At 41.7% G+C, this 130,897-nt stretch overlaps 1 protein-coding gene, 1 non-coding gene and 2 pseudogenes across 3 annotated transcripts; 1 reads left to right on the top strand and 3 right to left on the bottom strand.

Moving 5' to 3' along the window:
• Window positions 1-9,440: 9,440 nt before the first annotated feature.
• On the bottom strand, window positions 9,441-15,140 carry LOC116269981 (annotated as a pseudogene). Its single transcript, XR_004177777.1, has 4 exons — window positions 14,603-15,140; window positions 14,317-14,347; window positions 12,545-12,717; window positions 9,441-12,391 (listed from the first exon to the last, which is right to left on the bottom strand). The product of XR_004177777.1 is annotated as an uncharacterized LOC116269981 (transcript).
• A 227-nt stretch (window positions 15,141-15,367) lies between these two features.
• LOC116268592 (ankyrin repeat domain-containing protein 18B-like) lies at window positions 15,368-80,053 on the bottom strand. Its single transcript, XM_031654028.1, has 16 exons — window positions 79,350-80,053; window positions 58,977-59,091; window positions 58,641-58,814; window positions 54,632-54,738; window positions 53,706-53,843; window positions 50,536-50,603; window positions 46,223-46,276; window positions 44,213-44,283; window positions 39,122-39,472; window positions 37,407-37,553; window positions 32,055-32,167; window positions 29,391-29,520; window positions 21,086-21,367; window positions 20,279-20,490; window positions 18,698-18,920; window positions 15,368-16,391 (listed from the first exon to the last, which is right to left on the bottom strand). Exons 1-16 carry the CDS (start codon window positions 79,550-79,552, stop codon window positions 16,320-16,322), a joined length of 2,460 nt encoding a protein of 819 aa, XP_031509888.1. The 5' UTR covers window positions 79,553-80,053; the 3' UTR covers window positions 15,368-16,319.
• On the bottom strand, window positions 51,726-51,828 carry LOC116270130. The gene has a single exon (XR_004178067.1). It is a non-coding gene; the product is annotated as a U6 spliceosomal RNA (small nuclear RNA).
• Window positions 80,054-91,735: 11,682 nt separating the features above from the next.
• Window positions 91,736-101,636, top strand: LOC101026512 (annotated as a pseudogene).
• The last annotated feature ends 29,261 nt before the right edge of the window (window positions 101,637-130,897 follow it).

Raw genomic sequence — 130,897 nt, 5'->3', positions numbered from 1 at the left:
CCCGACAAGTGAAGGAATTCCTGAGGTCGGCGGGATTTTGCAGACTATAGATACCTAGGCTCGCAGAACTGGCTAAACCCTTGTATCAGGCAACCCGGGGGCAGCAGCCATTTAATTGGACAGACGAAGCCGAGTCGGCTTTCCAACAGATTAAAACCGCCTTACTCTCTGCGCCTGCACTAGGGCTACCTGATGTTACCAAGCCCTTCCACCTATATGTGGACGAGAATATAGGTGTCGCCAAGGCGGTAATAACTCAGAACTTAGGCCCCTGGCAGAGGCCAGTTGCCTACCTGTCAAAGAAGTTAGACCCAGTGGCTGCCAGGTGGCCCCCTTGTCTCCAAATGATTGCGGCCACGGCTCTGATGGTGCAAGATGCTGATAAACTTGTCATAGGACAAGAATTGCGGGTCGTTACTCCACATGCCATCGAAGGTGTACTCAAACAGCCACCTAATCGATAGATAAGTAACGCCTGGCTCACCCACTACCAAGGACTACTACTAAATCCTCTCAGGATAACTTTCCTGCCCCCAACGACCTTAAACCCTGCCTCGCTGCTGCCCAACCCGGACCTGGACGCCCCACTCCATGACTGCACCGAGATACTAGCTCAGGTGCACGGAGTTCGAGAAGACCTGCAGGACCGCCCACTTCCTGACGCCGACCTCGTTTAGTTCACTGATAGGAGCAGCTTCATGCATCAAGGCCAGAGGTACACTGGAGCGGCAGTGACTTCAGAGACTGAGGTAATCTGGGCGGAACCCCTGCCCCCGGGGACATCGGCCCAGAAGGGCGAACTGATAGCTCTCACCCAAGCTCTTACCTTAAGGGCGGGGAAGAAGCTGACAGTATATACAGACAGCCGATATGCTTTTGCAACGGCGCATATACATAAGGCCATTTACAGGGAGCGAAAGTTACTGACTGGCTGAAGGAAAAGAGATAAAAAACAAGCAAGAGATCCTAGCCCTGCTAACAGCCCTATGGAGGCCAGAAAAGTTAGCCATTGTGCATTGCCCAGGGCATCAGAAACCAACTACTCCAACTGCTCAAGGCAACTTTCTGGCAGACCAAACTGCAAGGAATGTGGCAAAGGCTCCCAGCCAACTCCTTACACTCCAGCTCCCTGACCCGGGCCCCCGGGACTTGCCATATTTCCCTGAATATTCAGAACAAGATCTCCAGTGGATTGACAAACTTCCCCTGAAACAAATCCAGAATAGGTAGTGGACTGATACTAATGACCAAACCATCCTACCAGAAAAATTAGGACAACAGGTGTTAGAACACATCCACCGAACCACCCACCTGGGGGCCCGGCGGATGATAGACCTGATCAGACGCTCCAAGCTCAAAATCAGACATATAGCTGAGACGGCCAGCAGTATCGTGACAAGTTGCAAAGTCTGCCAGCTTAACAACGCATACCCCCAATCTCAAGCTGCAACAGGAACAAGGCTCAGAGGAACCAGGCCTGGTATCTACTGGGAAGTAGATTTTACTGAAATAAAGCCAGGAAAGTACGGGTACCGGTACTTACTTGTCTTTGTAGATACTTTTTCAAGGTGGACTGAAGCATTCCCAACCAAAAGAGAAACTGCTCAGGTTGTAGCAAAGAAAATTCTGGAAGATATCCTTCCCAGGTATGGCTTCCCCGTCCAGATAAGGTCAGATAATAGGCCCGCTTTCGTCGCTAAGGTAAGTCAGGATTTGGCTTCCATCCTTAAGGCAAATTAGAAACTCCATTGCGCTTACAGGCCCCAGAGTTCAGGACAGGTAGAAAGGATGAATCAGACCTTAAAAGAGACCTTAACTAAATTGACTATGGAGACTGGCGCTAATTAGGTAGTCCTTCTCCCCTACGCTCTGTTCCAGGCCCGTAATACCCCTTACAGACTAGGCCTTACCCCTTATGAAATCATGTATAGTAGACCCCCACCCCTAGTTCCCAGCCTAAAAGATAATCTGCTCAAGTCTGAAACAGAAAATGTCTCTGAACTCTTATTTTCCCTACAAGCCTTGCAGAAAATTCATCAAGAAATCTGGCCCAAGCTGAAGGAACTATATGAGACCGGTCCCCCGCCGACACCCCATCCATACCAGCCGGGAGACTGGGTCCTGGTCAAGCGACACCGGCAAGAGACCCTAGAACCCAGCTGGAAAGGACCACTCCAGGTACTCCTAACCACACCCACCGCCCTAAAGGTAGAAGGCATCGCGTCGTGGATCCACTACACCCACGTCAAGCCGGTGGACCCAACCTCCGACCTCCTGGGACCAATCACGGCGGCGGCTGAAGCACCGGACACGTGGACTGTAGACAGAGCTAAGAACAACCCCTTAAAACTCACCCTGCGCCGACAGCATAGCTCACTGCAAACATGCAGTTAGGTAGTCTGACTCTAACGTTAGTCGCCCTAGTGGCCGCTGGGGAAAACATAAAGCCAGCTTTGTCTGGAGATTCTGGCTTTATGAAAACCAAACCCACCCTAGGCAACCTCATAAGCCCAGGAAATTAGTGGCCAGTGCAGATTGCCCCTCCTCAAGGTGCAATAGCCCAATTTTACTAAATTTTACCCATTTCCCAATAGCCAAACCAGTGGCACCAATAATATGCTTCGAGTATGATCAGACTCAATACAATTGTAAGCACTATTGGTGGCACCAAAGTGCTGGCTGCCCTTATAACTATTGTATCGTCCATAAATACCAATGGTGAGGTGGAAAAGAACAGATAAACCCCAGATGGCCCTTCCATCGTAGACGAGATGGAGACCTTTCATATACATGGATAGTTAAAGACCCCTGGAACTCCCGCTAGACCACGCCTCAACACAGGGCTGTATACTACTCCTCTGCCTCCACATGGCCTAGTAGTCACCTCTATCTGTGGCGGGGTCTAGTGCAGGTACGGCCCCTGGTCCATGGAAATATCCAGCGACAAGAAAACCGCCTGACACAAGATTTACATCCTTTTTCCTGGTTAAAATTATTGCAAGAAGGATTAGAACTTGCTGACCTTACAGGACTTCACAGCCTGTCTGGCTGCTTTCTGTGTGCCACTCTAAGGCGTCCACCGCTAACCGCTGTCCCCCTGCCATGAGGATCCTCTACCTCTGCCCAAGCTAACAACCACCGCAACCTCTCATATGCCTCTATCCCTAACGTGCCACTATACCTAAACCCCAGCCAAGAGAAGTTTCCCTACTGTTTCTCAAGAACTAATTCCAGCCTCTGCAGCATCACTGCAATGCCCCCTAATATCACCTTAAAGGCTCCGTCAGGCATATTCTTCTGGTGTAATGGAACATTATCTAAAAACCTATCGAGCCCCTCTGTTACCAACCTACTGTGTCTTCCTGTCACATTAGTTCCCCGGTTGACTCTACTTACTGCCGGTGAGTTCCTAAGGTATACCGGTAACTGGACTAGTGCTGTTATTCACCCAGTCCCTAGACTAAGACCTGCACGAGCCATATTTCTCCCCCTCATTGCAGGAATCTCCCTCACCGCATCCTTCATGGCAGCCGGACTGGCGGGGGGAGCCTTAGGTCACACCCTCATAGAAAGTAACAAGCTGTACCAACAATTTGCCGTTGCTATGGAGGAGTCAGCTGAGTCCCTTGCCTCCCTCCAGCGGCAGCTCACGTCCCTAGCACAGGTAACCTTGCAGAACCGGAGGGCCTTAGACCTACTCACTGCTGAAAAAAGAGGTACGTGTATGTTCCTAAAGGAAGACTGTTGTTTCTACATAAATGAATCAGGACTTGTGGAGGACCGGCTCCAACAGTTACACAAGTTAAGCACAGAAGTAAGAACACGGCAGTTTGCTTCAGCTGTAGACCAATAGTAGAACTCATCTATGTTTTCTCTGTTAGCCCCCTTCCTTGGACCCCTGCTGAGTCTTCTATTTCTGCTTACCGTAGGACCTTGTGTTGTTAACAGAATTTTGCGGTTCGTTAGAGAAAGGTTTGACACTGTACAACTCATGGTCCTCAGAGCCCAATACCAACCTGTAAACGCTGAAACAGAATAAGACTTGTAAGACCCAAGATTGGCTCTAGAGATACCTGAAAAGAAAGGAGGAATGAGAGGAGCCGGGCACATTCCTCAGCCCCGGGCTCAAAACAAACGAGCCCAGTACAAACACATCCCATCCTCCCATCCCACCACATATCGCCATATATCTCTCAAACTTCCTGAGCCCAGTACAAACACATCCCATCCTCCCATCCCACCACATATCTCTCAAACTTCCTGAGCCCAGTACAAACACCACCTGGAAGGTCTCCGATAAGGAGACAGCCGTTCAAGGTTTTACTGAAAGCGCGGGAACCGAAAGAATTCCTTTGTTCCCCTGTAACTTTTGGGCTCTAAAAAAGCAAGCACTCGCATTGTTCGGGGCCCTCTTGTATGCTGTGTAATGGAGGGACCAGGTTCGAACTTGTCATAAAGATCCTTGCCGCTTGGCTTTGACTCTGGACTCTGGTGGTCTTCTTTGGGGAACAGAGGGTTTGGGCATAACAGTTTCACAGATCTCCAGGGCAAGGTCACCCTGCAGCCACGTTCCTTGCTACAGCAAAACAAAAGTAACCTTGGTTTCTGTTCCCAGTAAGTTCCTAGTTTTCATCTGAGACCTCATAAGCCTGGCCTTCACTGTCCCTCCTTCTGTCAGCATTTTAATCACAACTGTTTAACAAGTCTCTACAATGGTCCAAACTTTCCCTCATCTTCCTGTCTTCTTTCAAGCCCTCCAAACTCTCCAACCTCCGGCTGTTAGCCACTTCTGAACTTGCTTTTACATTTTCAGCTATCTTTGTCACAGCCTGGCAATGTAGAAGGAAAAAAAAGTCCATTTTCAGGGGCAAACTTCAAGAAGTATTCAGATACTTGCATTAAAAAGAAGACCAGTATTATTAATAGCCAACACGATGTGGAAAAGTAATTGAAGGCATTTCATAGCTTCACTTTGCAGTACTAATTTTCTGTATGATCATAACAAAAGGGGTTTAGTTGGCTTATGGTTCTGTAGGCTGTAAAGAAAGCATGTAACTTCTGCTTCTGGGAGGACTCAGGAAGCCTCCCCATCATACCAGAAGGACAAGCAGCAATAAAATGTTGCATATGGCAGGAGTAGGAGCAAGAGAGAGAGAGGAAAGAGGTGTCACACCCTGTTATACAACCAGATCTCATGAGAACTCAATATCACAAGGTCAGCATCAAGAAGATAGAGCTTAACCATTGGTGAAGGATCTACCACCCAACACACCTCCACCCCCTACTGTTTCTAGGCAGAAGCCTGATGCAGAGGCAGAGCCTCTTGGAAAACCCCTACTAGGGCAGTGCAGAAGGAAAAGATGGGCTTGGAGCCCCTAGGCAGGAGGCCACCATCCTCCAGACCCCAGATTCAGAAACCCACCAACAGCTTGCACCCTCAGTATGGAAAAGCTACAGACACTCAACACCAGCCCAGCCCATGAGAGTAGCCATGGGGGCTAAAGCCTGCAAAGCCACAGTGCACTGTCCTAGTAGAGGTTTTCCATGAGCCTCTGCCTCTGCAGCAGGTTACTCCCCCTTCCTACTACCCCCGACCCTCACACCACCCTACGGCCAGCCTACTCCTTCCCCCCCCCCCCCCCCCCTTCTCCTTACACCCCAACCACCTACCATCCATGATTAAATCACCTCCCACCAGGCTTCACCTCCAAAATTTGCGATTACAATTCCACATTTTTCTAGGGAAACACAGCCAAACCATATTATTCCGACCTTGACCCTTTCAAATCTCATGTCCTTCTCACAGGGTAAAATACAATCATGCCTTTTCAAAAGTTTCCAAAAGCCTTAACTCATTCCAGCATTAACTCAAATATAAAAAGTTCAAAGTCTCATTTGATACAAGGCTACAGTCTCTTTTGCCTATGAGTCCCTGAAGTTAAAATGGAGTGCTTTTCTTTCAAGGTACAATGATGGTACAGGTATTGGGTAAGATTTCTCAATCCAAAGGGAAGAAATTTCCCAGAAAAATAACACAAACGGGACCACAGGCCCAATGCACATCCAAAACCCGGCAGACCAGTATTCATTCAATCCCACAGCTACAAAATCATGAAGGGAACTATCAGGACAGCATTAAGGAGATGGTGTTTAACCATTTGTGAAGGATCTGCCCCCCACCCCTGCCTTTCACTCCCAACCCCACCATAATTCCCCCTAATTTACCGCATCATCCCTCCTTCCAACCTCCACTCTCCACCATGATTAAATCACCTTCCACCAGTCCCCACCTTTAACATTTCCCATTACAATTCCACATGAGTTTTGGAAGGGACACAAGGCCAAATCATATTATTCTGTCCCTGCCCCTGCAAATCTCATGTCTTTCTCACATTGCAAAATACAATGATGCCTTCCCTACAGTTCCCCAAATCTTAACTCACTCCAGCAAATGTCCAAAGCCCAAAGTTTCATCTGAGACCAGCATACAGTCCCTTCTGCCCATGAGCGTCTGAATTATAAAGCAAGTTAACTACTTCCAAGGTACAATGATTGTACAGGCAATGGGTAAGCATTCCCAGCCAATAGAATAAAAATGCCAGAACGAAAAACAAACACCAATGGGACTCACAGGATACATGAACGTCCAAAACCCAACAGGCCATTCAATCCTACAGCTCCAAAATCATCCTTTTGGAATCCTTGTCCCACATCCAGGGCACAGGGGTGTGAGGGCTGGGCTCCCAAGGCTTTGGGCAGGTCTCTACCTGTGGGTTTGCAGTGATCAGCCCCTGCGGCTGCCCTCATGGACAGGGCTGGCGTTGAGTGCAGCTTTTCCACACTGAGGGGGCAAGCTGTTGGTGAGTTTATGAATCTGGGGTTTGGAGGATGGTGCCTCCCTGTGTGAGGGCTTCAACCCAATACGTCCCTTCTTTGCTGCCCTAGTAAAGATTTTCCATGAGGCTCTGCCTCTTGGAAAGGTTTCTGCCTGGACACCCAGGCTTTTCAGTACATCCTCTGGAGTCTAGACGCAGGCTCTTAAGCCTCTAGTCTCTTGCTCTGTGCACTACTATGTGGAAGCCATCAAGGCTTGGAGCCAACTGTGAAGCAGTGACCCAAGCTGTACTGGTGTATCTTTCAGCCATGGCTGGCCCTGGAGCTGCAGGGATGCAGGCAGCAGTGTCCTGATGATGGCCGCAGCAGTGAGGCCATGGAGCTGGCCCAGAAAATCATTCTTCTCTCCTCTGCGCCAGGGCCTGTGACAGCAAGGGCTGCTGCAAAAGTCTCTGAAATGCCATCAAGGCTTTTTCCCCATTATCTTGGCTATTTGCACTGGGCTCTTTTTTATGCAGATACTCTAAGTGTTCCCTAATTTTCCTCCTGAAAATCAGCTTTATTTTTGACCATTTGGCTAGGCTGCAAGTTTTTAAAATTTTTGAGCTCTGCTTCTCATTTAAATAGAAGTTGCAACTTGAGGTCATTTCTTAGGTTGCACACAAGAACACAGGCTATTTGACGCAGACAGGACACCTCTTGAGCTATGCTGCCTAGATGTTCATTCCACCAGATACATCCTAAATGATCACCCCCAAGTTCATAGTTTACAGATCTCCAGGGCAGGGTCATGGTGCAGCCACATTCTTTGCTAAGGTCAATCAAATGTAACCTTGGCTCCTGTTCACAGGAAATTCCTCATTTTCATCTGAGACCTTTTAAGTCCGGCCTTCACTGTCCATCCTTCTGTCAACCCTCCATCACAAGTATTTAACAATTCTTTTCAGTGGTCCAAACTTTTCCTCATCTTGCTGTCTTCTAAGTGTTCCCAACTTTCCTGACTTCTGTCTTTTACCCACTTCTGAACCTGCGTCTACATTCTCAGCTGTCTTTGTCACAGCCTGGCAATGTGTAAAAGAAGAAAAGTCCATTTTCAGGGGAAAATTCACAAAGGCTTCAAATATTTGCATGAAAAGAAGCTGAGTGCTGGTTGCCAAGACAAAGAGGAAAGGGCCTTGAAGGCATTTCATGGCTCCACTTTACAGCACTAATTTTCCATATGATCATAAAGAAAAGAGGTTTAATTGGCTCACGGTTCTGCAGGCTGTAAAGGAAGCATAGTGGCTTCTGCTTCTAGGAGGACTCAGGAAGCCTCCTAATCATACCAGAAGGCCAAGGGGCAACGAGATGCTTCATATGGCAGGAGTAGAAGCAAGACTGAGAGAGGAAAGAGGTGCCATACCCTGTTATACAACCAGATCTCATGAGAACTCACTATCACAAGGTCAGCATTAAGAAGATGGTGCTTAACCACTGGTGAAGGATCTACCCCACCAACCTCACTTCCACCACCCACTGTTTCCAGGCAGAAGCCCGCTGCACAGGCAGAGCCAGATTCATAGACCCAACAACAGCTTGCACCCTCACTATGGAAAAGCTACAGGCACTCAACACTAGCCCAGTCCATGAGAGCAACTGTGGGGACTAAAACCTGCAAAGTCACAGGTGCACTGCCCTAGCAGTTTTCCATGAGGCCGTGCCTCGGAAGCAGGCAACTCCCCACTCCCACTACACCCCACCCTTCCACCACCCTACAGCCAGCCTACTCCTCTCCACCCTATCCACCTCTTTTTCCTTCCACCCCTACCCACCTTCCATCCATGATTAAATCACTCCCACCAGGCCCTCATCCTTCTGTCATTCTCTAATCCCTCCAAACCATCCCAATCTCTGTTTGCTACCCACTTTCAACCTGCTCCTACTTTTTCAGGTATCTCTATAGCAGGTTGGCTATGTAGCAATAACACAAAACCCGATTTAAGGGGGAACATTCAAGAAGACTTCAGAAATTTGCATATAAAGAAGTCCTGTGCTAATAGCCAAGACAAATGGGAAAAGGCCTTCAAGACATTTCACAGCTCCTCTCGGCAGTTCTAATTTTCTGTATTATCATAAATAAAAGAGGTTTAACTGACTCGGGATTCTGCAGGCTGTGAAGGAAGCATAGTGTCTTTTGTTTCTGGGAGGAGTCAGGGAGCCTCCTAATTATACCAGAAGGCCAAGGGACAATGAGCTGTCTCCCATGGCAGGGGTAGGAGCAAGACAGAGGAAAGAGGTTCCACAGCCTGTTAAACAACCAGATCACATGAGCACTAACTCACTCTCAGGACAGCATCAAGGGGATGGTGCTTCATCATTCGTGAAGGATCTACCCGCACCATTTTATGACTAAATCTTTTTCCACCTAGGCCCTGCCTCTAACATTAGGGAGTATAATTCCACATGGGTTTTTGTAGGGACACAGAGACAAACCGTATTATTCTGTCCCTGACCCTACAAATGTCATGTCCTTTTCACATTGTAAAATCCAATCATGCCTTGCCAGCATGAGTCTTGACTCATTTAAGCATTAACTCGTTTCAGCATTAACTCAAAGTTACAAAGTCCAAAGTCTCATCTGAGTCAAGGCAACAGTCACTTTTGCCTATGAGCCTCGGAAATAGAAAGGGAATTCACTGCTTCTAAGGCACAATGATGGTACAGGCATTGTATAAGCTTTCCATATCCAAAAGGAAGACATTTTCCAGAAAGCTTCTTATTTCTATCTGAGACCTCCTCAGCCTGGCCTTCACTGTCCATGTTTCTGTCAGGATTTTTGTCACAACCATTTAACCAGTCTCTAAGATGGTCCAAACATTTTCTCATCTATCTGTCTTCTTTTGAGCCTCCAAACTCTTCCAACCTCTGTCCATTGCCTAGTTCCAAAACTGCTTCCACATTTTCAGGTATCTTTATAGCAATGCTCCAATCCTCATTTGCCATTTTCTGTATGATTTGTTTTGAAAAAGAGGTTTAATTAGCTCATGGTTCTGCAGGGTGGACAGGAAGCACAGTGGCTTCTGCTTCTGGGAGGCCTCAGAAACCTTTCAATCTTCGTGCAAGGAAAAGAGTGAGTTGTCTCACACGGCAAGAGGAAAACACACAGAGTAGGAACATGACACAGAGTTTTCAATGAACAGGTCTCATGAGAAGTCACTCATAATTGTGAGGACAGTAGCAACGGGATGCTGCTAAACCATTCATGAGAACTTTGCCTTCAGGATTCAATCTCCTTATACCAGGATCCACCTTCCACATTAGGAAATATAATTCAACAGGAGATTTGGTGGGGACACATACAAATTACATCATCAATCTTTGAGTATAAAGACATCCACAGCAGGCTTTATCCAGCCAACTTCTTGGAGATTCTTTATAGGATTTGAGGCCTATAGCACATACACTAAAATATTCATACTTCAAAAGCAATAAAATAAGTGGTAACATTCTTCCAAAAGTTACAATGGTAGTTTAGGCATTCATAGCATGATTTAATTCATGTTTGCTACTGTTTCTATTCTATCATCATATTAACTGTTTCCTACACAATTCTGTATTCAGCTGGATTTCAGTTGATCACAAAACCATCCTTGTGCTACCACCGATAGCAGGCACTAGCTCTTTGCTCTAGTGTTATTATTCTCTGTAGAATGAATCCTTGAACTGGAAACAGTCCACGATCGAGTATCTAGTCATTCAACACTATCAATTCCTGGGTGACTTTTTGAAAAACCAGTATCTCTTGTTGCAAGAAATACTGCATCTGCGAGTCCATGTCTCTCATTTGAATTGGATGGAAGCAGTGAATTTCAGCCAAAGTGGCCAAAGAAATCCTGTTCCTGTGATTCTGACGTCATCAGCCTCTGCACCTCTGTCTTCACTTCTGCCACATATTGCCGGCTCTCCGTGACTTTGGTAAGAGCGTCCTTGTGCATGTGGATGATGTCCAGGATTTTGGTCTGGTGTCCCTGAGACAGCACTAACAGGTCCATGACTGGGTCCAGGTCCTGCCTGGGCTGATTGGCAAAGAGCCAATCAGTGTTGAAGGCATCTCTGGTGAAGTGATGGCCTGCTCCAGTTCCAAGACCTGGCCGAGGCTGAAGAACTGGCCACCTTCTGATGCTCTTTCTTAAAGCCCGTCACCATCATCTGCTTGCATGTCAACTCATTGGCTGTGAAGTTGAGCTGAGTGCCCTGTTGTCCATCTTCCTGGTAAAGCACTCAAAGCCATCAATCTTGCTCTCTCACTCCTAAAGGTTGAGGGTCACCTTGGAGGTGGGCTCAGGGTCAGGAAGAAGCTAGAATTCACCATCTCATCCTTCTCAGCCTTCCTCTTGCCCTGTCTCCAGGCTGTCTCTTCAGTGCTGGTGGGGCACATCAGGAAGTGATGGAAGATGTGGCACTGTGCCCGCACCCAGAAGCTGGCCGTGTGGTTCACCCACCAGACTGGGCCCTTTCTGTACTTGAGCATAGAGTCCTCCTCAAGATGGCTTGTGGTCTGCCTCTTGGCACCAAAGAAGCCCACAGTGCTGTAGGAGCCCTGATGCATGGACCGGAGCCCCAAAGGCAGCGCACACCCTGCTCCTGAGCCTGCTGCTCATTTTCTCTATGTGGCTCCATTTGTAGCATAGTTGTTGCACTGAGGCCTGTGCATGCCAGGCAAGGCCAAGCTGGCTTAAAGAGCAACCAGCCACCTCTGCAAGGGTGTGCCAGGAGCAGGTGGATCAGCCACCAACCTCACTCGCTGCCCTCAGGGTAAATCAGTAATTCTGCCCTGGAGGTAGGGCCCCAGTGCCATCTGCTTTTCCTCAGGCCTCTGCTCCATCAGCCATCAGGTGGCAGCTACTCAGGCTGTGGGAACCTGGCCACCCCTGCTTCCTTAAGGGGGTGAGGTTGGTGGCTGGTCCACCTTCTCCAGGCACACCTGTGCCCTCTGCACAGGCCCTGGGTACTGACAGGCTGCTCTGAGTGAGCTTGTCCTGTCTTGGGCCAAATTCTAAGTCTGGCCAGGGCCATAGAAGGCTGAGTCCCCTGGGTGGTAATCCTGGTTGCTGCTGGGGGCCCATGGTGCCCTTCGCCTCCCAGGGCGCAAGATGAGGCCCGACTGGGCCAGGACCCTTTAGGTATGGATCTTATTCCCCAGGAGGGGGCCTCTGTCCCACAGGCTGGGTGAGAAGATGTATGGCATGCTGCTGGCTGCCAGGGTTGTCGGGATGCCACGTTCACCTTTCCCTCCAGGGACATCAAAGTGACGAGCTTCCCCTTTGAGAACGACTTCCCAAGGCCCAGGTACCATCTGGGGCTGCAGGGCAGCTGTCCGCATGCTTCCCTGGCTTCTTCCATGTTGTGCTCATCACTACCCATCAAGGGGGGTCAGATGCAGGCACCATGCAGGGCAGTTGTCTCTGGATCTGCTTCTTGGCTATCATGGAGCCAGACTGGGCCTGGTGATAGGGCCCTGATGGGGTTGTCCTGGTGGTCCTTGGGGGGGGTCCAGAGGAGATGCAGAATGGAATTGCTGTGAGGATAAATAAGATGACTGTCAGCACAGAACAGGCACCTGGTGAGTGCTCAGGGATTACCCTCAGTAGCTGCCCAGAGGCCAAAACCACCCACCTGATAGCTACTGTCCCTAAGCCAGGAGGAAGAGAACAGAGCAGGTTCCACTCACCTGAGTCTGATCAGTCAGCTGTGCTGAGATGTGCCTTTCACCTAGAAAACAGTCCTTCACGCAGAGCCACTCACGGATACTGCTGTGTGTCTCTAACTGCTCCACAACACAGAGGCAATGGGGGCTCAGCAACAGTGACATCGTGGGGTGACACAACCCACCACAACTGGAGCCTGCTTGGGTCAAGAGGGCCCAGAGTCAGTGTCCTCTATCCACTGAACTGACATGTGTGCATGCAATGTGTTTGTGCATCTGTGTGTGTGTGTACATATGGGTGTGTTTGTTTGTCTTGCTTCTCTGGCCAGACCTAGCTGCTCCACTCACAGGTGCATCCAGGTCCTCATCACTGTCACCACCAGGGCGCAGGGCCAGCATTAGAGCCTCCACAGGTGCTCCCCAATCTCTGCCCTCCCCACGGAAGGTGGTCCTGGGAATGCAGACAGAGGAAGGGTGCCGGACAGAGCAGAAAGGGCTGGCACCCTCTCTAGGTGGAACCCAGGTCAAGTGTAAAGTTCTAGGTCTGTCAAGCAGTGTGGATTCAACATATCTTCTCACGTACTCTTTCTAGCAACCCTCCAAGGTGCCCTGACCCAGCTTCCCTACAGATGGAGGCAAGGAGGATCCACAGACAAACCCCTTGCCTAAGGTCACACAGCGGCCAATTGGCCAGGTTCCTACTGACCAGGCACCCTTAACCAGGTACCCACTGACGAGGCCCCTAATGACCACTCCTCCATTGACCAGGTCCCACTGACCAAGTCCACACTGACCATGTCTCCATAACCAGGCCCCCATTAATAGGCCTCATGGACCAGACCCCACTGACCAATTTCCCATTGACTTGGTTCCCACTGACAAGACCACAATTTACCAGGTTGCTGCTAACCCCACCTCCACTGAACAATTCTCCATGGATCAGTCCCTAGCTGACCGAGCCCCCTCTGACCAGGCCCTCACTGACCAGGCTTCAAGCCACTAAGGCCCCACACTGACCATGCCCCTAGTATACTGAATAGACCCCATCAATTGTTTACGTTCCAGCAGTTCAGGTTCCATGAATAAGGCCACCACTGACCAGGTCCCCACTGACTAGGCTTCCAATGACTAGGTCACCAGGTTCCCACTGGTAAGGCCTTCACTAAGGAAGCTGCCACTAACCTGGTCCCTGCTGATCAGGTCCCAACTGACCAGGTCCTGATGACCAGGTCATCTCTGACCATGGTCCACTGATGAGGTCCTTGAGCAGCTGTGTTCAAAGTCTCATTACAATGCCCCCATCAGCCCACAGACCCTCCCGCCCTGTATGTGTGCCCAGAGGTCAGGCACTGGGGGTTTTCTTGGGCCCCAAGGCCTCTCCTCCAAGACACAGGGAGAGACAGTCAGCCTCAGGCTCCAGGTGCCCAGCTTCATATTCACCCCTCAAGGCACTCTGGGTCCATCTCAAAGGAGACAGTGAGGTGGCCTGGCACTGCCTGGACACGCCATCTACCCTATTCCTGAGTGTCAGAGTGCGAGGAAGGGAGGGACATTTGGCAGAGGAGACACCCTGTGCTGCTGGGTCTCCCAGGGCCCATCCCACAGAGCCCCAATCTAAAGACACAGCACAGAGGCTGCAGGGAGACTAATCCAGAACCCTTGAGGCTGAGCCAGGGACCACGTCAGGACTGTCCCCAGATAGCCAGAAGGCCCTCTGCTAGTTTCTTGGTACCTTAGTGGATGTAGCAACAGTTCTTCTGTTGGGGACTAGTGAGTGCATGCTGGGGAAGACTCACCTGTGCTTCCTCGGTGGCTCCAACTCTGCTTCTAAGAAAAATTACTCATTCTAGGGCTGAGGCAGAGAAAATACAAGATTAGCTTAGAACATCTTGTGCCAGAAAGTAAAAAAGTGCTGACAGAGTAACGGGCACAAATCAAAAAGACATAAAGTCAGCTTGAAATGTCTACCACTGGCCTAATCTTGGGGAATTGGAGCACCAGAATCATGAGCTTTCCCTTCTCCCTTATTTATTGGTTTTATTTCTCCATGTAGAACAAAGAAGAGAATAAGAAAATAATCACCTGGCAACCATTGCAGTAATAATTGTTCAAACACAAGTCATCCATGAAATGCCAAATCTAGTGGGTTTTGAGGAGTAACCAGATATTTACAGAGCCTCAAAGTATCTCCACACAAAATACGGTTGAACTACAAAAAGAAAATCATAACATTAGTATGGATGAACCTGGCAGGTACTCCTTAAGTCTCCTACTATATGTAGTAATAAAAATTGTAAAATGAAAATAAGCCTTTGATGACCTTTACTAAAGTATCAATGATGACTTGGTTGTTTGGCTGTTTAAACAACTGACATTTGGGCAATTTGAGTATGCCAAACTCAATGGATCATTTGCAAGATCCACTTAAAACTTAAGGAGGCGAAGAAACATCATTTAAAATACCATAAAAATTTTCATCATACATATGATATGAAAATGTTATATATTTATGAAAAACAATTAAAATTTCATGTAAATGGCCCAGTGATAAAGTTTTATGATCTTTTAAATCACACAACTTTTCTTTAAGATTTTCTGGTTAAATATCCTCTTCATTAGATGTGGCTTACCAGTGGATTCTAGAGAAGAAAGTAGACCGGAGCAAGTGCCCAACACATCAAAAGCTGGAAAGAAAAAGAAAGAATTATGTTCTTTACCTAAAACATTTCAGTTAACCAAGTGTAACTTTAAAATGTAAAGCATTGAGAACGTTATCAGAGTTAATAAGAATGAGGAATATGTATGTACAATTACAATACAAAACTACTATTAAATAATTGTGGTTAAATATCACAGCTTTTTCATTCTTCATTCATGTACTCAACAGCCACATGCTAAGGTACTAGAACTAGCACTGGAATTACAAGATGAAGATGGCATGGTCCACCTCTCAACAGTCATATGCTATAACCTAAAAAACAGGCAGGCAATGTCCATATAGAGTCACAGATACCATGACAGGTATACAGCAGGGCACTACTGGAACACACAGAAGGGACATCTATTTCACTTTTGTGTCAATATCATGGGCTTTCTGGTGGAGGAGATGCATAGGTTGATGCCTGAAGGACAAAGAAAAGCTTGCCAGATAGAGGAAAGAGGCGAAGGCAAAGAGCCTGATGTGAGAAAGAGCCCTGCAGAGTTCTACTCCGTCCACTTTGGTGCTAGAGCAAAGGGCAGAGTGCGGTAAGTGGCAAGAGACAAGGCTGAGTAACTAGACAATTACATTGACATGGGTGTTTTTATTTCATGGTGAAAATTTTAGAACTTTTCCTGAGAACAGATGTAAGACAAGTCAATGACACAGTAAACGACAGGAGGTTTAAAATGCCACCTGTCAAGTGGCTGCTTATGAAGGGTTATTGCTCAGCTAAGTATTTCTAAGTGAGTCTGAGGTCTGTTGGCCTTCAATCTCTACCAAAACCCTGAGAACTTGATGATGCCTTTGTTTTCTGAGAATCGTTTCAGGGTGCTGGCTGACAGTTCCATGAGGATGGCAAAACTGAAGAAAGTGTAGAGCCAGTGAAAAAGAGATGCATAGACTTCTTGGGAATTTTTTAAGGTATGTAACATGACGAATTAACAGTGCATAAGTATACTCTTCACTGTGAAAGTTTTTATTTTCACATCTTTCATTAGATGTGTGTAAGAAAAAGATACTGTACATAGTATCTACTAACCCACAATGAAAAGGAATGCCATTTGCTATTTACACTTTATTTCTAAAATAAACCTAAATTTAATTAATAAATTTTGGCAACATACTTCTCTTTGTTTCTCTAATTATTTGTTCTACACAGTCCGGCTCCATCTAAAATAAGTTAAAAAAAATAATGTTTAAGTTAAACAAGAAACATTATCATGAGAATAAGATATCACTTACAAAATGTGGCCTTTAGAATTTTTAGTGACTAGACATAACATAAGTTTGCTTAGATAGAAAAATAATCACATAAGTGAAATTTCTACTTATTTTAAGTTTAGATAATAGAGGCTGTATCTGTGTAATGCTATTTAGAGTAATCTGACAAAAATAGATAATATTGGTCTATTGGATATACATAATTTTAGAAAGGCTGGTCACAGCGGCTCACACCTGTAATCCCAGCACTTTTGGAGGCAAAGGTGGGCAGATCACAAGGTCAAGAGATCGAGACCATCCTGGCCAACATGGTGAAACCCTGTCTCTACTAAAAATACAAAAATTAGCTGGGCATGTTGGCGCATGCCTGTAGTGCCAGCTACTCAGGCGGCTGCGGCAGGAAAATCACTCGAAGTCAGGAGGCGTAGATTGCAGTGAGCTGAGACTGTGCCACTGCACTCCAGTCTAGTGACAGAGTGAGACTCCATCTCAAAAGATAAAAAGAAAAAAAAGGTTAAACAATTAAAGTCATATTTTGCAATGAATGCATTGCTTTGAAATTCTTAGCAAAACTCTGCCCTTTATAAAAAGTTTAATCATTTTTTACGTTAATAAATTTTTTCTTAAAAAGAAATTTCTATTCTCTACTTATAGAAAAAATATTTTTATAGTACATTTTTCTTTTATTTTCTAGTTTGTATTCTAAATTAAAGTGGTACCTGTGTAGGTTTTTTCCAAAGGTATATTGAGGGATGCTGAGGTTTAGAGTACAAGTGAATCCATCACACAGGTAGTGAGCATAGGACCCAAGAAGTAGTTTTTCAATCCTGGCCCACTCTGTGCCTCCCCGTTCTTATTTCCCAGTGTCTACTGTTCCCATGTTCACGCCAACGTACACCTAATGTGTAGCTCCCACATGTGAGTGAAAACAAGATATTTGGTTTCTGTTTCTGCATTAGTTTGCTTAAGAGAGTGGATTACAACTGTATCCACGTTGCTGCAAAGGGCCTGATTTTGTTCTTTTCATGGCTGCAAAGTATTCCATTGTATATATGGAATTTTCCAATCTACCTTGGATTTTCAATCTATGTTGGGTGCACCTGGATTGACTCCATGTCTTTCTATTGTGAACAGTGCTGCAATGAACATACATGTGCATGCATCTTTTTGTTACAATGATTTATTTTCCTTCAGGTATACCCCTAGTATAGTAATGGGGTTGCTGTGGGTGGGATTACAAGTGCCTGCCACCATGCCTGGCTAATTTTTGTATTTTTATAGAGACGGGGTTTCATCATGTTGGCCAGGCTGGTCTTAAACTCCTGACCTCAGGTGATCCACCTGCCTTGGCCTCCCAAAATGCTGGGATTATAGGCGTGAGCCACCGCACCTGGCTAAGCACAAAGCTTTTAACAGAAAAATGGAAATGAACCTTTTAGTGTTCTGTTTATTTAATTCATAAAATGCACTTATTTTGGATTCTATTAAATAATAAATATCTGTATGTGGTTAAGTGTTTGGTTGCCAGTCATTCACTTGTGATTATGAGTGGGAAGAGTTAAGAGGGTGCAAAGAAACTTTAAAAGTGGTATAGGCTGGGTACGGAGGCTCACCCTGTAATCCCAGCACTTTGGGAAGCTGAGGCAGTTGGATCACAAGGTCAGGAGGAGTTTGAGATCAGCCTGACCAATATGGTGAAATCCCATCTCTACTAAAAATACAAAAATTAGCCAGGTGTTGTGGCAGGCACCTGTAGTCCCAGCTACTCGGGAGGCTGAGGCAGGAGAATCACTTGAACCTGGCAGGCAGAGGTTGCAATGAGCTGAGATCACGCCACTGCACTCTAGCCTAGGCAACAGAGCAAGACTCCATCTCAAAAAGAAAAGAAAAAAACATGATATGAACCACAGAGAAACTACAATCAAAGACAAAGAATCTCAAAGTATACTGTCAGTTTTCAGGCAATAACATGCATTTTCTAAAACCTAACTTAAATGCAGCTTTTAAAGAAATTTTAAATGTGTCAGTTTAGTCACATTTATTGAACAAAGTTAGCAATGGGTATCTCTTGAAAATGAGAGCTCCAGGGAATTAAAAAATGTAAAGTTCCCATTTCCTTTCTGTGTTAACACAGCTAATTATGATCTTTACTTAACATGCATAAGTCAACAGAACAGCTCAGTATTTCACCAAATTATAAACAAGAATTATATCAAAGAAATGAAACCCAAAAGAGAAACGGTCATATAACTAACCTCAGTCAAGTAGTTCTTGCAGTTATTTGAAGTCTGTGGGTTTGAAGTAGGAATTCTGATGGGCATTTGGGGAATATATTTTCTGTTGAGTCCTCTACTAGTAAGATTTCCAACACAAGGTGACTCTGGGTCTCGCCTTGTAGGAAGAGCGCTGAGAAAATATTTCATCCGCTCTTTCTCCATAAGGAGCTTGGTGCTGATCATTGCTATTTTCTTATTCGATCTGTAAAGATAGCAAAGACAAATGCTTAGTATTTCATTTTTCCTTAAATGATTCTTAATGACTTGCAGTTTTTAAAACGTTGCCCTGAGAGTAAACCAAAGTACCCACTAAACGGTGTTTTCACACCGAAGATGTGTGAGAGCATACCTGTTGTAAGCAATTATAATTTTAAAATCATTCTAAAGAAGCACCTGTGTTTCTAAGGTGATTTATACTGAACAAGCAGTTCAAAGGAGGGAAAAGAAATGGCTATCACTGATGTACGGCTCAACAGGTAACCTAGCTGCCTTCTAAAATAGCTCTACTTGTAAGATTCTACAGATTCCATAGAAATATTTGTATTTAAAGGGTAATATGTGGGACAATGAATATGTTAATTTGCTTGACTGTAAGAACCACTTCACTATAAATAATTATACCAAACATCATGTTGTACTCCTTAATGTAGATTAAGAAAACTAAAATGAACAAAAAAAATCTAGGAATACTTGTGTTTAGTAAACCAGTTTTAGGTTTCACCCTTGTACATTTCACCCATTATCTAGGAACAATTAAGCATTTGGCACTGAGGAATAACTCAGAGCAACAACTCCTGGGGGAGAACCAGATTGGTTGGTTGGTGATCAAAGAGAACTAAAGCATCTCTGAAGGCAATTAGCCCCCAGCACTGTGACCAAGGCACTGCAGGTGGGGCTTGTTCTTTCTGCCTTCCACATACCCCTTCACGCTGAACATGGTGTTTTTCTTTTAACCACCTTGTGGATTACACTTCTTTAAATTCCTGTGATAATTATTCCCTATTTCACAAGGATGCCTTTCTGTAACACCTTGAAAATGTTACACAAATAGTCTTTCTTGAGACACCCTCTAGTGATAATACTAAAGATCACAATCAATAACAGTCCCTGACTCAGCGCCAGGAAGTGCCCAGAGTAGCAGTACCACTCGACACTTTGGGTGTAGGTTGTGATCTACCAAAAAATAAATTAAACTCATTAATCTTTCTATTTAGGGAAACTCTGACAAGTAATTTTATAACAAGATCACTTTATTAATTATAAAGCTTCAAAAATACTCAGTGAAAAAACCCAACAGATCAGGTTAACTACATGAGACTTTTCAGGGGAAAAAAGCCATACAAAAGCAAAAAAAAAAAAGAGAGAGAGAATAGAGACAGCAACTATCCTTGATGAACATTTTAAAGGTAAGATTATTTACTAACATTATTTTCCAAAATTACATTATCAAATTAGCATTCACTTCGTACTAATCTCCTGAAGCCATCTCACTAAAAATTATGTTTTCAAAACAAATTAATGAGCTTAATTCATTTCCTATGAGTGTATGTTTTGACTTACTTCGTTATTTTTTTTGACATGGAATTGTTAGCTTTCAATGTTGCTGCAAAGGCTTCCTTATATTCTTCTAATTCGGTTGTAACCTCTTCATAAGCAGTTTTCATTTCGGAGAATTTACATTCCACATCTTTAAGTGTGAGTTCCTTCCTATTTAGTGAAGCCGTATTATCCTTGTTTAACTGCTCTAATTGTTTTTCATACTGTGCTTGTTCCTAAAACAAATGAAAGAATACACTTTTAAAACAATTATTACCTAATTACCATGTTTGTGGTCTTTCATTTTGAGTCAGTGATTCAAAGAGCAATTTTTAATACATTAAAAAAAGAAGCTGAAACTTAACATATTTATCAGCAATATCAACAAAACTAATAACTGAATTCAGAATTAAGTCTAATTTAAATAAATTTGAAATAATAATTATGTCAGTATTAATGTAATCTAGTCATATAAAAATAATAGAATCCATTTATAATTTTAAAAAGTGAACAATGAACAACATAGCTTAAGACCAATTCAAAAGTATCACATAATTTCTAAATCACAGTTTTCTCTTATGCCAACTGGTCTTAATATTGAAATGACTCTATAGTGAGAATCATTACTTTGAAAGATGAATTTTGTTATAAAAATAATGGAAATTTAAATATTTAAAAGAAAAAAGATGCCACTTTTTTTCTAGAACCCTACAAAGGAAATTGCTGTAAGAGAGGCAGAGGAAACACAATATATACATATCCAAAATATAATTTGCAGTGAAACAAATGAAAGCACATTACAGATAAACTTACCTGACTTTAAAAACTAACCTGTAAATGGATTTCTTCTAATTTTTCTATTATCTGCATTGTCTTTTCATCTAGCTCCGATTTATATTCTTGTGCTTTACCAAGTTCTACCATATTGTTTTCCATATGTGTCTTAAGAGTTAATATTTGTTCTTTCAACATCTTTTTATCCTCCTCAAGTTTTTCACATTCCTCTTGTATTTTTCTCATAGATAATAACTCCTGTTGAAGAACTTGATTGTCTTTCACCAAATTGACACATTTTGAAGATACAGCTTCCTTCTCTGCCATAAGATCATCAAACTGCATGAATAAAATAATATAGTTTGATATAGGCTAAGAATAATCTAATACAAAACCAATAGCAAATTTTGAAAAGTATTTACTTGCAATAACATGTTATCAATAATGTAGCACAGTCTTCAAATGTGAACCCTTAAATTACTCAGAATTTTAAGAGCGAAGTTAAAGCTACCATGAGTCACAAAAATACACGCTCTACTATCATCATCTTTGCCACAGAACACCTGCGCTTGATCTTTTTATTTTCCCGATGATTCATTTTTGTTCCTCCTGAAACGGCACTGAGTGGTCTCTTAGTGAAAAGTGTCCAACCCCTTCCCTCATGGCCACTCCCCAAAATTTGTCAAAAAAAGTTTCAGAGCTATCACATTGTTATTTAGGCCAAAGTGATCTCTTAGTGAAAAGTGTCCAACCCCTTCCCTCATGGCCACTCCCCAAAATTTGTCAAAAAAAGTTTCAGAGCTATCACATTGTTATTTAGGCCAAAGTCAATAAATGGCTCTCAGAATAAGACTTTGAAAATAATATAATACTCTAGGCTAGGCCTGGTGACTTGTGCCTGTAATCCTAGCACTTTAGGAGGCTGTGGCAGAAAGATCACTGGAGGCCAGGAATTTGAGATCAGCCAGAGCAACACAGTGAGACACTCATCTCCACAAAAAAATTTTAAAAAATTAGCCAGGCATGGTGGCTCAGGCCTGTAGACCCAGCTAGTTGGGAGCCTGAGGCAAAAGGATGGCTTGTACCCAGAGTTCAGGGGTGCAGTGAATTATGAACACATCTCTGCACTTCTGTCTGGATGACAGACAAAGACCATATCTCAAAAAACCACAAAATAATGAATCCTGAAAATAAGGATTCTGATGCCATAAACCTTTCCCTAAACTGCAAATATTTCATGCTAATTTGAATTGCATTTTAAGAAGTAATGATTCTTGGGGTAAAGGCCATAGAATACAGCACCCAGAAATAAATCCACATATTTACAGCCAACTGATTTTGGACTAAGGTGCCAAGAACATGCCACAATAACTTCAAAATGAAAGGCACTGGGAAAATCCATCCATATGGAGAATGACACTAGCTCCTATCTAACACTATAGCTGAAATAAACTCAGAACTAATATGAAGACTGAAATGTAAGGCCCCAAATTATCAAACTACTGTAAGTAAAGATAGGAAAATTATCAAAACGGTAACAAGTAAAGATAGGAAAATTATCAAACTACTGGCAAGCAAAAGACAGGCAAATTATCAAACTACTATAAGTAAAGATAGGAAAATGCTTCTGTGACATTAGTCTGCACAAAGATTTCTATGGTAAGACATCAGAAGCACAGGCAAAAACCAAACGATAGACAAACAGTACTACAACTGAGTGAAGGGAAAACCTATAGAATGGAAGAAAATATTTTCAAGCTTTTCATCTAATAAAAGACAAATATCCAAAATAAACAAGGAACTCAAATACGCTGAGAGTAAAAACAATAAACTGAGTTCAAAATTGGGCAAAAGATGTGGTTAGATATTTCTTCTTTTTTAAGGAAAAAAAAAAAGAAATACAAATGGCCAATAAATACATTTAAAAATGTTCAGTGTCACTAATCATTAGGGAATCAAACCTACAATGTGATATAATCTTGCTCCATTTAGAATAACTGGCTATCGAGGAAAAGACAAAAAAAAATAACAAACGCTGGTGAGGTTTCAGAGAACAGTAAACTCTTACATGCTGTTGGTGGGAAGGTAAATTAGGGCAGCCACTATAGAAAACAACATGAGGTTTTCTCAAAAAACTGATAATGGAACTGTCGAGGGACCCAGCAACCCCACTACTGGGTATTCAGGCAACAGAAAAGAAAACAACAGATCACAAGGATACCTGTCCTCATAAGTTTATTGTAGCACTATTCACAACAGCTAATGTATAAAATCAACCTTCATGTCCATCAACAAATGAATGGACAAAAAATTGTGGTACACATGCACAATGGAATATTATACACCATATAAAAAATGAAATCCTTTTATTTGTGGCCATGTGGATCAGTCTGGAGGATGTTACATTAAGTGCAGACACAGAAAGATAAATACTGTACATTAACACTCATGTGTAGGAGCTAAAGAAAAATTGAGGGCTGGGTAACATGGCTGATGCCTGTAATTTCCTAGCACTTTGAAAGATCAAGGCAGGAGAATCACCTGAGGCCAAAAGTTCCAGAGCAGCCTGAGCAACACAGAGAGACATCTCTACAAAGTAAAAAATCAGATAGGTGCAATGGTGCATGCCTATAATCCCAGCTGCTCAGGAGGCTGAGGTGTGAGGATCAAATAAGCCCAAGAGTTTGAGGCTGCAGTGAGCTATGATCAAATCACTGTCTCTGGTCTGGGTGACTACAGTTGCCTGGAGAGCAGAGGACACTAGCAAGACCATGTCTCTTAACAACAGCAAAAAAGCACACAGAAGTAGGGGAGGGGAGTCTGGTTAATGGATACAAAATTACAGTTAGATAAGAGTAATAAGTTCTGGTGTTCTGTGGCATTGTAGGGTGAATGTGGTTAACTATGATTTATTTATATTTTTAAAAAGCTAGAAGATTTTGAAAGTTCACAATTCAATGAAAAATGGTTGAAGTAGTAAATATGCTAGTTGGCTTGATCTTTACACACTATACTCCCGTATCAAAGTGTCACTTTATAGCCCATAATTATGTATATACTTGTCAATTAAAACAAAAAAGAAGCTATATTCATCCCACTAAAAAACAGAATATGGGCCATCCTTACTGACTTCCTTCTAATGAATAGAATGCAGTAAAAGGGATACCATGTGGCTTCCCTATCTCAGACTGCTTTCCCTTCAAACTCAGCCCCCAGATTGTGAGAGAGATCAGGCCACAAAGACAGCCTGGGAGTGCCAGTGTCAGTGTTCATGCTGCCTGCCCCAACCAAGGTTCCAGCCAATGGCCAGCATCAACCATCAAACACATGGGTGAGCAAAGCTTCAGATGATTCCATTTCCCCAAATGATCAGCTGTTCCTAGGGAAGCTGAGGGGAGCAGAGACAAGCTGTCCTGGCCAACCTTTTTCCAAACCACAGGTTCATGAACAAAATAAATGTTTTTCTTTTAAGCTAAAAATCTCTGGGTAATTGTTAGAAAAATAAGTTTTAAAAAGAGACAACAGGAAACATAACTTGTGTAGCAGAAAAGAGTCTCCTTTAAAGTAGGATCTAATAAATGTTGAGATTAATTTATTGATGGCAAACATTACTGAGAAGCAGCAGATAACCAGGAGAGAGACATAAGCAGATGAAGAGGAACTTTTCCTAAAACTCCTTTCAATTACGAACTCTGATAACAAGGCAAGGGTGTCTCCTTACAATTTCCCCTCAACTCACGAAATAAGACTGGGAAGCAAGAAGACATATGATTTGAAAAACAACTAGAAATACTTGGTTACATAACCAAAATCAGACATTTACCTGATTTCAATTAACTAAAATTCTAAAAGAAGAAGCTTTGAGTATTTATTAATCAATCTAGTATTCAATTTTCATTTTCCTTTTTCTCAATGAGGCAATAAGGAGAACATTATGGAATGATTTTTAGTCTTCACAGAAGTAATATAAACATAGTGTGCTTTGAGTGTTAAGACATCAAATGCAGTTTCTCCTTTACTCCAGGCTTGTTTGTATGGAGAAGTTAAGATCATCTGCTCTCTATGTTACACCACAATGCTTCTCTATAGCACAAAACTCACCTCTGAAATTTTGAAATTCAAAATACGAATCTACTATGTGTCTCTGATAAATTGCCTGAACATTACCTGATTTTTAAGTGCTGCACTCCTAAGACTTTTTCTTGGAATGAGTTAAACTTTATATTCCAAGAATCGTCTACTGAGCTAGAAAGCAGAGCTGTGCATCTCTGTTTCAGGAAAAGGAGGTCTATACAGGAAACTGTGGTTTCTGAGAATGCAAGATCTGCACCAAAAAAAGGATTAGCCACAGTGCTACTCAAGAGAACCAGCTACCAGGTGGAAAGAGGATCTGCGAACTGAAAGATGATGACTTCACTTGATTTCCACTGAGGAAAGCTGGCAGCTCAGACTTAAACTTCTCCTTCCTGGATGGTAAACATCTATGGAAGATTCTATGAATTATAATGAGTTAGCAAAACATAATGCACTAAACAGTAGACTATGTCAGCAGATCCTGTGACCAAAATTTACTGAAAATGAAACTATAGAGGGAGGCACTGGATAAGAGACTAAAGGTTGGAATGGAGAAAAAAAGAAATCAAGTGTGTCTTGTAAGCCTGACTTCCCATCATGTCTTAGAGTAAGTAAGGTATAAGCTGGCCAGAGACTTCTTTAAGACACAAAAGGTGAAGTTAAAAATATTCCACTACATTTAACTTTTATTATGATATAAGACAACTGGTAACATGCAACATGCTTGGAAAAAATCTTCTCATTAAATTCGATTTGGTCCTGGTTTAAGAATAGACATAAACAAGCTAAGAGTTGATAATCTAAAAATAAACTTGCACATTTACAGTCAATTGATTTTATACAAGCTTAACAAAAAAATAGAATGGGAAAAGAATAGTCTTTTCAACAAATGGTGTTGGAACAACTGGGTATGCATGTGAAAAATATATATATAAAGTTGGATTCTCACCAAATACCATATTTAAAAATTAACCCAAAATAAAACAGTTAACTGTAACAGCTAAAACTATAAAACTCTCAGAAGAAAACACTGGTATAAATCTTTGTGACTGCATTTGGCAGTGTTTTCTTAGCTATGACTCCAAAGGAAAAATGGATTCAATGGACTTCAAAATTGAAAACTGCTGTGCCTGAGAAGACAGTATCAAGAAGTGAAAACGTAAGACACTGAGTAGAAGAAAGTATTTGAAAAGCATATATCTGATAAGGGACTTACATATATAGGATATATAAAAAATGCTTGCAATTTGTAAATAACAAGATAACTCAATTTAAAAAATGGGCAAAGATTTTGAATAGATATTTCTGCAAAGAAGACATAAAGATGGATAATAAGCACATTAATAGATGTTTAACGTAATTAGTCATTAGCAAAATGAAAATCAAAACCACCTTGTGGTATCACTTCACCCCACAGGATGAAACCTTCGTTCAATAAAAAAGAGAAAATAAGTGTTAGGAAAAATGCAAAGAAATTAAAACCCTTATCCAATGCTGCTGGGAAGGTAAAGGGGTGCGGCCACTGCGGCCACTTTGGAAAACAAACTGGCAGCTCCTTAAAAGGTTAAGCAAGAAGTTACCATATGACTCAGAAATTCGAGTCATAAGCATATGCTCCAGAAAAATAAAAACATATGTAAGCACAAAAACTTATACATAAATGTTTACAGCAGCATTATTAATAAGAGTCAAAAAGTGGAAAGAACCCAAGGTCCATCACCTCATGAATGGATACATAAAATGTTTGATTTATCCATACAATGGAATATTACTCAGGAGAATCTCCAACCGGGCCCACAAGTGTCTACACCGGACAAAACATCTGGTGTAGATAAGGGAACCTGCACAGGGTTTTGCCTGGACATGCCAGCAGCGGACCAGAGGCCCACATGCACTGGGGGGCTGGGGTGGAGCCACCAGGAATTCATGCCTTATGCAGAGGAGGAGCCTGGCCTCTTCAGCTCATGTGTGCTGGTCCTAGTATTCAACTGTGAGGTGGAAATCTGATTGCAGGACCCTTCTCTTTGCTGAAAGCTTCCCTTTCACTTAATAAATTCTGTCCTCCTCACCCTTCAATGTGTCCACGTGCCTAATTTTTCCTGGTCATGAGAGAAGAACCCAGATGTAGCTGAACTAAGGAGCAAAAACCCTGCATCAATACCTGCTATAGCACAGATACATCATGAAAAATTACGCTGAGTGAAATAAGCCAGTCACAGTAGACCACTTGCTTTTTATTTCAGAGGCTTATAGGCAAATCTATACAAAGAAAGTGGGTGGTTACCTAGGGCTGAGGGAGGAACAGAAAACTAGTGAATATGGCTAAATGATATGGGGTTTGTTTTTAGGGTGATGAAAATGTTCTAAAATTGATTGTAATGATGACTGCATAACTCTGAAAATACTAAAGTCAATGAATTGTATATTTTAAATGAGTGAACTGCATGGTGTGTTAATTATTTCTCAATAAACTTGTTACACCCTGAAATTTATTTGGTACTAGTGATCTGGAGACATGGGCTGCTTGGTTTCAGACCACTGGCCAGGGTTCAAGACATAAGAGAATCAACAGCATGTCTTTTGTATAGAAATATATATATATATATTTCTATTATATATATTATATATATTTATTTCTATTCTATTATATATATTATATATAATATATTCTATTATATATTATATATATAATATATTCTATTATATATATTACATATATATTTTGTATAGAAATATATATATATTTCTATATATAAATGGTGAGGACAGAATTTATTAAGTGAAATGAAAGCTCTCAGTAAAGAAATATATACATTAAAGTATCCTTTTTATTAGCATCAAGTCTGTAAAATTAAATGAAAAATCTTTCACCGCTTAAAGCACTGAGAGATTTATATTGAGGAGAAAGACCTTGTATTCTTTTGCCCCAATTTCTATCTAAAGGGTCTGGGAATCACACCCTTCAAACTATCAAATCTCATCAGACAGATTTTATTAACTCTTACGACGTGGCTTACTTTCTAATGTGATTCTGGTACAGCATCACAGAGAGAAGAACCTGAAAAAAATCAAAGTATTTTACCCCCAAATATATATATTTTTGACATATTTTGAAATGGCTGTTGCAGGACCAAGAAATTGAAATGGCCGTACAAAGCTGTCTTCTGTGGGGGAAACTGCATCTGTAAGAAGTCTTCATTAATGTAGCTCAATCTCTCCCCTTCTAGGTCTTCCCAGATCTAGGGAAGATTAACTAAGAGCCTGATGCATTTAAAGTCTGAAAAGATATTTTTACCCTCTATTTTCTCTGAGGGCTGCCAGCTATGAGGCTTTGTCTACATAATAAGAACCTTAACCTCCGTAACCACCTTATCTTAATTAAGGCCTTCCTTTCTACCTATTTCCAGTTTTAGACAACAGTTTTCTTTACCAATTGTCACCTAAAGAATCCCGAAAACCCACCTATGACTTGTTAGCCCCTCCTTTTTGATGTCCCACTTTTAGGCTGAGCCAGTGTCTGCCTTCCTTATATTGATTTGTGATTTTCCCTATACCTTCTGTCTGCTGGAAATGTACAAAACCAAACTGTAATCTGACTGTCTCATGAAACATTCTCAAGAGCTCTTGAGATTCAGTAATCCAGGGCCACTGTCACCATATTGGCTCAGAATAAACTTCCTTAAACATATTTTGGTAGAATTTGGGTTTTTCCAGCACTAATATTTCCCCAAATTACATGAGTTTTAATCCCCAATCTGATTTAAAATTACCTTATATTGGAATATAAATTATTCTATTATAAAGATACATGTATTTGTATGTTCATTGCAGCACTATTCACAATAGCAAAGACATGGAATCAACCCAGATGTCCATCAATGATAGACTGGATAAAAAAAACGTGGTATATATATACATCATGGAATACTATGGAGCCATACAAATGAGATCATGCTCCTTGCAAGACATGGATGAACTTGAAGCTGTTATCCTCAGCAAACTAACACAGGAACAAAAAACCAAACACTGCATCTTCTCACTTATAAGTAGGAGCTGAATGATGAGAACACATGCACTTGGGGTGGGGAACAACAAACACCTGGGCCTGTTAGGGTCAGGAGGGAGAGCATCAATATTAATAGCTAACACCTGCGGGGCTTAATATCTAGGTAATGGATTGATAGGTGCAGCAAACCACCATGGCACACGTTTACCTATGTAACAAACCTGCACGTCTCACACATGTAACCTAGACCTTAAGATAAAATAATTATTTTTTAAAAATTACCTTCTGTTTTAGCTTCTTAAACAGAATATCCATTTTCAGTTGATCTGTATTTAAGTCTCCATGGCAACTGAAGTCTTCATTTCCAAATACATTTAACATATTTATTGTCATTTCTAGGCATTTCTTATATCTGCAGAAATGTACAGATTGACTAAGTCAATTATTTGTAAAAGTAAATAATAATTGTTTAAACAGATATTATCAAAGAAACAAAGCTATAAACTGTGCTCCTCTCAGTTTCAACTGAACATAGTTTGAAAGCATTCTATATGAAATTATAATCTTAGATAAATAATATGCAGAACAATTTTATGGCATATATAGCAGGTAAAGTGATATTATAGCCATACAGTTTTGTATTTTTTTTGAGATGGAATTTCACTCTTGTTGCTCAGGCTGAAGTGCAATGGCATGATCTCGGCTCACTGCAACTTCTGCTTCCCGGTTTCGAGCGATTCTTCTGTCTCAGCCTCCCAAGTAGCTGGGATTACAGGCATGTGCTACCATGCCTGGCTCATTTTGTATTTTTAGTACAGATGGGGTTTCACCATGTTGGTCGGCTGGTTTCGAACTCCTGACCTCAAATGATCTACCTGCCTCAGCCTCCCAAATTGCTGGGATTACAGACCTGAGCCACGACACTTGGCCTAACCATACAGTTTTTAAATAAATAAACTATTCATATCCATTTTGGTATGCTAAGATAAAATGACCTATTAGTAAACATAAACCATAACCCAGAGATGAGTAACCAAGATAAAAAATGTAAAACACATATATGTTTGAAAAAGACACAAAAATACATTTTGATACCCGTTGACCACAGTTTATAAGAAGAAAAAAAAGTACACACAAAAAGCATCAAGGAGATCATTCAATGTAGAGAAAGAGAAGTAAGGAAACATCTTTAATATCTGAGTTGAGAAAAAGAAAACAGGCAGTTTTAGAAAAAAGGAAAGGTGGAGACAGATATGTGATGATTTAAAGACTTTGAAGAAGAGATCTAGAGATCTTTACTGACATAATGTCAACAAAATGAAAGAGATACAAAACCATGTAGAGAAAGACAATGACAGAAAAATGTTGATTAGAATCAGAGAACCAACTTAAGTGCTCAGTAAATAAATAGAAAAGTAGCTGTGTTCAGGGCTTCAAAGACACATTCCATTTTAAAAAAATAATCTGTTATCAAAATATGAATGCCCATTTTACTCTTTTTCTTTAGGTTATACATATATTTATATATACATAATATTTATTTCTATAAAACAGAAATTTAGTAAGATGTATACTTCATGTATACAAGGGAGGTACCCATGTAAAATGAGTAAATTTCCGTATGTTTTATATCTAAAAGAAAAAGAAAGAAGCAGAAACAAAATACAAGCTATATATCAAGATAAATTTTGATGTTAAAGAATGATACGAATAGGTCTTTAAAAAATTTGAATGCAGAAGAGAAGAATACTACAAAAGGAAGAAAACATGACCAAATACAGCAAAAATATCTTCAGAAATAAAAATTCAAACTAGATAATGAAGAGTGCACTTGACATTACATGTCCAAAGCGTTGTCATTATTGTTTTCAAAACCATTAAACAATACGTCACCAAGTGTAGTGGCTCATGCCAACTTTGGGAGGCCAAGGCAGGTGGATCATGAGATCAGGATTTCGAAACCAGCCTGACCAACATGGGGAAACACCGTCTCTACTAAAAACACAAAAATTCGCCAAGCGGGGTGGTGCACTCCTATAATCACAGCTACTCAGGAGGCTGAGGCAGGAGAATCACTTGAACCCAGGAGGTGGAGGTTGCAGTGAGCCAAGATCATGTCATTGCACTCCAGCTTGGCTGACAGAGCCAGACTCTGTCTCAAATAAATAAATAAATAAATAAATAAATAAATAAATAAAAATAAGTGTAACATTTTGGCATTCAAAAACAATTTCAGATTGTGTTGTTTCTTTTTTTCACATATTTTTTTTTTTTTTTTTTTTTTTTTTGAGGCGGTGTCCCGCTTTGTGTCCCCCAGGCTGGAGTGCAGTGGCGCGATCTCGGCTCACTGCAAGCTCCGCCTCCCAGGTTCAGGCCATTCTCCTGCCTCAGCCTCCGAGTAGCTGGGACTACAGGCGCCCGCCACCACGCCCGGCTAGTTTTTTGTATTTTTAGTAGAGACGGGGTTTCACCGTGTTAGCCAGGATGGTCTCGATCTCCTGACCTCGTGATCCGCCCGCCTCGGCCTCCCAAAGTGCTGGGATTACAGGCTTGAGCCACCGCGCCCGGCCCACATATTTTTAATATAAATTTTTTTCATCCCAACCTCACCCCAGCAGCTCATCTGACTTCCGCCCCCTGTTTCTCCCCTTCCATTGGACTCTGTGACACATGATCTCATCCAGAGATCTATTTTTCACCACTTATTGTGTTTTTATGTTGAAATTTGATTTTTTAATAATTCCAACAAAAAAGTCCAAGGGGTCATGGGCTCCTGCTCGTATGCCTATAAAGTTGTGCTGTCAGTTTCTGAAATGCATTTTGAAATAGAATTCGTTCATGAAAATGTTGATATAAAATAAATTTGTGTCTAGGTTTTAGTCAAATAAAGATAGAATTAAACCAATTAATAAATGGTTAAAATGTTCTTCAATATGAAAACCATACCCGGTTGTCTCTTCTTCTAATTCATGATTTTTCTTTCTTATTTGATCCACATTATACTTCAGTGATGATATTAACTCAAAAAGTTTCCCGAATTCTTCATGTTTTCCTTCAGGCTTGAAAAAAAGTGTTTAAAATTATTTTTATAAAATCTAGAGACCTTCTTCTATCTTAAAAATATTATTTCTCATAAGTTGATGAGTAATATGTATTTAGGCAGGTATATAAAATGCATTTTATAAACCTGATGCCAAGAAGGACAGATTTCAAAACTAGCCATTTTCTTAAAACAGCTAAAAATGATTCACACTTCCATCATTATCTTTTCTGAAGTTTAAATTACCAAAAATGTTTGTTAAAAATGAGAGTTTTTGCACATGAAATACTAAGGGTTAGTGAAATAAATTAAGAGTACTTATATTTACATTTTAGTTTTTAAAGATGCTCTAGAAACATTGTCGTTAATAGTTTAAGATATTCCAAGTTAAATTACATCTTAATAAGATGATTTTTAGAAAACTCTTATCTAGTTCCCATTACATTTTTGATCCTCATGTATCTTCAGGCTGAGCTAAGTACTGTCATTCTCTGTACGTATTCACCTGTAGGTTTTAGGTGTCTCTTAACCATTTCTCTTCAAATGAAGTTTATTTTTTCTATAATAAACAAATAATAACTTTTGTCTACTTTTTGTGGCTTTTCTATTATCCTGTTTCTCCCCTTCCATTGGACTCTATGACACATGGTCTCATCCAGAGATCTACTTTTCATCACTTTTTGTACTGAAACTTGAGATAAACCAGTGTACGGCTCTTTAGAGCAAAACCTAGGTAACAGACATCTGGGTTGCTTGGCAAAGGTCATGTGTAATTCTGAGTTATGAACCTGTCACAATTTAATTAATTGTTCTGCCTCTGTATCCTTGCTTTTGTACCACTGTAACTGTAAGCCTGCTTCAAGCTAGCCCACCCCCTTTTTGAAGTGTGTATAAAAGTCAAGTGCTGTCTTTGTTCTGGGCTCAGTTTGTCAGATGTTGAGTCTGCTGGGTCTGAGTGCACTCAATAAAGACATCCTCCTGTATACACCCCAAGGTCTCTCTCTGGTCCTCCTGATTCCTTAACAGCACGATCTCCACTCACCACAACCTCCACCTCCCGGGTTCAAGCGATTATCCTTCTCAGCCTCCCGAGCAGTTGGGATTACAGATGCCCACCACCTTGCCCAGCTAATTGTTTGTAGTTTTAGTAAAGATGGGGTTTCATGATGTTGGCCAGGCTGGCCTTGAACTCCTGACCTCATGATCCGCCCACCTCGGCCACCCAAAGTGCTGGGATTACAGGCATGAGCCACCATGCCCAGCTGCTACTCCTCTTTTTACACTCTCTCAGAACTCCTAAAATCTCAAAATGTTAACCCAGATTCCCTAATATACATTTCCAGCTCTGACCTTTTTACTGAGGCCTCTTCCTTCTAGTACACATATTGTAGACAATGTTGCCAACCACACACTCATATATTGCTACTCGGTGCAGATTAGTTTAGTAGATAGTGAATCTTGTCTATTTTACGTGGATTCTTATTGATGTTACTTTGAGTATAGTGTTATCTTCTAATCTTGAAGGGGAACTGTCTCACCCTTAGGATATTGACCAGTATACTCTTTTCTTTTCTCTTTTTCTTTCCTTTCCTTTCTTTCTTTCATCTCTCTCTCTTTCTTTTCTTCTCCCTTCCTTCCTTCCTTCCCTCCCTCCCTCCCTCTTTCTCTCTCTCTCTCTCTCCTTTCTGTCTTTCTTTCTTTTCTTTCTGTTTTTTGGACCAGGGTACTTTGTCCTTTTTTTCTTTTTCTTTTTTTTTTGAGATGGAGTCACACTCTGTCATCCAGGCTGGGGGGCAGTGGTGCCACCTCTGCTCACTGCAACTTCCACCTCCTGGATTCAAGTGATTCTCCTGCCTCAGCCTCCCAAGTAGCTGGGACTACAGTTGCACACCACCACGCCCAGCTAATTTTTGTATTTTTTAGTAGAGACAGGGTTTCACCATGTTGGCCAGGCTGTTCTTGTACTTCTGACCTCAGGTAACCCACCCACCTCAGCCTCCCAAAGTGTTGGGATTACAGGCGTCAGCCATGGTGCCCAGCCCTTTTTTTCTTTTATAATGAAAACTTTCCCATGAGAATCAGATTATCAATTGTTTGCCTTTGTTTTCTTTTAAAGAATTTCCTTTTCCATAGAGATATGGCATGATGAAAGTCTTGTTCTAAAGTTTCTTTCTGGGGGACACTCAACTATATCATTGGAAGCTCCAGTCAAGTAGAGGTCTCCCTTCTTCCTAATCGAGATTCTTCATCTCAAAATGGTGTCCACCAAATGTCTTAATCCAGGTAGTCTCTTGCTTAGAAATTCATGAAATAAGAACCTTCCTGAGAAGTTAGAGGCTATTGATTGAGATGGTTTAAAGCTGCCCCTTATTACATGTTTTACACTCAAGGCAGACATCAAGTGGCTAATAATTCTATGCCTGATGTCTAACTCAATTCTATGGGAATCTATACAAAATGTTTTACTTATGAGACAGAGTCTCGCTCTGTTACCCAGGCTGGAGTGCAGAGGCTTGATCACCGCTCACTGCAGCCTCAATATTCCAAGTTCAAGTGACCCTCCTACCACAGCCTCCCATTGTAGCTGGGACTACAGGCATGCACCACCATGCCTCAGTAAGTGTTAAATTTTTTTTTTTTTTTTGTAGAGACAGGGTCTCACTATGTTGCTCTGGCTGGTCTCCAATTCCTGGGCTCAAGCACTGTTCTTGCCTCAGCCTCCCAAAGTGCTAGAATTACTGGCATGAGCCACCTCACCAACCAGGTGTTCTATGGAATGGTTTGAGAGGCAGTCCTACACAGAAGCCAGAAGGCCTGGGTCTGAATCCCAGCTCTACCAGATACTAGCTGTGTGACCTTGAGCAAATTAATTTTCTGTGTCTCTGGTTCTTTATCTATGAAATGGAGAGAATAATACACCTACTTCACTGGGATGTTGGGAAGATTAAACCAGGGACTGACATGAAGCACTTAGAAGGGTACATGGTGCATGGTGAGCTACAGATAAGATTTGCTTAGAAGCACTTAGAAGAGTCCATGTACATAGTGAGCTACAGATAAGATTTGCTATTAGCATGGTAATTTTTACTTTTTTATATCTTGACAATTGTACATGTTAGGCAGGTGGCATTCCAACGGGAGTGGTCTCCTAGAGCTGCACTGAATCATTCTTCACACCACTGAAAGCGGCAGCAAATGGGGAGCGCATAATTTATAGCTTACTTTTCTCTCCATATGACTCAGTGGGCAACAGTCATGTACGTAGTACAATGTAAACAGCACCTCCTGGATGGAGTAGTACATAACCGACATGACCAGCAGAGACAGGCTGAGCCACGGAGCTGAAAACCCTGGACTCTAATGCTAAATCAAGGCTTCTAAATCAATTCCCTCCCAGAAGCTGTTGCTGTGGCACTGCTTTCACGAGTACTCCGCTGAGCGCTCGGATTAAGGGGCTGTGCTATCATTCATCAGACAAGCTGCAGCCAGAACTGTTCAGCTGACAAACTGGCAACCATCCAGAAATACAGTTTTGGCTACATAGTGAAGGAAGGCAAATTTAGATTCTTTTTTCATACTGAGAAAAACATGAGCATTTGGTTGAACAATTCTCCTCTATTAGACTAATTGGTTTTAATTTCATATTTAATTGCTAAAAATACACTTAGAATAAAAGACTTACTGTGTTAATGTCTCAAAGAAGAAATCATTGGTATGGTATATTTTGTTCTATGCTAAAAGTTGCCAAGCTAAAATATTTTCAATTTATACAAGGATAGGTGACATGCATGTCAGATATTATTTTCCCTTTAAGCAAATTTATGACGAGACAAAATTATCTTCCATTAAAAATAAAAGCCATGTCAAATTAAGGGCTAAGTTATTCTGCAGACTGGGCAACGGGTGCTGAGATATAAGGTCAGTGAGAGTCAGAACAGCCAGAGAAAGATTCCTGAAGAGGAAATTGCCTGCCAGGTCTGAATGAATGAGGCTAGATGAGCAGGAACTGAGAAGGCAGGAAGGACAGCATGGGTAAAACTGGGGCTGACATCTGCCCAATTAACACTAGGATAAAGTCCAATGGCAGAGAAATAAAAACATACATCCATACAATAACCTGTAAATGAATGTTCACAACAGCTGTTTTCATAATAGCCAAAAAGTGGAAACAACCTAAAGGTCCATCAGCTGATGAATGAATGGAAAACTGGTGTAGCCATGAAATAGACTATTATTAGACAATAAGAAGGAAGAAACTACTGATACGTGATACAACATGGATAAAATTCTGAAAACATTCTGCTAAGTGAAAACAGCCAGTCAGAAAGGACTTCATATTGTATGACTCTATGTATATAAAATATGCAGACCATGCAAATCTATGGAGACAAAACGGGATGGTGGTTGCCTACAACCGGGGTAGGTGGAGAGACATGGAGAGGGGTTGCAGTCATGGCTAAGAGATGTGGGGTTGCTTTTCAGAGTGGTGAAAATGTTCTAGCGTTGATTGTGCTGATGATTACACAATGCTGTGAATATACTAACAGATACTGAGTCATACATTTTAAATGGTTGAACTGTCTGACATGTGAATTATCTCTCAGTGAAACTGTTTTTAAAATCCCATGGTAGGATCAAGAAAATTTTCTCAGCTCTCTATTTTGGATGTACATACTCTATCAGATCTGAGTATTTCTATGCCATTACAGTATATTTTAAATGAAATGAAGATGAAGGCAATGCCTAACTTTTCAAATAGTTTGTAAATTAACCTAAAACGTGTGCATTTCAAAGAACAGTATGATGACCTTTCTGTACAAGTTAACCTAGAATCCATGAAATGAATAGGCACAGCTTCTGTGTCCATTCACAAAAGTGAAGAAATGAGACAACTTTCTGGAACATTCCTTTAAACATTCTCCTCTGACTTAATCTGGCTTGCCTCACCAAGGCAATAAGGAAATTATCTAAAAATACTGTTTAACAGGAAAAAAAGTCAATTTTCTGTGAGGAATATTGTATCATTCTCAACTTTCCCAAGAGTAAATATTGTAAGAGAAAACATATGCAACTATTTTTCAAAATGGTAGAACAAGAGCCAGAGTTGAAGAAATAAGTACGCTATAAAGATAATAAAATGGTGATAATTATAATGAAAATATACAATCAGGTGGTCCACTGAAATTAGTATCCTAAAAGACTTTATATTATCCAACCAGCTACAGATTAACTGTCTACATGTTAAATTCCACACATACTTGACTTCCTACTTGAAATAATTTCTTCTTTGAAGCCTGTGTCTCATCCAAATTAATGTGACAATGTGATGTACCTTCCAGTGGAGAATCTGACATAGGAAATTTAAGGTGATTGGCCAGTTCTTCTTGAAGTTGTCTCACAATCACCTAATAAAATATTTTTGTTACTAATTTTATAAAGTGTCTTATTATTAAATATGTTAATAATATTTAACTTAGTATACATACTTTGAAAATTATTACCACACATACAGATTCACTTTCTTTTCCTCATATGTACACATTCTTCTTTATTACGGAATTCAGTGAGGGACACAGAAGGTGTTATCTTCCTGCCAAATCGGTATTCTCTTACATGACAGATGGATTCAGCCCGCTATTCATTCACCTTAGACCCTCAACTCAACCTGAGTTCCTCACATATTCAGTTGCCTGTTGAAATCCTTCCAACAGATTCCTATCTCAGAATAAAATTAAATTTCCAACGGCCTTCAAGGCCCTAGGTAACACGGCCTCTAACTCCCTCCCTGACCTCAGCTCCTACATCTGTGTCCCGTACTCACTTCGATCCCACTCTCCGTTAACTCTGCCACCCCTCCTTAGTCTGAAAATGGGGATCCAATGTCAAACTCATAAATCACAGACAGTTACAAGTATCTTTGTACTGGAAAGAGTTATGTCCAAATGATAGTCATTGAGACTTAAAATGTAAATTATGAGCTAATTATTCATAAAAATATTGACAGTAAATTATAAATACCTACCAGTGGGAACATTACATCAAAATTTTTTTGGCTAAAATTTACCACATTTATTCCAAATTGTGATTTTATAGCAAGTAGATGTCTTTAAAATTCTAAGTGGTCAGAAAAATGCATAATGTGAGACTGACCTATTTTCAGACTTAAGTCACATTGGTACGAATCAAAACAAAGTTATAACAACTAAAATACATAAAAGAGAGAGCCACTGAAGGAAAAGCATCACAAGACACAGCAACACACTTCAGTTCATCTGGGAAATCTAGAATTAAATGTCAAAGCAGCTCACTTAATTGAATCTTAATTTCAAAATACATATTTCAGGTACAAGCATTTCCATTTACCTGCTTCATTATGGTCTTAAAATGTGGCAACAAAAAGACATTAAATTTATTATTTCTGCAGTATAAGACTATATACCTTATCAACATTGCTCTGTATCTACTAAAATTTCATAGGTGACATGATGTCTTTACTCAAAGTTAAGCATCTCTCAGCTCTATTTTTTATTTTTTGGAAACAAAGTATGTAAGTATGTTTCCAAGCTGATACAGTAAACACATTTTTTTGGTTTTTTATTAGAAGAGTTTTGTTGAAATATGATTTATAGAATTTATCTATTTTAACAAGCAGTTCAAAGATTTTTAGTAACTTTACTGTGTCGTGCAACCATCTCTACAATTCAACTTTAGAACATTTTCATCACTGCAGGACAATCCCTCATGCTCATTAGCAGTCACCACCCATTTCCAGCCCCAGGCCTACACAAACATTAATCTTCTTTCTGTTCCTATACATGTATTTCCTGGATGATTAATACAAATGGAATTATACAGTATAGTAAACACATTTTCATCTATTTATTTTTATATTTAACTAGGTTAAACATATAGCCAGAATGAAATGTTTAAATTTTCTTTCCAGAAGGTTAAACATAGTTTTTTTCATACTTACTTCTTCTGCTGCTTCTTTCTCATACTGAAACAGTTTTTCTTTCAAATAATTATATTCATTCATTAATTCCTTATTTTTTTCTTCTAGAAGAAGATCTTCCTTTCCATTATCAAGACAGTCTTCTTGGATATTAATGACTGTCTCTTCATTATTGCCTTCCTTATAAGCATCCTTTAGTTGTTGTTCAAGCAAGAGATTTTCAAGTTCTTGTTGACGTATTCTCTCCTCTAAAGAGTTCTGCTTTCCAGTGGAATGACTCTCTTTAGCTTCCTCACTTGGATGCATCTGCTTCATTTCCTTTATTTGATGCTGTGCTTGCTTTAGATAGCTTTTTTGATAACTTTGAGAATCCTAAATAAAACAAAACAAACTTTTAACTAGTATTCAATAAAATAACATATCAGGGTTATTTCTGAAGTGAGAGAACAACCTGTACATTCATGCAATCAAAAGTTGCTATAAGTGGATATCCAACTGGAGAAAAAGTTGAAGCAAAACCTTGAACCTTAGAGAACATACATTTCAAAAAGTTCAAAAGTTTATTTGAAGTCAATGGATCCATAAAAGTAAACACACACACACGCGCGCACACACACTCTCTCTCTCTCTCTAGAGAATTTTTAAGAATATCAGAATTGGAAAATACTTTCTCTGAATTACAACAAACTCAAAGCATAAAGTTAAATGCTAAAAAATTTGACTGAATTAAAATCTTGGAAAAAGAAAATTGCATTTATACTCTGATATCTAACCCAGACACCACCCCATAGTAAGAGCTTTACCTCTACATCTATCTGGACAGATGAAATCTCTCAAAGTTTTGAAAGTTCTGTTTCCCTGATCATATTGTATTGTGATTTGACTAAACATTTTTTAGTCAGTTGTAAGAATTACATTTACTAAACCATAAATCTAGACATTGTACTAAGCACTTCTACACACAAACATTGATGAACTTATTTAATCATCACAATCCTTAAAGAAGAGAGGTTAAAAATATAAGCAAGCTGCAGGATTTTCCTCAGGGCTTCTGATTCTACTTCTAGTTCTCCATCAGATCACAGGTACTTCTGTGGTGTAAATGTATCAACACAAAAACAGAAACAAAAAGACACAGGCATAAAATGTGTCTTCTGTCTTTGTCACCTGGATTCTCCATGAAATAGCCAGATTGAGAGGATGTGACATGTGGGGCTTCAGAAACAGAAAAGAAGCTTTCCCTTTTCTGCACTAAGCTATTCTTTTCCCCACTGCTTGTTCTCCTTATTTTTTCATTTGGATCCTGGGATACCAAAAAAGTGAAGGTGCTCACTGAAATGAGGAACCAAAGTTTGCCACAACACAAGGAGCCGAGTGAAACTGCTGAGTTGCTAGTGCAGAATCCTGGAAAATGAGATGTTCCTCAAATTTACATTCACTTACCACAAAAGTTTATAGCTGGAAGATATACAGTATAGTTGTCCACTCTAGCCCCATTATCTACTTGATAAGGGAAGTAAAACCAAGAAATAGTAAGTAACTCACCCAAAGCTCCTAAGGTGGCATTACCTAGCATTTCGTGGCACCAAAAGGGAAGATACAATTACATATTGCTGAATTACATAAATTATCATATAAATACATCAAATTCATCAAATAAATTAAAAGTGTGACTTTGGCAAATCAATTTAATGGCTCAGAGGGTGGTGGGAGGCCTCATCTGCTTTTACTTTGAAAGAAGAAAATCTCTAGATTTTTGTCTATCTTTAGAACACAATATACAGAACTCAGCTTTCTACTCTAGAGCCAAATGCTAAATTTTTGGCTGAGAAGTTATGCTACTTATATGATAAAATCATACATGTCAAAACCTACCATATTTTATTTTATTCTATTTTATTTTTATCTACCATATTTTATTAAACAACATCACGTAAAAGTCTCTGACTCAACAGAAACATTGGAGAGTGGTGATTTTTCTAAATATGTGGAAGTGTATGTATTTGTTTCCAAAAATATTTAAAGTGGCCATGATGGAATTATAAGTTTAAACAGTCTGAGTCAAACAGATAAACCTGCATGCATAAAAGCACATTAAACAGACTTCTTTGGCTGGTAATATTTGCTGCAACTCTCAAGGTCAGCTACATTTTCATGTCTCTTCTCAGTCACTGCTTCCCTCCTATTGTATTACCATTTTATCATTTAAATAAATGTAATTCATCTTTAAATGAATATAGAAAAAAGAATCTAGACATTATTTCTTTAGCAATTTTCCTTATGCTTATCTGGTTCAGATCACATGGTATATCGCTAAATAATTTTCCCAGCCCATATGCCACTTGGAAGACTCATAGTGAGACTTAGGTTGATGAATGATCAAAGATTATGAGAATGTTTTCCAGAACGGTCATTTAGATAGCAGCACTAATCTACTTTGACACGTAATTACACATTTAGATAACCCCACTGTAACCATACACATGAGATTTTCTTGAGTAGAGAACCAGAATGAATCAGATAACTTATAATAAGAGAAGCAGCAAGGGAACCTCTTTCTTTTTATAGTTGAACTTTTTTCTTCAAAGCCAGGACCTCTACTTGTAACAAGCCCACCTCATTCTTAAGCCTTTGCATATCTTGCTGTAAGTCTTCTTCTAGATATGCTTTTGATGTTCTGTCACTATGTGGTGGAGAATAACTCACATTTTCTAATTCAGGTTTCATGCTTTTATAGATATTAGCAGTGGGACTGTCACATGTGGGTCCCTGAAACACACTTGCCAGTCATCTTCTAAGCTTTAGAAGAGCTTCTAAGTTCCATATGGCTTGTGGAACAAGCGCTGTATTGGTTTTCGGTTTTTGTAAGTGTCTGTAACAGCAGAAATACTGTGGCTTCCTATCTGCATCACATGCTTCAATTCTTTGGAGTGAGCAAACCACAAATCAAAAAGACTTTTTGGATTTCTAGACTGAGGCCAATGCCTAATGTCTAATTTCCAATCTGTGGTATTTTGGGTTATATTTTCTTGTCATTTGCATATCAAACTCTTGGTCTTCATTTCAATCATAACTACTGGGTTCCTTAATTTTTCAACTTCTGTATCATTACAACAATTCTCTTTCTTCTTAATCTCTGTGAGAAACAGGCTACATGTCTGGTTTGTTACAATTTTTACAGTCTGATTTATTTTCATTTGAATAAAGCTTAGAAGATGACTGGCAAGTGTGTTTGAGGGACCCAGAGTATAAATGCAACGAAAAGACCTGAGTGAGATGGGCTTGTTCCGTTCAGGCAATGCCTGGAATACTACAGCGTTAGACACTCCAGGTGCATCTGCTTCCTCACCATCAGGGATATGATTCATGAGATTACGGGGCACTCCCTTTAAGTTTGTCCCTCTTTAGGTTTACAATGTAAGAGCTCTTCCTCAGGACAAACAGTAATTTTGGATTTTTCAAAACTTTCACCAATCTTCAGTTGAACTTTTTTGTAATGATTTTTTTTTTTTTTGAGATGGACTTTCACTCTTGTTGCCCAGGCTGGAGTGCAATGGCATGATCTTAGCTCACCACAGCCTCTGCCGCCCAGGTTCAAGAGATTCTCCTGCCTCAGTCTATCGAGTAGCTGGGATTACAGGCATGCGCCACCACACCTGGCTAATTTTGTATTTTTAGTAGAGACGGGGTTTCTCCATGTTGGTCAGGCTAGTCTCGAACTCCCGACCTCAGGTGATCTGCCCGCTTCAGCCTCCCAAAGTGCTGAGATTACAGGTGTGAGCCACCACATCTAGCATTGTAATGAATTTTAAAAGAAGTCCTGAATATACAGATATATCCTCTTTATTACAATTCTTACTCGGTTCTGGTGCTTGAGACATTTTTTTGCAAGTGCAAAAGTGGAAAATTAATTTGCTTCTTTTGTTTCTCAGATGTCTTTTCTGACAGGGTGCATGTTTTAAAATTAACTTTATTCTAAATTAAGTATGAACAAAGAAAAAATAGAAAATAATTAAAATTGAACTGTGAAACATAATCTATGTTTTACTACCTCTAAATTACTGGATTATAACTAAGAAATAAAAATAATTTGCCTTGGCTTAATATAGGAGAAAAAAGTGACCAAGGAAGCCTAACTCTTTCTGTTTGTTTGGAGTAAACTTAATTCATTATGAATTAAATCTGCCAGAAATGGGTTCACAGATGATACATAGTATTCTAAAGGCTTTCTGTCTTGGAATGATTTTTACCTCAGCATACCCTAAATAGTGAACCCCTACAGTGAATTCATATTTCTGAGGATTAACTAAAGAGTAGGCAATTGCTAAAATATTAGAAGTCAAAATGAACACCAATCAGAAAGAGAAGAAAATTTTTAGATTCTACTCCAATGCTATACCGTAATATGATAGTGTTATCTAGAAGATTATCTGCTTATATCCAGGTCTAATACATTCTAAGCTCCACTGGTGACAATGGGTTAAAAAATTTTTAAAGCGTTTCCTATATATGTTAAAACAAGAAAGTTATTGTTTGTACCCTGACACCAAAGTCCCATTCTGGAAGGCATCATTCTCTCAATAGGCAGTTGGGTTAATTTTATGACCCTATCCTCTCCCTGAACATAGACACCAAAGGCAACCAGAAACCAAAAAAACAGACGAAGTCTTTAACCTCAGCACTGGTGACCAGCAACATAAAACTGCAAAGTTTGAACCACTTGGAATGATGACTCCTTTAACATGAGGTGAACTCAGGGGCTGTCACTGTCCAATTATTCATAATTTCTCTTGCTTAGTAAGTAATACAGCTCCATTTCTGATGTTACCTTCTTTATCATGAAGAAGGTTATAAAAATGAAAGAGCAAAGAGAGTTCTGGAAATTTCTGGCCTCAATTCCACAGGTACAGATAGCTATGAGTTACTACAGATGGTAAGAATATTTCAAATTTTATAACTGGCTAAAATGTTTTAAAATTCAATATGAAATTATGCTCTGTTGGATTCTAAAAGGATAGTCTAAAAGGTCACTTCATTTGGACTATGCCATGGTATTAAAGAAAAACAAGCAGACAAACCAATATTAAACCAGAAATTTAAATTGTTATATACCTGTGGCTGTTTATTTTCACTTCTTTCAAGTCTTTCTTGCTTTTCCTCTGAAATGACTTTTAAGTTGTGTTCTGCTGACAAATCCATATGTTTAGTGAAAATGAATGACTTAGAACAGTTAACTTAAAAAATTGATACAAAATAACATATACTTTGCTTTCTATATTGAGAGTTTAAATGAAGCTTTATGTTTACTGGAATATTTACATTTTTAAGAAACACTTCTAATTATCTGAAACTTTAACAACCCACTTGGGGAGACACTAGATATCAGCAGGTTCAAGCCACGCAAAAGTCTCAGTGTCAGCCACAAATTATTCCACCTTAACATAAGTAAACAAAAGTGCTGGAAACAAAACAAAATTTAAAAATACAGTGAAAACATATTAACTGACACTTTACTATTCTCTACTTCATAATAGTATCTGTTTAACAGCATGCTAAGCGAGTTGTTATTTACTAATAATTTGCAAAATTTTTGTTACCGTTATACCTTTATAGTGTACACCCTGTTTTTTACATCTGAAATATTTCCTTCTACTATTCTGACAAATTTATTGTTGTGTTTTCAGACTCAGAATGTAGGCTGGGCACAGTAGCTCACACCTGTTATCCCAGCACTTTGGAAGGCCCAGGTGGGATAACTGCTTAAAGCAAGGAGTTTAAGACCAGCCTGGAGACCATAGTGAAATCCTGACTGTAGAAAATTTGCCAGACATGGTGGTGTGTGCCTGTAGTACCAGCTATTCAAGAATTTGAGGCAAGAGGATCCCTTAAGCCCAGGAGCTTCAGTTTGCAGTGAGTCTCGATCATGCCATTGCAGTCCACCCTGGGTGACAGATTAAGAACTTGTTTCCAAAAACAGAAAAAGAAAAAAGGCTCAAAATGCTATGTGAAGTCCTCCTTGAATCTGGCTTTCTCCACATACACAGGCTCTCCTTCCTTGGGGCTCCCTTAGTACTTTGTCCATTTTTCTAGTGTCACTTCACCATCTGAACTGCACATCATGTCTTTGCATGTCTATCCCCTTTGTTGCCAGACTGTAGCAGTCATCTTTGTATAAACAGTCTTTATTTTACTAAATATTTATTGAGTTCCTGCTAAGTGGTAGGCACTGGGGTTTAAAGAATGAGAATAAAAGCTGTCAGGAATGGCTTTTGGAGAAAACATGCCTGGACTGAGACTTAGACAGTGAGGTTCACCAGATTAAAAGAGGCAGAGGGCAGGAAAGATAGTACATGCCAGGCAGTGGCAAGAGAGGGAGAGAAGCCTCCCAGACTGTATGTATTTGTCTACATGAGAGGGACAGTGACGGGGGCATCACCAGCAGCTCAGTAATGCCAGAAAAAGAGGCAGACAGAGAAAGGGCTGCAGATGGAGATTTGGGCAGAAGCCAGTTTCTGAAAGCCTTATATAAACCAACTATTACTGTTGTTTCTTAAATTTTTTTAAAAAGCAAAACAAATTAGAAAAGCATAATTCCAAGAAAAAGACCAACATTTTATTTTATTGTATCTTATTTTACTTGATTTTTTATCAGAGATGGGGTCTCACTCTGCCCCTCAGGCTATAGTATAATGTTGTTATCATAGCTAACTGCAGGCTCAAACTCCTCGGCTCAAGTAATTGTCCTGCTTCAGCTTTCCAAGTAGCTGAGATCACAGGGGCAGAACACCACACCCAACTACAGTTTTTAAAAAATAGACACGGGGTCTGGCAATGTTGCCCAGGCTGCTGGACCTCCTAGCCTCAAGGGATGCTTCTATCTCAGCCTCCAACACTGCCAAGATCACAGGCAGGAGCCACCATCCCTGGCAACACCAATATTTTCAAATGAATAAACTGGAGCTCCACCATTTTATTTTATCATCGATGGGTGAAAACCTTGTAATAGACTCATGGACTCCATGGATTTGTGACAAGGAAACTATAGCATTAACTACGGCTGAAGCTTCCCTTGTCTCCCCGTCTCTTCACATGGTTAAGAGTAGAGACACTCAAGTGTCTTACCTTTTGCAACTTCTTTTCCTTTTTTCAAATTTGCAGGCTTCACAGCTGCTGTTTCTGCCAAACATGCAAGCTTGTTAGATATTCCTTCTAGAAAACATCATTCCTCTGCCTCCTTACCTGGCAAAGTTTCACTTATGCTGCAGGCTTCCCCTAAATCCTACCCATTTTTTTAGAAGCTTGCAGTCATCACCACAAATTTAAAACTGCATGGCATCTAATGAACATAATAAATTTCTAGTAAATAATAACTATATGCTCCCAGGTGACAACTATCCTCCATCTACCCTCTACAAAATGGGTCAGCACACTGCAGACCACAGGCCAAATCCTGCCTACCGTAAGTTTTTTCTCAGTAAAGTTTTATGAGAGTACAGTCATGCCCATTCACTGACATGCTGCCTATGACTGCTTTCACACTACAATGGCAGGGTTGAGTAGCTACGACAGAGATCACATGGCCTTCAGCTGCTTAAATCGTTCTTGAAAAAGACAGAGAGAGAGAGAGGGAGAGAAAGAGAGAGAGAGAGAGACCCCGTGGCCTAAAATATTTCCTATTTGGCCCTTTACAGAAAAAGCTTGCCAATCCCTGCTTTACACCCTGAACAGAATGCCCTAATTCTCAAACCGAATCGAACGCCTCCCCTGCTCACAATTTTCCAATGAATTTCTAGAGCAAACACTGCTGGCTCCCTACCCAAGAGCAGTTCCTTGTTGTTTCTTGCTGGAGAATCACAAATTTGGATATTTCTTATCCCAATACCCCTCCCCAGCTTCAAAAGGTAAGTGATTATTCAAAGCTAATCACATAACCACATTTGCTTTCCCAGTGCCTGGTTTAGGAATGAACATGTGGTGTGACCCAGCCAATAAAGTATTACAAAAAGGGCTGAGCACGGTGGCTCATGCCTGTAACCCCAGCACTTTGGGAGGCCGAGGCGGGCAGAACACGAGATCAAGAGACCGAGACCATCCTGGCCAACATGGTGAAACCCAGTCTCTACTAAAAATACAAAACTTACCTGGGCATGGTCGCACGTGCCTGTTGTCCCAGCTCCTTGGGAGGCTGAGGCAGGAGAATTGCTTGAACCCGGGAGGCGGAGGCTGCAGTGAGCCAAGATCGTGCCACTGGACTCCAGACTGGTGACAGAGCGAGACTACATTCCCGAAAAAAAAAAAAAATTACAAAAAGTCCCCTGCAAGCTTCTGAGTTTTTTCTCAATTTAAAAGACACATGTGAAGAAAAGCAGCCCTTCCAGCCTTTAGATACTGTCTTGTGAGAACATGATGTTTGGAGCTGTTGCTAAGTAGCCAACCATGAAAGGAGACATGAACAAGACACTGCCAACAGCATAGCTGAAAGAGGAACACGTGGGATCCAATAATATCACCGGACAACCAAAACAAGTCTGGTTCTTATGGTTTGGCCACTGTTATGTCCTCTAGTATCTGCAGCCAAAAGCATTCTACCTCAGAAGTTTCCCCTGGCCTACAGGATAAGATCTACTCAGTTCTATACTATTAAAAGTCTTTTACTGGACTTGTTTCTAGACACAGGTAAACCAACAACAAAGTCTCTCCTAAGCCTGCCTTCACTGACACATACTAAACACGATAAATATGTAATAAATAATAACTGTAAGCTATTTTCACCTCATTACCAAGCTCTCCATATATATGTTTTTGCACTAGTAAATTTGAGCTGCTCATAAACTCTACAAAGTTCACTCAAGTGTCCTATCTTTTGAACTTGCTCCTTGTGTTTTAAAACTTTCATTCCTCGTGGCTGCTGCTTCTGTCAAACATGCAAGTTTGTTAGATACTCCTTCTGCCAAGCATCATCCCTCTGCCTCCTTACCTGGCAAAGTTCCACCCACTCTGCATGCTTACCCTAAATCCTACCCACATTTTAGAAGCTTGCATTCATTACCACAAATGTAAATGTGCCTGGAACATACTGAACATGATACATATGTAATAAATAATAACTATAAGCTCCCAGGTGACATTGGACACACAGTAAGCACTATTTAAGGTGGTAAATAAATAACAGTGGTAATAACAATCTCCTAACTGTATTTTTTAAATGTATTTTGTAACATTGGAAAAATGCTTAGTCTATAAAAGATAAATGATAGTTATTTTTTAAGTGGATAAGTATATGAATGAATTAAAATATTTTAAAAATTCTGTTGAAAAAACACAAAAATTAACTAGTTATCTATATTCTATTATGAGCACCTTAAAGACAAAAACTATGTCAATTCCATCTTTGTCTCCTGCAATTTGCCAAACCTAACTTATAGAAGTGGTTTGATAAACATGTATGAAATTAACAGTGTCTTTATACAGTTCAGATTGTACAATGCATTAGGTGTTATATTTGTGTTATTGTGAACCATTTTTATAATTTTATTATAATTTTTTGAGCCTAGAGTTTGGCTATTGGAATATTTATTATGATCATCCCTTGCCTAATGGTTAACAGAGTATCTAATCTTTTCTTTTTTTTGAGATAGAATCTTGCTCTGTCACCCAGGCTGGAGTGCAGTGGCACATTCTTGGCTCACTGCAATCTCCACCTCCTGGGTTCAAGCAATTCTCCTGCCTCAGCCTTCTGAGTAGTTGGGATAACAGGTGCCCACCCCCATGCCTGGCTAATTTTTGTACTTTTAGTAGAGATAGGGTTTCACCATGTTGGCCAGCCTGGCCTCAAAATCCTGACCTCAAGTGATTTGCCTTCCTTGGCCTCCCATGTGCTGGGATTACATGCATGAGCCACCACGCCCAGCCTGGTAACAGATTATCTTGTTCCAACAAAATTACTATTATTATGATAATTAACCAGCACATAAAACAACATAGCTTGTTCTAAGAAGTGAATTTATCTCATGAGGTTCCAACTTATGGTGAATAAATTAAAAGTAGACCTTGTTTGTATAAGAATATGTAACATAACTTCTGCTTCTCGGGAAGGGATTACTTTTCTGTCTTCTGCATTCAGTAGGTATCTTCAGATATAATCTCCTATTTGTATGGGTGCACAATGGCTCAGTTTTATGGTTCTTATTGCCATTTGTTTATGGTATCAGAAAGGGATTGTTGAATTCCCAGTTCTAAAGACAGTTACTTTCTTAGTGACACAGATTCCTGTGTAATGCAGTTGACCCTGAACAATAAGAGTTTGAACTGCAGGGGTCCACTTATATGCAGATTTTTCTTCAGCCTCTGCAACCCAGAGAGAGCAAAACCAACCATTTTCTTCCTCCTCAGCCAAATCAACCTGATGAGAAAGATGAAGACCTTTGGGAGGATTCACTTATGTTTATGAATAGTAAGTATATTTTTCTTTTCTATGATTTTCTTTATAACAGCTTCATTTCTCTTGCTTACTTTATTCTAAAAGCATAGTATATAACAATGCAACACATACCAATTATGTGTTCATCAACTGTTTATGTTATCAGTAAAGTTTCCAGTCAACAGTAGTCTATTAGTAATTAAGTTTGGAAGGAGTCCAAGTTATACTCAGATTTTCAACTGAACATGGATCAGAGTCCCTAACCCCCACAATATTCAAGAATCAACTGTAATTAACATTTATTTACTATATATAAACCATTTACTATAAAAATTAAATAGAAGATCCATTTGCATAACAAGTCCAATTTGTAACAATGTAATTATAGAGGAAATCGCAACATATTAACTTAAAAATCTAATTTCTTACTTATATTAATACAAAAATATAATGTAGAATTTTAGGGATCATAGGTAAGTAAATGAATTTTTTTCAGACAATACTGTTTGAGATTGAGAATTAGCTAGAACTAACTTTTTAAATAACTCAATTCTAAACTAAAGAAATTAAATTTAAAAAATTATTATATATATAAATGTATATATTTTAAACTGCTCTTTTATGATTAAAAATATGTAATGTTATTTTTTTTTGTTTTCTTTGGAGATACAGCCTTGCTCTTTCATCCAGGCTGGAGTGCAGTGGTGCGATCTCAGCTCACTGCAACCTCAATTTCCCGGGTTCAAGTGATTCTCCTGCCTCAGCCTCCCAAGTAGCTCAGATTACAGGTGCCCGCCACCACGCCCAGCTAATTTTTGTATTTTTAGTAGAGATGGGGTTTCACAATGTTAGCCAGGCTGGTCTCAAAATCCTGACCTCAGGTGATCCACCCGCCTTGACTCCCCAAACTGCTGGGATTACAGGTGTGAGCCACCATGCCTGGCCTGTAATTTTGCTTTCTGAAAATCAGTAAGATCACCAAGAGACATGAGAAATTTACTATTAGAAGTCTTACCTTGATTGTCATTTCGAAGATGAGTTTTAAGCATCTTATTTTTATGTTCCAAAATTTGTTGTTGAATGCTATGCATAATAAATGTAACAAAATTAGTATTTTAATAGTGATATGAAAAATAATTACCAAACATATTAAATTCTTAAAGCATTTCAGACAATATCAGAGCTAATATCAGAACTCTAATGTCCAATACACTTTAACATTTTAAGCTCTATAAACTTGTTAAGCTTCTAATTAAAGAAGAAAAACAGAAAGTACACATAAACTGAGAAAAGCATAGCTCAGTAAATTAATTTTAGTTAGCTTAACAGCCTGGAAACTGTCCTGCACTCAGAGTAAGTCCTCGCTCTGTGACCAATAGGTATTTTGTTTTCAGACCAGTTGCTTCTCTTAGGCTCCATGGTTTCTTCTAAAAAACAAAGATTTTACTACTTGACTTCACTAGGTTGTTAGGAGGATGTAATGAGGTAAAATGTTTAAATGTTCAGAGAAATAGTAAAGCAATGGAAAAATTTATTCTTGAGCTGCATTGCTGGAACAATTTTGGAATCTCAAATAAAACCTGATGGGTGTTTTTTCATAGGTTCTAATATTTGAATGTCACAGTTTTCAGAGAATGTTATTAAGTGCTAATTTTGCTTATTGGTTCTATTCATTGTGGCTTGTAGTTCAGAGCATTTTAGCTAGTTCATAACTTGTAACTAAATTTATATATAAATATATTATTATCTCATTAAAACATATAACCTAATTGTCCCCTATTACTGAGCTCATCAATCACACCAAGGGCAGAAAACTAATAGATGGCAAAACCTGGCTGGGACAACTAACATTCCTTCCCTCCCTCCTCAAACTCAGAGCCAGCAGGTCTGTGTCAGAGGCTGCATCTTCTGGGTCCTCTCCGACTGACACACAAGACAAAGCCTTGCTTGTATTGTTTTTCAGTTCCATGAAAGAGATGCAAGTTGATGTTTCCTCATTTTCAAGTCATGTACTAACAACATATTTGCATGTAACATCCCATATGCCACTCAGCTGTGTTCTCATTTCACAGATCACCTTACATGAATACTTCTATAATGTTCATAATAACAATTTCCATATCAGGTGTCTCCTGTTTTGGTTTGACTCACATTGTTTCCTTGAAGCTAGTTAACAAATAGTCAAATGACCTTCTGGGGACCATGCAACATGTGGAATGCTTTCTGAATTTGTGTGCCATCCTTAGGCAACAGGCATGCTTATCTGTTCTGTATTGATCCAATTTTAGAATATGTGCTGCTGAAGCAAGTATAAAGCCCTGTTTTATACACGGATACTCAAAAGTCATGGATGAGGCTTAGCTCTGTTAAATCCAAATTACCTACTTTAGATACAGAGAATTCTATTGAATGACTTCCTGTGAGGTAGAATTTTAAAATATTTTAAAAACTTGAGGTAGAGAGGCGAGTAGCCTGAGAGATTGTCATTATTATGGAAACACATTATTTGTGGGGCCAACTGCAAGTTGGTGCCCCCGATTCTATTGAAGGATAATGTGGAGCCTTTTACTTTCTAACAATAGCTGCTACACAGGACAGAAAAAAGCCTCAAGGTACAGATGTGACAACAAAAGGCAAAGGGACCTCGGCTCTCTTCCTGCAACATTATTTGAACATCCCTAACTGTTGAGTACAATCCAACTAATATTTGCTAGAGAAAAGATGGACATTGGTCTCAAAGGATAACATGCCATGAAGGTATAGGCTAAGCCTAGTCAGGAGGTGGGCTACAAGTAAGGTTTTTAGTATTAGTTAGAATGTCAATTTACTCACTGTGTGTGTGGGTAAAGCCAGGAGGACTTGCTGTCAGAGCAGGGTGCCAAGAACAATGGCTGAGCCTATGTACATGAACTAAAAAACACTGTAGCTGTGGGCCGGGCACGGTGGCTCATGCCTGTAATCCCAGCACTTTGGGAGGCCAAGGCGGGTGGATTATGAGGTCAGGAGATTGAGACCATCCTGGCTACCATGGTGAAACACCATCTCTACTAAAAATACAAAAAAAATTAGCCAGGCTTGGTGGCAGGTGCCTGTAGTCCCAGTTACTCAGGAGGCTGAGGCAGGAGAATGGCGTGAACCCAGGATGGGGAGCTTGCAGTGAGCCGAGATCACAACTCTGCTCTCCAGCCTGGGTGACTGAGCAAGACTCTGTCTCAAAACAAGAAACAAAAAACAAAAAACAAAACCCACTGTAGCCTAGCTAAGAGGTGGGCTACAGATAAGGTTTTTAGTGTTGGGGGAAGTTCAGTTTATTCACTATGTGTGTGGGTAAAGCCAGGAGGCCTCACTGCCAGAGCAGGGTGCTGGGAACAATGGCTGAGCCTATCTATGTACATGAACTAAAAAAGCACTGTAGCTGTGGACACTGTGTATGAGTCACCATGAAGAGAGAGGGATCTGAATCGGTAAGGGCATACTGGTGGCAAAAGTCAATCATTACCAGATTGCAGGACCAGTTACAATGGCAGCAATACAGCAAGTGAATCAATGGAAACAACAGAATGACTAGAACAGCCTTTCCCCCTCTTCTTCTGACTTGTAAAGCAAGATTGTCTTCCTTGGACTTAGGGAACCCCTTAGCTTTTTGAAAAATTCAAAGCAGGAAGGCATAGGAGATAGCCCCAGGGGATAATACAAGATTTTCTGCTAAACTGGACATTTCAAGACCCAATAACTAATTAGAAAAGTCAGTCCAGGCATGGTGGCTAGCAGTTTGTGAGGCCGAGGCAGAAGAATCACTTGAGCTCGGGAAGATCGGCAACATAGTCAGACCTTGTTCCAAAAAAATAAATAAATAAATAAAAATAAAATAAAAAAATTAAAAAAGGAAAAGACGTGACATTATTTATATCTCACATATAAGGAGTATACTTGGAATAAAATAAACAACACTGAGATCCCTAGGAATAAAGGTCTTTAAAAGTCCTGAAAGAATCGTGCACTCATTGCTACTTCTAACTAGTCTAGCTTTCTGTTTGATTTCTGGCTAAAAAGTGGACTAACTAGTGGCCATTCCAAACTACCTCAACCAAACTATGAACTGTCACCTAATGTATAAGATGCAATATTTGTAATTATTTTAAGCCTTAATTTAGTGTTAACCAGTCTTTTCATATAAGCACGTACCTCCTCAAATCACAACAAACAGCATAATCCTCGGCAGTTTGGCCAAACATGTCTTGAGAAAAGATATTTACATTTTGTTGAAGGAGGAGGCTGACGATACTTGACGAGTTATGCTGCACAGCAAGCATGAGGGCTGTTCTAATATAAAGAAATAACAGCACTCAAGAACTTTAATAAAGATATTTAATTAGCAAATTGGATACACTTTACCAATTTCATATCTTGCCTGTCAGGATAGACATAATAACCATTTACATGTACTAGCTTATGTGTATAAGCATCTTGGGTGCTCAAGTGTTCATCTTGGTAAATTACCACCAAGGCTAAAAGGCAGGGACAACAAGGAAGCTTCTTGTCCCATTGAGGTATGACATAATACAAGTTACTAATTTATAGTCCTTTGATGGCCAAGAAACTGTGCTGAGGTCACTTATCTAAAGTAGGAAAAGATTTAGATGAAGATTTCCCCATTGCTTTTCTAGTCTGATATATTGTAATTCAAAGTCAGCTAGGGGTCAAATAAGTAAGAGCTATCTGCAGGCTGAAAACAACAGCAGCAACAACAACAACAACAACAACAACAATAATGGTAGTAGTTGTAAACTGAAAGTTAAAGTGTACACTTTATAAAATTAATAAAATACAAAACCCCTTTAGCTAATATAAGATTACAGAACTAAAAACATCAGATTGCAAATAACAGTCTACAAGAGAAGATGAATCCTACTACATTGTCTTTTTTTACGTTGCTCAGTCCAAATAACTGCTTTTCTACCTAACTAATTATTTACTATACGCCAATAATTATAAGCTAAACTTATTAACATTTCTGACTTGCGTAACTGTTACCACTCTAGAACACTCAGGTTTTTAGGAAATAAACAAACAAACAAAAAAACAAGCAAAAAACCCAAAAACGATTGCACCTTCTGTAATTGTCAACAGCATGTATATTTGCCTGGTTCTTCAATAAAAATTCCACCATTTGCTGTCTCCTAGAATTTATAGCAAACAAAAGTGGAGTGTTTCCTTCCTGTAAGAAAGCAAAAACAACTTATATTTCACAAAATTATGTATATCTCAACTGAACTAAAAATCTTCTATAAGATGCTATGAACTTAAACATGCAATAAAGAAAGAAAGTAAACGCAAAGCAGTCCTTTCCTTTTCACTCCTCTGTGCTTTCCCACACACTGCCTTGCAAACACCTCTCCTCTGCCTCCCCATGCTAACTTCAGTCACCTCCAAAACTCACTTTATTTACCAGCCCCCAAAACCCTTGCTTCTATCTCAGCATTTAGCACAGTACATTGTAATTATTTCATTGTTTCCCACTGAAACCAAGAGCTTCTTGAGGGCAAGGGCTGTATCTTTTTTCTCTGTAACCCTAAAACCTAAGATATAGTAGCAAATACTTTAAGTTTTTAAAATAAATTAATGATCTAAATTATTATCTCTAGAGCAGTATTTCTTAAGCTATATTCTAAAGAATATTTGTTTTACCAGAAGAACTGTACCCTAACAAAAAGATTCCATGATCATCTGCATTTGAGAAGTATTACAAAACTGTATTATATGGCCAACAATCTAGAAATCCCTTGAACTTTGCCTAATCTCAACTTGACAATATTTTTTATGGCAAACATTAACATTTTAGGAACTAAAATTGCAGGGATACAGTTGCCAGAGCTTCCCAGTACAATTGGAGATTTCCTCTGGGTGGCACAAACTTGCTTGACTTAGTTCTATCAATGGTGTCAGGATGCCAATATCAGGCACTCCTCATCCAAAGGGATCACCAAGGAAATGAGCTCTGAATTAAAAGAGATTGCCTTCAAATGCACTTATTTTCCTTATCATTAAATAGTCCATGGGATTTTTCCTAATACAAGAGGATAAATTTTTATCTTAACTATTAGAAAGCTCTGTATGTTCTATATAAGAAAGACCGGTTAAAACTTTTTGAAAATAAATATTAAAAAGCAAAGGTCAGTAAGAAATTCTATTCTCAATTATAATGATAATCCTGGGATGCTAATGCAACTTTACTTTTTAAATCCATTTGTATTGGTTTCCATTTAAATTGCTATTTAACATTTTTTTTTTTTTTTTTTTTACTTTAGGCAAAATATAAGTCAGAAATAAAAATACAACGGCTTATCAATAAAAGTTCTAATACTGATGTATAGGGCTTATTTTGAGCATAATAAAAGCCAATAGGTCACTTGCATTTTTAAGGGACCTTGCTGAGAAGAAAGATATAATGTCTGCAATATTTATAATCTATCCACTTCTCAGCAGGAATGACCTAAAAAGGCTTCTAGGCATTCTCATGAGCAGATGACTATTTGTGGTATATATATTTAAAAAGAGTTAAAAAAACTTCTGAATTCTAAAATTCAAGTCTATAATTGAGGGATTTATATAAACTATAGACTATATATTATGAACCAATATATGCTGTTTTGAAAACCTCAAAATCGTTATGGAAATATACTATAAAAAAGGAATTGTAAACTCAAATACTTATAAAGATGAAGGAGTTACCTAAGTAAGTGAAGTACTCAGGTGGGCACAGTAGGAAACTGGACAATATGTGCCTCCTACACAGGACAACGTCTGCATAGCAGACCAAGCAGTGATGCGGTTCAGGGGACACCAGATTTGATTCTTAAGCCCGAGGTCCATATTTCTGCATGAGTCTACTAAATTTAACATGTTGACTCAATTTAAAGAGGCAAAGAAAAAATCTGTGTGCCACATTTAGACTCTAGCCCTTGTGTTTTTATATTTGCTATGAATGTGTTACTAAATGATTGTGTATAAACCAAGTATTTGCAAGTGGAACTTTTTCTTTCTCTAGTATCATATGTTTAATAAAAAAACTCAGGCCCTGAAATATACATAATAAAAATTGCTGTTAAGACTCATAATACCCACCTCAAGAATTTTCCCAACATTTATTCATTTTTCAATCTATGTATATATCATTTTCCCAGATTGCTAACCAAATAGATAATTAGTTCATAGGACTGCGGAAACTGAATTATTAAAAGAATTCCTATTGTATTCTCACTGACTTCAAGGATTTCAGTGTTTAAAACTGACATCCTGATTATGCCAAAGCTCTATAAACTTAAGAGACACACTGAGATAGTCCCTAATACAACTTCAACTGAAAAAAAAAAAAAAAGGGTTCAGGATTTGCTACTAATCTAATTGAGAAAATCTCACTTGTAATGAACATTTGTTGATACATAATCACTAGAATGGTGACAGAGGAACATGAAATTGTGAAAGGGTCAGCCTCTACTTATTGAAAGATTACCCACAAGCAAATTGCTGAAGACTCTCTGAATGGCAGTGAATGATTCATGGTGGGAAGGAAAGAGTGTTTTTCTGTGAGCTGAGAGCTGTTGCCAATGATATTTCCTTTCACTTCCCAGTCACAAACATAGAGAAAGACAGATAAGTCAGGCTAATGTTATTGGAAAGGAGAACTTTGAAGAAAGTAGCACCTATCAAATGCCAACTCGTTTAGAGATTTCTTATGTCTTTGAGATACGGGAATTTACATACTGCACTTATCTATTCTGTGCTTCTTAATCAGGAGTGTATTTGAACGCTGAGGTATTTTTTTTTCTCTTGCTGTTGTAAGAGACAAGAGTCTTACTATGTTTCTCAGGCTGAACTCAAACTCCTAGACTCAAGCAATCCTCCCACCTCAGCCTCCTGAGTAGCTGGGACTACCGGAACATGCCACCGTGCGTAGCTTCAGACAAATATTTTTAACTGTACATGTTCAGAACTTATTAGATCTATTACATCAAAATCCTCAGGGGGAAAGCCTACACAGGTAGACTTTTAACAAAATTTCCCCAGGTCACCGTAACGCACAATTCTAGCTGAGAATTACTGCAGCAGACAATCACTTCAGTTTCATCTCTCACCCACACGGCCAGTATCCTTTATCAGGTTGGGATGTGGCCAGAAAGAGAAAAGAGTATGAGATAGTTATTTATGAAAACTACAGTTAATTTTCCTGGGTGTGGGTATAACAGGGACAAGTAAACTCAGAATCCCAGTTGATTTTGCTATTTATAAGCTCCTTATCTCCCACCTTCCCACCAAAACATTCTAGATTTAAAAGGAGAGTTTAGACTCTTATCTAAGTGGCTGTTTTTGCCAGGATGGGTAATAAGTTAGTTACTAACTTGTTCCACCCTTTGCTGAAGTGTTTCTCACTTCATCACCATCTACTCACTGCCAATCTGGTTTCCTCAGAGTCCTCTAAGAATTAATCTTCATGCAAGTTTCAATCTCTCTTTTTACCAAACCAAAAATGATTACCCCAAAGCTGAAGGGCATGTTGTCTCAATACATAAACTGGAAAAACAAACTAAAAAACAAAACCTCTTCTTGGCATTTTCCCTCATTACCTAATTTCCAAGTGACCTGCATGTTTTCGATTACTCTCCTTTCCCCTTCTAATTTTTCCCTCCTAAACCTTGCCAATGAAAGATACATCAAGTGTTTTTTTTTTTTTTTAGAAAACTGTTAGCAGCAACAAGACTTCCATTTATTGTAAGTTGCTTTAGTTTTGAGTTTTAAGATAAGGCCTCTTTCCAGAGTAATTTTTTTCCTGTGATTTTTTAATACTAATTAGAAAAAAAATACACCTCGGGTAGGAAACAAATACTTGAAGAGAAGTTTTACCTTAACAAATTCATAAATATTTCCCATAAGTGCATTAAAATAGCTGTGCCCTCTAATGCTTCTTTAAAATTATCAATATTTAAAGTAAAATTTTAGACAATTAAGTTATTTCAAAATGTTTTCATTCAGGAACACTTGAGTTCCAAATATGAAAAACTGACTCTTAACTATGTCAATGTTAAAACAAACATTTTGAAAAGAAAGTTGATTGATCTATACCTCATTTAGTGCTTCAATATTTGCACGGTGGGAAAGCAGTTTTTCTGCCAGTGAAGTCCCCTTGTTATACATAGCATAATGGAGAGCAGTGTTGCCGTAGATATCCTTAATGTTTGGATTGGCGCCACGTTCCAGGAGAATAATTGCACAAGCCTCTTCCTGGCAATGTACAGCCTATTGGTGTTAGATAAAAAATTAGACTATAAATTCTAAGAATTCAAAATACATATTCCACAGGTTTCACCAACTAGTTATATTTAAATGAGATAAATTCATTTTAACTCTAAGTATTTAAATCGAATCCATTTCATGCTGAAAGAGTTGGCTACTACATACCTTCATTAAAGGTGTCCTGTTAAGTCTGTCATAGATGTCGATCTGGCATCTTCTCCTCAGCAAGAGAGTAACCACTTCTATATGGCCATGGACACAGGCAAAATGTAGAACAGTCCTATGAGAGTGAGAGGAGGTTTCAGGAAATTGCAGTGCAGTATCTCAAAACCTACCCTGGTTCATGTAATTGTAAACATTGAATAGCATGTTATTCCTCTGTCTTCAAAACAAATAATTTTCTTTTGAAGAAAATACAATATTTATTAGCTCTTACTGCTCCCTACCTTAATGAAACAGCAGCCTATTTGGATAGAATAAGCTTGGTGTCTAGATTCAGTTCAACTATGGCTTGAGTTCTACTTTGAACTCAGTCACATACCAGCTATTGCTTAGACTTTCTGTGCCTCATTAATAAAATAAAGATGACAATGGCAGCTAGCTCACAGGACACCATTATGATGCTTAAATGAGAATCTATGTAAAGCATTTAGAACCATTTCCAGAACAAACAACAACTCAATAACTGTTAGATTTTTGTTTGTTGAGACAGGGTCTTGCTCTGTTGCCCAGGCTGGAGTGCAATGGTGTATTTATACCTCACTGAAGCCTGGAACTCATAGGCTTAAGCAATCCTCCTGCCCCAGCCTCCTGAGTAGCTGGGACCACAGGAGCGCACCAGCATGATCAGCTAATTTTAAAAAAGTTTTTGTAGAGCAGGAATGTCACTTTGCTGCCCAGGCTGGTCTCAAACTCCTGGCATCATGGGAACTTACCACCTCAGCCTTCCAAAGTTCTGGAAGGACGGGTGTGAGCCGTGCACCCAGCCAGATGTTATAATTATTACTATTACTATTACTTAACAAAAACATTTTAGTTCAGTGAAATGATACAATTATTGCTTTTCTGCAGGATGATTTAAAGGTTAGGTCACATTTTAGTGTATCTGATATTGGAATGGCATTTATAATTCATAACTTTCTGTAGCTATAATTGGTAGCATTTAAAAAATCATCTTACTAATATAGAAAATAGTAGGGTATCACACAATCCATGAGGTCTTACATTAAGTAGAATATGGTGTACACAGCAGGTCTAGGGCAGTTCTAGGCATCTAAGTGGCACTTAAATACATTTTAATTCCTAAAAGTACCATGGAGAAAGAGCACTGAACAACATGTTTTCTTTAAACAAATTATTTCTTACTTTGATTTTTAAAAATGTGAAGGTAAAGGAAACTAATGATTGAGATGAACGGGTATGGCTCATTTTAGTCAACACTTAGATTTACAGAATATATGCAAATCAGACTTTCCAATGATTAATATTAGTATTTAAGACTGATACATTTTGAAAAGGGCAGTTAAAGGTTATCTCTTACTGTTTTCTACCATCAGAAATGCTTTTGCTTGAAAGGAGGGAGCAAAAGTTTCAATGAGATTAAGTCCTACGATTCCCACTTTAAATCTCTCACATTGCAGGAAGTCAGGGACATCAAACGGAGGGACCGGCTTGAGCCGTGGCAGAGGAACATAAATTGTGAAGATTTCAAGGACATTTATCATTTCCCTAATAATACTCTTATATTATTAATAATACTCTTATGCCTGTCTTTACTGCAATCTCTGAACATAAATTGTGAAGATTTCATTTTAATACGGACATTTACCAGTTCCCAAAATTAATACTTTTATAATTTCTTATACCTGTCTTACTTTAACCTCTTAATCCTGCTATTGTCGTAAGCTGAGGATGTACGTCACCTCAGGACCATTATTGTGTTAACTATACAAATTGATTGTAAAACGTGTGCTTGAACAATATGAAATCAGTGCACCTTGAAAAAGAACAGAATAACAGTGATTTTCAGGGAACAAGGGAAGACAACTATAAAGTCTGACTGCCTGTAGGGTCGGGCAAAATAGAGCCATATTTTTCTTCTTGCAAAGAGCCTATAAATGGACATGCAAGTAGGGAAGATATCACTAAATTCTTTTCCTAGCAAGGAATATTGATAATTAATACTCTGGGAAAAGGGTTGCATTCCTTGGGGGGGAGGTCTATAAACGGCCACTCTGGGAGTGTCTGTCCTATGCAGTTGAGATAAGGACTGAAATACTCCCTGGTCTCCTGCAATACCCTCAGGCTTACTAGGTTGGGGAAAAATTCTGCCCTGGTAAATTTGAGGTCAGACTGGTTCTCTGTTCTCGAATCCTGTTTTCTGTTGTTTAAGATGTTTATCAAGACAATACATGCACAGCTGAACATAGACCCTCATCAGTAATTCTAATTTTGCCCTTTGCCTTGTGATCTTTGCTTTTGTCCTTGCCTTGTTTCCTCAGAAGCATGTGATCTTTGTTCTCCTTTTTTGCCCTGAGACATGTGATCTTTGTGACCTACTCCCTGTTTGTACACCCCTTCCCCTTTTGAAATCCTTAATGAAAACTTGCTGGTTTTGTGGCTCAGGTGGGCATCATGGACCTACCGACTTGTGATTTCATCCCCAGTGGCCCAACTGTAAAATTCCTCTCTTTGTACTCTTTCTCTTTATTTCTCAAACCAATCGACACTTATGGAAAATAGAAAGAACCTACATTGAAATATTGGGGGCAGGTTCCCTTGATATCTGGTGCTCCAATGTGGTTTTAATTTTTCCTAAGTGCATGTGGGAACCCGATTCCCTTTGGTAGGTGTGGAGAAACGTTCATTGGTTCGGTCCACAGAAACGCTTGTTTGGCTTCCTGACGATTGGTGAGTTGTCTGTGTATTCTCCAGGGTAACTATGGGTCACGTGGAGTCTAAACATTATGCTTATCTCTGCTATATTAAACTCCTGTTGAAACCGGGAGGTGTTCACGTACCAATGGAAAATATGGTCACCCTATTCAGGACAGTGGAAGAACACTGTCCTTGGTTTCCTGAAAAGGGAATGCTAGATGTGGAACTATGGGATCGTGTTGGTGCAACATTCCGGGAACTGGTCCCAACAGGAAATTATGTTCCCATCACTGTTTGGGGTGATTGGACATTGGTATGTGCCATCCTTATGACATAACAATCCTGTGATCCCCTGCAGTTACCACAGCTTTCTGAATCTGGCGACCCTCTACTTCTTCCTCAGCTTACCTCTCCCACACAGCCTTCATTGTCTGCTCAGCCTCTCCCTTCGCCTACTCCTCCCCCACCTGACAATGTTGAGAATTCAATATCTAACTCCAGTGACTTTGTCTTAATGTCACCCCCTGATGATCTTATTTCTTTTCACGAAGAGCCGGTACTTGAAACTCCCATGGCCCCGACTTGGACAGTCAGGGACCATATATATGCTAATTCTTCCCTCTTCAAACCTTTGCAGCATTTGCCTCTGGAGTCGCCTAATGGCTCCAGGACCAAACTACAATTTACCTGTAATTCTGCAGGCCCTCCCCCATCCATCGCAGCCCCTCACCCTCCTGTCATTTCGGTCCCTCAACTGGTCACTTTGCCATCCACTCAATCTGCTTCTCTGTACCCTTCTTCACACATGGATGCCAGTAATCACTAGTATACTTCTGCCTCTTCTGCTCCTCCAATGCCCCTTTCTCACACTCTCATACCTGTCCAACCTCCTCAACCTCAGTTTCCCTTATCTACACATGCTTTTCCTGTCACTTCTATGCCAACTCCATCTCATGTGCCTGCTCTTGAAACTTCCATTCAATGCTTATTCCGCCAAAACGAAGAAACAAGTGGATTAAACGTGCAGGCTTATACAGTCGTGCTGGAACCTCCTGATGCTCACGGCCTACAAGTACATCAATATGTGCTGCTCAATTGTACCTTTTAAAAAGAATTCAAGGATGCTTGTACCCAGTATGGTCCTACTTCTTCATATGTTAAAATGGTATTATAGACTCTTTGTACTGATGTCATTTTGCTTCCTCTAGACTGGGACCTTTGGGCAAAAGCTGTTCTAACCCTGTCTCTGCATTTACAATTCTGTACCTGGTGGTCAGAGGAGGCCCATCTGCAGGCTCAGATAAATTGGACTGATGGCATTCTAATTACCAAGGCTCAGCTCACAGGCTCTGATAATTACTCTGATACTTCTGCCCAATTAGGCTTTGATGCTGTCACCAAGAAACAAGTAACAAAGGTGTGTATGAGAGCTTGGGATAAATTATGCACCCCAGGCCAAGCTCTTGTTTCTTTTATTACTGTTAAACAGGGTCACAGTGAATTATATCCTGATTTTTTGGGCTAAATTACAAGATGTTGTTGAAAAATCTGTCTCTGATGAGTGTGCTCAAGGTATTCTCCTTCATATGTTAGCTTTTGAGAATGTGAACCATGAGTGTAAAATGGCCATGCATTCCATCCAACAACAAAATTTACCTGATCACGAGGTGTTCCCTGCATATATTAAAGCTTGTGAAGGCATTGGATCAGAGACCTACAAAGCTATTCTGTTAAAAACTTCAAAGTTTTTAACTTTGGAGCCAGCTCAACAAACACGGCCAAATGCTGCTGCTACTGTTTGCCCACCTTGTCGCAAAGGTAAACATTGGGCAAGTACTAGCTGCTCTAAGTATGATATAGATGGAAATCCCTTGCCACAGAACCATGGAAATGGGAAGCAGGGCCAGTCCCAGGCCCCAATATAAAATGGGACATCTCAGACTCAGACCAATGTTGCGTTTCCCCTTCAAGCGGTCCCAACGCAGCCCCCAGCACAAACAAATTTACCTACAGCTAATTCAGATGGGTGCCAGCCTCTTCTGTCTCAGTACAATGCTAGTCCACCTCCACAGTAGGGGGTGGGGTGGTCGATCTCTGTAGTACCATTCCTCTAAATTTACTACCTAATTCTTTGCCTTTAATTGTCCCCATGGGGTCACTGGCCCTTTATCTCAAGGTTCAGTGGGCCTGCTGTTAGGTAGGGCATCCACCTCTGCTAAAGGAATCAGCATTCATACTAGTCTCATGAATTCTGATTCCTCTGATGAGATTAAACTCATCGTGTCTGCCAAGGTTCCTGTTTTCATTTCAGCTGGTGAGTCAATTGCTCAATTACTTTTACTACCTAATGTTGTTTTAAACAAAGGAGACACGGGGCCCTGGGATGGGCTCTGGTTGTGAAAAGGCCACTTATTGGATTAATGTAATTTCCAAACAATGGCCTACTTGCACCATATACATTCAAGGAAAAAAGTTTGAGGGCCTAGTAGACACTGGTGCTGATGTTTCTATTATTTCCTCTAATTTATGGCCTTCTTTCCGGCTTAAACAGCCTGCTAACATGGGACTAGAAGGTGTTGGAAAAGCTGATGAAGTTCACCAGAGCACATTTATCTTACCTTGCACTGACCCTGATGGTCAAAAGGGTGCAATTCAGCCTTATATCACGCCAATCCCCATTAATCTTTGGGATAGAGACGTGCTGGCACAATGGGGGGCTGAAATTAATATTCCACATAACTCTTATAGTGCTCCCAGTCAACATATAATGGAAAACATGGGGTTTGTTCCTGGATTCAGTCTCGGTCCAAAACATAACGGAATTACTAAACCTCTCTCAGTTACTGTAAAAGAAGACAGGGCTGGTTTAGGTTATCCTCTTTAATGGTGGCCACGGCCACGCCTCCTAATCCTATTCCTTTACAATGGAAATCGGAAACACCTGTTTGGATTGACCAGTGGCCGCTCTCTAAAGAAAAACTGGAGGCTTTAACTCGATTGGTTTCTGAACAGTTACAACTTGGAAATGTGGAACCTTCTCTTTTCCCCTGGAATTCTCCTGTGTTTCTAGTAAAAAGAGAAATCAGGCAAGTGGTGGATGGTAACTGATTGAAGGGCCATTAATGCAGTAATCAAACCTATGGGAGCCATCCAAACTGGCATGCCTGCCCTGCTTGAATACCTAAGAATTGGCCTCTCATAGTCATTGATCTTAAAGATTGTTTTGTTCATATTGCTTTACATAAATCGGATTGTGAAAAATTTGCCTTTACTGTACCATCTATCAATAATCAGGAGCCTGCAGCTCATTATCAGAGGAAAGTACTTCCTCAGGGAATGCTATATAGCCCTACCATCTGCCAACTTTATGTTGGACAGATGCTTTCACCAGTTTGAGCTCAATTTCCCCAGGCCTATATTCTTCATTATATTGATGATATTTTAATTGCTGCCCCCACTGATAAAGAATCAATTGACTGTTATCAATTTTTGAGCCATCGTGTAAGAGGCTGGATTACACATCGCTCAGGATAAAATTGAACGGACCACTCCTGTTCAATATTTAGGAATGGTGGTTGATAAACAATATATTCAGCCCCAAAAGGTTCAGGTTAGGAGAGATTCTTTGAAAACCTTAAATGATTTCCAAAAACTTTTAGGTAACATTAATTATTTAAGACATACTTTAGGCATTCCAACCTATGTGCTATCTAAGTTGTTTTCTATGCTGCGGGGAGATTCCAATCTCCACAATCCCAGGACTTTGACCCCTGAGGCTTCACTAGAACTGGAATTCATAGAGGAAAGAATCCAAACTGCCCAGTTGTCTAGGGTACAGCCATCCTAGCCTTTTCAGCTTCTGGTTTTTGCTTCATTGCACTCCCCTACTGGACTAATAGTTCAACATAATGATTTAGTGGACTGGTGTTTTCTTCCTCATTCTGTGTCAAAAACTTTATCTGTTTATCTGGACCAAATGGCCACCCTAATTGGACAAGCTCAGTGTAGAATACTTAAAATTTCCAGATTCGATCCGAATTTAATTGTGATTCCTTTAAATCGGCTTGAAGTCCAGGCCACTTTTCAACATTCCATACTGTGGCAAATTCACTTGGCTGATTTTATCGGTGTTATTGACCATCATTATCCAAAAAACAAATTGTTTGATTTTATAAAAATGATTTTTTGGGTGGTCCCTCGACTGACCACAGATCAGCCCATTCCTGAGGCCGTTACAGTGTTCACTGATGGCTTGAGTAACGGAAATGCTGGTTGTGTGGGTCCTACAGACAAGCTTATTTCTACCCCTTATACCTCTGCTCAAAAGGCAGAGTTAATTGCCGTAATTATTGCCTTACAGGATTTCCCCAAACCTTTAAATATTGTCTCTGATTCTGCTTATGTTGTATATGCCACTGAAAATATAGAAACTGCTACTATCAAACATATTGATAATTCTGAATTGGCTTCTTTATTTTCAAGGTTACAACAGGCGGTTCGCCAACGTAGACACCCTTTCTATATTACACATATTAGATCTCATACCACTTTACCGAGACCTATGTCTGTTGGTAAGCACAAGGTCAACTATTTGGTCTCTTTTGCAACCCAAGAAGCTCAGGAGTTCCATAATCTCACTCATGTCAATGCTGCTGGATTAAAATAAAAATTTGCTATCACCTGGAAGGAGGCTAAGCTTATCATCCACTGCTGCCCTCAGTGCCAAGTTTTTGTACTTCCAAATCAAGAACCTGGTGTTAATCCCAAAGGCCTAACTCCTAATGATTTATGGCAAATTGTGACTCATGTTAGCTCCTTTGGCAGACTTTCATATGTACATGTTTCTGTAGACACTTTCTCAGGTTTTATCTGGGCTACTTGCCAAACAGGGGAAGGCATGGCCCATGTTAAAAAAAAACACCCTGTATTCTTGCTTTGCAGTTATTGGGCTTCCATATCAAATAAAGAAAGACAACGCCCCTGGATATGTTAGTAAGGCTTTAGATTTATTTATGCAACAATGGAGAATTTCCCATATTACCAGAATCCCTTACAATCTTCAGGGACAGGCTGTGGTAGAATGAGCAAATCGCACCTTAAAAACTCAATTGTCCAAACAGTCTGAACAACAAAAGCATAATTTGACCACTCCCCACTCCCAATTACATTTAGCAGTGTTTAAACTTTCTAAATGTTCCTAAAGACAATACTCTGACTGCAGCTGAACACCATTATACAGGCAAAAAATTCTCCTTAAATGAAGGCAAGCCAGTGTTACAGAAAAACTCCCAAACCAATACCTGGGAACTTGGAACAATTATAACATAGGGAAGAGGATATGCTTGTGTTTCACCAGGAGATCATCAATCCCCTGTCTGGGTGCCTACTAGGAGACTTAAACTTCATGTGAATACTGACAATGAAAACCACAGGGAAAAGACGTCCACGTCAGACTACCCTCATACATGGTGAGATCTGTGCCGACTCCTCAAAAACTGGCAGGCCAAATCAAAATGGGTCTGGTTCATTCCTCCCTAATGATAATGGAGACCCCTCTAAAAAATTTCACTTCTCCTAAACCTAAAAATCTCACCATTTCTATTAGCCTGAAAATAACATCCCTTTGTTCTTCTCTTCCTCCTTCAGCACTGGATCTCGCTTACAGTAGGTTTCATTTAATGATTCTCTTCCTTATACTTTCTGTCTCACCAGTTTCCCCTCACACTGATTTACCTGCTACACAAAATTACTCTTATTGGGCTTCTGTACCTTTTCCTCCACTTATTCAACCTCTCACCTGGACAGATGCGTCTGCGGAAATCTATGCTAACGATAGTGTGTGGATGCCTGGAGCTACAGATGACCATTGCCCCACTCAGCCAGGGGAAGGCGGCACTGCATTTAATGTTACTATGGGTTACAAATACTCCCTTCTGTGCCTTGGACATGCACCTGGTTGTATCCATCTAGAAACTCAAGTCTGGGCTGCTTATCTTCAGGAAAGATTAGCTACAGAGGAACTGGGACATTTGGTCTCTGGCCTCTCCCTTTCTCCTTTAAGACAAATGAAACGGAGTAATAGGAGATACCTCATACTTTCAATATAAACCTGCAAGAAAACCATGTCCTAAAAATTTTGAGGGCCCATCTAAAACTTTAATTTGGGAAGATTGTGTTAACTCACATGCAGTAGTATTAAAAAATGACTCATATTGTTTAGTAATAGACTGGGCACCAAAGGGCTATTTAAAAAACAATTGCTCCTCTGGCAGAAGGGAATGCCTGGAGGCTACTTATTTTATTTCTTATTGGGAGGACAAGGATTATCATCCTACTTAGCATAGGAGGTTCACCTCATTCTTTCCCTTAACATGGGAAGATAAGGGCATTACCCCCCCGAGGCCTCGTATGATATTCCCCATTCTGAGCCCAGAACACCCAGAACTTTGGAAATTGGCTATTGCCATGTCTGGATTGCAAGTATGGGAAGGGGAAACTTTTCTGTCTGTTGTCCTGTTACTGCCCCTTGCGTCCATGATTCTGAACCCCATGATAAATCACCTTTCAACACTTTTCCTCTTTTTGATGCCAATCCTCCTTTATGGGACTCCAACTGTCATTATGATAATTCTTCTTGACCCAGGTATGCCGCTCTACTTCTTCAGCATCCCTGGGCATCTTGGATTGCTTCTTTATGGCGCAGAATATTGGGCATTGCCACTGCTGCCCCTCTCCCTCAGTATCAACGTAGATTCAGACATTCTGCTTTGTTTACCTCCAACCTTACTATCCCTATACAGAGTTGTGTTAAGCCTCCTTACATGCTGTTAGTGGGAAATATCAAAATTTGGAAATCAAACTGTCCAATGCATTAATTGTCATTTATACACTTATGTTAACTCCCATTTTGACTCCAGAAAAAGTGTAATGTTGGTTCAAGCTTGAGAAGGAATCTGGATACCGTTTACTTTGCCCAGACCTTGGGAATCTTCCCCCTCAGTACATTTAATTAATGAAGTGTTACACAGAATTCTCAAAAGATCTAAGAGATTTGTTTTCACTTTAATCGCTGTGATCGTGGGCCTAATTTCAGTCACTGCACTGGCCACCACTGCCGGAATGGTGTTACATCAATCTATTCAAACAGCTCATTTTTTTAATGATTGGCAAGCCAATTCCACCCAAATGTGGAATTCTCAACAAGGCATTGATCAAAACTTAGCTAATCAAATTAATGATTTAAGACAGTCTGTCATTTGGCTTGGAGATTGGGTAGTGAGTCTCAAACATTGCATGCAAATGCAGAGAGATTGGAATACTTCTGATTTCTGTATCACACCATATTCCTACAATGAGACTGATCATGCATGGGAAATGGTCAAAGGACATCTTCTGGGTAGGGAAGATAATTTATCCTTGGACATAACCAGATTAAAGAAACAAATTTTTGAAACCTCTCAAGCTCATTTATCCATTATGCCTGGAGCTGAGTCATTAGATCAGGTGGCAGAAATTCTTTCTGGACTAAACCCCACGACTTGGATTAAGTCTATTGGGGGCTCCACTGTAGTAAATTTTGGAATTATGTTTCCCTGTTTAATCTGCTTGTTTTTAGTGTGCCGGACCAGTCAAAGAATCCTGCGTAAAAACCAAGAGAACAAACAAGCCTTCATTGCCATGGCACATTTATATAAAAACAAAGGGAGAGATGTTGCGGGAAGTCAGCGACCCTGAATGGAGGGATCGGCTGGAGCTGCGGCAGAGGAATATAAATTGTGATGATTTCATGGACATTTATCACTTCCCTAATAATACTCTTATAATTTCTTATGCTTGTCTTTACTGCAATCTCTGATCATAAATTGTGAAGATTTCATTTTAATATGGATATTTATCAGATCCCAGAATTAATAGTTTTATAATTTCTGATGCCTGTCTTACTTTAATCTCTTAGTCCTGTTACCTTGGTAAGATGAGGATGTACATCACCTCAGGACCACTATTGTGTTAACTGTACAAACTGATTGTAAAACATGTGTGTTTGAACAATATGAAATCAGTTCACCTTGAAAAAGAATAGAATAACAGCGATTTTCAGGGAACAAGGGAAGACAACCATAAGGTCTGACTGCCTGCAGGGTCAGGCAAAATGGAACCATATTTTTCTTCTTGCAGAGTGTATAAATAAGTGGACATGCAAGTAGGGAAGATATCACTAAATTCTCCTCCTATCAAGGAATATTGATAATTAATACTCTGGGAAAAGAATTGCATTCCTATACGGCCGCTCTGGGAGTGTCTGCCCTATGCAGTTGAGATAAGGACTGAAATATGCCTTGGTCTCCTGCAGTACCCTCAGGCTTACTAGGGTGGGGAAAAATCCCATCCTGGTAAATTTGAGGTCAGACCAGTTCTCTGCTCTCAAACCCTATTTTCGGTTAAGATGTTTATCAAGACAATACATGCACAGCTGAACATAGACCCTCATCAGTAATTCTAATTGTGCCCTTTGCCTTGTGATCTTTGCTTTTGTCCCTGCCCTGTTTCCTCAGAAGCATGTGATCTTTGTTCTCCTTTTTTGCCCTGAGACATGTGATCTTTGTGACCTACTCCCTGTTTGTACACCCCCTCCTTTTTTAAATCCTTAACAAAAATTTGCTGGTTTTGCAGCTCAGATATGTGATGTCACCCCTGGTGATCCAGCTGTAAAATTCCTCTCTTTATACTCTTTCTCTTTATTTCTCAGACTGGCTGACACTTAGAGAAAACAGAAAGAACCTATGTTGAAATATTGGTGGTGGGTTCCCCTGATACACTCATCTTGCTCAGGCAGAACAGGTAAACAAAGTTTTTTGGTTTTTTGTTTTGAGACAGAGTCTCCCTCTGTCGCCCAGGTTGGAGTGCAGTGGCATGATCTCGGCTCACTGCAAGCTCTGCCTCCTGGGTTCACTCCAGTCTCCTGAGTAGCTGGGACTACAGGCACCCACCACCATGCCTGGCTAGTTTTTTGTATTTTTAGTAGAGATGGGGTTTCACCGTGTTAGCTAGGATGATCTCGATCTGACCTCATGATCCACCCACCTCAGCCTCCCAAAGTGCTGGGATTACAGGCATGAGGCACCGCGCCTGGCCCAACATAAAGTTTTTAAGTATGGAGGGGTCCTGAGAGATAGTACAAAATGTCTGCTACATAACAGGTAGTCAGGTTATGAATAAATGGATGAATAAATGGATTGATAGAATACAGTTGGGGAGCTCAATATTTTAAAATACAACTTCTATAAACCAATATTTTCATTAGTAATAATATTTGCTATTTGTTATTTTTATAAAACTACAACTATAATGAAATGATTATCATTGTTTGCATATATGTGATAAATCTATACATAATAAAAACATATATACGCAATAAAATACATACATAATAAAATCTGCAAGCACAGATTCCCTTTTTACTTCTGAAGAAGCTAAAAGTTCAAAGAAGATAACAACCCTCACAATAATAATGATAAAACATAGTGAGAAAATTTTATCTGTACAAGATTCATATTTCTCTCTTCCGAAAAATTATTGCATTAATAATACATTTTTACTAGAAGTTTTATAAAAGCTCACTTCAGAAATCAAAGGTAAGAAAAAGGAACAAAAGACTTTAAAATAATACTAATGCTCAGAAGTTACAAATTTTATCCAATTTTGTACATAGTTTTGTCTAACACAAGACCATAGTACATTTGTGTGTATGTGCAAGCAAATTTTTTTTTCCTTACTGGTTATAACAAAATACATCTTTACACATCATCATACTTCTCTACCTATTGCTACCTTGAATGGCCACATATCCATTCTATGGGTTCTTGTTAACATAAATGCTGAGAAAAACAAAGTGCATGTATCTCTATTTTCTTTTTTTTTTTTAATTATTATACTTTAAGTTCTAGGGTACATATGCATAATGTGCAGGTTTGTTACATATGTATACTTGTGCCATGTTGGCATGCTGCACCCATCAACTCATCATTTACATCAGGTATAACTCCCAATGCAATCCCTCCCCCTGCTCCATGATAGGCCCCGGTGTATGATGTTCCCCTTCCTGAGTCCAAGTGATCTCATTGTTCAGTTCCCACCTATGAATGAGAACATGCGGTGTTTGATTTTCTGTTCTTGTGATAGTTTGCTGAGAATGATGGTTTCCAGCTGCATCCATGTCCCTACAAAGGACACAAACTCATCCGTTTTTATGGCTGCATAGTATTCCATGGTGTATATGTGCCACATTTTCTTAATCCAGTCTGTCACTGATGGACATTTGGGTTGATTCCACATCTTTGTTATTGTGAATAGTGCCGCAATAAACATATGTGTGCATGTGTCTTTACAGCAGCATGATTTATAATCCTTTGGGTATATACCCAGTAATGGGATGGCTGGGTCATATGGTACTTCTAGTTCTAGATCCTTGAGGAATAGTCATATGGTTTTCCATAATGGCTGAACTAGTTTACAATCCCACCAACAGTGTAAAAGCGTTCCTATTTCTCCACATCCTCTCCAGCACCTGTTGTTTCCTGACTTTTTAATGATTGCCATTCTAACTGGTGTGAGATGGTATCTCATTGTGGTTTTGATTTGCATTTCTCTGATGGCCAGTGATGATGAGCATTTTTTCATGTGTCCGTTGGCTGTATGAATGTCTTCTTTTGAGAAGTGTCTGTTCATATCCTTTGCCCACTTTTCGATGGGGTTGTTTGTTTTTTTCTTGTAAATTTGTTTGAGTTCTTTGTAGGTTCTGGATATTAGCCCTTTGTCAGATGAGTAGATTGCAAAAATGTTCTCCCATTCTGTAGGTTGCCTGTTCACTCTAGTGGTAGTTTCTTTTGCTGTGCAGAAGCTCTTTAGTTTAATTAGATCCCATTTGTCAATTTTGGCTTGTGCTGCCGTTGCTTTTGGTGTTTTAGACATGAAGTCCTTACCCATGCCTATGTCCTGAATGGTATTACCTAGGTTTTCTTCTAGGGTTTTTATGGTATTAGGTCTAACATTTAAGTCTCTAATCCATCTTGAATTAATTTTCGTATAAGGAGTAAGGAAAGGATCCAGTTTCAGCTTTCTACTTATGGCTAGCCAATGTTCCCAACACCATTTATTAAATAGGGAATCCTTTCCCCATTTCTTGTTTTTGTCAGGTTTGTCAAAGATCAGATGGCTGTAGATGTGTGGTATTATTTCTGAGGACTCTATTCTGTTCCATTGGTCTATATTTCTGTTTTGGTACCAGTACCATGCTGTTTTGGTTACTGTAGCCTTGTAGTATAGTTTGAAGTCAGGTAGTGTGATGCCTCCAGCTTTGTTCTTTTGACTTAGGATTGTCTTGGCAATGTGGGCTCTTTTTTGGTTCCATATGAACTTTAAAGTAGTTTTTTCCAATTCTGTGAAGAAACTCATTGGTAGCTTGATGGGGATGGTATTGAATCTACAAAATACCTTGGGCAGTATGGCCATTTTCACGATATTGATTCTTCCTATCCATGAGCATGGTATGTTCTTCCATTTGTTTGTGTCTTCTTTTATTTCACTGAGCAGTGGTTTGTAGCTCTCCTTGAAGAGGTCCTTCACATCCCTTGTAAGTTGGATTCCTAGGTATTTCATTCACTTTGAAGCAATTGTGAATGGAAGTTCATTCATGATTTGGCTCTCTGTTTGTCTGTTACTGGTGTATAAGAATGCTTGATTTTTGCATATTAATTTTGTATCCTGAGACTTTGCTGAAGTTTCTTATCAGCTTAAGGAGATTTTGGGTTGAGATAATGGGGTTTTCTAAATATACAATCATGTCATCTGCAAACAGGGACAATTTGACTACTTCTTTTCCTAACTGAATACCCTTTATTTCTTTCTCTTGCCTGATTGCCCTAGCCAGAACTTCCAACACTGTGTTGAATAGGAGTGGTGAGAGAGGGCATCCCTGTCTTGTGCCAGTTTTCAAAGGGAATGCTTCCAGTTTTTGCCCATTCAGTATGATATTGGCTGTGGGTTTGTTATAAATAGCTCTTATTATTTTGAGATACGTTCCATCAATACCGAATTTATTGAGCGTTTTTAGCATGAAGGGCTATTGAATTTTGTCAAAGGCCTTTTCTGCAACTATGGAGATAATCATGTGGTTTTTGTCTTTGGTTCTGTTTATATGCTGTATTACGTTTATCGATTTGTGTATGTTGAACCAGCCTTGCATCCCAGGGATGAAGCCCACTTGATCATGGTGGATAAGTTTTTTGATGTGCTGCTGGATCTGGTGTGCCAGTATTTTATTGAGGATTTTTGCATCGATGTTCATCAGGGATATTGGTCTAAAATTCTCTTTTTTTGTTGTGTCTCTGCCAGGCTTTGGTATCAGGATGATGTTGGCCTCATAAAATGAGTTAGGGAGGATTCCCTCTTTTTCTATTGATTGGAATAGTTTCAGAAGGAATGGTACCAGCTCCTCCTTGTACCTCTGGTAGAATTCAGCTGTGAATCCATCTGGTCCTGGACTTTTTTTCGTTGGTAGGCTATTAATTATTGCCTCAATTTCAGAGCCTGCTATTGGTCTATTCAGGAATTCAGCTTCTTCCTGGTTTAGTCTCGGGAGAGTGTATGTGTCCAGGAAATTATCCATTTCTTCTAGGTTTTTTAGTTTATTTGCTTAGGGGTGTTTATAGTATTCTCTGATGGTAGTTTGTATTTCTGTGGGGTTAGTGGTGATATCATCCCCTTTATCATTTTTTATTGCGTCTATTTGATTCTTCTCTCTTTTCTTCTTTATTAGTCTTGCTAGCGGTCTATCAATTTTGTTGATCTTTTCAAAAAACCAACTCCTGGATTCATTGATTTTTTGGAGGGTTTTTTGTGTCTCTATCTCCTTCAGTTCTGCTCTGATCTTAGTTATTTCTTGCCTTCTGCTAGCTTTTGAATGTGTTTGCTCTTGCTTCTCTAGTTCTTTTAATTGTGATGTTAGAGTGTCAATTTTAGATCTTTCCAGCTTTCTCTTGTGGGCATTTAGTGCTATAAATTTCCCTCTACACACTGCTTTAAATGTGTCCCAGAGATTCTGGTATGTTGTATCTTTGTTCTCATTGGTTTCAAAGAACATCTTTATTTCTGCCTTCATTTCGTTATGTATCCAGTAGTCATTCAGGAGCAGGTTATTCAGTTTCCATGTAGTTGAGCAGTTTTGATTGAGTTTCTTAGTCCTAAGTTCTAGTTTGATTGCACTGTGGTCTGAGAGATAGTTTGTTATAATTTCTGTTCTTGTACATTTGCTGAGGAGTGCTTTACTTCCAATTATGTGGTCAATTTTGGAATAAGTGTGATGTGGTACTGACTAGAATGTATATTCTGTTGATTTGGGGTGGAGAGTTCTGTAGATGTCTATTAGGTCTGCTTGCTGCAGAGATGAGTTCAATTCCTGGGTATCCTTGTTAACTTTCTGTCTCATTGATCTGTCTAATATTGACAGTGGGGTGTTGAAGCCTCCCATTATTATTGTATGGGAGTCTAAGTCTCTTTGTAAGTCTCTAAGGACTTGCTTTATGAATCTGGGTGCTCCTGTATTGGGTGCATATATATTTAGGATAGTTAGCTCTTCCTGTTGAATTGATCCCTTTACCATTATGTAATGGCCTTCTTTGTCTCTTTTGATCTTTGATGGTTTAAAGTCTGTTTTATCAGAGACTAGTATTGCAACCCCTGCTTTTTTTTGTTCTCCATTTGCTTGGTAGATCTTCCTCCATCCCTTTATTTTGAGTCTATGTATGTCTCTGCATGTGAGATGGGTCTCCTGAATACAGCAAACTGATGGGTCTTGACTCTTTATCCAGTTTGCCAGTCTGTGTCTTTTAATTGGAGCATTTAGTCCATTTACATTTAAGGTTAATATTGTTATGTGTGAACTTGATCCTGCCATCATGATATTAACTGGTTATTTTGCTCATTAGTTGATGCAGTTTCTTCCTAGCCTCGATGGTCTTTACATTTTGGCATGTTTTTGCAATGGCTGGTACCGGTTGTTCCTTTCCATGTTTAGTGCTTCCTTCAGGGTCTCTTGTAAGGCAGGCCTGGTGGTGACAAAATCTCTAAGCATTTGCTTATCTGTAAAGGATTTTATTTCTCCTTCACATATGAAACTTAGTTTGGCTGGATATGAAATTCTGGGTTTAAAATTCTTTCCTTTAAGAATGCTGAATATTGGCCCCCACTCTCTTCTGGCTTGTAGAGTTTCTGCCGAGAGATCTGCTGTTAGTCTGATGGGCTTCCCTTTGTGGGTAACCCGACCTTTCTCTCTGGCTGCCCTTAAGATTTTTTCCTTCATTTCAACTTTGGTGAATCTGGCAATTATGTGTCTTGGAGTTGCTCTTCTCGAGGAGTATCTTTGTGGCATTCTCTGTATTTCCTGAATTTGAATGTTGGCTTGCCCTACTAGGTTGGGGAAGTTCTCCTGGATGATATCCTGAAGAGTGTTTTCCAACTTGGTTCCATTTTCCCCCTCTCTTTCAGGCACCCCAATCAGACGTAGATTTGGTCTTTTTACATAATCCCATACTTCTTGCAGGCTTTGTTCATTTCTTTTTCTTCTTTTTTCTTTAGGTTTCTCTTCTCGCTTCATTTCATTCATTTGATCCTCAATCGCTGATACTCTTTCTTCCAGTTGATCGAGTCAGTTACTGAAGCTTGTGCATTTGTCACGTATTTCTCGTGTCATGGTTTTCATCTCTGTCAATTCGTTTATGGCCTTCTCTGCATTAATTATTCTAGTTATCAATTCTTCCACTCTTTTTTCAAGATTTTTAGTTTCTTTGTGCTGGGTACGTAATTCCTCCTTTAGCTCTGAGAAGTTTGATGGACTGGAGCCTTCTTCTCTCATCTCGTCAAAGTCATTCTCCGTCCAGCTTTGATCCGTTGCTGGCGATGAGCTGCGTTCCTTTGCAGGGGGTGATGCGCTCTTATTTTTTGAATTTCCAGCTTTTCTGCCCTGCTTTTTCCCCATCTTTGTGGTTTTATCTGCCTCTGGTCTTTGATGATGGTGACATACTGATGGGGTTTTGGTGTGGGTGTCCTTCTTGTTTGTTAGTTTTCCTTCTAACAGTCAGGACCCTCAGCTGTAAGTCTGTTGGAGATTGCTTGAGGTCCACTCCAGACCCTGTTTGCCTGGGTATCAGCAGCAGAGGCTGCAGAAGATAGAATATTGCTGAACAGCGGGTGTACCTGTCTGATTCTTGCTTTGGAAGCTTCCTCTCAGGGGTGTACTCCACCGTGTGAGGTGTGGGGTGTCGGTCTGCCCCTAGTGGGGGATGTCTCCCAGTTAGGCTACTCAGGGGTCAGGGACCCACTTGAGCAGGCAGTCTGTCCGTTCTCAGATCTCAACCTCCATGCTGGGAGATCCACTGCTCTCTTCAAAGCTGTCACAGTCGTTTGCGTCTGCAGAGGTTTCAGCTGCTTTTGTTGTTGTTGTTGTTGTTTAGCTGTGCCCTGTCCCTAGAGGTGGAGTCTACAGAGACAGGCAGGACTCCTTGAGCTGCTGTGAGCTCCACCCAGTTGGAGCTTCCCAGCAGCTTTGTTTATCTACTTAAGCCTCAGCAATGTCAGACGCCCCTCCCCCAGCCTCGCTGCTGCCTTGCGGCCAGATCGCAGACTGCTGTGCTAGCAATGAGGGAGGCTCCGTGGACGTGGGACCCTCCCAGCCAGGTGTGGGATATAATCTCCTGGTGTGCCCGTTTGCTAAGATCCTTGGTAGAGCACAGTATTGGGGTGGGAGTTACCTGATTTTCCAGGTGTTGTGTGTCTGAGTTCCCCTGGCTAGGAAAAGGGATTCCCTTCCCCCTTGCGCTTCCCAGGTGAGGCGATGCCTCACCCTGCTTCAGCTCTTGCTGGTCGAGCTGCAGCAGCTGACCAGCACTGATTGTCCCGCACTCCCTAGTGAGATGAACCCAGTACCTCAGTTGAAAATGCAGAAATCACCTGTCTTCAGTGTCCCTGTGCTGGGAGTTGGAGACTGGAGCTGTTCCTATTTGGCCATCTTGCTCCGCCCCCTCAGATCAGCCATTAACTGTATCTCTATTTTCTAAAGGTATTTTAATACAATGGAATTGATGGGCAAAGGGCATATACATTTTTAAAATGTGGTAATTATCTCCAAATTATCTACTTGAAAAGTCATCAGCAACTTAAACTTCAAGCAGCAGTATAAGTACCACTGCTCTTTATTCTCACAAACATTGTGGATAGAAAACAGTCTCATTCCTCTTTCAACTTAAATTCTCTTACGAGAAACACTAAGGATTTTTTTCCTATGTACATAAGTAACCTGTAGATCTGCAAAAAAAGTACTTTGCTCACTTTTACAGTTTTCTTGTGGATTTGATTGGAAAGAATTCCCTGTAAAATAAAGATGTGGTTTCTATCTGTATATATATAACTGATATATATATATATAAAACATATTATATTAGCAATATATACAATTTGTTATATATATAATCAATATATATCATATCATATATAATAAAGAATAACTTCCCTGTAGGATGAAGATATACTTTTCATCTGAATACATATTTTTACATATTAGTAAAAATATATATTGTAAATATTTTTCAAGTGTGTTATCTTTTGTTAATTTTTTTCTGATACACAGGGGATTTTAATTAGTTTGCTAAACCAGTCTTCAGAATGCCTGCTTGTCAGATCATTCTTAGGAAGGCCTTTGTTAACATAAAATGTACCTGTATAAATAAGTCTTTTTGTTTTCTTCTGGTACTTTTCTCATTTTGCATATGTAAAAATTTTAGTCTGTATTCCATCAGGAACTCATTTTTGTGACATGAAGTTTCATTAGTTTTCTTCACACAGTAGGCATTTTATTAATAACTCATCCTTTCCTACTCATCTGAAATGTTACCATTATCAATCCCTATGTATATATCTTACATATATTTCAGTGTTTTTGAATTTCCTATTCTGTTCCATTTATTTATCTGTGTTTTCAGCTGTTAGTAAATAATTGATTGTGGGAATTAATAGCACATTTTGATATCTAGAGGAGCAAGTCGTTTCACTCCATTATAAAAATTTTTAAATGTCACCACAATGGTAAGCAAGTGTCATGCAAAAATGATAAAACCTTGATATTTTATTTCAGTTTATGTAAAACTGATAAACATATTAAGAGCTCACATTTTGAGAAAACTGAGTCTTCCCATTCAAGGAACCCACGTCACACTTCCAAGTGTCCCTCTAAGAAGCCGCAGTAAAGAACCTATCTACCTAGGTGGATTCGGATGTAAAACCAACCGACATAGGGTTTTATCTGAGAACTCTTCGCCTACTGAAAATGGCTCCTGGTATTTTTGACATGGGAATGAGTTCTCATTAGGCATCTCCCTATCATGTATATGACCCCATGTTTTAAACGTGTATATGCTTAACTTCGTGAGTTAAATCACTCAAATTCTCCACCACGCGCTGCAGTAAGGGAATTGCCAGCGATGGAAAGCAGCTGAGGCTCCGTTTGGCTCCTCGGCTCCGAGGGTGCCGGCGCCCTCCAAGGCCCCCGCCTCAGGGGCTGCGGTGAAACCAGGCCTGGGGCCCCCCTCCCACCGCGGGCTGAGCCCCCGCTACCTGTCCTTTCTGTCGCGGGCGTCCACGTCCCGAAACCGCCTCAGGCAGCGCTCCACCTCCGCGGCGTCGCCCTTGATGGCCGCCCTGTGGATCTTCCGCAGTTCCCAGTCCCGGATGTGGTACCCGGGACCCGCGTACTCTTTGTCCCTGGAGCTCAGGAGCGCCTGGCCCAGGCGTCTCCCGAAGCTGAAGAGCTTCCTCATGGTGGCGACTTCTCAGACGCCCACAACCCGCTCCTGAGCCGCCGCGGCCCCTCGTGGCCTTTCCACCCCCACCCAGTCCCAAATCCGCGATCCCCCCACCAACCTGCGATCCACTCGCAAATCCAAGATCCACCCCCAAACCCGCGATCCACCCCCAAATCCAAGATCCGTCCCCAAACCCGCGATGTAGCTCAGAATCCGCGATCCAGCCCGGTCCACCACAGCCTTCAGCAGCGACACTCGCAGCCTCCGACCTCTCAGACCGAGTGAGCCCCGCGAAGCGGTTAGGCGCGTGCCTGCAGCTCCGCGCTCCGACCTCTCAGACCGAGCGAGCCCCGCGAAGCCGTTAGGCGCGCGCCTGCATCTCAGCGCTCAGACCTCTCAGACCCAGTGAGCCCCGCGAAGCCGTTAGGCGCGTGCCTGCAGCTCCGCGCTCAGACCTTTCAGACCAGCGAGCCCCCGTGAAGCCGTTAGGCGGGCGCCTGCAGCTCAGCGCTCCCACCTCTCAGACCGAGCGAGCCCCGCGAAGCCGTTAGGCGGGCGCCTGCAGGTCAGCGCCCGCCGGGACTCCGGAAGCCGCTCCCAAGCCCGCGTGGCCGGAAGGGGGCGGCTGCAGCTTGAGCGCAGGCGCCGCTGGCTTGCGGGTTCTCCTGGGCTCGCGCGGGACGTCCCGGAATCGCAGGCGTGCATCCCTTCCGGCCTGAGGGCCCGCTGGCCGTGACTCCCGCCGGCTCCTCCTCTGAAGAGAGATCGCGGCAGCTGACGGGGGCCCTCCGCAGCCGCCGTGGATGGGGCTGGGGTTTGGTTCCCGCCCCGGCGCAGCCGCCGCGGGGCAGACCGCCTGGCTTGGCCGCAGCCACGGCGACATCTAGCCCCGGTTCTGCGAGGCTGGGAGCGCCAACCAGCTTGGGAGTTGCCAGGCAGCTGTCGCCAGCAGGTAGAGGGCGCCTGCAGCTTGGGCGCTCAGGTGGTGGAGCATGGCCTGGGCGGCCTCTGGATCGCGAGTGCACCTGGCCTGAGAGCCTGCCAGGCCCTGCCCCCGCCGGCTCCTGCTCTGCCGGAGCTCGGGACCTCTAGCCGGGGGCCCTCTGCAGCCACCGGGGATGGGGCTGAGGGCCGGTTCCCGCCCCTGTGCTGCCGCTGCAGGGCAGACCGCCTGGCTTGGCCGCAGCCACTGGGACGCCTGGCCCCGGTTCTGAGATATGGGGAGTGCGGGCGGGCTCGGGGATTGCCTGGAGCCTGCTGCCTGCACACAGAAGCCGGCTGTAGCTTGGGTGCCCAGGCGGGCTGGAGGTGCATGACCTGGTCTGCCTCGGGATCGCCAGCGCGCCCAGCCTGAGGCCCCCGGCCATGCCTCCCGCCCCACTCCTCCACAGGAGGGAGATCGGGGTCGCTGGCATGGGCACTTGGCAGTCACCCCGATTGGGGTTGATCGGGGGTTCTCAGTTCTCGCCCCTGTGCAGCCGCCGCCGAGCAGAATGCCTGGCTTGTCCGCAGCCTCTGGGACACCTCGCGGGCCGGGCGGGCCGGAGGGTGAAGTCGCTGGGAGGCGGGTGCCTTCTCGCCCTGTGACGCCTCTGGGCCCCAGGGGCCGGCCTCCGGCGCACAGGGCTCCCCAGCATCCTGGGCGCGGGTCCGCTGCCCGCATGAAGTCACCTCAGAGAGGATGAACTTCGGGTTGCCTTTGTCCGGCTGTGCTGCCAGGCGGGGCAGCTGACCTGCTGATGGGGTGGCTTTCTTCATCTTCTTGCCCACAGGACAGCGGGCTGGGAAGCCAGGGGCCGCCGGGACCTGGGGTTGGAAGCCGCATCTGCCCACAGCCGCAGCCGCCTGCACCTGCCATCCTGGTGGCGCCCTGGCGTCGGAGAAGCAGCAGGCGCGGAGCTCCTGCAGCTGCACCCCTGCAGCAACCCGTCCCGGCGCAGGCGGCAGTGGAAGGCGGCCTCCTCGCACGGCTCCTGCGGCCCCAGGACCAGGGGTGCTGCCAGCACCGCCCTCACCCCCCGCGTCTCGTGGACATTAGTCCTCCCTGGAGGCGACTGGACTTGAGCGAGGCTCGCAGCGATCGGCCCGGCGAGGACTGGCATCCTGGGCTCAGGGTCCCGCACGCTGGCCCTGCGGCACCGCACCTTTCAGCAGCCCTTCTCCTCCTCTTGTTAAACTTTCGTCACTGCCATGAAAAGCATCCAGGCGTCCTTGATTTCGACACTGCGTGCACGCTCAGCCGAGCTCATCGGAGGGGCGATTCTCCCCAGGGCCCGCGGGCAGCTTGTTCCCAGGCGGCGGCTCCTCCTGGACGCAGCTCCTTGTGGGTCCACCAGGATCCGGGGAGCCAAGGCCTGCCGCGGCTAGCAGGCCTGAAGAGAGGAAGAGTAAGGCGGGTTCTGCAGGGAAGCGGGCCGGGACCATGAGAGAGGCGGGTCAGTCTGGGCTCCAAGCGCAGCCTCTCGGGATTCCCCGGGACCCACGGCTTACAATGCGCTTAAATCCCACGCCTTGCCCTAGAGACAGCGCGTCATAGCCACCGCCCAGCGCTCCTGACCCGCTCCCACCTCGAGGAGGGTGTGTGGGGGAGAGACGGACGCAGGGAGGGAAAAGCGCTGGGAGGGCGAACATCTTTTCATAAACTTTTCCCCTTCTATATGCCATCTCTGATGGGAGCCTTTTTACATCTTTTGTTTATTTACTGATTGGGTTGTTTGATTTCTTATTGTTGAGTTGTAAGTGGTTTTTAATGGTCTGGATGCAAGACAAGTGTTTTGCAAGTATTTTCTCCCTGTCTGTGGCTTGTTTCTCCATTCTCTTAATATTTCCTTTCCCAGAGCAAAAGTTTTTAATTGTAACAAAGTCATACCAATATCTTCTTTCATGGTAAAATGTGCTTTTATGTACTTCAGTGTTGTATCTACAAAGTAATTGCCAAATCCAAAGTTACCTAAATATCTATTCTTTTTGTTATTTTACAGAAGTTTTACAGCTTTTGGATTTAAATTTAGGTCTAAAAATTGAACTCATAAAGGTAGACAGTATAATGATGTTTACCGGAGGCTGTGTTGCTGGGGAGAAAAAAATGGGAAGTTGTTCACAGGTGCAAAGATTCAGTTAAACAGGAGAAACGCGTTTTGAAATCTATTGCACAGCAGGATGACTATAGTCAATAATAATGTACTGTATATTTCAAAATAACAAAAAGTAAATTTCAAATATCTGACTACAAAAAAGTTGAGGTGATGGATATTTTATCCACGATGTAGTCATTCCTCATTTTATACATATATCCAAGCATCACATTGTACCCCATAAATGTATGCGATTATGGTTTGACAATTTAAAATATTATTAACTTAAAAATGTATCCTTCGAATTAATTTTTGAGGAGCAAGGTCTGTGTCTCAATTCCTTTTTTTTTTTTTTGCATATATGTATATATAATACATGAAATGGATTCATCACTGTTTTTGAAAAAGCTACCCTTTCTCCATTGAACTGCTTTTACCTTTTTGTAAAAGATCAATTGACTGTGTTTGTGGGCTCTTATTTCTGAGTTCTCTATTCTGTTCCATTGATCACTTTGCAAGTCCTTGAACTTTGTTCCTCCCCTACAATATTGTTGGCTATTCTGGTTAGTTTGTCTTTCTATATAAACTTTAGAATTAGTTTGTCAGTTTCCACACAGTAATTTGTTCATGCTTTCACCAAAGTTGTATTGAATTTATAAATCACATTGAAGAGAATTGACATCTTAACAACACTGAGTCTAATTTTGTGAACATGGATGTCTCTTCATTTATTTAGATCTTTAATTTCTTTCAACAGATTTTATAGTTCTTCTCACATACACCCTGCCCGTATTTTGCTAGATTGTGTCTATTTCATTTTCTTGATGCTAATGAAAATGGTATTGGGCTTTTAATTTCAAATTCTCATTGTTCGTTGCTGGATGTAGGACAGCAATTGATTTTGTATATTAACCTTATACTGTGCAACCTTGCTATAATCCAGAAAGGTTTTTGGCTGATACTTTGAGATTTTCTACATAGAAAATCAATTTATCAGTGAGCAAAGGGCATTTTAATGCTCCCTTTCCAATCTTTATACCTTTTACTTTATTTTATATTCTTGTCTTATTGCATTAGCTAGGGTTTTAGTATGATGTTGAATAGGAGCAGTGAGAGGGGATAACTTTTCCTTATCTTTTGTGTAAAACATCCCATTTTTCATATTATGTATGATATTGTCTGTAGGGTGTTCTTTTGGTGTATGTTCTTTATCAGTTGAGGAATTTCCCTTCTATTTCTAGTCTGCTGAGAATTTTAACCATGAATGGGCTTTGGAGTCTATAAAATGCTTTCTTAATCTATTACTGTGATCAAATAACTTTTCTTTTTTAGCTAGTTATGTGATAGATTGCCTTAACTATTTTGTGTTAAGCCAGGCTTGCATACCTGGAATAAATCTCACTTGGTCTTGGTGTGTAATTCAACAATGTATTGCTAGATTCAGCATAGTAATATTTTGTTGAGAATTTTTGATGAGAGACATTTGAACATTTGTTTTTCCTTAAATGTCTTTTTCTGCTTTTGATATTAGAACTTCATAGAATGAGTTGGGATATGTTCCTTTTGCTTCTGATTTTTGGTAGCAATTATAAATAATTGATATCTTTTCTTCCTTAAATGTTTCATACAATTCGCTAGTGAAATGATCTAGGCCTGTTGCTTTCTTTCTTGGAAGATTGTTAATTAATCATATATTTCTATACTAGATAAAGAGTTATTCGAATTATCTATTTCTCCTTTTGTAAGTTCTATGGACTAAATTTTTGTGTCTCCCCAAAATTCATGTGCCAAAACCAATCCTCAGTGTGATGGTATTTGGGTATTTGAGGTCCTTTGAAAAGTGATTAGGTCATGAGGATGGAGCCCTCATAGGTGGGATTAGTAGTTTTTTCTAGAAAGGTTCCTAACCCCTTCTGTTATGTGAGAACGTATTGCAAAGATGGCTTCCATGAGCCAAAAAGTGACTCCTCAGCAGACATGAAATCTGCTGGTGCCTAGAATTGATCTTGGATTCCCCAGCTTCCAGAAATACGAGAAATAAGCTTCTGTGTTTGTGAGCCACCCAGTTTATGGCATTTTGGTATAGCATCCTGAACAAACTAAAATAATTTTGGTAGTTTGTGTCTTTCAAGATATGGATCCATTTTGTCCAGGTAATCAAATTTGTGAGCTCATAGTGTTTATACTATTCATTTATTATCCTTTTAATGCCGGTGGCATCAATACTGATAACCTTTCATTTCTGATACTAGTAATTTTTGTCTTCTGTCTCTGTTTCTCATTTGTCTCCTCTCCTTCATTTCCCATCCCCTTTCTGCCTCTTCTTCTTCCCCTTCTCCCCCTCCTCCTTTTCTTCCTTCTCCTCTTCCTTCTTCTTCATTGTCTTCTTCTTATCCATTAGATTATATAAAAGTAAGCAAAATAGAGATTTTATTTTACCTTCATGTATTCCTTCTCTAAGCTCTCCTTTCTTTATGTAGATCCAAATTTCTTATAATTTTTCTTCTTCCTGAAACTCTTCTTTGAAATTTTTTACAAAGTAGGTCTACTCATGACACATTTCCTCAGTTTTTGTTTGTAAGAGAAAGTATTTTTTCTCCTTCACTTTTGAAGGATAATTTTACTAGATACAAAAATATCAGTTGATTATAGTGTTCTTTCAACACTAATATAATATTTCACCTTACTGTCTTTTGATTGGATGGTTTCTGAAAAGAAGTCTTATATAAATCCTATTCTTGCTTCTTATAATCAAGTATTTTATTCCATTCTCTTTCAACAATTTATCTGTCTTTGATTTTCTGAAGTTGAAATATAATTTGCATATGTGTATAGATTTTTGGTATTTTTCTGGACTTCCTGTATTTGTTGTTTCAACACTTAATGTTGGAAAATTCTCAGTCAATATTACTTCAAATACTTATCTGCATTTTGTCCTCTTTCTTCTCTTTCTAGCAATCCCATTGTGCATATGCTACATGCTACAACAATTATTGAATATTCTGTTCTTTTTTTCCATTGTTTTCTCTTTGCATGTCAGTTTGGGAAGTCTCTATTGACATATCTTCAAGATGACTGATGTTGTTTTGACCGTGTTCAGTTCACTGATAAACCTGTTGAGGACATTGTTCATTTCTGTTGCAGTGTTTTGTTTTCTAGCATTTCCTTTTTTTTTTTTTTTTTTTTTTAGAAAAAGGGTTTATGTCACTGAGACTGGAGTACAGTGGTATGAACATAGCTCACTGTAGCTTCAACATCCTAGGATTTAGGAATTCTCCCACCTCAACCTCTGGTACCAGAGGCATGTGCCACTATGCCTGGCTAGTTATTTGGTTTTTTTATTTTTATTTTATTTTTTTGAGAGAAGGGTCTTATTTTGTTGCCTATGCTGGTCTTAAACTCCTGGACTCAAGTGATCTTCCTGCCTCAGCCTGGGATTATAGATGCGAGCTGGGATTACAGATGTGAGCCACTGCACCCAGCCAAAATGGATACATTTAAAATATACTGTTTTTAATGTAAATGGAAGATGGAGAATTGCTATGAGTATTTCATTAATATTTTGGGGGAAGCCTAATAAAAATAAAATTTCCTGTTAGTATACCTCACCCCTCCAAATGTTGAGCCACTTCTCCAAGGAACAGTTCTTTGGCTGATATTTGGTGTTTTATCTTCTGCCAGTAGTAAAATGAATGACATGACTTATGGCCCAAGGCTTTACTCAGAAACTTGGAGCCTGTTACCAGTGCTGCTGGGAGCTCCTGAGGTAGATACAAAGGCCAGGTGTCAGGGAGACTACCCAAGAGCAAAGAGCCAGAGAGGGGAGGCAGGTGCTGTTGGACACAATTGCCATCACTAGGCAGATGCTGTGAATCCAACACAGATCTGAGTCAGGTTCCATATGCAGGGTCTGGGGTGAGTGCCTGGGGTCACTGTGTGGCTGGAATTCTCCAGAAACCTGGTTTATACAAGTGTAATTGAAACTTGAAGCAGCATCTGATGCAGCTGGGGCAAGGCTGATTAGAACTAGGTGGTTGGAACACGGTCTAGCTAGGAAGGGAAGGGACCATGCACATCAGGGTGGAGGCTGCAGGCAGGCAGATGGCCATCACAGCCCAGCGGGCTGCCCATTACTCTCCTCCAGGCCCAGGAGACTAAACACACTTGAGTCGCAACTGCCTCTGGGCGTGGGAGCTGTGGTCTTGTTTCCACTCACACGTCCCAGCAAGAAGGAGCTTCCGCTGTGCTTGCAGACTTGACCCTGCTAGTCTGGGCTGGGGAGTTCTCTGTCTGCCCATGGCTGGTCATTATTGTCTACAGAACCTGCTGTGATCTGTGAGAATTTTTATGACTAGGTAGCTCAAGGGCATGATGACATGCCTATGCTATTGCTGAGGGAATATCTCTATTTTCAGGTGAAGATTGTTTCTAATTTTACGTTCAGAATTCCATACAAGAGGCACAGTGGAGGTATATAAATGAAGATTAATCCACCAGCATTCTTTCAAAATACTGAACCACACTTTCTGATAGACATTGGGGTGGGGTGGCTGCAAGCAGAATGTCTGGGTTGGAATTCTCATTCCACAGCTTCATGCTGTGTGATAGTGAGTAACTTACTTTCCCTCTCTGTGTCACAGTTTCCTATTCTCTAAAAACAGATAATAATAGTGACCTACCTTATAGACTGTTATGAAGATTAAATTAATTTATATATGTAAAAAAGACTTGGCACACAGATTTTCTGTAACTTTTAGCCATTGTTATTGCTACCTGAAGTATAAAAACAGAAATGTGACCCTGGTCCTTGACCTTGGGTGGAATCACAAGATAAGCAATAGTTTAGGGAAAAAATATTTGTACTGGGTATTTTCATTATTCAAAACATTATTAATAATGTGCTATTAAGATAACATTACAAAATTAAAGTATTAAAAAGAAGCCCATGGTACAGAATCAGAAAGTCTTACTGTGCATGTGTGTATTTTGACTCTCTATAATTCCTCTGTCAATCATCAGCTTTGCAGATTTCAGTTAACTGGGTCAACTTGCCAGTAATAACTGCTTTGGTCTCCCCATCTCTAACTCACCTCATGATCTATTTGCTGTCCTGCTGCTACGGTAACCTTGCTACAGTTCTCTTACCTGATGATCTTCCTTTTCCCAGCAAAACACTTCATACTTTCCCTCATAACACATCTCACACACACACACACACACACACACACACACACACACACCATAAACACCCCCATACACTCACACACCACACACCAGAAACTCACACATTCCACACACATCACACACATGAACACCCCAGTACACACATATTCATACCACAAATACCACACACACATCACACCCACCACCTACACTAACATACATACCACACACACACTATGAACACCCCAATACACGCACACTCATGCCACACACACACCACACACACATCACACCCACCACCTACAGTAACATATATACCACACACACACACCAAACACACGTTCCCCACGCACACCATGAATACCCCAATACACAGACACTCATACCACACACACACCACACATCACACAAACTCACACACCGCAAACACCTCCTACATCCACACACACCACATGCATCACACACACCACAAACACTCCCGCATACACTCACACATATCACACAATACCACGCACTGATGCATTCCACGCACACACCATAGACACCCCAATACACACGTACTCATACCACACATACCACCACCCCCACACCATATGCACATCACGCACATTCTCACAAATACAACACTCACCACCTACACACACACACCACATACACACAAACCATACACACCACATGCAGAAAACACACACAAAAACACTCCCCATACACTCACACTCACATACCACACATAGAACACACACACATTCCACACACACACACCGTGAACATACACACACCCATCACACACAGCACACACATCACACAAACTCTCAAACACACCACTCATGCAATACACCACATACACAGACACCACACACACCACTGCCATCCCTCATACACTCACACTCACATACCACAAACACACCAAACACACCTTCCACACACACCCGCCACACATCCTTATACCACACTCATCACATATACCAGTCACATACACCACACACATCACACACTCTTACACACAGTACACATTGCACTCACCATCTACTCACACACATTTCACACACACCACAGACATCCCCCATACACCCACATACCACACACACACCACACACTCCACACACACACCATAGATAAACCATATATATTTGCATGCCACACCCACACACCAAGCCCACTACACGCCATATATACTCACACACGCCACATAAACACAAAACACCCGCACCCACACTCACACACATCACACACACCAGTCTCCTACACACACAAACTCACACTCACACACACACACTCACACTCCTTGAAATGCTTCTCTTCACTCACTGATCCCTTCCTGACCCTAATCCACACCCACCGGGCTGCCCAGGCTTTCTTCCACCAGGACCTCCATAGCCCCTCCCTCTAGGGGTTTCTCTCCACTCTGGGCTCCCTATAGAGCCTCTGTTGCTTCTGCAGCCCTTTGCTCCCCACCTCCGCATGCATTTGCCTCACTGACTCTCCACTCTGGGCTCCCTATGGAGCCTCTGTTGCTTCTGTAGCCCTTGCTCCCTACCTCCGCATGCATTTGCCTCACTGATTGCGCTGGACCATCTTGGTGGTTTTTCCAGTGTGTCCCCCCATGATAGGTCTCCTCACATACACTGCAGGCCCTTTTGACGAGCCCAGATCCTGGCACCGGCCGTTCCTTGGGCATTGTACATCCCTGCACATAGGACCACATCTGGCACACAGTATGCACTCAGCTGTAATTTCAGAGCATGAGTGCTCACAGGTATTAGGATCAATGTTCAGAAGGTGCTTTCCTTTTTACTGAACCTGTGGCCTACTTGATTTACCTGAAAGTTTGTAATTCAGTTCATTAAATTTCTGTTAAAATATTAATACACCAGGTGACTCTCAATATTGTTGCTGCAAATTATGTTTTCATTAAGATGGACAAAGACTATGAACAAGCCACATGTGCATGGCACTGAGTTCGAGAATTAGCCTAGAAGCACTGGAGTCTTCAGTGATTTCTGTTTATATCAACAAACAGAAGAAAAAGGATAGAAAAGACAACTATATACAAATGAAATTAGAAACTGAAAAAAAAATTAATAGCTATGTAAAATTAACTAGGTGCTGGGTAAATTCTATATAAAATCTCTATTTTTCATTTGGGGTGCAGTGTCTCAGGACTTTTGCTTCCTAACTGATTAACTGGAGTATTGTTGTTATGTCCAGACCGTTTATTCCCCGAAGAAGACCACCAGAGTCCAGAGTCAAAGCTAAGCAGCAAGGATCTTTATTACAGGTTCGAACCTGGAACTCTCCCTCGCTCGCGAAACCAGACGGGCAGGAGAGCTCCCCCACTGAGCTCCGAGCAGTGTTACATAGTCTAAGAAAAGTGGGCATAGAGTTATTATACAAATCAGATATATGATTGGCTAGTGTTTGAACAAGGCGATTTGGCTGACTATGATTGGTTCCCGCCATTTCTGATATTTCGGTTCAACCTTTGAGGCGGGAGAGCAGGTTTATGGCAGCAAGAGTTTATCTTACTTAAACACGTCTTGTGACCTTGCCTCAGAACTTACAAAATCTCTGGTACGTGCAGAAAAGCAGGTGCTCACAGAACTTACGGAATCTCTGGTATGTGCAAAGATTAGAGAGCAGAACAAAAGGTGTGGGGGGGGGGGCGGGTACACATCTATCTTTGTGTCCTTTCATTGTACCATGATTACATTGCCAAGACTACTTTAATAGCATCTGCGCTAAGTATTTTTTTGAGCTTTTGTTGGGGTTTACTTGACATATATAGAAAAGCGCACATTTAAAAGGTGCAGGCTGGGGGCGGTGGCTCACAGCTGTAATCCCAGCACTTTGAGAGGTCAACACAGGATGATTGATTGAGTCCAGCAGTTTGAGACCACCCTGAGTAACACGGCAAAAACCCCTCTCTCTACAAAAAATACAAAAATGAGCAGGACATGGTGGCCTGCGCCTGTGGTCCCAGTTACTTGGGAGGCGGAGGTGGCAGGATCGCTTGAGCCTGGGAGGTCGAGGCTGCCCTCAGCCAGGACTGCGCCACTGCACTCCATGCATCCCGCCTGGGAGACAGAGATCCTGTCTTTTAATAAGCAAATAATAAAAGGTTCAATTTGATAGGTTTTAACGTGGGTATAGAAGTCTGAAACCATTACAACCATCAAGATTACCAACATATTTCTTGTTTTCTTTTTTTGGGGGGAATGTTGGGGGGGAACAGTGTTTGGCGTCATCCAGGCTGGACTGCAGTGGCACCATCTTGGCTCACTGCAATGTCTGCCTCCCAGGCTCAAGTGATCCTGCCTCCTTAGCCTCCCCAGTAGCTGGGACCACAGGAGTGTGCTATCACACCCTGCTCATTTTTGTATCTTTTTTTTTTTTGGTGTGTGTGTGTAGGCACTGGGTCTCCCTGTGTTACCTAGGCCGGTCTCAAACTCCTGGGCTCAAGCGCTGCACCCACCTCAGCCTCCCAAAGTGCTGGGATTACAGGCATGGGCCCCTGTGCCCAGCCATACATATAATTTCCAAGCACTTCCTTGCTTCGCTTTCCCTCCCACTTCTTCCAGCCTACCCATTCCCATGCAACAACTGGAAATGATTTTGATTTAGAATATAAACACACTTTATATGTCTAAAGAGATAACAGGTGGGGAAAATGGAAATAGCAAGAGACTTATTTTGTATATCAAAATTATCAAGTAAAATTGAAAAAGAACAGTATTTAGAATGAAAATTGAATTACTGAAACGAAGAATTTAGTGGATTCTGAAACAGCAGATTAGACGTATGTGAAGAGAGACAGCAAATTAGAAGAAAGCTCTGAAATAATTAACCAGCATGCACAATAGAGAGACAAGAATTGGGAAATGTGGAAGAGATGTTAAGGGACGGGGGGAAGAGGAAACACTGAGGAGATAATCTGTGGGAATGTCCATCTATGTGACTAGAGATGGGCACTGTTGCTGTAGCATTGTACAGCATTGCACCGTCGAAGGGAAAGCCTCTCTACAATGAGAAATTGTATGGGTTCATTCACCAAATGTTTTGTCTAGTCTAGAAATGTTATGTATCTTTATCACAATTCTCCTTTAAAAAATATAGGTAATTATACATTAAAAGAATTTTGTAAAGAACAGCATGCACAGCTGAAATGTATTTGGCAGCATTTATTAAACACTCCCTCTGCATATTGAAGTCTGGGTCACACAAAATAGTCACACAGGGGCTGCTGTCAGCCATTGAAAAGAAACACTAAATCTATTGACTGAACTCAACACGCTGACAGAAAGGCATGCTGAAATAGAAAAAGTGTAAGAAAAAGTCAATTCAACCAAAACAAATGTCCCGAATCAAATAGGAAGCTTGACTTTCAGCAAAGTAATTTCGAGAATATTAACACATGATTTGCCCCATCAATCATATCATTTGTCTATCAACCCAACGTTCTCACCTTAGGCAGCACAGAGTACCAGATTCTTCAAAGGAAGACGAACAACTGTCATTACATGTGAAGTAACTCATGCAATGTTACACACCAATTGAAAAAAGCAAAGTATTTCTGTGAATGATGTACAGTAAGTAAATTAATCTTTTTCTTTCTTTCTTCTTCTTCTTCTTTTTTTTTTTTTGAGACGGAGTCTGGCTCTGTCACCCAGGCTGGAGTGCAGTGGCGCGATCTCAGCTCACTGCAAGCTCCGCCTCCCGGGTTCACACCATTCTCCTGCCTCAGCCTCCCGAGTAGCTGGGACTACAGGCGCCGCCACCACGCCCGGCTAGTTTTTTGTATTTTTTAGTAGAGACGGGGTTTCACTGTGTTAGCCAGGATGGTCTTGATCTCCTGACCTCATGATCTACCTGCCTTGGCTTCCCAAAGGGCTGGGATTACATGCGTGAGCCACCGTGCCTGGCCTTTTTCTTTCTTTCTTCTTTTCTCTTTTCTTTTCCTTTCTTTTCTTTCTCTTCTCTTCTCTTCTCTCTTCTTTTCTTTCTTTTTTGACAGAGTTTCGCTCTGTCACCCAGGCTGGAGTGCAGTGGCACGATCTGGACTCACTGCACCCTTTGCCTCCTGGGTTCAAGCGATTCTCCTGTCTCAGCCTCCCAAAGTGCTGGGATTACAGGCATGAGCCACTGTGCCCAGCATATGTATTTCTTTCTGAAGATTTGTTTTTGTTGGCAAGATTGTTCTTTTTTGTTTGCTTGTTTTGTTTGCTTATTTGTTTGATGATATATTTTTCTTTCTTCCCTATACGTACATTCATTGAAGTGTAGCAAACTAAAAAGTGCACAGATGATGAATGTCTAGCTCTATGTATTTTTCCAAAGTAAACCACCAAGCAGATTAACTCTTAAGAGAATTATCAGCACCCCAAAGCCTTCTTGTATCTTCTCCCAGTCATAATCCTTTCCTCCCATCTTGCCAAACTATATGTTAGTTTTATATCTTTTTTAAACCTTTTTATAAGTGAAATCGTACTATGTATACTATTTTGTTCAACATTATGTTAGTGAAATATATTCATGTTATTGTTTGTAGTCGTGTTCCATTTACTTCAATTTCTACATAGAATTCCCGTTGTGTGTAAATACAAGTAGGTGATGATTCATATTTTTTAATTCTTGAAATTTTTATTGAGATAATTGTAGATACACAGGCAGTAGGTAGTCCAAAATAATCCAACGAGATCACATGTATTCTTTATCTGGTTTTCCCCAGTGGTAACATTTTGCAAAACTATAACAACCAGGACATTGACATTGATCCAGTCTACCAGCCTTGTTAAAACTTTCCATGTTTTATTTGTATTTTGTGTGTACCTGTGTGCACATAGCTCTCAACGACTATGTCACATGTCTTATCTCCTGAATCCACCACCATAGTCAACCCAGGGCAGCTCCATCCCCTCCAAATTCTCTGGTGCTTTGTCTTTAAAATCACACCGACCCCCTTGCAATGCCCCCTCCACTATCCCTAACCCCTGGCAACAACTAATCTGTCTCCATCTCTAAAATTTTCTTTACAAAATGTCATACAAATGAAATCATAGTGTTTAACATTTTGGGATTCGACTTTATTCACTTGGCCTAATTCCCTGGAGATTTACCCCAGTTCTTGTTTATACCAATAGTTTGTTCCTTTTTATTGCTGGGTAAGTATGTCATGTTGTGGATATACTACAGCTTGCTTAAGCATTCACCTGATTAAGAATATTTGGGCTGATACTAGTTTCGGCAGATGACACCTAAAGCTGCTATGAACATGTGTGTGCAGGTTTTTATGTGAACGTAAATCTTCACTTATCTGAGATAAAAGCCCAAGGTGCAATGGCTGCATCGTATCAATCACATGCTTAGTTTTTAATCTACCAAATTATTCCCCAGACTGGTTGTACCATTTCACATTCCCACCAGCAATGTGTGAGCACCCCAGATTCTCTGTATTCTCAACAGGCATTTGGTGGTGTCAGCATTTTTTTACGTTTCTCTAATAGCTATGTGCATTTAACTGATGGCTAATGATGTAAAACATTGTCTCACGTGTTTATTGTCCATCTATACCTCCTCTTTAATGAGAGGTTCCTCTTTTCTTCCTTTTAAATATCGAGAGTTCTTTTATATATTGTAGCATAGATCCCAGTCCTTTGTCTCTCTTGGTGTTGGGTCATGGGATGCTGTTGCTGGATGTTTCAGGTGAGTTTGCGTTGATCCCCAAGCTTGGCTGTGCGTTCTTGTCTTCTCCAGAGAGTCCTGGTTTCTTCTGGCAGTCACGGGACCACCTTAATCCAGTCAGTCACTGGACTGAATCAAGACTACATTTCAGCCGAGTGACTTTCCCAGTGCTCATCTCTTTTTAAGTCACAACCCCAGAGATTGTGATTTTTCTAAGCAGGATCTCCTTTAAAAGAGGTCACGCTGTCATCCCAGCACTTTGGGAGGCCGAGGCGGGCGGATCATGAGGTCAGGAGATCGAGACCATCCTGGCTAACACGGTGAAACCCCGTCTCCACTAAAAAATGCAAAAAAAAACTAGCTGGGCGAGGTGGTGGGCACCTGTAGTCCCAGCTACTCGGGAGGCTGAGGCAGGAGAATGGCATAAACCCGGGAGGCGGAGGATGCAGTGAGCCGAGATCGTGCCACTGCACTCCAGCCTGGGCGACAGAGTGAGACTCCGTCTCAAAAAAAAGAGGCCATGAACTCCCATCTCTGTCTCCCAGCACCCACAATTCCCAATGCTGTGCTTAGCTTTTTAGACCACTGAAAGCACCTCTTTTATTTGGTTCTTTTGCTTCTAATCTTACCAAAAAAATGAGGATTGGGCAAATCTATCAAGAACCTAAAGCCAGGCAGATGTCAGGCTCGCTCTCTTGTAATTCTTTCCAGATAATAGGTCCCTCAAACTCTCACTGCTTGATAGCCCAGTTCAGGGGTTCTCCTATCCTGTGTCTCCCAAAACCACTTTATCTTAGCTGCAGATTCCTGTTTGACTGCAGTGCCCTAAACTGAAACTCGGCAGCAAATCCCCTGAAAGGAAAATGATTTGCAAAATGTGAGAATAATCTTAATATATATGTCTGTGTCTTGATTTTTTTTTTTTTTTGAGGCGGAGTCTCTCTCTGTCGCCCAGGCTGGAGTGCAGTGGCGCGATCTCGGCTCACTACATCCTCCGCCTCCCAGGTTCAAGCGATTCTCCTGCCTCAGCCTCCCAAGTAGCTGGGACTACAGGTGCCCACCACCGTGCCCGGCTAATGTTTTGTATTTTTAGTAGAGACGGGGTTTCACCGTGTTAACCAGGATGGTCTGGGTCTCCTGACCTCATGATCTGCCCACCTCGGCCTCCCACAGTGCTGGGATGACAGGCGTGGGCCACCGCACCCGGCCAGTCAGCACCCTTCTGATCTGTGTTCCCACCTCCACTCGCTTCTCCCTTGTTACACGCCTTTGACTTTGAGACTCCTGCCACCACACACCGTGACTCTACTGATGTCCATCATATCCTCTCCCTTCATGTAGCCTCTGGCTTCTTGTCACTGCTTCCCGTGAGCAGTCTGCTAATTTTTGTAATGTGACTCATGGTTCCTTGATTATTTTAACCTGGTGACTTTTCTCTCCACTCCACTGCAAGGTGTGACATCAAGGTGCAAGTCATGAAATCACTGGTCATATCTTGCAACTTGCTACACTTTATCATAAAAATCTTAGGCACCTAACCCATCTTTCTGTCCACCCTGCCATATCTTTTAACTATTGTATGCTTGTACTTCCTGAAACACTTTCCCAGTACTTGGGGAGGACCTCTATTAATGGTTTTGTCAATTTTTTAACCCAACCTGAATAAAAAAATAAAATAAAATAAATTCAGTGTAGTCCAAGGGTACTGTGTTTATAAAGTCAGCAATAGTGTACATTAATGTCCTAGGCCTTCACATTTACTCACCATCACACACTGGCTCACCCAGAGCAACTTCCAGTCCTGCAAGCTCCATTCATGGTAAGTGCCCTATGTAGGTGTACCATTTTTTGTCTTTTCTACCGTATTTTTACTACACCTTTTCTCTGTTTGGATATACAAGCACTTACCATTGTAATACAATTGCCAGAAGTATTCTGTATAGTAACATGCTATACAGGCATGTGGCCTCAGAGCTACAGGATATACCATGTAGCATAGGTGTGTAGTAGGCTTTATCATCTAGGTTTGAGGAAGTGCACTCTGTGGGTCACACAGTGATGAAATTGCGTAATGACACATGTCTCAGAATGTAGTACTGTCATTAAGAGATGCATGGCTTCATATATTTTTTACTCTGTTCTTATGCTTCTCTCTGTAGAACTTCAGTGACACAAATGTTAGGCTTTTTTGTATTGTTACACAGATCCTTAAGGCTATGCTCATTTTTCTTCAATTGTTTTTCTTCTCTATTGTTTATACTGAATACTTCTTATTGATCTATCTTTAAGTTCGTGGACTTTTTCCTTTGTCATTTCTATTCTGCTGTTGAGGTCATCTTGTGAATTTTTAATTTCAGTGTTTGTATTTTTAGTTCTGAAATGTAACTGTCATTTTCACTTGCAAGTTGAGATTTTCCTTGTTCTTTACAGGCTGAACCATTTTGGATTATATCCTGGATATTTTGGATGTTATCTTATGAGACTCTGGGTTTTGTTTAAAGCATCAGGACAATGTGCTTTGCTGTTGTTTTAAACGGCAATCAGCTAGGTCAGATTCAATACGCAAATTCCTCCAATGGGCTGTAGTTCTATTGTTGGTTCAGAGCCATGTGGCACAAGCACACAGAGAAAGCGAGCAGTGAAGATTCACTCCGAACTCCTGGAACCACAGATTCTTGGGTTAGAGAGAAGAGTTTCCTTCCTTCAGAGTTGAAGGTGCTTCCTGTTGGTAGCTGTTGCTCTTAGCCCAGCTGCAACCACTGAATCACCACCACAGTATTGCTTAGGTTATAAAGAAAGGAAAGCAGAAAGAGAGTAGGGAATTCATCCTCCTCTTTCTCACCTGTAGGGGCTCATTTTCCTTCCCCTCAGGCCAGAAAGAGAGATACTTTGGAGATTCTTTTTATCTATAACCAGGATGTATTTAGTTTCTTTAAGTCTCCTCTCATTGCCCAGTTTTGCATGTTGCTTGTTTTTAGTTTTCAAAGTAAGAAAAATCCTGTGATTCTCCTGATGCTTTATACCTCTATGCTTTCAGATTAATGTGAAAGATTATTTAAAAATAAGCTTTCTGTAAAAATGAAGGGCATCCAAAAAAGCCTGCTTTCCACTTGCCTTCTGGCCATCTTTCCTTTCTGCGGGGGTTCAAGAGTTTGGAGGCGTTGGATCTGGCATCAGAGTGGTCACCTTTCCCTCTGATGGGGGAGCCCAGTGGCCTTAGGAATAAACGAAGCCAGTACTGAGGAAGGGGAAACTGAGAGGACCGAGGAAGCACCGATTTTACATGCCTGTGGAATGCAGGAACTCTTTATCGCGGGAGCGGGTCTTTATTTTTTTATTTTTTATTTTTAAATAAAATACATGTGCTGAACATGCAGGTTTGTTACATAGGTATACATGTGCTATGGTGGTTTGCTGCACCTGTCAACCCATCGTCTAGGTTTTAAGCCCCACATACATTAGGTATTTGTGCTAATGCACTCCCTCCCCTTTTCCCCACCCCCTGACAGGCCCAGGTGTGTGATATTCCCAGAAGTGGGTCTTTATATTAACGAGTCTTTAAGGGGCGAAAGGAGGGAGAAAATAGGCTGGGCTAGCACTCCGCTGAGTTCTGCACTGCACTGGTTACCTAACTTTGTGCTGTTTGCCGCTGTCTTCCCTGCTTCTGCCCCTGGCTTCACTTCCTGGAACAGAGCCCTGGGGAACCCCGGAGCTGTGGAAAGCCAGCTCTCCTTTGTGGCCCAGGAAGCACAGAAATTCAGCCAGCCAAGAGACAAAGAAAGAGAAGTAAAGCCAGCACATGGAGATAAGAAAGTGAACATAACTTCAGAGCAGTATCGCCAGGCCCAGTGAGGCATGCTTGGATCTTGACACAAAAATCCCTCTTCGACTTGATCCGGCTCTAGTGTGGATCTTTCACTTTAGCCCAAAGTGCCTCCTTGAACTCTCAAATGTATTCTGAGCTGAGCGCGATGGGGATTTGGGGTAATCATGATCTTCCCCAGGGGGATTTTCTCTCTCAGAGCTCAGACCTTGCGCATGGCCCCTGTGACCCACCTCCTGGAACTGGGGGCTCTGGGGGATGCCTGATGTGCCTCAGGACGGAACAGGCACGGTCCGCCACCGCTTGTGCTAACTGTGGAAACAAAGGGTACATGGGGCATGTATAGGTCAAGGGTTATGTGCAATTTTATCAGAAAATAAGTGTAATTTATTCTAACACTGAAAAATGAATTAGGTCCTCATGCTTCTTTTCTTCTCCTTTTTTTTTTTTTTTTTTTCCCCAGACTAGGTCTCACTCTGTCGTCCAGGCTGGAGTGCAGTGGCATAATCATGGCTCACTACAGCCTAGACCTCCCTGGCTCAAGCGGTCCTCGCGTCTCTGCTCCTGTTTCTCATGTCTGATTGACAGGTGGATAAAATCACATGCCTGGCACCTCTCCTTGCGCGGGAGGTCTGGCCACATTTTGCGGAAGTTGGAGACGAGCACACTAGATGGCGCTGTTGGCTTGCATTATACAATTCACACTGCATGGGGTGGAGAATTGAATTTCACATTTGAGAAATGGGAAAGGAGGAAATAAAAACATGGAATGTCCTAACCTTTCTGAAAATCCAAAAAAGGCCCAAGGAAAGCTAGTTCAATTATTCCTACTATGACAAACTATGATACAGTCAGACATGCCCACTCTGGCGGAGTGTTCCCAGCCTGGGCTGCCCAAGAGATGGCAGCTCTTCCAGGACAGATGGAGTGTGGACCCCTTCCCTGTGGTGAGCTGGGATCACTCTCAGGAATGACCATCAGCCCAGAGCCATGGGGCTTGTTAGATGCAGGGGTGAGTGGGGGGTTGCCGGAAACAGCCCGCTATCGGTGCTCTGATGTCCGAATGCCACTCTGGTCACCTCGAGATTAAAATTTAGAGGCAGACCATCCTGTGTGGCCTATTGGTGAGACAGGGACTCAGAGGAACACAGGAACCATCCACACTCTCGCCCTGCCATGGCTACCGGCCGCCCAGGCACGCCTTGGCTCCCTTTGAGTTCACCATCCTCGTTGCTGCATCCTGTCCTTTTCCGGACACCTCTATTTTTCTCACACCTGGAAATTACACCTGCTGGCAGTCTTCAGAATTTTCCAGAGAGTTGACAACTTGGGGCTCATTTGTTTCTGCTCATTTTTATTTAGTTTTTCAGACGTGCTGTGCTCCAGGCAAGACATGATAGTAGCTCATCAAAGAGAGGCTGTTTTGGGGAAGTGGAGCAGCTGCCGCTGGTTTTGGAGCTGGGGTAGCTGCCGCTGCTACCACCACTGCAGCGGCCCGAGGAGTGGCCTTGGGAAGGTGGTGGTCACCATGCTCAGAGCTGTGCTTGGAAGTGACAAAAAGTGTCCTGGTACAGAAAGCCAAGACCGCTGAGCAGGCTGAGTGCGGTGATGATGTGGCTGCAGCTGGGAAGGCAGCCATGCCACAGGGGCATGCACCCCCAACTGAAGACAGCAATCTGCCCTCTGCCGCCTACAAGAACATGGTGGGTGCCCGCCGTTCTTCCTGGATTCTCATCTCCAGCACTGAGCAGGGAACAGGGAGGAATGAGAAGCAGCAGATGGGCAAAGAGTACCGTGGAAGAGAGAGGCAGAGCTGCTGGACATCTGCAATGAGGTTCCAGAGCGGTTGGGCAGGTCCCTTACTCCCCATGCTACACAACTTGAAAGCAAGGTGTTCTTGAAAATGAAAGGAGATCATTTCAGGTATCTTTTTGGGGTGGCGTCTGGAGACAATAAACAAACAGCTCTGTTGAACTCCCAGCAGCTTACCAGGAAGCATCTGAAATTAGTAAGAAAGATAGGCAACCCACACAGCCAATTCGACTGGGTCTGGCACTTAATTTCTCAGCCTTTTGCTATGGGATTCTAAACTCTCCTGAAAAGGCCTGCAGCCTGGTAAACACGGCATTTGATGAAGCAATTGCTGAGTTGGATACGCTGAGTGAAGTGTCTTATAAAGACAGCACTCCCATCATGCAGTGACTTCGGGACAGTCTCACTCTGTGGACATTGGGAAATCAGGGAGAGGCAGGAGATGCTGGGGAGGGAGAGAACTATGTCTGCCATGCCTCGCGATCTGTTCAGTGTCACCCTGTACCATCCACATAAATCCTTTTGTGAGATTTTTTAAAAAAAGAATTGTACATCGTCTTGTGATTTTTCACAGCCTCAGCCTAGCAAGAATGGTTCGTGGGATAAACAGCTGGTATTGGTATCTAGAACCCAGATTGGCTGCATAAACACCACAGCATTTTGAAGTTTTGGTTTTGATTGACATTGGCAAGATTACTGTGTGTTTAATTTTCTTAAAGCTGAACACTGTGGTGATGGGTTTTGAAATTCAGCATAATTCTTTCTGATAGGAAAAATAGACCTGAATGTTGTGTACCTCTTTGGAAAGTTTAATCCAGTATCAAAATAGTCACTGAAATACAATTCCATTGTAAAGTTGTACAGAAAGTTATAGAGGTTGTGTTGTGTTGCTGGGATGTGGAGTGAGACACCCGCATTTGGCATTCGAGTTTAATGGTAATTCACAGTGATGCTGCCTGTTCAGAGCTTACAGGCACTGGACCTGTTTGGGCTATTGCCACTCAAAAGTTCATGACCACAAATGTCCACAGCTTCTTCATCTGAGGAAATGCAAATCCTGAAGCTGAAATTCCTTGTGACAGATAATTGGCTGTGACACTGTGAAATGTTCTGGTGCTCATATGACACACCTGACTTAACCCCCTTTTCTACAGCAATAGGAATATGTTACTGATTTGTAACTTGTGCCTCAATAGTGGAATTATTTTTCATTGTTAATACTGAGCTAAAAAAATGCTGTGTGTTTTATGAATGTTCTTTTCTGTTTCCTGGCTAATATCTCCTTCTTTCTTTTCTTTGGTGTGAGGAATTTAATGTGATAATGCATACAAACTGCTCAGAACACAGCATTCATCGAGTGTTAGCCACTCCCATTATAGCACAGAAGTCCCTTCCCCCACATGTCTTTGCCCCACATTCCTGGATAATACCTTTAAGAATAAGGTTCTGAGTCAGGCATGGTGGTGCGTGCCTGTTGTTCCAAATACTTGGGAGGCTGAGGCAGGAGGATCACCTGAGCCCAGGAGTTTAAGGCTGTGGTGTCCTGTGGTTGCACCTGTGAATAGCCACTGCACTCCCGCATGGGCAACATAGCAAGACCTTATCTCCAAAAAAAAAAAAAAAAAGAAGACTGTTCTGTAAAGATTGCCTTTCACTTAAGGAGTACTCAGTCTTCAGGTTCTTCCTACCTTGGGGCTTTTATTTATTATTTTATTTAATTAATTAATTATTTTGAGACAGGTTCTCCCTCTGTGGCCCAGGCTGGAGTGCAGTGGCACAATCTTGGCTTACTGCAACTGGCTTACTTGCCTCCTGGGTTCAAGCAATTCTCCTGCCTCAGCCTCCTGAGAGCTGGAATTACAGGCACGTGACACCATAGGCCAGCTCATTTTTGTATTTTTAGTGGAGAAATTTATCATATTGGTCAGGCTGGTCTCGAACGCCCGACCTCAGGTGATCCACCCTCTCTTGGCCTCCCAAAATGCTGGGATTATAGACATTGCTTGGGGCTTTAAAATTTTGAAATCTAAACATTTATTGTCACCATCTTTTTTAACTGTTGACTTTGGTTTTCTCTTCTCTTTAAATTTCTGTCCTGCTTTCTTACATTGTTTTACTTTTGAATTCTTTCTTCATCCATCTTTTGTTTGTTCTTTTTTTTTTTTTTTTTTTAATTGTGAGAGGGGAGTCTCGCTCTGTCACCCAGGCTGAAGTGCAGTGGTGCAATCTCAGCTCACTGCAACCTCTGCCTCCCCGATTCAAGCAATTCTCCTGCCTCAGCCTCCTGAGTAGCTGGGATTACAAGTGCGTGCCACTACGCCCAGCTAATTTTTTGTATTTTTAGTAGAGATGGGGTTTCACTATGTTGGTCAGGCTGGTCTTGAACTCCTGACCTCATGATTCGCCCATCTTGGCCTCCCAAAGTGCTGGGATTACAAGCATGAGTCACTGTGCCTGGCCTTTTGTTCACTTTTTTTTTTCTTTTTTTTTTTTTTGAGACAGAGTCTTGCTCTGTCGCCCAGGCTGGAGTGCAGTGGCACAATCTTGGCTCACTGCAAGCTCCGCCTCCTGGGTTCACGCCATTCTCCTGCCTCAGCCTCCCGAGTAGCTGGCACTACAGGCGTCCGCCACCATGCCCGGCTAATTTATTTTTTTATTTTTAGTAGAGACGAGGTTTCACCGTGTTAGCCAGGATGGTCTTGATCTCCTGACCTCGTATTCCACCCGCCTTGACCTCCCAAAGTGCTGGGATTACAGGCGTGAGCCACAGCACCTGGCCTATTCATTTTTTAATGCTATATATGGGCAGGGATGAGAGACATGAGTGAGCACCTTGGTGAGCAAGCCTTGCTTTAGAGTTGAGAAGAGCTGCCTGCACCACAGCTCTGCCTTCCTCCCGTTCTCAACACAGTGTTGCTCTTCAATCACACCATGATCTGAATCAAAAAAGTATTTTTAAATACCCAGGATTTCTCCCTATATTGAGGCTGACCCTGATCATGCTTGCAAGTACCTGTCACCAGGTGTCCCAAGTGCACACTCATCCAGCTCAGCTCTCAGGAATGTTTAAACAAAATGCTACCACTCAGGGCAGTTGTGTGGACGCTGCAGCGGAGAGGCTGGAGAGGATCCAGGCCCATCAGTCTCCCAGGGTCTCCACTCCACCTCTGACATTCCACCTGGCTGCAGGGTCCATCTGTTTGTCCATCCGCCGAAACAAGAAAAGATAAATTCGTGCACTGACTCAAAACAAACCAAAAAAGAAAAAACAACAATAAAAATCCTTCTCTCCTTTCTAGCTGAACAAAAAAATGTGCATTCAGTTCATACTTGCTGCTTGAAAATGAGTAGTGAATGTGGAACCAAGCTTGTCTTGTTTGTGTATCTTGTAGCTTTGTTTTTCCTTACCAGTATTCTGCCTATGTTTTCTTCTGTGATGGTTCTATTGCCTAGCAAGCATAACTGTGGTTGGGAAAATATAATTGCAAAAAAAAAAGAAAAGAAAAACGCCTGGTTGTTGATATACTAGACATATACAAAAGACATATACAAATGTCTTTTGTGTATGTCTTTTAAACAGTTACTGTTTCACCTTACATGGAATAATCAAGAAAAGTGTAAAAATTAAAAAGTGAAATAAAAATTTTTTCAGTTAAGAGAGACTTTTAATTTTCCTTTTCAGGTGGCACTTAGAACACTTCAATTATACATTCCATTATTACATGTGGATGTTAGCCAACTAACCTGTTGAGTAAAAGGCTTGACTTCCTCATGTCCATTTAAAAAATTTTGTTTGAATTTTTGTGCGTACACAGTAGGTGTGTATATTTATGGGGTAATGAGATATTTTGAGACAGGTATGCAATGCATCGTAAAATGCATTGCATCAAGGCAAATGGGGTATCCTCTTCACTTTTATTTATTATTTTTATTTTATTTTGCTTTTTGAAATGAGTCTTCCTCTGTTGCCCAGGCTGGAGTGCAGTGGCATGATCTAGGCTCACTGCAGCCTCTGCCTCCTGGATTCAAGCAATTCTCCTGCCTCAGCCTCCCAAGGATCTGGGATTACAAGCATGTACCACCACACCTGGCTAACTTTTGTATTTTTAGTAGAGATGGGGTTTCACCATGTTGGTGAACAGGCTGATCTCAAACTCTTGACCTCAAGTGATCCTCCCGCTTTGGCCTCCCAAAGTGCTGGGATTAGAGGCATGAGCCACCACGCCTGGCCTTCCCCTTCACTTTTAAATGAGAAGTATTTTTCTACTTTCTCTGCCATGGAGTTTATGATTTAAAACAGAAGACGGAAAGCCGTCTTACTGTCCTGCACTTCCTGTACTATCAGTTTCATTTAACAGAAAACGTATTTCTAGAGGATGTTGGCTGCCCAAAGTTTTAAAATCTGAGTGAAAAGGTATTCAATTAAGAGGTTTTGGGTTATGAATTTTAGGGAAGTTATTCACTGGACACGTCTAGATGCCCTGTTGTGTATTGTTGCAAAGTATGAAGATTTGTTTGGATCTCACCCCATTATACATATTTTTCTCTCTTTGGAGTCTTTAAAATCTACCAGGTGAATATGTGATGAGGACAAGGCAAATGTGCCCTCTGCCTGTAACACGCCAGTTTAATTGCTCATGGCATTTGTGAATGATGTGGTATGAAAAGTGAGGGGAGAGGGAAGTGTGGGAATATCAAGGGCTGGTCTTGATGATGTGTGACTTGCAACAGTCAGGTCAGGCGTGGTGGCTCACGCCGGCAAGCCCAACACTTTGGGAGGCTGAGCGGGGAGGATCCCTTGGGGCCAGGAGCTCAGACCAGCCTGGGTAACATAGCAAGTCTGTCTCTACAAAATAAGAATAATAATAAAAATTAGCAGGGCATGGTGGTGCCTGTGGTCCCAGCTACTTGGGTGGTTGAGGTGGGAGGATCCCTTGAGCCCAGAAGTTCAAGGCTACAGTGAGCCCTGATGGTGCCACTGCACTCCAGCCTGGGTGACAGAGCGAGACCCTGTCTCTAAAAAACTAAAAATAAAAAATAAAGAGCGAACCTATGTGAATGGTAGAGTTCATTGACTTTGCTCGAAGACTGGGATCACCTATAAAAGGCGGACCCCTTGTCCTTGAAGTTCATTGAACTTCTTTCGAGACTGGGATCACCTATATAAAAGTGGCGGACCCCTTGTGTGAGTTGTGACTTTAGCACAAAGACTGGATGCTATAAAGGCGGACCCTTCGAGTTCATTGACTTCTTTCGAAGACTGGGATCACCTATAAAGGCCCGGACCCTTGTCGCCCGAGTTCATTGACTTTTAACTTTCGAACTAGGATCACCTATAAAGCGGCGGACCCTTGTCGGCGAGTTCATTGAAAACTGCTTTCGAAGGCCGGGATCACCTATAAAGGCGGACCCCTTGTCAGTTCGTGGCTTTTGCTTTCCGGAGCTGGGATCACACCTATAAAGGCGGACCCCTTGTCGCGAGTTCATTGACTTGCTTTCGAGACTGAATACTATAAAGGCCCGGACCCCTTGTCCTTGAGAGTTCATTGACTTTCTTTGAAGACTGGGATCACCTATAAAAGGCGGACCTGTCGCGGGATTCGTGGCTTTGCTTTCGAAGACTGGATCACCTATAAAGCGGACCTTGTCCTTGAAGTTCATTGGCTTGCTCAAGGAGCTGGGATCCACCTATAAAGGCGGACCCTTGTCATGAAGTTCGTGACTTTGCTTCGGAGCTAGGATCACCTATAAAGGCGGACCCCTTGTCGAGTTCGTGACTTTGCTTCGAAGACTGGGATCACCTATAAAGGCGGACCCTTTAGCCGTGGTTCGTGACTTTGCTTTCCGAGACTGGGATGCCTATAAAGGCGGACCCCTTGTCGCTAGATTAGCTTGGTTCCATTGTGACATGTTTTCAGAACTCCTGCACGTTGCCGTTATGGAGGGTTTGCTGTGTCTATTAGTGTGAGAATTTGGTTACCATCTTTCTCCTCCACCAGACTAGAAACCCTATGAGCCCCAAGGCTGAGCCCATTTTGCTCACCATGGCATTCCCACCACCCAGCCCAGTGTCCAGCACAGGGAAGGTGCTCAGTGCACTTGGAATCCAAAGCATATCCTTTGCTGTGGCTCACACAGCTGTGTGACTGGCCTCAGCCCCTTCAGCCTTCCCATAGTTCTTGGAAATGACTCCAGAGAAGTGTGGATGTCTGGACCAGGAAAGGGGAGATGGGAAACTTTCCTGTATGGCAGAATAGCAAGCGCCAGGGAGGGCATAGACCTACTCATTGTTTAGTCAGATATGGATTAAGAACTTCTGATGTGCCCGGTACTGGGGAGACAGGGGTGACCTAAACAGACATGAGCTCTGCCACATGGTTTTTGTTCTTCTGAAACAGCCTAGTGAGGGAGATAGACTGTAGTGAAACAGCCACAGATATGAGTGTACAATTACAAACTGAGGGCAGCAGGTCAACCTGTAAAGTCAAGGACCAGGCATCCATAAGAGCATCCATCAGTGAAGCCCAGCGTAGACCCAGGGAGACAGGGGAGGCTTTCCATAGGCAGGGACACTTCTGCTGAGTCGAAGGGATCTGAAGCAGAGGGGCCTGTGCAAAGGCCCTGTGTCCAGAGGAAGCTAAACTTCTTCAAGGACCTGCCAGAAGATGAGATGTCTGGAACCTTGAAAGTAGGGGAGCCTTGTGCCAGGTGAGGTGCAGAGGTCAGCAGATTCCAGGTCCTTAGGTGTCAAGGGTTTTAGTCTTTATTCTTAAAGGCCGGGTGGTCTTGAAGTAAAGAAGAGTGTGGTATAATAGGTGTATCAGTTCTCTATTGCTGTGTAACAAATTACCCCAAAGGGTAGTGGCATAGAAGAACTTATATTACTCTCTCACAGTTCTTTGGGCTAGGAACTTGGTCATGGCTTAGCTGGGTCCTCTGTCTCTGGGTCTCCCATGAGGTTACAATCCAGTGTCAGTGGGAGCTGCAGCTATCTCAAGGATTGCCTGGGGAGAGGATTCATATCCAAGGTCACCAAGTGGCTGTTGGCAGACCTCAGGCCTTTGCTCACTGCCGGCTGGAGGCATTTCTTCATTGTCTCATGGGCCTCTCTCTAAGGCTTCTCACAACATGGCAATTTGATTCCCCCAGAATGGGAAGGCAGGAGAGAGAGAAAACATTCTTTTTGTAACCTAATCTGAAATGTGGCATTCTGTCACTTTTACAATATTCTATTCATAGAAACAAGTCACCTGATGCGGCCCACACTCAGGAGGAGATTGTGCCAGGGAGTGAATGCCAGGGGGTGGGAATGTCTGGGTGCCAGTGGAGATGCTGCCTACCGCAGTGTGGAGAATGGATTGGAGGGGTCAGAATGAATGTACAGAGAATTCAAAGGCTCCTGCAGGAGTCCAAACAAGAGGATTGTAGATTGTAGCCTGGAAGAGGCCAGTAGCTGTGGTGATGATGGACACCAGGTGGATATGTTGGAGAGACACTTAGGAGGTAAAATTGACAGGTAATAGGTTAGAGATGGGTTGAATATGAGAGAAAAGGAAGAGAACATTACAGAGCATTCTTAGGTGTCTGTCTTCCACACTGCATAGGCTGGTGCCATTTGTGGAGTCAAGGACCGCGAGATGAGGACCAGGTTAATGGGGAAAGATCAGGGGTTCCATCTTGAAGGGACTGGCATTGAAATCATGCACAAGCAACCTAAGACTCCGAGTCACTTTACTGGACATCCTGTGCATGCAGGGAGATGTCTAAGTCTTGAGCTCAGAGGTGCAGGTTTGAGATTTAAGAGTGGCAACATCAGCAGGTTGCCTTGTGAAGAAAGTTCAGGGTGATGAGGGGTGGTTCAAGGCCTGAGTCTTGGTGAGTTCCCCATGTCATGGTGGGTAGAGAAGGAGCGGCCTAAAAGAAGGTAGATGATAGGCCGGGTGCAGTGACTCACGCCTGTAATCCTGACACTTTGGGAGGCCAAGGTGGGCGGATCACCTAAGGACAGGAGAATGAGACCAGCCTGACCAACATGCAGAAACCCCATCTCTACTAAAAATACAAAATTAGCCAGCGTGGTGGCACGTGCCTGTAATCCCAGCTACTCGGGAGGCTGAGGCAGGAGAATTGCTTGAATCCAGGAGGGATGCGGTGAGCCGAGATCATGCCGAGATCGTGCCCACTCCAGCCTGGGCAACAAGAGCGAAACTCTGTCTCAAAAAAAAAAAAAAAAAGAAAAAAGAAGGTAGACGAGGTGGGCCTATATCAGAGAGACAAAGGTCAGGGAGGGGCGATTTCAGAATTTCAGAGGCACAGGGAGGAGAACATTCAGGAAGGAGGGAGTGGCTGACAGCACCCAGGCTGCTGGGAGGCCAGGTCGGGTGGGGGCCACTGACGACCATCACTCATTAGCAGACACTTACAGAGCACCTGCTAAGCGTCAGGCCCTGTGAGCACAAAGATGAAATGTCTGCATCTGTGGTCACCTTCCTGCACGTCTCAGCATAGGGGCTGTGTGGGAACCGAACACACTGACGTATACTTTTAAATCCCCCAGCCACAGTGTTAGCTGCCAAATCAACGTTAGCAGCTGCTTGACATCTCATTTTTTCCAAGGGCCCCGGTGGGTGACTGGATGGGGTGACTGTTTTGCATGCAGGCCCCTATACTGGCTGTGTAAGGCTGGGAACTTTACAACAAAACAGGCACCAGGACCGTGGGCCCAGGAGATTCTAAGTCAGTGGGTCAAAGGGAACTAAGCAACCGATTTAAAATAATCAGGGTTTTTTCTGGTGCACAGGCAGGATGGAGAGTCCCTCAGAGGCCTGGGCTGAATTCCGATTCCTCCCAGAGTCAATGCTTTCACCCCCTACGGGTCACCTGCTGAGCCTCCTTTTCCCACCATGTGAGATGAGGATAGCAGCTGCCGCTAGGTTGCTGTATTGAATGGGATCCTGTTTGTGGAAGCCCTGGAGTAATGCCTCAAAAGAGTCCCAAACCCCAGGGTGGCTGAGGATGGTGCCACTCGGGCATTAATGTGCACAAAACACCTGCAGATCCTGTAAAATGTACTTTCTGCTTCAGTTGCCCTGGGTGGGGCGTGTGAATCTGCCTTTAGAGCACACTCCCATATGAGTCAATGCTCTGCTGTGTGAGTCACGGGTCCTTTGAGTGGTAAAGGTTGAGGAAATCTGCATGTGGTGTTAGGAATGACCTCCTAGTTGAGGTCTTCATGAGGTTGGCATTTGATGACACCATCACAAGATTGCTTCATATTTGATAAACGGTATCTTCTGCAATACTAATAACCAAAAGAAAAGCCATTCTAACCCCCAAGCCAGCAATAATAGAAACAGTGAACCTTCCAGCTCTGAGCACTGTGATCATAAAAAGCAAGCAGCCCACTAAAGCACTGGCTAGAGAAAAATAGAACAGTCAAACCTGTGATTGTCATAAAGCACTGCATAAGCAGCATACGCTGCATGGGCAGATGAATAAATCAACCCCACCCACTGCAAATGTAGCCTATTTCAACATGCTTCATTCCAAAGCACTTTTGATTAGAAAGTTTATTCAGGAGGTAAACGCAAATTACCTCTGGGTGTGTTCCCTTCAGCCAGCTGTTGAGGAATCTTAAGTGCAAAGGTTCAGCACCCACAGATTTTATCTCGTGCAAGCCCAATGATGCACTGTTTTCTTAGGCAGGGATTTTGAGTATGTCTTTCAGAGCTGCAATTTTCAGCAGCACAGCCAGGGCGTTTAAAAGGATGATCATGAGAATAAGATTCAGGTGATTGGAGGTGCTCACAGTTTCACAAAGAGAGTTACTTGTATGGGATACAGCCCAGGATGGCACATGCCAGACCTCTTTTAAGTTGATGACATTTGCAACAGGCTTTAACAAGCAGAGCATGTAGAGAAAAGAAATACATTCTGAAATTATGCAGGTAAAATTAATCAAGCTCTTTGTTGCAGAGAGGGCTTGAGAGAAGAGAGAGGAGAAAGCAGAAAGGGTTTGCAGTGGCCCCAGTATTCCAGAATAGCCTTGACTTCAAGGAGACTGCTCTAATGTCCCCATAATCACCCCAGTATTTGTCACACCAAAAATATCATTACTATGAGAGGCAGGCACTAACATTTATTTGTGCTCATGTTGTTTCCAGGCACATTACGTACTTTTTCTTTTCTTTTCTTTCTCTCTCTCTCTTTCTTTCCTTCTTTTTTTTTTTTTTTTTTTTCTTTTTTTTTTTTTAAGACAGAGTCTGGCTCTGTCTCCCAGGCTGGAGTGCAGTGGCCCGATCTCAGCTCACTGCTCCCGGGTTCACGCCATTCTCCTGCCTCAGCCTCCAGCGTAGCTGGACTACAGGTGCCCACTACCACATCTGGCTAATTTTTTTTTTTTTTGTATTTTTAGTAGAGACAGGGTTTCTCCGTGTTAGCCAGGATGGTCTCGATCTCCTGACCTCGTGATCCGCCCTCCTCAGCCCCTCAAAGTGCTGGGATTATAGGCGTGAGCCACCGCGCCCGGCCTAATTTTTGTATTTTTAATAGAAATGGGGTCAGGCTGGTCTCGAACTCCTGACCTCAAGTGATCCACCCGCCTTGGCCTCCCAAAGTGCTGGGATTATAGGCGTGACTTTTTCTTATTTAATACTCAAAACAACCTTAGGAGGTGGGACTATTATTATTCCCACTTTGGGATGTGAAATTCCATTGCATGGAATTGCATGATGCTGTTCCCTCTCTGCTCACGGCAGCCTGGCCCAAGACACAGCAGCAGCCCGGCCAGAGTTGTCCCCACTTTATACTTCTGCCATTTACTGCTTCCCGCTGGTGACAGCTCTGCCACCCACACCTCTCTAAGGTCATGTCTTGTCTAAGAGTGGTGTCCCTGATGTATTTTAAATAAAAAGTGGCATTTTTAGAAAATGCATACGGCAGAACTCCATGAAAAAGAACCCCCCTCAGGTCTGCGAGTGTGCATGTGCGTGCCCGTGTGGGTTTCAGATCCGTTGCACTTCCCTCTATTTTGAGGAGGGAATGGGGAGGTCGTCCCAATCACAACTGTATTTTGAGCCTGGTGTGACAGAGCCCAGAACGGAAGTTAATTTGTTTTAGAGAAAATAATGAGGCATTTTACATACACACAGCAGTGAAGTCAAAATTTCATCCCGATTACAGAGTCTGGCAAAGGAGCCAGACTGACTCCAAACGCCAGAGTTTGTCCTCAGTTTTAGCTGCTGCTGTATCCCCGCTGCACCAAGGACCTTTGCTGATTTCTCCACTGGTTGTTAGCAACGCTGCTGACTCCAGAACACTCCAGAATAATTTGGACAGGAACCGAAAGAGTGGAAGGGGACTCTAGTGAGCCCCAGAGGAAATAGCCTGGGCTCCCTTTTTCCAGGTAGAATAGGTACAGTTGGGCTAAGTTTGCAGGGAAAACAAACAGCAAATATAACATTTTACTGTGGTAGTGATGGTGAAAGGGTCTGAACTTAATCTGAGAGGTGAGTCCATTTTGGGGCTTGGCTGTCACACTCAAATGGTTATTCCTGGGAACTGTGAAATAAAGCCTTTCTGTCCTCTGTGCACCAGAATCATTGCTTTTGTCTGCATATTTTCTGAAAGGTGCTTCTCATTCTATTACCCTCTGATTATCAGCATCACCAATGTGAACATTATGAATGAGTTTTATGCCCTGCACAAAATATCATTGTCAGAAACATATTCCAAAGCGGGGAATGTTAGATAAAATCAACAAGGGTTGGAGGAGACCCCTCCGTCCCCTCTGCCACTACCTGGGTGCAGATTCTCCTTGCCTCTTTCTAGACCACCGCAACAGCTTCACAGATCTTCTTGTTGCCCCAGGTCTCCCCTATGAAAAATCTGTGCTGTTGTGCACAGCCACTCAGGGACACAGGCTTCTGGCACGTTGTAAGTGGGAGTCCTCTCCACACAGCCACGAGATGAGGACAGAGCCAGTAAAGAGCTTGTCGCTTCCACTCACATGCTGTTAGCAAGAACCTGTGCACACGGCCCCCGTTAACGGCGACAGAGCTTGGGAAATGTCATCCATCTCTGTGCCCAGGGAGAAGAGGAAGACATGGGTATTGGAGAGCACCAGCAGATTCTGCCACAGGGGCCAATCCTTCTCAGGCTGGCCCCAGCCCGCCCGTTTCCTTGTTGCCCCATCCCCAGCCCCAACCGTGGGACTGCGTGTCTTTGCTGATGCTCCTGCCCACAATTCTCATCTAACTCCTCTTCTAGGTGTGTTCCACCTGACTGTTTCACTCTTGTGAAACTGCCCTAGAACACACAAGTGGAGAAACACTTTCTAAGTATAATGGGCTGTGTTTACTCATGAAGTTGTAGCCCGTTCAGAAATACATTGCTTTGTATGTATACAGAATTATAAAGGATCTTGAATAGTCAAGGCAAATGTTAAAGAATAGAAACAAAGTTGAGGAACTCTCAATGCCAGATTTCAAGATTTGCACTAAAACTTTGTTAATTAGGACACTGCGGTATTGACACAATGACAAATAGTCCAATGGAGGAGGCTGGTGAATCCAGAAATAGCCTGCACAGAAATGGTCACAGAATCTACACAAAGCCACTCCTGCAATTTAGTGAATGAAGAATGTTTTTTTCAATAAATGATGCTACATCAACTGCATATCTATATGGAAAATTTGGACTAAGTTCTTAGCTCACCCCATTTACAAAAATTAATTTGACATGGATCAATATCTTAAGTTGAAGGTTAACATGACGATTTGAGAAGAAAATATAAAAGAATATCTTCACGACCTTGGGACAGGCAAAGATTCCTCCCATAGACATGACGCATAAGCACTAACAATAAAGGAAGAAGTGATCAATTGAATTTCATTAAAATTAAGAAATTCTACTCTTTGATATACACTATTGAGTGAAAACACAAGCCAAAATCTTGCATATGTCCAACAAAGGACTCATGTTCTAAGTATGTAAAGAACATGTTCAAATTAATAAAAGACAATTTTTTTAAGACAAAAGAATTAACAGGCACATCCCCAAAGAGGATATACAAAATAGGCAAGAAACATATGGAAATATGTTTAATATCATTACTCTTCAGAGAAATGCAAATTAAACTCACCATGAAAAACCACTGTACATTCAACAGAATGAACAAAATTAAAAAGACTGACGATGCTGAGTGCTGGCAGGGATGCCAAGTGTACGGAACTCTCACACACTGCTGCAAGGGGGAAAAGGGTGGACCAACAGCTTTGAAAAACTGGAACTACCTGCTAAAGCTAGACCTATGCCTGTCTTACAGCCCAGAAGTACCAGTTACCTGTAGGTGTTGTCGGGATTAATTCAGGTAGGCTAGAATTAGCCCGAGCTCTTTTGCTGAAGCACCTGCTGAACCCTAGTCAAAGCGTGAAATACAATGATTAATTAATGGTGGTGCATGGCACCCATGGATTTGAGGGGCACTGTGTGAGCTGTGCCGGCTTGTCCTCATTGTTCATTGGTAACAGATGATTTGTACCTGGTGTTGCTGAGAATCCTAGAGGGCTCTGCCATTGTAGCCATGATGTTCTGAAGCGCCTGATATATGTTAAAATTAGAGGTAGTAAAATAACATGCTTTGCAAATATCTTTTTGTTAAAATTCATATGAAATGTTGTTTTTGGGGAAGAACGGCCAAACCACCTGTTGAGTAACAGGCAGTGCGTTTGAGCCTCGGTTCAGGGGAGTCGGGAGAAGGGTGAAGTGTAGAGAGCTCTGTGCCACTGTGCTCACAGAGAGGCGAGATTAACCATTATCTCCTATGTCTGTGCATTTTGCTTTACTTATCTCTGTATATAGTGTAGATAAAGGACAAATGAGTCCAGTTTACATCTAGTTTTTCTAGATGTTAAAGAGGTTGCCAGTGTACGGCAAAAGCAGATTAGTGAATTAATGTATTTTGTACATTTTGTTTTAAAATTCCTAGGAAAGATTGTCTTCTGAAAATCTGAGCATTCTTTCTCACTGGGTTGATGGAGCTGGGAAGGGTCCTAGGCCAGAATGTCCATATTTCAAAGACTCTTTCAAATTATAACTGTGGTTACATGTGTGCAGTTTATTACAGACTGCTGTGTACATAGTGGACAAATTAACTCCTTACCTGAAGCATCTAGTTTACCTAGACATTTAAAGTGCCTGATATATGTTAAATGTAGAAGTGGCAACATAGCACTTTGTAAATATCTTTTTGCTAAAACTAATAGGAAATACTGTCTTTTGGAAATTGAATTGTGAAGCCACCACTGGGAGCAGTAAAGTACTGTCTATATTTGTTCAATGGCTTAGAGGAGGTGGGAGGGAAGAAATTGCAAAAGATAATGTGCTAGTGTGTTCATACTTGGACATCTTCAGACGCCATTTTTTCTTTGTGCATTTTGTTTTGCTCTGTATATAGTGTATATTGTGAAAAAATGAGTCCTAATTTTGCAACATCTAGTCTCTAGATGTTAAAGAGGTTGGCAATGTATGACAAAGTACTTAGAAAATTAGCATATTTGTATGCCTTATGTTGAAATGCATAGGAAAACTTGTCTTCTGCAAATGACTTTTGGATAGACATTTGTTCATCTCTAAGCATTACATGCGTCTGTACTTGTCCACTGGATTGAAGGCAGAGAGAAGGAAGTGAGGAGAGAATGGTTTGAGGCCAAAATGTTCATGTTTAGAAGATACCTCAGATTATAACCATTGCTATATGTGTGCAATTTTATTTAACAGTGCTGTGTACATGGTGAACAAGTTATATGAAATATCTAGTCTTTCTAGATATTTGGAAGTGCTTGATTATTCTTTTATTTATTTATTTTTATTTGTATTTATTTATTTATTTATTTATTTATTTATTTATTTTTGAGACAGGGTCTCACTCTGTCACCCAGACTGGAGTACAGTGGTTTGATCTCGACTTACTGCAACCTCCACCTCCCAGGCTCAAATGATTCTCCTGCCTCAGCATCTCGAGTAGCTGGGATTACAGGCATGTGCCACCACCACCCTGCTCATTTTTGTGTTTTTAGTAGAGATGGGGTTTCACCATGTTGGCCAGGCTGGCCTTGAACTTGTGACCTCCAATGATCCACCTGCCTCAGCCTCCCAAAGTGCTGGGATTTTAGGTGTGAACCACTAGACCCGGCAGGCGATTATTTAAAAGTAGAAGTAGTATAATCACATTATTTTGGTAAATAACTTTTTAAAAATGGATGGGAAATACTATTTGGAATTGGAGCTGTTGAACCACCTCTGCAAACAGTATACTCTCTCTACTTGTTCATTGGATTGAGGGTGGTGAGAGGGAAGAAATTGCAGAAGGTGTTTTGCTAGTGTTTATTAGAAAATTTCAGCTTAATCCATTGCCTGTATGTTACATACATTTCAATTACCTTTGCTAAACTGTATATATTGTGTATATACTGAACAAATGAGCCCTAATTTTATAATATCTAGTCCATTCTCTAGATAGTAAAGAGGTTGCCAATGTATGACAGAAGTAGTTAGTAAACTAACATATGTTTTACACTTTGTTAAAATTCATAGAAAGACTGTCTTCTGAAAAGGACTTTTGGGAGTGAAATAACGTCAGCTCTAAGTGACTCATGTGCCTATATCCACCTGGTTGGTGGTGAAGAGGAGTTGAAAGGAATGAAGGATTCTAGGACAGAATGTTCCTATTGAGAAGACATTTTTGGATATAACCACTGTTACATGTGTATAGTTTATTCAACACTACTGTGTGTATCATGGACAAACTTAGATCTTATTTAAAACATCATTTAGTCTTTTTAGATGTTTAGAAGTGCACAAAGTATGTTCAAAGGAAAGGCAAATAACACATATCTTTTGATGTGAAATATTGTCTTTTGGAAACTGAGCAAACCAATTCCCTGAGCTGTACACATTGTTATACTTGTGCCAGTTTGGGGAGGAAGGAGGAGCAGAAAGTGCAAAGGGCTTTATACCAGTGTGTTCATGGTGAGGCACATTGATCATTATCTCTTGTTTTGTTTTGTTTTGTTTTTTGAGACGGAGTCTCGCTGTGTCCCCAAGCTGGAGTGCAGTGGCGCGATCTTGGCTCACTGCAACCTCCACCTCCTGGGTTCAAGCGATTCTCCTGCCTCAGCCTCCCAAGTAGCTGGGACTACAGGCATGCGCCACCACGCCCAGTTAATTTTTGTATTTTTGGAAGAGACAAGCTTTCACCATGTTTGCCAGGATGGTCTTGATCTAAGTCTGCATTTCTTTTACTGTGCAGATGTTGTATATAAGAGGACAAACCAATCCTAATTTATAGCATTTAGTCTTTGCAGATGTTAAAGAGGTCCAGTGTGTGACAAAAATAGAGTTAGTGAACTAACACACTGAGTACGTTTTGTGTTAAAATTCATAAGGAAGACTGTTGTCAAAAACACAGAAGTGGGCCGGCACAGTGGCTCACGCCTGCAATCCCAGCACTTTGGGAGGCCGAGGCGGGCAGATCACCTGAGGTCAGGAGTTCCAGACCAGCCTGACCAATACAAAAATTAGCTGGGCATGGCAGCGGGCACCTGTGATTCCAGCTACTTGGGAGGCTGAGGCAGGAGAATTGCTTGAACCCAAGAGGCAGAGGTTGCAGTGAGCCAAGATCACGCCATTGCACTCCAGCCTGGGCAACAGACTGAGACTCCATCTCAAAAAACAAACAAACAAAAAACAAAACAAAACCAAAAAAACAAAAAAACCCCCACACACAGAAGTGAAATTGTTAGAATCCTTTCTACACATTACATTTGGCTTATAGCTGTCCACAGGGTGGACAGAAGTTGGCAGGGGAAGGGATCTAGGCCCAAATGTTCAGGGGAAGGGTGCTAGGCCAGAATGTTCCTATTTAGAAGACACTTTCAAATTACAGTCTGTGTTATGTACATGCACCATTTATTCAATGCTACTGTGTATATAGTGGAAAACCTAAGTCCTCTTTGGAACATCTAGTCTTTCTAAACGTTTAAAAGTGCACAACATAGGTTAAAAGTAGAGGGCTAAGGTGACACCCTTTAAGCATTTTCTTCATGACTTCTTAGGAGTGTTTGCATTTGGAAATGGAATTTTTAAACTTGATGCTTTGGACTGTTCACAGGGTGACGGTGGGTGGGGGAGGAGGAGGTATGCAAAGGGAACAGTTCCGTGCCCATGAGTGAGATTAGTTCACATGGTCTAACCATTGTTCTATATGCATTTTAGTTCATAGTGGGTTTTTTTGTTTGTTTGTTTTTGAGATGGAGTTTCACTCTTGTAGCCCAGGTTGGAGTGCAGTGGTGTGATCTCGGCTCACCGCAACCTCTGCCTCCTGGGTTCAAGTGATTCTCCTGCCTCAGCCTCCTGAGTAGCTAGGATTACAGGCGTACACCACCACACCTGCCTAACTTTTTTGGTAATTTGTAATAGATTCGGTGTTACGCCATGTTGGCCAGGCTGGTCTTGAACTCCTGACCTCAGGTGATCCGCCTGCCTCAGCCTCCCAAAGTGCTGGGATTACAAGCGTGAGCCACCGCACCTGGCCAATAGTGGGTATTAAAAGATAAACAAGTCCTAATGCTCAAAGTATGTTAAAAATAGATGTAGTAATACAATCCATCTATAAATGTTCTTTTGTTATATGTTAGGAGGCCTGTCTTCTGGGAGTGACCTTTGTTACTCCACCTCTTGGAGCGAGGCATAGTCCTATACCTAGTCACTGGGATGGTGGACGAGGGAGAAAAGGAAGCGTGAAGGAAAGAACTCTTTGCTAGTATCCCCATATATAGAAGATGGTTTTAGATGATAACCATACTAAACATGAGCATTTTTAGTCAAGTGCCTGTGTGTAATTCTGGACAAAGTTTATTATTTTGCACTATCTAAGCTTTATGAATGTCCTGGGGTGACAACATGTGATAAAAAGTAGAACTAGTGAATTAGCCAATTTGTAAATATTTTCTTGTTACAATTTATAGAAAAGATGCAACTTGGATATGGAATTGTTAAACCATCTCTGAGTTTTGTATGCCGGGACTTGTTCATTAGGTTGGCAGCAGAGGGGCTAAAGGAAGTATAAGAGAGAGACGTATGCAGACGTCCATATTTACATTTTGATGATAGCCGTTGATGTAAGTGCATCTCTTTTAGCTGTACTATAGGAAGACATTAAGTATTTCAATGAAAACATACCTTGCTAATATTTGAATAGGATAGATCTGCTAATGAATTCTCTTAGAAACATTATACTTAGTGTATTCTATTGCTGTATATTTCATTTTAAAGTGAGCATTAAGGTAACGCAGTATTTCAATAAAAACTCTGCCAATGCTTTTATCTAGAGGCGTGTGGCCATTTTTGTCTTTTATGAAAATCTGGCCCAAGAAAGGCAGGATTACATTGTTTTTCCAACAGATTGAGTGGGTGTAGTATATTCTTGATTATCAAAATATTCATATAGCTTTGAGATTTTGAATTGGTAAATACTGAAGATGTGTGAAAAAGTATGATACATACTGTGTGATCTCAGTCCCATAAAATTGACTGTTGTATCTACAGCCACACAGGACCTAGAAGGACACGTTAAACTCTAAACTGCTTGTGACTTTGGATGACTTTGTTCTTTGCTTCTTGTGTTTTTCAGTTTCCTATAATGCACAAAGTAACTTTAAAAAATAAAGATTATTTTTAAAACCTAAAAAAAATAGGAGGTTACAGAATTGAATACTCCCTGAGATAAGGTAAAATCACCTTACGCTAATGGTTGCAAGATAATGGTATAAGTAAGCTTTCGCTACAGGTATTAATGAACTTTAAGATTTGGAAGACAAAATTCATTTTATGTATTCAACTAAGTGTGCTCAGATTGTATTGTGCTAGATAGGCATGTCATTCCAATATAATATGAACGAATCAATAAAGTCCTTACAATATTGATGAAATGTGGTCATTTCCATGTAAATCTTATATGGCTATTTCCATATGAATATTAATAATATGTAGACCATATGTCACTAATAGATATTTAAATTCCCTCAAATACTTGTGGATGTAACTTTATGCCACAGGTTTATCTTTGGCATGAAAAGAATGAATGGATAAGACAGACGACTTGTAGGTAGAAACCTCTTGGAGGTTGTGTAACATCTCGTTTCTGCCCGATCCTGTGTGTAGTCACAGTATTCTGTGGAGAGGAAGCGAGTATAAGTCAAATTTCTGGTACCTTGAATAACACTCAAATCTGCGCCTCTGTTTCATTATCCTGCAGTGAGCTAGATAGAGTCCCCTATCCCTTCTCATCCTTCCACCCAATACATACCTGTCCACTCTGATTTTTATTTTGACTTTCGAGTTTGGGGATGTTAAGGGTTGGTGGAGGCAGTGTGGTGCTGCTGCTCAGCAAGAAGCTTGCGTGGCCTTGCCAGGTTCTCAAATCACAAAACCATACACTGTTCTCATTAGTGTGAAGTGCAAGATTGTCTCTTCTGTGCTAATTTGCAGAGAAATTAAGATGGTACCTTTCAGTAGAAAACCTTCCCTCAGTGCCCTAGTTCAGAGAAGCAAGGAAATGTAATACGCAGAGAGTCAGATGTTGAGGTACTCCTCAAGTTTCCTGTAAAAGAGCTGAACTGCAGGCTGCCGGAAGACTCAGGGTGGGGCTGGCACTGTAGCAACTGAGGGATGTCTTTGCAAATATGCTCTTGTATGTTTTTATGTGAAAATAATCTTAAAATTTCTCAATTCAGGCTAAGAAAAAGAAAGAAGACACAATTACTAATGTCAGAAATGAAAGAGGGATCATCATTTCTGACCAAATGGATGTTAAAGGGACAATAAAGGAATATTATGGACAATTCTATGCCCATAAATTGTATAACTTAGATGAAAAGAACCAATTCGTTGAAAGACAGAACCTACCAACAGTCACATCAGGAGAAACAGATGATCTGAATGGGCCTGTATCTACTACAGAAATTGAATCGATAATTAATAAACTTCCAAAATAGAAAGCCCCAAGTTTAGAGGGGTTCAAAGGTGAATTATATCAAACAATTGAGGAATAAATGATATCAGTTATTCATAATTTTTTCCAGAAAATGAAAGCAGGAGGAACACTTCCTAACTCATTATATGAGGCCAGCATTACCCTAATACCAAAACCAGATAAAGATATTACAAGAAAGAAAAACTCTAGACAAATATTTCTTATGAACATAGATGCAAAAATCCTCAACAAAATATTAGCAAATTGAATCCAACAGTGTATAAAAACCCACAATATGTGTGTATAAACGACAATCAAGTGAGGTGTATGTCAGGTATGCAATCTCAACATTCAAAAAACCATTAGTGCAATCTACCACATCAACAAGCTAAAGAAGAATCAGATCAAATGATCATATCAACAGACTCAGAACAAACATTTGACAAAATCCAACACCCACTTATATTAAAAACACTTAGCAAACTAAGAATAGAAGAAAAATGTCTCAAATTGATAAAGAACATCTACAAAAAGTTTACAGCTAACATCATACTTAGTGGTGAGAAACTAAATGCTTTCTTTCTAAAATTGGGACTAAGGACAGGATGCCCCTTCTCATCACTCCTATTCAGCATTATACTGAAGTCCTAGTTAATACAATGTGACAAGAAAAGGAAATAAAAGGTATACAGATTGGGAAAGAAGAACCAAAATTATCTTTGTCCAAAATGAGATTATTCTACATTATTCAGTAGAAAAACCTCAAATAATTAACAAAAATTCTCCTGGAACTGATACATCATTTAAGAAAGGTTGCAGGATGCGAAACCTTTAATTGGTTTAAAATCAAACCAAATTTAATTTGGATTAATATCCAAAAGTCAGTTGGTTTCCTATATATCAGCAATAAACAATTGAAATTAAAAGCAAAACACCATTTACATTAGCACTAAAAAAGCAAAACATTTAGGTATAACTTAGCAAACCAGGTATGAGATCTATATGAAGGAAAACTACAAAACTCTGATGAAAGAAATAACAAATCTAAAGAAATGGAGAGATGTTTAATGTTTGTAGATAGGAAGACTCAATATTGCCAGGAGGTCAGTTCTTCCCATGTGGGAATCTACAGATTCAATGCAATTCTAGTCACAATCTCAGCTGATTACTCTGTGGATATCAACATACTGATTCTAAAGTTTACATGAAATGGCAAAAGATCTGTGGATAGATCAATTAAATATTGAAGAAGAAGAAAGAATGACATTACCCAACTTTAAAACTTATTTTAAAGTTACAGTAATCAAGTGTCTGGTATTGGTGAAAGAACAGACAAATAAGTCAATGTAAGAGGACAGAGAGCCCAAAATAGACCTATGTAAATGTATAGTCACCTGATTTTTGACAAAGAAGAAATACAGTTCAATGGATAAAAGGACTTTTTTTTTTTTTTTTTGAGAAGGAGTTTTCTCTTGTTGCCCAGCTGGAGTGCAATGACGTGATCTCAGCTTACTACAACCTCTGCCTCCTGGGTTTGAGTGATTCTCCTAACTCAGCTTCCTGAGTAACTGGAATTACAGGTGCCTGCCACCATGTCTGGCGAATTTTTGTATTTTCAGTAGAGACAGGGTTTTACTATGTTGGCCAGGCTGGTCTTGAGCTCCCGACCTCAAGTGATCCACCCGCCTCCGCCTCCCAAAGTGCTGGGATTATAGGTGTGATCCCGCGCCCAGCCCAAAGGTACAGTCTTTTTAACAAACAGTGGAACAACTGGACATCACATGCAAAACAAACAAAAACAAGGGATCTAAAAACCTTACACCCTTCACAAACTGAACTCAAAATGGGTCAGAGACCTAAATGTAAAACATAAAAGTATAAAACTTCTAGAAGATAACATAGGAGAAAATTTACATGACTTTGGATTTGATGATGAGTTTTTGATGCTACATCGAAAGCATAATCCATGAGGGGAGAGAATAGGTAAGCTGGACTTTATCGAAATTAAAACTTCTGCTCTGTGAAAGAAACTGTTACGAGAAAGAAAGGCAAAGCCACATGGTTGAACTTAGACATAGTTGTGAAGAGACACCAGCATGCTTTTTGTGAGTCATTTCCCTCCCTCTCTCTCTCTTTCCCTCTCATCCCTCAGGTCAGTGGGGAGTGGTTCTTTCTGCTTCCTTTGAGGTCCTTGTTAAGAGATGGAAACTTGTCACTAAAAAATCCAGTTATGAATAAAATCCCTGAGTGCAGGTACTGGTCAACAGTGTTAAAAAGCTTCCGTATGTATGAAAATTTGCAGAAATAGAAAAAATATGTAAATAACATTTGAAGTGTTTTCTGTAATAAATGTAAAACATGATAATGTTGGAAAGCTTGGAAACACTTCCAAACTGGACCAGCCCCTTCAGAATAAAATGGCTCTTCCTGCTGGCTAAATCTATGTGGAACTTGCTGTGGGGGTGATGAGAACATCAGGCTCATTCATAGTTCCAGTCAGAAGAATAAGAGACTTCAGTGACATCCCATTGGCCTACTTCTCACACTGCTGAAGGAGCCTGTCTGTTCTGAAATCCATAATCTTATCTCAAGGATGAGTGAAGGGGCTGGGCGCAGTGGCTCATGCCTGTAATCCCAGCACTTTGGGAGACCCAGGCGGGCAGATCACTTGAGGTCAGGAGTTCGAGACCAGCCTGGCCAACATGGTGAAACCCGTCTCTACCAAAAATATAAAAAATTAGCCACGTGTGGTGGTGCATGCCTATAATCTCAGCTACTGGGGAGGCTGAGGCAGGAGAATCACTTGAACTTGGGAGGTGGAGGTTGCAGTGAGCTGAGATTGCACCACTGCACTCCAGCTTGGGAGACAGAAGAATGAGTGAAGATTCCCCCTCTTGAGAAAATGTTGACCTGTAAAAGATTGTGAGGACCTGAATCGATCCACTTCTCTGTGGTTCAAAATGGTTTTATTTTCCATGCTATGACCTGGGGACAAGCTAAAGCATTTTTTCTCCTTCCTGATTGCTATAGCAAAACTATCAATATTGTCATGGTTCCAGCCAAAGAAGAGAGTGACCATGGATTCTTGCCTTGATTTCTTTTTCTATTTATTTATTTATTTATTTATTTATTTATTTTTTATTCACTCTGTCGCCCAGGCTGGAGTGCAATGGCGTAATCTCAGCTCACTGCAAGCTCTGTCCCCCGGGTTCACACCATTCTCCTGCCTCAGCCTCCTGAGTACCTGGGACTGCAGGCGCCTGCCAGCACGCCTGACTAATTTTTTGTACTTTTAGTAGAGATGGGGTTTCACCATGTTAGCCAGGATGGTCTCGATCTCCTGACCTCGTGATCCGCCCACCTTGGCCTCCCAAAGTGCTGGGATGATAGGCATGAGCCACCGTGCCTGACCTCTTGCCTTGATTTCTGTTCATTTCTTTCTCCTTGTGTTGGAGGAGCAGCAAGTTGGCCGGCTGGACTGTTCTGATCATGCATGAAGTACCTGGTGAGCAAGGAATTCATATGGTTTCCTAGTTGCATGTTTAGGGTAACCACATGGGGTCTGTAAAGGTGAAAGCAGCTCTGTCATGGCCAGTGGCAGGCTGGAACCATTGGACGGGTTTTCACTGCCTTCTTGGGCTTCTTTTCCAGGAGGACCCACTTATGTGACAATGGCTCTTGGGGTGTTGGGGTGAGATAACAGGTATCTTAAGCCTCTATTTAGTGTGTCCTTAGGGAAGTTGTAAATGTTGGGCATTGCTCCTAGCACAGGATTCTTAGCAAATAGTAGTCATAGTACTTTCTGGCTTGCTGACTGCTTAAACAGAAGTTTCAAACATAGAAACAGGTCGTGGTTTTTATATGTTATTGTATGTCTATAACTAGATGCTGGTCACAGCAAAGCCAGGTTAAAAACCCAAGATGCTGCTGGTGATGAATCCCATTTGCAATAGTACAGTAACTAAAAATCCAAAAGAAAAAAAATACAGGAGCTTTCATGACATAAACCATAAACCTTTACAGACACCAATAAAAGTAGACTTGAATAAGTGGCAGGATACTATAATAAGATTAAATTCAAATCAAAAGCTCCATGCTATTGGGAGAGCAGGATTGGACGAAGTGTTGCCAAAATATCTTTTTTTTTTTGAGGCAGTCACAAACTCTACCTTAAGGCTGGAGTGCAGTGGCGGGATCTCAGCTCACTGCAAGCTCCGCCTCCCAGGTTCACGCCATTCTCCTGCCTCAGCCTCCCGAGGTAGCTGGGACTACAGGCATCCACCACAGCAGCCCGGCTAGTTTTGTATTTTTTAGTAGAGGCGGGGTTTCACCGTGGACAGGATGGTCTCGATCTCTGACTTCCAGTTACTTGGTCGCAGTATACGAGTGCCAGTCATATTTTGGGGTGATTTGATATTTCTTGAAATTCTTTAAAATCAAGAATATTGGAAATATTTAAGTATATTATAGACCTCTATGCAGATGTGGGTTGTTGAGTAGATAGATGGTTGAGGCACGGGCTTGTGCAGCGGCCCCTCCTCTAACACCCCCAAGAATAGAGTTTATAGGCAGCATCACTAATTATGAGGGAAGGAAAACTGGTCAGTCAGTGATGCAGGCATAATAGGTGGGGAATGGATGTAGATTCTCTCCTCATACTGTATACTGACCATAGTTAGTCTCCAGCCTCTTCAGTGGTCAAATGGAGAGAGCATGGGCCAAGGTCTCCACCCTGAAATAATCGCACAGTGAGCACACACGCTGGTGTGGCCTGAGACGCCAGGTACACGAAGATGCTCTTGTAAGGCAGGATGTTCTAAGCACCGAGGGTCACCACCCAGAAACTGGCCAAGGGCCAGGCATGTTCAACATCCAGGGTTTGAATGCGCCAGACTTTCTGAGTTAACCCTTCACTGCACAGGGACTACGTGGTGGCTGCACAGAGAGCAGGAACAGGCAACAGGAGACCTGAGGAGGGACTCAGGCAGGTGTTTGTGAACAGGGGAAGGGGTGAAGGTCTGGGGGTAGGAAAGAACACTGGAAGAACTCAGCCTGTTGTCTGACGGCATGCATGTTTAAAGGAGGAGTAGCTGCACTGAGGAAAGAGCCCTGGGCCAGAGGCCGAGGCCATGAGGAGGGAAGGCAGTGCCGATGGCTGAGGCACAGGCAGTCCCAGGTTCCAGGGTCCACAGCAGAGCCCCAGCTGCAGCCTCATGCCCTCCTCCCCAGCGCTGGCTTAGCAAGGGCCATACCTGCTGATGATCTTGTAGAATGAAGGCTGAGAGTTTTCTAACAGACCACTTGGTCAGTTTCTAATTGGGGAATAAGAAGATTTCTGAAGAGCTTCAAGGCATTGCTGCTGATTCAGATATTTCCACGGGTGCTGTGCATGTGACCCATTTTTTTCTCTTCTTGTCTTTTTCCTTCCTTCCTTCCTTCCTTCCTTCCTTCCTTCCTTCTTGTCTCCCTCCCTCCCTCCCTCCCTCCCTCCCTCCCTTCCTTCCTTCCTTCTCCATTCCATTATGAATTCTCATTCCAGGATGTTTAAAAACGTAGTTTTCAGTGACTCATGCCTGTAATCTCAGCACTTTGGGATGCCAAGGTGGCGGACCATGAGGTCAGGAGATCGAGACCATCCTGGTTAACATGGTGGAACCCTGTCTCTACTAAAAAAAATACAAAAAATTAGCTGGATGTGGGGGCGGGCGCCTGTGTTCCCAGCTGCTCAAGAGGCTGAGGAAGGAGAGTGGTGTGAACCGGGCAGGCGGCGCTTGCTGTGAGCCAAGATCGCTCCACTGCACTCCAGCCTGGATGACAGAGTGAGACTCCATCTCAAAAACAAAACAAAACAAACTAAAAAAAAAACGTAGTGTTTGCCCATTTTCTGGAAAAAGAACATCTATAAAGATCGGACCAATTCTTGCCATTACCCTCTCACCTCTTGTATGACCCTACAAGAGAACAGACAGCCAGACTGGGGCAGGACAACACGTTCTCAGAAAGAGAATGCCCACAGAGCAGAGGCCACACATTTGCTAGTGCTTTTTAGTTCAAAGATCCTGCCCATTCCATCCTCAGGAGCAGTTTTCACGGTTACCAGGGCTTTAGGGCCAAAGTATGAGGAGAAACTAAAAGCTGATCCTTCTTATGCATTCAGTGATTTTTTTTTCTTCTCCTTCTCCTTCTCCTTGACCTTCTCCTTCTCCTTCTCCTTCTTATTCTTCTTTGATGGAGTCTCTCTCTGTCGCCCAGGCTGAGGTGCAGTGGCACGATCTCGGCTCACTACAACCTCCACCTCCCTCGTTCAAGCAATCCTTCTGCCTTAGCCACCTGAGTAGCTGGGATTACAGGCATGTGTCACCGCACATGGCTAATTTTTTGTATTTTTAGTAGAGACAGGGTTTCACCATATTGGCCAGGCTGGTGTCGAACTCCTGACCTTGTGATCCACCCGCCTTGGCCTCCCAAAGTGCTGGGATTACAGGCATGAGCCACTGCGCCCGGCCTGAGCATTCAGTGTTTTAAACATTAAAACAGAAAAGGTTATTGCATTATCTGGTATCTAGTGGGTATGATCCCATAGGAAAAGCAGAAAGTGATGTCATTTCTTGCTGTGGGGCACGAATTCCCGGGAAACAGATGGGCTCTTCTGGGACAGGGACAGTCTGCACCACCGGCCATCGCCCTATGGGAACAGAGCCTTCTCCATGGCAGGGCAAGCCCTGTGACTAAAGCACTGCTTCATCTCTGTCAGCCAAGCACTCAACGCTGTATCAGAAGATAGTACAAGCTGATGATACGTGCCAAAGCCTGCAATACTTTAATCACTATTTCTCAGATTTATGTAAAAAACAATTAAGGAAAGCTGTGAAATAAGAACATAAATCACTAGATGAACATTTGACATTTAGTGCCCTGTTACTAGTGACGAGAGGGCACTCCAGCACTGGGCGTTAGTGGACTCTTAAAGCAATCTCAAATTATGTGGAATTCAAATTCTGTGGAATAATCAGAAATTTAATAGGAATAAGCTTGTCTCACTTAAGACATTTCTGACTTAACCATTACTGAATTAGCTATGAGCAAGAGTTGGGGAGGACTAGAAAAAAATCCCTTTCATTAAGAGCCCAAAACAGTAAATAAGAGCAAGAGATGAGAAGCAGTAATAGAAATCAAAGACCAGGACTTTTCTTTATATTACTCAACCACAACCCATGCCCTTTACAATTTTACTGAGAGAGTATTCTGCACCAGAGTTTAACCACCTTCTATGTTAAACAACCCTACGCTGTTCTTTAATTATACACTGTAATTAGTACACAAAACACAATGCCTAGTAAATTAAAAAAATAAATTCAGGTCTTAAGATACTTGTATCTGTCTTGATTAAAGTTCTGAGTCAATCATTTGATAAAAGAGTGAGGTGCCTGCTTTTATGCTCAGCTGGAAGAGCCGTACATGTCACATGAAGGTATTCCATACACCTGGCATAGGCAGGGCCTCAGAAGAATGAGTCATGGGCTTCTCCAAGCCAAACAACTGGGCCGTCACCTCCTCCGCATGGAATTCTTTTCACGCAAATAGACACAGGCCTCATAGCAGAATGGCAAAATTCTGAAAGCGTTATCTCAAAGGACCAGAAGGGGACAGGAAAAAAAGGTGAACCGAGGCTTGAAAAAATGTCACAAATGGTGAACAGATGAGATCACGGTAAAACAATGCAAATGTTCCTGGAAAACAATAAAAGAAATGTTTGCTGGAAGAAAATCTAAAACTCATTTCCTATGATATCTCATATAGACTTTGTTTACTGGAGAAAATAGCTAGCTCAGGAAGTCATCAGTCAGGGAATGATCACTGGAACACCTCACTTTTCTGGAGGCCACCTCTGGTAAGGACCAAGTCCTCTCTTGTGTTTGCTCTCTTGACCCTCCTCGTGGGGGCTGGAGACTCTTCTTACCCTCCTACCTGTGGGGAAATGACTCACCCCTAAACACTTGGTGGGCAGCTTTGAAAGCCACACAGGCAGTCAGAAAAGTCATGGCAGGGACACTTCAAAATAAATCTCTGAGGGAGCTGAAAAAAAAAATTCAGACTAATCGAAACCCTGAAAAAGCCTTCTAAATCCCACCCACTCTGCCAATCACTGGGGTCTTCCCTGAGGGAACCTCAGAAAATTAAGGAGGTAGAAGCCGAACTCAAATACTGTTGCAGCTCCTCTTCTGGAAAAATCACTCTTTGCTGTAAACTTTCATGTTCATGGGACAATCCAACCAATATTTTAATGCTAATAGTAATCACGGGGCAAGCAGTTCCACTCCAACGTTCAGAAGCCAAGGAATAATGGCATTCTGGCTTTGATGCCTTCTGTCCTTGTTTACACAGTAAATGAGACTCTCTTAACAGCCCTTGGAAAGATGCCCTTTCATATTTGACACTGAGTTCATCTGGTACAAATAGAAAACCTTGAGGAAATGTGAGTCTGCCTTCCCCAGAGGTCAGCGCTTGTTATGTGAGCGCCCAGGGCCCTGCTCCTGTCCTTGCTGGGTCTGTACCACACCTAGCAGAGCCAGCTGCTCTGGACCAGCCCTTCAGCCGGATCTGTGGTCGCCTCTGAAACCGCAGGCTCCCTCTGTGATGGGCTCGCCAGGCCCTGCTGCTCCCTGGTGCCATTCTCCTCCAGCTCACCGGAGTGCCCTGTGGCGCACGGGGTTTTCACTCTGGATGGAGCCCGGGAACCCCGCTCCCATCAATGTTGAAGTGTACCCTATCCAAAGGAGCTCCTCTGCCAGCTTATTTTTTCTTCTTCTTTTTCTTTCTTTCTTTTTTTTTTTTCCGAGAGGGAGTCTCGCTCTGTCGTCCAGGCTGGAGTGCAGTGGCTGATCTTGGCTCACTGCAAGCTCCGCCTCCCGGGTTCACGCCATTCTCCTGCCTCAGTCTCCCGAGTACCTGGGACTACAGGCCCCGCCACCACGCCCAGCTAATTTTTTGTATTTTTAATAGAGACGGGGTTTCACCATGTTAGCCAGGATGGTCTCCATCTCCTGACCTCGTGATCGGCCCGCCTTGGCCTCCCAAAGTGCTGGGATTACAGGCGTGAGCCACCGCGCCGGGCCACTCCTCTGCCATCTTTGCAGACCACTGCCTGCCTGAAAATCCATCTGACATCCAAAACGTGTATGCCCAACAGTGTCCTGGTGTGTGTTTTACCACTTTAAAAACAAGAGTGGTCCAAACATCTACATTAGGGACTAACTAGTAGATTGAGACTTGCTCTCTGAAACCCCACAGTGATGGCCCTAAAAGTTCCCAAGGCAGGGCCTTGCCCGTGGTGATGGGAAACGTCAGTGAAATGTGTATGCTCAGTGATTTTCATTGACTATTAGGCTTATGGCAGATAGTCTTTGCCAAGTTATAGAATTAGTATTCCTTTTCCAGATTTCTCCCTCACTTATACCTGGACAACTGGAGCAGAATTCATAGAATGGGGAAAAGGTGAATGTGCTGAGAGGAGGAGGAGGAAGAAACAATCCCTCTATTTGTTCAGCCAAATGGCTAAACGCACCCTGACCAAAAGCTGGGGACCGAGAATGAACCGCTTCAATTTATGTGAAGCAAACTAACATCTCAAGTTACATTCAGCACAGACACATCTGCTGCAGTAATTTTTAAAAACCATATAAAAAGTTGTCAGGCAATCGTTGCCAACACAATACAATGAAAAGAGCACATGCCCTAAGTCATGGCTCAGTCCTGGGCACCGAAGCCGAGCTGTGCCATCTCCAGCAAGACCTGGAACATCTCCTGGCCTCAGTGTCCTCCTCTGTGAGGCCTGGATGTGAACCTCATAGGGCTGCTCTGAAGAGTAAATGCGATAATGAATCTGAGGGTACTTTGTCAGTGCCATTCAAACGTTCTTGTTTTAAAATTTATTGCTTTTAAAGCCATGTGAATTGGGTGTTGAGACATTTAAAAATTCTCACCACATGTGGCAAGGTTTATAGAGCCCTGACTTACAGAATGCCAATTCACAAACGTCAGCCACACCCGGCTTTGGGGTGGCTCCGTGAGTCTTTGGCTGTGAGAACTGTATTCTGTGTATGCTGCTGCTCCTGGTGCTGCTAGTGCCTAGGCTTCCTCTCTCTTCTCCCTTCCATTTCTCTTCAAAACCCCTCTCCCACTCCCCACCATCATAGCACAGAGCCATACTTTGGGCATAAGGTAATCAAATAGACTTTTGTAATTGACCTAAATACTGAAGCACCGAGCAGAACTAAGGTTGTATGTGAAAAAGTCTCACAGTTCCCAAGAAACTGACAAACAAATACACATTGAAGATCAACATATTTGGAGACTGAAGACTGCCTGGACAATATTTTTCCATGTGTAGACCTAGCACAATTTTCTTTTTTGTAAATTAGATAAGGAACATTCACAGCTAAAGACAATCTGGCAAATGCTTAAAGCTATGATCAAGTAGCAAAATCATGAGTTGTGATTCTACTTACTTTTCTATTTCCAAAGCTCAGTCAAACTAGGAGTAGAAGAAAGCTTTCTCAATCCGAAAAAAGTTATCTATTAAAAACTCTACAGATAAATACAATGAAATACTGAACACATTTTCCCCTAAGTTGAGAACAAGACAGGGACGCCCACTCATACCGGCTCTATTCAACCTTGATAGCACAGTAAGTCAAGAACAATACATGAAAGTTACAAAGTCTAGAAAGGAAGAATTAAGGCTGTCTTTATTTGCAGGTGGTAACTGTGTACATAAA

The sequence above is a fragment of the Papio anubis genome, chromosome 13, assembly GCF_008728515.1.
Source record: "Papio anubis isolate 15944 chromosome 13, Panubis1.0, whole genome shotgun sequence".
Taxonomy (NCBI): domain Eukaryota; kingdom Metazoa; phylum Chordata; class Mammalia; order Primates; family Cercopithecidae; genus Papio; species Papio anubis.
Note: the sequence above shows the minus strand (reverse complement) of the source record. Positions and strands in the feature narration are given on the sequence as shown.

Coding starts and splice junctions, on each gene's coding strand:
- LOC116268592 (XM_031654028.1), bottom strand. CDS start 79,552: ATGAGGAAGCTCTTCAGCTTCGGGAGACGCCTGGGCCAGGCGCTCCTG. Junction 59,092..79,349: donor GCCCGCGACAGAAAGGACAG/GTAGCGGGGGCT, acceptor TCACTCTCATAG/GACTGTTCTACATTTTGCCT. Junction 16,392..18,697: donor GCAAGAACTACTTGACTGAG/GTTAGTTATATG, acceptor AACTTATTTTAG/ATGGAGCCGGACTGTGTAGA.